We start from the raw sequence: 142,582 nt of genomic DNA, 5'->3' as shown, positions 1-142,582 counted from the left end.
CTTGACCTCACCACACCCCTTCTAGTCCACCCCAGGATGCCGTTGACCTTCTTGGCCACAAGGACACATTGCTGGCTCATGGCCATTCTTCTGTCCACCAGGACCCCCAGCTCTCCAGGTCAGTCCTCAACCTATCCTTGCACATGGTGTTGAAAATTTCCCATCTTGGCCACTGGTGCAGCCTGCTGTGTAAATGCATGTGCAGTTAGCTTAAGGAGACTGAGAAGCCTTCCTTATGTACTTTCTGGCTATGTACTTTCTTCCCCCTCCATCTTTATCTGTGGTGAAAATGGTTTCAACAGTCTGGAGAGACCCCTTGGCTGTGGCACCTCTGTTGTCTGTGATGCAGAGCTGAAAACAGATGCAAAGAAGGCTTGTGAGGCATGCATGTGAGGCGTGCATGTGAGGCATGCATGTGCTTGTGAGGCATTTGTCAAATGTGATTTCAGTTTTTTGCTCTAGTTTAAAATCCATCCAAGCAGGAGAGAATCAAAGAAGTTCCTGTAGTTTAGTGGCTAGAAACCATTGCAGAGCTGATGCTTTTACCTGCAACACTCTCTTGCTATCATCTGCTTTGGAGTGAATTCTGTTTGGGTTTGCAGGACATGTTTCTCAGACTGCTAGGCCTGGGAAATGTTTTTCAGCCTTTCTGAGGCACAGAGTGGGCCCCAAAGTCATAACATTTGGGGATGGTTTTAGAGAATAAAACACAGAACAGCATGGTATCTAGGTACACAAGGGCTGTGCTCAAGGGCCCTTCCACAGAAATCTGATAAAGCTTTTTCTGAACTGCAGAAACCAGTCTGCTGAGTGTCCTTTAGCAAGGGAGCCGATGGGTGGTTTGTTCCCACTGTGATTGCCCTGCATCTGCTCTTAAAACACTCCATTGCTTTGGCCTGGTAGCAGGCAGGGTCTATTAGTAGTCAGCTTAAACTCATTTTAAAGAAACTGGACCTCTAACAGGAAATGCTTCGAGATGTGAAGTTCATGCACCATTGAACACCTGTCCAGCACCTCTCTGGGTAGAGGCTGTAACTCTGCTGGTCCACAGGTGGCAGCCTTGCTCTTCCAGTGCTGCTGCAGCACCCTGTGGTACCCCTGCCCTTGGCAGAGACAAAGGCACTGCACGGCCTGGGATTGTCCCAATTCATTGTTCCACAGTCTGAAAAACTGGTTCCCTGTGGAAGAAGTGGTGCACCAGATCTTGGTATTGCTGTGCCTCTGTTCTACAAGGTTGATTCCGAATCCTGTAGTTCCTCTTTTTATTGAGTGGCAAAACATTTTGTGCAGCAGACTGTGTTGTTATTGGAGGAGGAAGAGGAGATGTCCCTCCTGTGTTTATGGTTGTAGAGGTTGTGCATGGGCCAGCATGCCTTTCTTATTTGGGACGATTTTTTTTTTTTACATCCATGACAGATAGATTTTTTTGTGGTTTTACCTCTACAGACCAAAAATCTTCAGAGTAAAAGGAGGCATTCCAAATACTGGCCTAAAAGTACCTGATCTTTTTGGTCTCTGCAGGAATGCATGTTAGTTGTGTTTGCAAGACTATTTAGTATTTGTCTGGTTGTACTTCACTGGGTCTTCTCTGGTGTAAACCCACAGAGATGTGGTACTAAGGGACATGGTTTAGCACCAAACTTGGTAGAGCTAGATGATGGTTGGACTTGATGATCTTAAAGATCTTTCCCAACTCAGATGATTCTATCACTGCAGATGAATTTCTGATGCGCAGATTATGTCTGGATGGATGTTTGTGGCCCAGGCAGGAACAGGCATCTTAAGAAAGCTGGTCAGCCCTGGCTCGCATTTCTAAAGCCTTTGCTGATGCCTTAATAAGCTTATTCTGGTCAGATGCTGAGGGCTGAGCTTTCAAAAGAGTGTGGGCAAGCTCTGCATCATGGGTAGTATGCTCGTGGGGGGAAAAAATGCAGTGTCTGCACACTCTGTAAGATGAACTTCTGCTCAGTCAAGTGCTTTTAACACACCTCGAGTCACTGTTGGAAAATCATAATGCTTTTATAGTGGTATTAGGAGCTTGGAATATATTCTCCCCATTTCTTGGGTGAGTAGCCTGAGTCACTGCTGCTTAATCAAGGTCATGCTTCTTGGAGGAGAGTACATAAGGGTTCTCCTTTCCTGTCTGGTACCTTGTTAACGAGTAGACCTTTCCCCTCACATATTGGTTTGTCTTTTAGGTCACTGGTAAATTATTTTTATTCAAATCACCTTTAATTTCTTTATACTTGGAGTTTTGTGCCTACTGAATGACATATTTAAGAAATTAAATGCTGCTCTGGCTTTTTAAAGCTATTTTTCATGTTAAGGTGGAGCTAAATATCTAGTCAAGTTAAAATCTATAGCTCCCAGAACTGCTCAAAAATTCCTAAGTGTTATTAAAACTCAGCACAGTGGCTTATCACAGCTGTGTCTAGAGGAAACATGCCCAGCACTGGATAGAATAATGCCCATGCTTTACTGTCTGGTATAAGGTTTTTGCTCTTCTGTGTAACTCAGAGTAAGGCCCAAAATGAAAACTTGTCACATTTTCTTTTACACCTTTTCCTGGTGACAACTCAATAGTGTCAGTGCTTATCCTTTCTATAGTTAGAGCCCAAGCTCTAGTCCAGCTGTTTCAGTGGCCTCACGGATTTGTCTGAGTGGGAAGAAACTTGAAGCACATAGTTGAGCATGTCTTTGGGGTCAGCTGAGAGAGCGCAGCTTGCTTCAGCAGTCAAGTGCCACTGATCTGCAGGGACAATGGTCACCAGCCAAGTGTATCTGTTCCCTTGGGAAGGAAACCTCTGCTTGGGCACCTGTCACAGGCACTATCTTGAGAGAGAAATTCACAACCTCTGCATAAGAATATCCAAATACTTTTTAAAAACAACATCCAAAACCCACTGTCTGCCCTCAGCTGACTTCTTCTCAGGCTGCCAAGGCCAGATTGGTTTGAAGAATTAAAAATCTATACCATGATTGTGCTGCTTTCTCATGAAAACAGCAGAGGAGAAGCTGCTCATTAATCAGTTGACTCTGTCAATAATGAATCCAGAGGAATGTGCTGGCTGAGAGATGTCACCTAGGCAGCTTGTCAGGGAGCAAGGGAAGCTGTGAGAACCTCACTAAAATACAGGGTCTGGCATCCTGCTCTAGGTGCTTGGCAGTGATGAGAGCTTAGCAACAGGAGAAGAGACGAGAATCCGCCTCCTGCAGTCTGACTCTTGGCTGGCACCTTTCCCATGCCTTGTCCTAGGCTGATGCTGGGCAGCTCTGCTGGTCTGGCAGTGATTTTTAGGTGCTGACTGAGGTAGATGGTAGCTGCAGTGCTAAATCAGTTTCCCAGTTTAATAGGGAAATGCTGCATAGCCCAACAATTTTACTAAAGGCTAGAGTCACCTTTCCTCCTCTCCTTTTAGGGTAAAATGAACATTTCTTTTAGACAGTGGTTCAGTTTGTGTGGGAATGGTTTAGCACAAAGAATAAAGACAATGTATGTTTTTATGTGTCCTAGTAAGCCAAGGGTCTGCTTTCCAAATTGTCTGACTTCCTGTGGTAAATAAACTGAATGCTTGTGCCATCTAAGGAGCAAATCCAGGCAATTTACATCTCATGCAGTGTTTGCAAATAAGGCTGTGAAATGTCACCACACTGTGGGGAAGAAGTCAGCAGTTTCTCAGGCTTGGACCTAATGGAAAGAGAGTCTAATAAACCATCCTCCCAGTCTCGTTAGCTGTTGTCCCAAAGGTTGGTGAAATGATTTCAGATGGATTATAAACTGCTCTGTATGGCACAAGGCAACTGCATGCCACAGCTGAGTCATATTTTAACCCGAGGGGGATAGCTCCACTGCTAGATAAACCACAGCTCCAGTCAGATAAAGGACAAGTTGGGAATAACATTTTAGAGGTTCATGTGCTTTTTGTGTGTATTCTAGAACTCATTAAAGCCTTAAGAGTATACTTGGTGCTGTGCCATACCATTTGTCATTTGGTCTTTCTTATTCCTTAAATTAGTTCTAAAGCAGAAGTTAATTAGCTCCCCTGAAACACAAAGTGATGGGCGGTAGGCTTCCTACAAAGTCCCTATCTGCATGAATCCCCTGCAGCATCCCTCTGTGTTCACACCTTTGCAGGTGAGGTTTTCAGGAAAACTTGGAACAACATTTGCACATGGATGGGGAGAGGAGAATTAAGGGGAAAGACCAAGAAGGGAGTTGGAGGGGCAAGGTATCTATTAAGGAACTTCAGAAGGTGAAATCCTATCTCACTGTGTGCCCAATGTGAGCAATAGCAGGCCAGAATGGCACAGAGTGCTTCCCTGCCTCTGTGAGCCTGAATTATAACATTCATAGCCCAAATTACCTTGTTTTCAATGTCACTGGATCCCGGGATTTAAACTTGTTCCACTGCAAGAGAAAGGATGAGCTGGGGAAGCCAAACCTGAGCTATCCCAGGTTTTTAATGGCTCTGTCAGTACCTCTGCATAAGAAGTGGATACACAGAAATGCAGCTGGTTTAGAGAGAAAAAAATATCTCCTATATAACATGCAGGAAATTTAGCATTTTAATATAGGCCTGCTTAATCCAGAGACATTCAGCACTGTCACAAAGATGATAGTGTGACTAGTGCCTGAAGGGTCTGGGATTTGGAGAAGGGAGGGGACATGACCCAGTCTGTGAACTTGGCGTGTGCCTGCTAAAATTACAAGTCCTATGTATTTGTCCACTGGCCTACTCTTTGTCTCCTGCAGAACTATGTCCTGGCATACTATTAAGCAGGAAACTAGTCTGTTCCCAGTGTATTTGTGTCATGGGGGTCTCCAGTTTTGAACAATGTTCACGATCAGAAGCAGCCAACTTCTAAATTCCTTTGTCCCTTTCTGCAGCACACATGAGATACACCCAGCACCAGAAGAGTGCTGAGCTGAAGGCAGCAGCACCAAGGTGTTTGTGTTTTCCATGAGCAGGAAGGGTTGAATGCATGTTCATTTAGGAAAGTGATGCACGCTGCCATTGAGGCTAAACTCATCTCCAGATGGTGAAGAAGCGCAGCTAAGTAATTTAGGGGCCCTGAATGTCTCCTGAGAACTGAGACACAAAAAGAAGAGTATCAATCTCTCCAGCAAGCTAGCCCACAGCAGAGAAAAATAATTGTTTTCCAGAGTTCTGTGTGCTTTTTTTGTGGGGAAAAGAATGTGTGTGGCATTCCAACTTGTGTGAAAAGCATCTCATGGAAGAAAAGTTAAAGGGAAAAAAAGTTTTCAGCATTTACCTCAGCAAGGCTTTGCACTTTCTAGGGAAAACTGAATCTGATGTAGATTCTTTCTCTTAGACTCAAAACCTGACCATACTACTCACTGCTCTCTTGCTAACAATTTGGGGGACATAACTGAAATTCCATGAGGCCCGGTCTGTGTATGGGGAAGGGGCAGGGAATAGTTGGAGTCCTGGGGAGGTACTGCAGTAGAAATGTCTATCCTGTGACAGGCAGGGAACAGACTCTGCCATTTTCATCTACCAAACAAGCTGTAGCAATAAACTGACCCAGGCTGTCAGGCTGTAGTGGTGCATATAGAAGTGCTGCATTGGAATGTGTGTAGCTTTGAACACTTGGGCTGCAATAGCGTAAAGCACCTTGGGGATGGAGCTGACGTTGATGGAAAGGGCCACCATCAAATGGTGCCAATCCAGGTGTGAATGTCAGGAACAGACTCTTGTGACAGGAGAGCTGTTCACAGTACTAGCACAGGCATTTATAAAATGTCAGTGCCCCGTTTTTTGTCCTTGGTGTGGAACAGTGGTCAAAGAGAATATGGTGTTCCAGCAAGTACTGCTTCTCGTTACTAGGGTGACAGCCTATGTGGACAGGAAAGGACATTTGAGTGTTGGGAGCTTTGAACTCTGCACATGATACCTGTCTGTAAAAGATTCAGAGAGCTGCATTATCCTCTGTCCTTGTGCTAATAAATCAGTCTGGGGTCCTTGATCACTTTAGGGACTAGCTAGAGGAGGAATCATTTACAATAGCAAAGCTGATGTGGGTGGGCACAGAAGTAAAAACAGAAAGATGAAGGCAGTGCCTAGTGGAAGCCTAATGGTCTTATAGTGCATTTCCAGAGTCTGTTCCTGGCTGCAGTTTTACAGGTGGCAGCTGAATTGGAGATCAAAATGAAATAGTTTCATTATCTAGCCCTTTCACTTCAATTTACTATAAATTGTTCCAGTTACTGCCAAGTGAGTGACAACAAAGACAGTCCCCTGGCTTGTTGCCTTGCCCATGAATATAATTTCAGTCAATGCTCACTGTTCACATCCTGGACAGGCATGTGTCTGTGGCTGCAAGTCAGGACTGAGGTGAGTTGGAAGAACTGTATATGCGAAACCAAGACTGGAGATAGCATAGGGCTGAAGGGATCTGGAGAGCTTTGTATAGTCTTAGACCTGGAAGGGCTGCCTAAAACTTGCTGGGATGTGTCATGTGGGAGCCGACTAGCAGCAATCCACTGTGCTTAGCCCCTGTCTGATGCCTGTCAGCTCCCTGTATCTCCTAATGTTAGCTCCTCTGCTTTGTCTTGGAGTGGGGCTCTGTGGCCACCGCTCAGCTCATCTTATTGCCTCTCCAATTGGGATTCTGTGCTTGCTGGAGTTCAAGGTTGAGCTATAAAAATCTGTTCCGGTCTGAAATCTGCCATAAAACTAGTTACACACAAATGGATGTAGTTATGAGGCTGCAGGGGCCATGAGCTCAGCCACTGATAAAGGAGAAAGTCTTCGTTTCTGACAGATTTGTTGGTTTGTTTTACCTTCTGTACAACCTTAAAAAGTCTCCATATTTTTCTCATGCAAGTTGGTAGCACACTTCTTAGAAATTCTTTTTACCTAACATAGTGCTCACCTTTGTGTCTGCAGTTGATTGGGAAAAAACAGCAAAATGTCATCATGGGACAGCAGTGGTGTGTGGGAAGATTCAGACAATCTTCCTTCTGACTGCTCAAAAGCTGTAGCTAACAACTGGCAGAGTCCTCTGTGTACAGTAAACCTTACCCAGACTAACAAAACAACAGCTTTGATTTATCTGCAGGAGCCATGAATGTTCAATTTTCTTTTTGCAATGCTCCTTGTGCTGCCTCAACCCCTTTAGGTACCTGGAAGGTGACATCATTTTTTCTGATTGTCCATTCCTGCTTGGCACTAATCTTTGCCCAGCATCTCTTTCAGAAATGAGCAGCTCCTTGAAGATGGTTTCTTATCCAGAGGCACATTCCTTCCCCTTATTCATTGGCAGAGTCCTTGCATGAAACATTCGGTGGTGGTTGTTAGCAGTAATGCTACCAAGAAGACACCAGACATAATCTAGACTGTGACCTCATTAGCTTCTGTGAAGTAATCCTTACTCATCATTGCTGATTTTGGCTCTTAATGTTTTAGCTTCTTTTTGTTCAGGACCAGATTTAAGCTCATTGATGTTTTCTGTTTATTTCCTGCTGAGATGCAATAGTGTTCGACTTGCTCTCTCTGTTTTGTTCTGCATTTGTGAAGATGTTTTACAAGAGCTAGCTTGGTTCCACTGCATTTGCAAGCTCCTCTGTGCTGCAGCCAAACACTTCACAATCCTTGAGAGATAATTTTGTGATTTAATATGGGTTCTTTATAAAGAATAGAACAGAAGACTTCCTCGGCACCCATACTTTTCTGCTAATACTGTGCCTTTTGGTGCCATAACCTTGGGACAAGCTGGCAACACAGCAGCAATACTACTCAGACACCTTCCCTTGTGAGTGCATCACAGTGGGCTGCCAGACCTGGCCTGGAGAGGTCTTTATCCAGCTGTGTTTGGACAGGAGCTGACTCTTGCATACAAGTTAGCCAGCCAGCACCCCTCAGTGCTCTGTTCCAGTGAGAAACACAAGACAAAAGCTGATGTATCCAAGCCTGACTTCCCTGTATCTGCAGCATCTTTATTTTCTCCCTGCCATGATGATTTGCAAATTGTTACCTGTCTCTTGCAGGCCACGCTGAAGCCTGCTCTGGTTCATCTGATAAAAGACTAATTGGGCACCTTCTATCCCAGCAGAGTAAACTGAGATCATAACCTTACAGGGATTAGGAATCCAATTATCTGGAGAAACAGCCACCAGATTGAAACATCCCTTTTAACCTCTTCTTGCTTAGTATTCCAAACCTGTACCATCTCCCTGCACTGGAAGTTTCAGAAGTCACCTAATAAAAAAGATTAGAATTACCCTTAAATAGCTTCCATAAAGCTTATTATTATCTAGTGATAATTCCATCTCTGAGCCTGTCTTGAGTACTTTCTGGATCTAGATGAACCAAAGAGAGCTGCTAGCTTTAAAAGACTACACTGATTTACAGACCCTCTAGGGAGAGGCTGAGAGCTTGTGGGACTAATCCTGCACTTCAAATGCCTGGGAGAAGGTTTTCTTCTTTCCTCCCCACTGCTTTCTGTTTGATTGATTTATGAAACTCACCACTGCAAGCCAGGACTGAGATCTACAAGAACAAAGCTGAAGATGGAGTTGCAGATACAGAAGAAAGACAGCTGCTTCATTAATAATGAATATTGAATAACGATCTTAGCAAGCATCTGAATAAATGTTTGCCTTGTAAGCTTTAAAATGGTTTTTGGATCAAGAAGTTTGGCTTCATGGCATCCAGCACCCACCATTACCAACCTGTAACAGCCAGAGTGAACATCTCTTTCTGCAGTGAATGAGAGAGATGATTCTGGTATATGAATCCCTTTCTGACTGCACATGCCAGAAGAACAGATGCTCTCAGTAAGGGGGATTCACAACTGTTCACTATCTACAGCAATCTACTTGTTTGTGTTCACAGTGTGTGGCTCTCCAGGTTTCCTGTTCCTTGGGTGAGCTACAGGTAGATGAATGAGTGGGACCATAGAGTATGGAACAAGCAAGAGAACACTTGAAAGACTGAGCATGGGGTAGGGGTAAGATGGGTCATATGTGATCCCAGACTGTTTTTTGCAGAGGCCCAGTGAAGATTGTGTGTGGTGGGAGCACATCACCTTCCTAACAGAGGGCTTGCGCATGCTCGACTGCTGTTGGAGTATCTACCTTATCTGTGGGTTTCTGCAGAAAATTCTGTACAAACCAGGCTTCCACTCCCAGTCCAAGAGATGGTAGTGAAGGGGATCAGGAAACCTCAAAAGTGCAAAATTACAGCATACCCTGGAAATGTTGCCTTCTACTTGTTTGGTCTGACAGTGAGACAGCCATGGTGCAAACCACAGGAACTGAAGACCTGTGAGGCACTGAGATTATTCCCTTCATCACCACTGCTTGTGAGTCCTCTCCATTTGCAGCCTCACAGAGCCTCTCCTAGAGTCAAAATGAGTTTTATGCTGTTGTTCCTGCTTTTTCATTTTGGCCTTACACATTTTCCCCCCAGGTTTTCACTTTCTTCTCTTAAGCTGTCAAAGCAGATTATCTATGTCCTTCCCCTTGCCGAGGGACTGAAGGGCAGCATTCCCACTGCAGTCGGTGGAGACAAGTGGTAAAGTCAGAAGTATTTCAGGGAGAATAATGGGGAGAAATTGGGTTGAATTGTGGAGAACCCTTGCAAACACTGTACAGCTTCTATTAATTTCAAATGGAGCACCTCCAGGAGACAAACACTTTCTGAACTGTTGTTTTCTTTTAGTTGTTAGGGAGCAACACAGACATGTGCATTTAATGTGTTTGCAAGAAGGAAAATGTTAGAGCAAGAGCCAGTGTTCAACAGGCTGTTCCTTCACCTGCCCAGCCTTTGTTCTCTGGGGAATAGTGGTACATTGTGGGATGCTTCCCACCAAAGAAGTTAGGAACCTACCTAGTTTGTTCTTGTCTGGGGTTTGAGCACAGAGGTCACTATGGCCATTTTTCAAAAAATTAGTTTAATATCTATTGAAGTCTACAAATAAATGCTGAGACCCAGGTGGAAGAGATGAGATGTGACTAAGTTCTGGGATGATTGATAATGAGCAGGGACTGGAAAATCAATTGTGTTAATTCCTGGCTTGTCACTGGGATGGAGAATTAATGAGAAAATCCGTCTAACTTAATGGTATTTACACATTATACAGACTGTGATAAAATTGTCTTCAGGCCCTGCCTGGCATCACAATTATGGGTTTATTGTATATTTGGAGGCAGGAACAGAAATCCACAAGCACAAAAACTCCCTTCACAAACAGCAAACAAGTGATGACACAGACCAGCTGGGAGAGCTGAAGAAATAAACAAGCAGGCATCAGTTTTTGCTTCTTGTATGGTAGGCTTAAGAACTTACTGCAGGGGCACTGGTGTTTGGTGGTTCATACTGTGTGTGGAAAATACCATGGCCCCTGGGAATCCTTCCCTCCAGGGGTCCACTTTGTGGACAGCAGGGAGGCTTCTCTTCTTGAAGTGCAGTGGATTCTAGGTGGCTGTTTAAAACATTTGAATGGCTTGAGCCTTCATTTTCCTGTGTCCAGTTCTGATGTCCCAGCATAAGAAGGACATAGAACTGTTGGAGAGAGTCCAGAGAGGGCCACAAAATGATCCAAGGGCTGGAGGACCTATGCTATGAGGATAGGCTGTGGGAGTTGGGGTAGTTCAGCCCAGAGAACAGAAGATGCTGCAGGGACCTTAGAGCTGCATTCTAGTACCTGAAGGGATCCTACAGGAGGGCTGCAGGGGACTTTTCATGAGGGTGCCTAGAGACAGGACAAGGAGGAATGGTCTGAAGCTGAGGGAGAGTAGCTTTAGCCTGGATTTTAGGAAGAAGTTCTTCAGTATGAGGGTGGAGAGACTCTTGGAACAGGTTGCCCAGGGAGGTTGGGGATGCACCCTCCCTGGAGGTGTTAAAGGCCAAGTTGGATGAGGCCTTGAGCAGCCAAGTCCAGTTGAGAGGCATCCCTGCCCATGGTGGGGATGTTGGAGAGGATGATCTTTAGGGTCTCTTCCAATCTAAGTTATTCTGTGATTCCTCTGCCTTTGGGAGTGGCCTGCAGTTTTGGTCACTGAGCATAAAGTGTTTGTGTCAGAGCAGCATCAGTATTATGGCACTGAGGGTGAGCTAGTGGGGCTAGTTTCCCTCCAGTGACCTGCCAGGTAAGTCAGCTAGGAAAGCAGCAGATGGCTGTGGAACTCTCAAAGAAATTTGTCAGGCTGTCAGTAACTCCTCTGCAGAACAGAGCACATGTGGACGTGCATGATGAGAGGGGAATGCTGGTTTTGATCATGACTGACAGAGCAGCGAGTCCATCCCTCAGCTGCCTCCTGTCCACCAGGAGTCAATCCAGCTGAGGCAGCATCAGTGTAATTGATGGTGTATCACTGGGGAAGTCATCCAGAAACCCACTGTGCTCACAACACCTGCATCCCTCCTGCTTTTCTTGTCAAGCCTCTCTCTCCTTGCTCTGTGCTTCACATGCCCTCCCATCCTCCAGGCCGCATTTAGTATGCTGAATGCTTAAAATCCCAGCAGCTCCAGGCAAAGGGAGCTGCTATACAGAGAGTGACACTAAATTGGTTTTGTGTTTTCTCTCTAAAGATTTGATGCAGGTTCTTTTCTTTCTGTCTCAATGTGTCAAGGTCTTAGTTGTGTTGGAAAGTTTTGGAAGAGAGTGATTAAAAGTTCTCAGTTCTGACAGGCAGGTAACTATAGGAATCAGTCAGAGGAACAGTCTGGACCTCAAGAGCTCCTAGAGCTGAACTCTGCTGGCTCCTGAGCTGCCTTGAGAGCCTCTGTGTCTGGTCTCGGTCTTGTGTAGGTGTAAATCTCCGTGCACGTTGCCTAGCTGGGAGGAATCATCACTGTGAAAATGGTATTTCTGGGGAGGGACTGTGTTACATCTGGCAAGAGATGTAAAATTCAGTTCTTCCAGCTCTTAAAACATCCAGCAGAATCGCTCTTAAAGTGTGTAAATACACTTGTAACACCGGGATTGACAGGTTCTGATTGTCTCCAGCGGAGGATAAGGCATTGTCTCCAGTGGAGGGTAAGGGTTTCTCTGCAGCCTCCCAGCCTTGGCGCACATCTCCACACAACCGGCAGGGGAAGCTGAGGAGCAGCGGCCTGCAGCGGCCTGCTCCAGGCCGCACAGTGGGTTGCTGACACTGCAGGTACAAAAACCAGCAAGTGGAACGAATCTGTAGTCTTTTTCAGTTTGTTGCTCACTTCCTGGCGGAGAGAAGATGGACTTAAAGGTAAGAAGAGCAATAAAGGATCATTCTTTGACAACATTTTTTAGAGTGAGGGTGGTGAGAGACTGGCACAGGCTGCCCAGGGAGGTGGTGGAAGCCTCATCCCTGGAGGTGTTTAAGGCCTGGCTGGATGTGGCTCAGGGCAGCCTGATCTAGTGTGAGGTGTCCCTGCCAATGGCAGGGGGATTGGAACTGGCTGATCCTTGAGGTCCCTTCCAACCTAAACCATTCTATGAATCTATGAAAATGCACTGAGAAATCTGTGAGCCCAAAGGAGTTTGCCATTACACCGCTCCTATTCCTTGGAGCTCCTCACAAGGGAAGCAGCTGTCCACAGTTGCTTTGGATGTGTGTCTGAGGTGATTTGGACTTAAGGATTGCATGTTGTTTCCCTTTCTGAATGTAATTGAATTCAACCCTGACAAAGCCAAATGAGGTGGCCACTGTGGCTGCCAATTGTAATTAAGAACAGAATGCTCTCTGAGTAAAAAGAAAGGGAAATCCCAAGCGTTCTTAATTCTCATGGTGTCTGACAAGTTTGTAGAAAGCTGGCTTCTTAATCCCAGGCTCTGTTCTACTTGGAGTCCCTCTGCTTTCATGGCCTCCTGCTATGGCTGTGTCACACACACATAAGGCAGGAAGATCAATGAGCAGCTTGTGCTGTGCCTACATGTTCTGACACAGCTCTGCTGTCTCATGGTGTATAAACACATGTTTTGAGTGGCCCCAGACAGGGTCATTTGGGTGCAGGAAGACAGAAATGATGAGGCTGTGGGCACAGCCTGTAATGATGTATGATTTGCTTGGCTGATGCTCAGAATCTTTCTATCACTAGTAAAAACCACACTGCTGTGTTTGTGGTAGAGGATTCCCAGCACCGAGACCCTCAAACAGTAAAACTGAGTGGAATTCTGTGCCGATCATAGTGATCTGTCCTGGGAAGAGGGGCAAGATGTTACTGAGAGGAGGTCTTGCTTCATGCTGAGTTTTATGGTTAGGAGGTAAATTGTAACAGCAGCTCATGGTTAAGGCATTAGTCTTCAGCTTGCAGGCTCATGTTAAATTCCTTGCTTGGTAACAGTGTGTCTTATAGTGCATCAGATGCTTCCCTTTCCTGGACTCCGTTCCTCATCTGTAAATAGGGATAATCGTTCTCATCTTGCCAGAGTGTTGTCAGGACACATCTGTTACCACTCTGGGGTATACAGAAGCTGTTCTGGTGAAAGCTTTGTCAGTAATTAAGATAGAAGTTGAGATATTTTTCTAGGTGATCTCCCTAGGCCTGGTTCTGGGGAAGAGCTTGCTGACAAGAGGCTGAATCAGGACTTCCTTTCTTTTGTTTTGCTCTTGCCTACAGGGGAAATGTACCCTCCTTCTGTTGTGGGCTTAATCACTGGAAACTCTGCAGTGCATGATAAGACTGTGGGAAAAAAAAATAATGCAAAAAGCAAAAGGATTAAAATCTGAAGAGCTCATTCACACTGTGTGCTCTGGAGAACCTCCTCAAACTGAAGCCTCTTAGAGAAGCTGCATATATCTCTATATTAGTTCTGCCACGGAGGATGTCTCTGTCTCTGTTATTAAGGCTGAGCAACTGTGCTTCTGACCTTGAACAGCACTTAGCCATTGGTGTCTTCAGACCATAGCCTGGAGTGGACCCTGAAGATATGGCATGGAAAGCTGGAAGTTTAAACTGGAAAATCTATGTCCTGGGTAGCAGAGTGCTTTTCATGGGGTTTACTTTGTTTTCTTGCCTGGGAAAACCAAGGCAAGAGTTTCTCTGATTTGTTGTTTGCTTTCTTTTTAAAATATCTTAAACATTGTGGACTGATCAGGAGCATATCTTCTGGATGAATGCTGGCAGATGCATCCCTCTTATGCCAGCTCACCTTTGGGAAGTGAGTAGGACTTAGACCAAGCACTTCATCTCAGCTCTGAAAGTCTGCAGATGAGGAGATCCCACCTGTGGTCTGCCAAGGACAGAGTCTGTGGCTTATCCACACTCATTGAGAGATTTCCTTGAAATTAAGGGTATGATTTGCTTAGGAATTGAGAATAAGTGGTGTCAGGGTAAAAGGAGAGCATGGAAATAGGCCCAGGAAGAGAACTGGCTCTTGGGGAAGAGTCAACTGAATAAAAATCTCAGCATTCTTTTTGCTGCACAGGACCTACACTTGGATGGGTCCTCAAAGGCCTTTGAAGATTTTTATTTGGCAGAGATGAATGCTGGCAGTGTATCACTAAGTCCTTTGCAGTGATAATAGCCCTGAATTTACTTTCAGGAAAAGCTACTTCTGCTTAATTCTTTAAGGGCTGGGGCAATTGTGAAGATTCATTATCTAGTTTCAGGGGTTCCTCTCATCTAACTCCACTCCTGTCTTAACAAGGGATTAATGTGTCATCTGCCTGGCTTCCAAGTTATGATGGAAGAGTGGAAAATGATGGATTTGACAGAGCAGCAAAATCTGATGTTCATCTCAGGGAAGCAGATATTAAAATACTTTAAAAAAAAAAAAAAAAGAAAAAGAAAAAAAAATCTCTTCTATGCTTCAAAAGCCTGAAATGGCTGAGGGACTGATGAGATGTAACAATAGGAATAAGGGGAAGGTTTATTAGCAATATCCCAGGAACTCAGAGTAGCTGAATAACTCATAAATCTTTCATGAATTTTACAAAAATGAGGGATGAAATTCTAAACACTGTAGATAAGATACATGGAGACATAGAGATAGATTTCTATTACCTGAGAGTATCTTGGTAAATTATCATCTCTTGAAATTAAGAAAATATCTGGGTTGGGTTTATATTATTTTTGTGCACTCTGAGAATCTGTTGAACGCTTTGTCTCAGAGTATTGCCATCCCCCTGGATAGAGGACTAAGGAGGGAGAGCATTTTAAATAGTAAACATCAGATTTGACTGTGAAATTGCTACTCCAAAGCAGGAATGGGATAAAGCAGGTAAACAAGATTGCAGTCCAATTTCTTGTGGAACCTCTGTGATTTCAGCTTGCAGGAAATAATATCATCTGTGCCCCTTATTCCCTGCTAATGGCGCAGTAAAATGGCTCCAGGAAACCAAGTCTGCCAGTCTCCCAAAGAGGGAGAGACCTGGGGAGAGCAGCTGAAGGATGTGTAATGTGCATTTCTCTTTGCATCTGCATTCTTGTATTACAGTTGTCATGGCAGAGGGGTATGAGCCAGATCTCACTGAAGTCTGTGCTCAAAACTGAGTCCTTCTGATGTTGTGGAACTTGGCCAACACACTTAGGGAGCCACATGTGCCCCGGCATGCTGAGGAATGGCACATATATACATACAAAATACAACCTATTTTATGTTGCATCACCTATACTCTGTAGTGCTAACAGGGCATTAGACAAGAGGGATAGCACACTCTGTCCTAGAAGACCACCTAGAAGGTTCAAACAGGGAGAAGAGGCAACTAAGCAGGACAGGATAACCTAATGGAAACTGCAGGCTGAAGCTTTAGTTGAGAAGAGCCACTGAGGAAAGGAGGCAATTTGGAGATTTGCAGTCTTACACAAATTTCTGTCCTACTCCTAGTAGCTATATTTCATCCCCTGCTGGGAATCTAATCCTTCTTGATCTTCTGAGCTTTGCCTGTGATTCCAAAAGTGTATCAGCTTCAATGGCAGCTTGTTAGTATTGTGTGGGGGCAAGAGGTCAAAAATCAGAATGAAATATGATATAGTAGCAAATACTTTCAGAGCAGGCAAGGAGAAAGAAATATGCTAGGGATGACTTCCTTGGCCTTGTGTCCAGAGATACTGTGCTGAAATTAGAAAGATCTGAGGATCCATATAAAGCATCCTCATTCCCTTCTCTAATCTCCCTACCATTTTTGTGTCCATTCCCTTCACAAAAAGTCCCTCAAGACCCATCCCTCTTCATTGCCTCTAAAATACACCAAAGTTCAGTGGCTGGTGTGGGTATTTGAAAGCCCAAGTAGTAAGATCTTATGTCCATTCCTTCTATAGGCAATGGTTTCCTCTCTGCTTGGAGCCTCAGGTTCTCCAGTTACTCTACAGAATGCTATGAGCAGGCTGCACTGAGAGAGCTCTGCAGGCTGAGAAAACATTTAGCATCTTTCTACTGTGGAACTTCATTGGTTCATCTGGTTAGAAGAATGAAGATGCTTTGCAGTAAATTTGATAGAATCTCTGGGAAGAGACAACTCACAGATGAAGAAAATTGAGTGAGAAAATTGGGGCTTTCTCTGCTCCTGTGCAGGCCCACAGCTAGAGACTGCACTGACCTTGCAGAGGAATGGTATGGCACCCACACAGTTTGAGAACTTCTACCAAATCCTACTCCCATGGGAATTGTTCTGTCAGTCATGATGCTCTGCTTTGCACATCTGTGTTACATGCAGTTATGAGGGCAGTCAGATAGGCAGTAGGAAAAAATAACCTCTTTATTCTTCTCAGATATCTTTTTATTGACCTCCTGCTCAACACTAACAAGTGCTGATGGAAAGCTTTGTGCTGGCAGCATAGGAAGTCCAAGTGCTTTGCTGCTTGAGCAGATGTTAGAAGTAACCCTCTTTCCCTCAGGCTGAGCAGAGTGATTCAACCCAACACACAAGCAGCACTCTGAAGCGCCAGAGTCCATCCTGTTCTCTGTGTGACCACTGAAAAGGCACTGCTCCCACAGGAGCAGCTACTGACATCTGTAGGAGGAAGCTGGGGTGGTCTGATTGCAGATCTGTCCGCTAGAACCTGTCTCTGATGACATAAAGGCAATCTTCTTTGAAGCTGATGGGCCATGTTTCACCCTGTTTTCTGCTGGCTTCCTACTTAGCTCAGCAGCTGACTGCACTGCCTATGCCACACAGCAGCTCTTAGATATTGATATGCTGTAGTCTTCAGAGAAATTCCAACAGGCAGAAAGGACTTTATCTCAGTGTTGTTCAATCCCAGATCCCTTGTGTCCAGCACAAAATAGCTTGCATGCAACAAGAATGGCTGGAGATAAGGATTCAGCGACATCACTAGATGGAGCTCACAACATAAGAAATACTTGACTTAGAAGAGCCAAGTGCTGTGTTACTGACTGGGTGGTGTAGAAGCAGCTGGGGTGGCTGGGATGGCCAGCTAACATGTGGGGAAAGATGCAATGCAAAGAGAATGGAGTGAAACTTGTGCTGAAGGAAGGGGGGTCCTAGAGAAAGGGGGTTTGGGGAAGTATGTCTTTGAGAGCTGTGGCTGTGGGGTGAAGATTTGAGCTGAATTCAGTGAGACACACTGTTCCTGGAGGATCTGCTGTATCCTACAGCTGTGGATAGTTTGGGCACCTGTTCTAAGAGCATGTTGCAGAAGTATGACTGGTAAGGACAGTTACTGGGGGACAGTGGCATCTTATCAAGCACAGGTGTATGTGGGCACATTGTCTCCACAGGCACATCACAGAATTAAAGGACAAACAGTCATCTGTTTGCATCAGTTTCAGCCTTTCTCACATGCCAGGCAAGTTGTCTCACTGACACCACTGGGAGGAACATACTTTCTGTGCAGGGGTCCAGATTGATTCCTTTGTGCTGACTTTCTGTAACACTCATACCATCCAATCACACTAGGCAGGAGGGAAGGAAAATTTGAATTCCATTTCCGTCAGCATCAACATCAGAATCAATCAAGGAACTCATCATTTGTCGAGTCATGGAGCAAAAATAATTCCAAATGACAATTGTAACTAAGCAACCCAGCCTGACTAGTGAGCAGTATAGAAAATGAAATCAATGAAACATTTTGGTAACTGATTTCAAACAACAAATCTGTTAGATAAAAAATAATTAATAATAATAATAAGATGAAAATTCTCCCTCCCTCCAGAAGAAGGCAGCAAAACTTGTTGAGGAAGTTATTGGCAATTTCTAGTAGGTTCTTAGGGAGCAGGGACCATCAAGGGTCTGGTTTTTGGGGTTACATTGCACCTAGCACATGAGCTACCCTCTGCCAATTGTAGCCTTTGCATACAACTAAGTTCAAACAAATAAAAGGGGGCTCCAGGCAGGCTAATTACTTCATAAATAGGTTGTAAAGGCTCAACACAAGTCTAGTGTTTGAGTATTTCACCTTAGGTGTTGGTATAAGGCACCTGCATCAGGATAGATGTTTATCAAAATCTGACATTCATTTCTTAATGAATGCTTGGTGACCACATTATTAATGCAGTCCCAATATATGTGGTGATGAAGTGTTGATGAGAACAGCACCAGGGTAATTGTGCCAAAGCTCAGCATCCTGATGGATTCCACATGCAGCCCAGCCCAGCCCTGAGTTTACATGGCTGGAGCTGTCTTCATGTAAATGATAATGGCTTTTCCGGGGGTATAAATCAAGAGGGAAAACCCAGGGGCCAAAGTGATTTCTGCCACGCTTGAAATGGCTCAAGCAGAATGATGCTAAGGATGAGTTTGTTCTCTTCTGCCGTCTCTCAGGGCTTTAAAGCCAGCATGGAAGAGATGGTATCTCTTGCTGCCCTCGTATCTCTCTGAAACTGAAGTCCTTCTTAAGCCCTGGGCGTTAGCATATTCCTCTGCAGCCAGCCAGCAACAGCAGCAACTTGCAGTGGCTGTAGTATCATTCTTTAATAGCACAGTGTAATGACTAGCTCTGTTACCATATCATTGACACAGAGCATTACTAATTATGATGATTAATGACTTTAATTTACTTAGAAAGAATAATGTGCAATAATTCCATTGTCGAAGCTGAAAATCTGGAGTTCCCAGCTTCAGATCCTGACAGCTCTGTTGTTAGAAACCCTTTTGTGTCAGAGAGAAGTCATTGAGAGACGTTGTTTCCCACATGTTTTAGAATACAAGCTGCTTTGAGAATTTTTCTATCCACTGATAAGGCTGCTTTGCCACCAGAAAGGCTATTAGAAGAAATTCTGCCTTTCTTTTTCTTTCCTGTGCTTAACATTTTCTTTAATGGTGCTTTTATATACAATAAGAAATATTTATTACCTGCTGTGTGGAACTAAAGGACTCTGCTACTTTTTTTTGCAGTGGTAGATGAGATGTAGCTCTGGGTAGTAAAGAATATGAGCAGTATTATTCCCTGCTGGCTGGACAGGCCCTGTGTTTTCTGGCTCCCATGCTAACTACTGCTGCCCAGCGTGTCTCTGAAGCTCAAAGGAGCAATATTGGAAGAGATGGCTTACTTCAGGGCAGCTTCATGTTCTTCCTGTCCATGGGCAGTTTTTAAAAATCATTACTATTTTTTGTAGTGTCAGAGCCACCAAAGGTTGTTGAATCATAGAATCATCTCAGAATGATATAATTGCTTAAATTGGAAAGTATCCTAGAGATCATCTGCTCCAACCTCCCTGCCATGGGTAGGGATGCCTCTCAACTAGGCTTGGCTGCTCAAGGCCTCATCCAACCTGGTCTTGGACACCTCTAGGAAGGGAATATCCTCATCCTCTCTGGGCAACCTATTCCAGTGCCTTACCACCCTCCCACTTAACAACTTCTTCTTAAGATCCAGTCTAAACCTACTCTCCCTCACCTTCAAACCATTCCCCCTTCTTCTGTCTCTAGACACCCTTATGAAAAGTCCCTCTGCAGCCTTCATGTAGGATCCCTTCAGGTACTGAAAGCAGCTCTAAGGTCTCTCCAGAATTTTCTCTTCTCCAGGCTGAACAACCCCAGCTCCCTCAGCCTATCCTTACAGTAGAGGTGCTCCAGTCCTTGGATCATCTTTGTGGCCCTCCTCTCGACTCACTTCAATGCTTTGATGGGGACATCAGAGAGGGATGCAGTATTCAGGGTGGGATCTCACAAAAGCAGAGCCCTAGCTGGGCTGATTTAAAAGTGGTAAAGTCCCTGCACACCCTGTATCTCTCTGGAACAGCCTGGGTGCTTGTCTGATTTGTTCCCACTACCCAGATTTGTCTGGCTGTATGCACCAGGCAGTTAGGTTTCTTAGATCAGCACTCTGCTCTGTGCTTAGATCTTTCTTAGATCTGTGCTCTGTAAGCAAGGCAGAAAAGGTCAGATCCAATGCACCATTGTCTGTGATTCAGGAATCTTTATGGCTTTAATTGTTGATTTAATTATCTTTTCCTGTAGGCAAGAAACATTCCCCAGAGACAGAACAATCAAAAAATCCCCATTTCCTCTCCCAGCTGTCATTTTGAGATCTAGCAACTCTGTGCTCACAGCAGCTATAAATACACTGTGCTTAAACCCCAGTGACTGTTATGATTCCAGTGAGTCACCCAGTTGACACAGCTTTAATCTGTGTTTCTCTGCCTCTTCCCATTACTTATCCAGTATCACATTTTGTTGTGATCTGTGCTCATGTCACTACTTTGCAGCAGAGTCTGTGTCTGGCAGAGAAATAGCTCACAAGCCCCTAACACTGTCTGTTAAACCTTAATGCTGCAGGAGCATGAGCAAATTAACTGCTCTATAATTGAGGGGAAACCGAGGCAGGGAAAGGTCTTCCAAGGCCTCCCAACTGCTTCTTGACAGAGAAGAATGGCAGGATGTAGCAGTACCCCCTTAGCTACTGAGTGCAGCTTTCTAACTTAAATCTTGTCTAATCTGTGCTGCATGTGGCAAAGGTGTTCGACCTTTCTTCCGAAATCTCCTCTTAAGCTTCTGGCCAGAGCAATTGCCCTTTGATATTGATGCACATGAAGGTCACAGCTGCCTGCTCGTGATCCTTGCTAGGAAGATGATATTTTCCAGGTACACTAGAGTAAGGAAATCTGAGTTATTTATGATATTTAGCAAGGAGTTGTCAGAAATCTGTGATTTTCCCAGCCAAACCAAGTCTCACTGAAGCCTGTACCTAGTTTTTTCTGGCTTCAACAACAGTTGTGTGAAGCTACTACGCTGCCAGCCACTGGTGCGGTGAGGTGTTTAGTGTGTTTAAATAGGATAGGTTGTTCCCTGCCTCCTGCCCTTGTCAGTGGATTGGTATCAGAGGCTTGTTGAGGTGAAGGCTGAGTATTAGTCATGAGCAAAAAGTTGTCTGATGTACTCTGCAGGGCACCTGGAGTGTCAGAACTCTTGGGGAAAAGCCCTTGGAGAAAGAAAGGCTCTTGCTCCAGTTACAAATATCCTAAGAATCCGCAGCTTTCTCAGTAATAGGCACCTTCTTGAACACAGAAAGTTCCAGCTAAACATGAGGTGGAACTTCTTTACTTTGAGGGTGGCAATGCACTGGAGCAGGCTGTCCAGAGAGGAGGTGGAGTCTTCATGTCTGGAGTCATTCAAAACTGTCCTGGACACCACCCAGAACCCTGTCAAGCTGAGTCTTAAAACTGTTGAGTGTAGGGGAATCCACTCTTTCCCTTGGGAGATTATTCTACTGTCTAAGTGTTCATGGTGAAAAATTTTCTTCTGGAACTCAGTCAGAGTCTCCCCAGGAGTACTTTTCACTTCTCATTCACAAAATAGGATAAGCCACCTTTCCTCCCCATTTTTCCTGGTTTTAGGTAGTTTCTGATACAGAACAAGCACACAGTGCAGAGGTGTCTTTATTTCACTTCAGATCCTTAAGACTGCTGTAATATCCAAGGGGATATTTTGTGGCAGGATGTGAATCTGTACTAGCTCAGCTCTAATTCAAGTATCCATTAAATCTGTCTCCCCTCAAATGAAGCAGCATCTTCAGTGCCCATTCCCTCTTGCTCCACTGAAACAGTTAATAGATAATGTTCTTGTCTGTAGTGCTGCCAGGAGTTTTTTTAGTTACCTGTATGGTTTTATTACATAATGGCACTGTTTGCTCCGTTAGGCTATTGGCATCTTTGCAGGAAGCAAACAAACCTACTGGCATCCATCAAGTTGAGTAATTACAGAGAATTTGTTTACTTTTTCAGTTTCCCTGATCAATACTGGCACTAGCTCTGCAGCTTGGGCTCTGAGCCTGGCTGCTCATGCAGCCAGTGTTTATTCTGCCGCCCTAGCAGTCAGATAGCTGGGAGGGCATGAGGGCTCCATAGTCCTGTAAGAACAGGAAAGGGACAGACCAATGCTGTAGTGCCATCCCCACTAACCAAGGCACAGGCAATGGCCAGATTGTGCCCTGGTCTCTTCCTGTGGTGTTTTACAGCTCATGGAATCTAGGCTTCTGCAGCATAGGTGTATTTCAAAGGGAGGTGGGCAGTGCCTGTGGCTGGCTGTGTTTATCCAGGCTGGATGCCTGTTCTCTGGAGCCTTCTGCACTGAACATCTGTTCCATGTGCATCCTCTCTTGTAGGGGCCTGGCTCCACTGACCTAGCTCCTTCCTGCCAGGCCTAGGTTTAGACTAAAAAAATTAAAAATGAGAGCCCAGATGTATTCCCTTTTATATCCTCACCCTTTTCTGCTCAATTATACTTGGCCAAGTAAGGTGTGAAATGCTGCCTAGCAGGCAATCTGTTTGCATTGTAGCTAGCAGTAAGGTAAGATACAAAATGGGAACAGCCTAACCCAAGGCACAGATCCACTGTCTCTGTCTCTGTATTGCTGAGGAATTGTGCCAGCCATCCCTCTCCCGCATTTAAATACTTCAGTGATAGACCAAACACATCCTTAGTAAAGAAAGAGATAAATATCACCATGGCAGAAGTGGCACCTCATGGGTAGGCTCTCCTTTAATGGCTTCTTTACATAACTGATCTGGAGTGTGTTGCAGCTAGCTTGTGGAGACCAGGAAAGGCAGAAGACTCTATCTGGCAGAAGATCCTATTCATCAGAAGGGCATGAAGTTAAGGGAGGAGGTTCTGCCTCCATGTCTGGTGAGAGCAGAAGGGGAAAGAGAGGAGCAGACATTGAACTAAATGGTTTCCCCCTGAAGAGAAAGAACTTCCACATGCAAAGACAACCTCTTCTATTTGTGTTAGAATTTAACAGACAGGGCTCAGCAATGAGTAAGAATTGTGTGGTTTGACACTTATTGAGTGGAATGAGTTAGCACTGGGGGGAGAGTGCAATGTTGTCATTATTTGAGCAGTGAGATGTGGTATAACCTAGTGCAGTGATTTCCTGAAGAGAACAGAAGATGCAGGGAGCCCTGGGAGGAGGTGGGGACATTAAGCAAGGATGGCAAAGGAGCGGGGTAATGCACAGAAATGGCAGTGCTGTAACTCTCCTGTTTAAGGAGTCCCAATGCCCCGATACAGGGACATGTCTGTGGAGATAACTAGGGACAGAACAGCCATAGGAGAGTAGAGGAAAAGCCACATATTGTCCCACTCAGAGCTTGTCTCCTTTCCATCCCACAATGAGAGCCTATGGGAACAGGGCCTTAAGTGCTGACGTGCTGTTGGTGTGAGAACTGCTGTGTCTTCGAAAGTGGGAGCAAAGGTTCATAACTGAATCCAGCAAGCACAAGAACCCAGCTTGGGGGCTGATTGGTATTCAGCTCTGGTGGAAAGTGCTTAAGAAAAAACTTATTAATTTCCCCTTCCACAAAGAGCAGAAGTGTGACAGTAATCACGGTATCAAGTCATAATAATAAAAAAACCTCCATTGAAAATAGCTGTTAAGACTCTGGAGGGTTCAGCAGGGGAAGATTGTATTAAGATAAAGCAGATTATAACACCAGTGGACATTAAAGGTTGTCATTGTGTGGTAAATCACATCAGGAAGTCACAAAAGCTGCTCTTTACACAGTCAGGGATAGAATACTCTGATATAGCACCTGATTTATTCTCTGCCCCTGTTATGCCATGCCTGGCAAACGTGGAGGTAGAAAGAGGGGAGGAGGAAGGGAGAGACTTGCCAACCAGACTGGATTTCTGAGCTTTGGGGAACATGGGTGGGATATGTGCATTCATCTGAGCTTCTGCATGGTGCTAGTGCTCTGCATACTTACTGCAATGCAGAGGCATGGACTGAAGCTTTCCTCCAAATCCCTCTCTCCCATGGACTAGTAGCAGTGATCTGAGTAGGATACACATGATTCTAGAGCTGTATGTCCCACAGGGAGTATCCTGTGCTCCCCTTGATAGTGGAGGCTGCCAGCTGGGTTCCTCAACACTTAAGGCTGTCTCATAGCCACCATGGGGGCAACAGCCCACCACCAATCCCCAGTATGTGCATATCCAGCCTGGAACATACCCCCACACCAATTCCTAGCATCCCAAAAGCATCCCAAGCACACCTACCTACCTTTCAGTTGTCCAAACCCTTTTGAAACCTACCCTCTCCTTTGCCTGTCCAAACAAAAGGGCCAAAATCACTTTACCCCTTGCTTAAGAGCTACAGTCCAGGAACAAGACAAGAGCACATTTAAACCTGCCATATGTTTCCTGGTAGGACTTCACACATTGCATAGCCTGAGCAATGCCCTTTCACTGTTTAGGTGTTGGTAAGGGGGCAAGACAAGGGCTGGCAGCTCCCTCCTCCTTGGCCAGTGCTATGTATGCAACTTCCTAGGAGTCTGACCCAGTTCTGTCTTAGATATGTATTAAACCAGGAACAAAAATCACCCCCACTCCCATTTTGCAGCTGAGTGCTTTCAAACGCCTGCCTGTCATAGTCTGTGTCCTTGACAGATACACAGTGGAAGTCACTTTGTGTTCTGCCCCAGATCTGAAGTGATGTTTTACCAGATAGGTTACACCAGCAATGGTTTGAGCCACGAGAAGAGCCTGGGCATAGAGGTCTTGCTAAACTTGCAGAAGTGCCTCTTACACAAGTGCTTCTACAAACAAAAGGCATGTTTGTTTCCTGTCTTTGACACCCCGATCTCTCTAATTCTGGGTAAAGACTGTGCTGCTTTCATTAGTGCTTCTGAGTTTTACAATCCTGAGGAGTGAGGGAAAAGGCATATAAAATATAATGGGCTTTGCTGAGATGAATGTTAGCCTGCCTAGATTAACTTAGGAAGTTGTTTCACTACCTAATCTGCACATTTGGAAACAATTTCAGAGTGTGAAAACCTTTAAAAGGGATGCTGATTTCGAGCTGAGGCAAGTGTACTTGTGTAGAGAATAAGAAAGCCAGGACTGCCCAGGCAAGAGCCAACTGAGTTAATTCTGATTCTTCTGCTTCAGCTGCATCGCTGTGTTTATTCACATACTTCAGATCTTTTACCCCTTCTGCTGCTTTATCAGCACTTATGAAGTGGAGGGAGAAGAGAAATAAGTCACCACATTCCTAAAGGTTGTCAAGGAGAAAAAGCGACAAATAAAATGAATGCTGTGGCAGCAGCCAAAGAGCTGGAATGAGAATGGAAGAGCAGGCTGCATATTGCAAACAGGCACTAGGATTAAATTGTATGATTCCAGCTATTGCAGGGGGTTCCAGAGAGCAGCCTGGGTTCATCCTGGGGCTGAGCTTTGTTGAAAATATGAAGCTGTTGTGAGAACTAAGTCTGTTTGCAAAGCCATATTACCCCTCCTATTAGAAGAAGAAGAATATTAGGGGAAACCTGACTCTCAGTTTGCCCCTGATGCTTCTTTTCCCAACTATTTCAGCAGGTGTTTTTTGCTGGTCCAGTAGGTTTTTGAAGTAATTTGAAGCTGCATGCACAAGCACACAGATGAATCAAGAGGAACATCAACACACTTCTGCACTCTTCAGCTGAGGCTGTTCTAGCTGAGTTACCTGGCCAACAGCAAAGCAAATTTTATGAAAATTTTATGTCTAGTGCAGATAAACTCAGTGATCAGCTCTGAATAATGGCAATGCTTTGGGAAATTCTCTTTCCTGTCATGGCAGAATCACAACTTGTGCATACTTATCCTTGTACAACTCTGGGAAATGCGTCAGTGCCAAGAAGTTGCATCTGGTTTATACAAAGGAAGCTGAAGAGGTGATTTGATTGCAGTCTTTAAGTACAAGAAAAAGATTTCTGATAATGGAAGGCTCATTAATCTAGCAGAGAGTGGCACAGTAAGATCCAGAATCTGCAAGCTGAATAGGTGGCAATGTCTGGTCTGGCTCACTTAGGCTGGAAATGCAATTTAAACAATGCAGTAATTGGGAGTTGGAACAGCCTGCCTAGCATTGTGGTGGATTGTCTGTTGGTAGAAGCCTGTGAATCAGGTTGGTGCCTTTCCAAAAAAGGCATGACATCCTAGGTGGCTGGGTCTGTTGCAGAATAAGGTGGTTTCCTAGGTAAGGTTAAAGATCAAAATGCTTGCTTTTGGCTGTAACAGTTAGGAGCCTTGGTCTTGCTTCCACATCACATCTGCCTTCTTACAGCTTTATAAAGTGTTTAGAGAGAGGCTGTGGAAAAGCCCCACAGCTCATTCAGTTCAGCAGTGAGGTGGTCACTGACTCCAAAGGGATGAGGATTTTCCTCCTTGTCCTTTTATTGGTGGCTTTGGCTCCTCCTGCCTTTGTCTATACACTCTGTCCATTATGGCTCTGTTTCTCACTGAACACTTCTATGAGATTATCTTGCTCCCTCAGGAGGATTCGTGCATGAATTTCCCAAGGAATTTTCCTCTGAGTCTTGCATTCCTCACTTACTGGGAAGTATAACATACCCAGCTTGGAAGTGCATGCATACATAGACTCACAAGGCTGTGTGTTTGAGACCTTAGTTCCATCAGCTCCTGTTGTCAGAAGCCTAATGAGCTGTGTCATTAAACAGCTCTACATTGTTACCTTGTGCTAGTGACAAACATGGCCAGTGGGCAAAGAGGAGCTAAGCTTCCCAGCTGCATTGATTTCTCCAGTGCTCACAAATTCTGGATTGCATTGCTGACAAGGAATTGGCTTAGCACTTTAGTGGCTGCCCACAGCCTCATCCCACCCAGGGAAGGCAAATGTGTTCTACAGAAGCTTCTACCAGTTAGGCAAAGGAGAAAATTCAGCACATCAGTATTAGGAGAGAATGTACCTTGTGCATTTTGAATCCAGCCTAAGAGCTCCCTAAGGTGAGGAAGTTTCTCTGAAGATGCTTCCCTTGCTCTCATTTTGCCAGGATTTGAGGCTGGATTATCACTGTGTTTTCTACTGCGCCAGTACATGGAATCCCCAAGGGCAGGCTCCTGCTCTGTTAGCTACTGAGACACATCATCACTTCCCCAGAGAGCTTGTGGTTGAGGTGGGTGAGATAGACAGTGAACAGGTGGAGAAACAGAGGCATACACTGACTTGCTCGCTCACTTTATCTCATCTTGGTTGGCCAGAGGGTGGTTATTCCTGCTCAGCTGTTGCACTTTATATTGTTAAGCCCCAGTTCATTACTTGCTCAGGTGTCTGAATGCCAGGACTTGCTGTGAATGAGTGATTTGGAACCTGAGGCTGATAATGTGGTCAGGGTAACACTCAAGCGTGTACCCGTTTATTGCAGCTCTCCTAAGAATTAGCCATCGTGCCATGAAAGGGGCATGTCCACTCCTGTTCAGAGGGCAGAAGGTTTGAGTCAGCACTTGAGAACAGAAAAACAAACGAGGAAAAAGTTTTCCTCATTACTGAGTAGCAAGGTGCTGATAAGTCCTATTTCTCCTGGCTCAGAGGGAAGGAGGCTGTGTCCAAATATTTCTCTCTCCTAAGGGCACTTTTGATTTAGACAAATGGAACAGGAAATAACTGTGACATGAGACACAGGTAACACAATTAGGATGATCTCAAACTAACAGCAGGCACATCCTGAGTGACAGAACGAGGCTAAGCTCTGTCTGGAGCGTGGCAGAGTAGTGCCTAACTTTCCATCTGCCTCCCTTCCTCTTAGAGGGGTGTGCTGTAGGGAGCTGGAGCAGCAGTTGGGGGGTGACAGGGCTGCGAGGGAAATGAATGTACCTGTACAGAAAGCTGCCCCCGGGGATGGCTTGCTATTAATAACAGTAATAACATGTGCCAGGCTGGGGAAGAAGCATCTTTTGTAAAGTGCTGATCACTGCCACTATCCAGGATAGAAACAAATTGAAAAACCACTTTCATTATTTAATGATGCACAGTAATGCCATTTTGGTATTTTTCATCATTTCCTCCTGTTTGATTTTTGTCTGCAGGAGAGCTGTTTGGATTTTTTTTGCCCCCTGCAGACTGGCAGGAAAATCGGGGTGCTCTGTGTGAGAGAGTGCTCAGCAGCTTTAGACAGCTGAAACTAGACTAGCCAGAACAGAAAAGTCCCAGAAGCAAGCTGCTCTGGAGCCTTCTCCTCTGAGACATGGCACGGTCAGCTTGTCCTCCCTCTGCCCCAGATCCACTGCAAATGAAACGATTTGGAATGCAGCCTAAATCCCAGTGGAGCAATTGGGATGCAGATGGTGAGGAAAGCTGAAGGTGATTTCCTCCTCCCCTTCTTCCATACTAATAGTGAAGGTGCAGAGAGAAACTCTTCCCCTTACAAAGGGAGAAGGGGTAAGGGAAGAGAAATTCAGAGAGGTCTTGCACTAAGGTTTATGCTGGAAGTGAGCTGCCTACAAGATCAAGGGATGGCCACTCGTGGGATTAAAACAGTGCAGAGAATGTGAGCCGGTGCAGCACTCAGGCAAAGAGATCACCCTGAGCAGAGATCAAAGGCTGTCCTGAAAGAGTAAACCTGGGCACTTTCTAAGTTCTATAGCTTCAACGAGTGTTTTATTACAGAAAACATTTTTGTTGTTCTCATAAACTGTACTCAGCAAAGCCTCTTTACACTGAATCAGTTATTTTGCCACGGGCAAAGATGGCTGTGAGTGTAGGCTCATCATGGAGAGAGCTGCAACGTGTTTGTTTGCATTGATCAAATAAGAGTGTTTCCTGCTGTCCCCTGATCAGTGGGTTTCTCTAAAGGTGAGCAGTCTCCAGTCCCTGAGCATGTTACTTCTGGGCAGACAGTGCAGGATTCAGGGCAGCTTCCAAGCCCTAGCCCCAGTGCACACCGGACCAGAACTTAGGGAGGCTGGTCAGAGCTGCAGGAGTGCTTGAAACACTCTGCTAGTGCCAGAGCTTACAAGCAGTGTCAGTGTCTGGCTTTAGAGATCTCACAGGATTGGTGGGGTTCAGTCCCCACCGTCCTCTGGCGTTCAGAAAATCATTGGCACTCGATTTTCTGTGAAGGGGGAGTTTCTGCTCAGCAATGAGACAGTCCACAGGCAGAGAGCAGGCAGGGACAGCAGCTGCCACACCAGCACGGCTAGCTGGTGAATTGCCTAAGCATGTCACAGTGCCCTTTGCTGTGGCACCTTGGCCATGCCATGTGTCAGTAGTGCCCCTGACAGTGTATTACCTGTATGAAAAGTTATAAAAAATGCCTAGCAGCTTCTTAAGGTTTCAGCTCTCTGTTCTTTTCCCAGGCAGCAACTGAAATGACTCTGCTTTTCCCTGCTGTGCTGGACATAGAGCTGAAAGGGTCCCTTTACCTGTGTTACCTAAGTCATCATGAGACAAACAAGAGGAATTTATTCCTTTTGGCTGGGGCTGAGACACAGGGCTCTGTGTGAGTTGTTTTTTTTTTCCCTTTTAATGAGATGCACAATAAAAGGAGGAAAAGCAAATTTAATTATAAAGCCTGTCTTCCTCCCCTCTCTGTCTTTCCGGCCTGGGAAGTGCAATCATCTCCCTTTTGATGCAAGAATGAATTCAGCAGCATACATTGTTAAATTATTATTTATTTAAAATGAAAGGAAATTACTTTGAGTTCAGTGCCAGGTTCTAGCCCAGTGAGAAGAGAAAGGGGAGAAAATAAAGCAGCAGCACTTTAGGCAGCAACACCACACATGGGTATATGTGTGTATGGGAAAGGAGCTGGGGCAACTGCACCAAAGGGTTGCAGGCTTCCCTGAGAGGTATTCCCTCCTGCTAGCACCCAGCTGTGGGAAAAGCAGAGAAAGCAGTGTCATGTTTAACCCTCTACAGTCTCCTTGACCTGCTAGGTGCTGACACCCAAACCCTTTCAAATAATCTGCTGTACTGAATTCTAAGACTCCAAATCTGCAGATGAGGAAAGAGAGGCAAAGACAAGTTCAGAAATATGCTCAAAGCCAGGCTGTGGGTCAGTGAAAGAGCAAGGAGCAGGATTTAGTAGCCCCAGCCCACCACAGTAACAGAGTGCATGTACCTCACATCTCCAAGCCAAGCTGAGAGCATTGGACATGTTCTCTGGGGCAATCTTCTTGATACACTTTTGCACCTTGTGTAGCAGAGGAGTCTTGGCTCCCTGGTTAATGCTCCTGCTGCTCCCACAGTGTGAACAGCAGTATTTCACCACACCAAAATGATTCTTGTTTTGTCAGAACATCATATTTCAGAGCAAGCATGGGTCAGAGGGAAGGGTAAGTGGCAATGCTGCATTTCTCTTGACCCATCATTTCATTTTTCTGGCTAGGAGCCAGACATCCCCTTATCCTTGCAGTGCAATGTTAGGAGGGAGGACAAGGCCATCCAGCCTTCACTGCCACTGTCTCATCTTGTTTCTCTGAGCTGTGAGTGGCCTGGGACTTTGTGAGAGGCCTTAATGAGGCCTGAGCAAAGGTTGACTTAAAAAATAAAAAATTCCTTTATGATCTGTGCTGCAGGTGGAGCAACAAATGGATAATAAAAGGGCTGGAGACTGGAAGCAAATCCTCCCCTTAGATTAAGAGAAATTAAGTCCTTTGGGGGATGTGTAATGTATGAGGCTTCATTATTCTTCTTGGGAGAAGCAGTGTATGATCCCTTGGTCAGAGAGATAAAAGGATCATAAACTCAAATGGCTCCACATATTCCATGTGACTCAGACAGCACCAGAAGATCTGCTGGAGGTAAGCTAGGTACAACTCAGCCTGCCTTGTGTTGTAAAAGCAGCTCCTGTGACACTGAAAATCATATTGTCCCTATACTTTTTGTGCCTTCTCAGGGCAGGAGGATACAGACTGTCTGTATGGAGGTCTCAGCTGGGGAGAGTGTCTTCTGGAGGCAAATGAAGGGCCCCACAAGAGTCACATCAGAAATACACCTGGGTCAGGAAGTCTCTAACCCTTTCTTCACAGCTCCAAGTACTCATTCTTCTGTGCAGTCTGTCTACTTCCGTTCATGTCCACCTTTCCTTCCGCCCACAGAGACCCTCCAGGACCCGCACCCCCATCTTTCTTGCACCTACTAAGTCACCTTCTGATGCCCAGATGCATTCATTGTCCTTACCCTCGGCTTCTGAATCCTTCTGTTAATTTGATTATTTTATTGAGGGCCAAATTTTCAGCTGCTTTATGCTGCTCTCAGAGGTCCTAACACATTCTCCATCTTTCCTGAGCTGTGGGAGCATATGCTTAACCTGTAATCCACATGACTCAGAACAACAGCAGTGTCTGTCCCGTGGAGCAAAAAGAAATAATATGCTTTGTTCTGCTGCTCCCTATTCAAGGGTAAATTGCTTTTCATTCCTCCAAGAGCAGATGCTCATTTCTTTACTCCTTTCCCTGGTGTCTAGCAAGGATTCAGGAGAAATCACGTTCTGTGGTTGTTTTATGGAGTTAGGGGATGAAGTTGTGTTACTGGGGAACTTGACAGATCTCTTCTTATTAAGCTGTGGATCAAAGACAGACAGCGCACAGTCTTGTACTCATCGTGGCACTGCACAGGGGAGCCTGTGTCTCTGCATCTTTTGAATTTCCTTCTGTGTTCCTGCTGTACCTGTAGCTTCCAGAGACTCTTCTGGCTGCATGTGCCCCTTTCCTTCCTGTGTGCAAAGTTGTTGTACCTGTATTTTGCTGGTGTCTATATTGGCCTCATGTAAGCATCTTGTGTGTTCCTGTGACTCGGTATGTGCCTGTGTCCTTGTTGGTCTGGGGTGTGTGTCTGGGTGCCTGCACCTCTTGGAGCAGCAGGTTGAATCCTGATGAGGAGCAGCATTAGGTTAGAGTACAAACTGCAGTGCTGTATAGCAAAATGCTGAAGCTTTCTTTGTGTTTCTTCAAGTGCAGGGCATCACCTTTCTTCTCTGCAGTGGAGCTGGGGTTGGTTCCTTCTGTCAGTGGCAGCTCCCTACCAATAAAATGCCCTTGCCATCAAAACCATCCAGCCATCATACCTGAAGGTGATTAACACCTACCACAAATCTCTGAAGCTAGCAAATAGGAAAGCAATTTCTGATTGCTGCTGGTCTGGCTGCCACTAGAAAGCCCTGCTCAGCTGTGTGAGGTGTTGTAATTTCTGGCTTTAAAGCCAGACCACCTGAATCACAAAAATCATTGTTCATGTCTGTCACCTTGTTTTACTTCTGTGGCCCTGAAGTTCGGAGCAGTCCTGGGTGGATTTTCCACTCGGCTCACTCTCTGTCTCCATCTTTTGCCTTTGTTTCTCTGCAAGGATGTCACAATGATGAAGCTCTTGATGGATTCTGGGGTGACTCCCACCCGGTGGTGATGGATTGCTGCTCTCTTTGCTGCACGCTCCAGCTGTCTCTGCAGCTCAGTCTGCTGGATTGGCAGGGCCCATAAATCACTCCTGCAAGGCGAGGTGCTCTGAGAGCTCCAGACCCATTTGTGATGTGCTGATGTGACACAGCCTCACACATCCCACTTGCACGTGAACAGTGGCACATTGGGGTGGATGTGGACCTCAGACCTGACTGCTGGGCTCTCATATGCCCCTCTTTGGGTTTGAGGAGGTTGGGTTAGAAGGACTGGGAATGTGCTGTTGCTCCTATGGCTGTTCCTTGTCTTTGCACATAGTGTTTCACAGAACTGAAAAAGGAAGGAGCTGTGATCTGAAGATTGTAGAGGAGAACTTGGACAACACTTGAAAAGGATACACTAGGCAGCTGTAGAGCTGCCTCACAGGAGATGTGGGTAGAAAGTAGAGGAAGGAGAGTGCTTGCATTGTGCTGCTATCCTTTGGTTATTCCTCCCTTGCCTTTTTCTGTGGCAGAGAAAGATCTGAAGGACACGGGGAGAAAAAAAAAGGTAATCCCAGCAAAGCAAGGAGGCAAAGCTGTACATTCTCCTACCCCTGGATGCAAGAGATGCTTCATTATTACATATGCCCAGGAATTTGCCAACGTTGTCGAGATTGGTCCCCAGCAATTGGGGGCCACCACGTTCCACAGGGTGGCAGCAACATGCTTCCATTTTCCATGCTGAGTGCTCCCACTTGGGTGCTTCTCTGTCAAGGTTCTGGCTGGGATTAAACCTGAAAAGAGAAATGTTTCTAGGAGGGAGAGAGGGAATTTGCATGTGCTCCATGCAGACAGCATATATCCCCCGATGAAACATCCTGACAGTGTTAAGAGACAGCAGGCAGAGCTAGCTGCAGGATGTTCCTGCTTCCTTCCAATGCAGCATGAACCTGCCTTCCACATTAACCCTACTCTTTTGTTCCCTCCTGCACGGAAAGCCCTGTGGGTGGGGAGAGGGAGAGAGATTTTGTTTCTCAGACGCTGAAACTGTGAAGGGACAGATGAAATTTTTATTATGATGATTTTTATTTTTGTGTCTGGGTTTGAAATGATGGTGAAAATTCTCAACAAAAATACCTCATGAATATTCAATCACAGTGCCAGCAACACTTTGCAGTCATGGATTATTTATATATGAAATAACCAAAGCTTCATAAATAATAAAATAGCAGCAATCTCCGCTGTGTTTTATGTTCCCCATAGCCAGCACAGGGGTGGGGAGGATGTGTCTGTGTAGCACATTTACATGCTGTCTCAGCCCCTTGCAGCCTGGGAGGACAGAGAGGTAGCAGAACAAAGTGTGCAGGTGAAGGCACTGGAGGTGTGGATGTGCACAGCACAATATGTGCCCAAGAAAATGTTTCTTTTGTTTGTGGGTGCGTCTGTCTGCAGAAGACTTCTGGTGGAACATGAGGCATATGTGTATTTTAAGGGCAGAGGTGGGAGTACCTGCAGAGGGACTGCAGCAAGGATGTGTTGCTTGTGGGCAGGCTCAAGTGCTTGGCTTCCTTTGGCTTGGTGCAGTTTAACAGCAGCTGTCTATGTGGCCATAAACAGATGGGGTATTACCATAATGGGCTGTAGTAATAGCAGGGCATCGAGTTGTTTGAGGAAAGGCGGCCTTCACTGCTCTGACTTGGCCCTAATTGGTCCATGCTTGCTGGCTTCAGATCATCCAAAAAGCCCTATGATATCAGAGAAAGGGTTGGTTTGGGAAACAAAAATGTTTGGAGAAAGGCTCAGGTTTGTCTAGGTAGCTATAGGTAAAGGACAGGGCAGAGGGCTTTGCCTCCAGCCAGAGCAGCACTTGCTTGCAGTCCTCTCTCCCTTCAATAAACCTGTGCTTTAATTCCCAGGACAATCTCTCTCACTCCCATTTCCCAGCTGAACAATTGGCATGTGCTATGCAGCTTGTTATATAAGAAAGAAGCATGATTCTGGGAAATGTCTAAAGGAGTTCCTCTCCTCCAGCCTAACCCTGTTCAATTAAGAAAGCAGAATAAGACTCAATAGCTGCTTTGCTTATTACCACCCAGCAACATGAGTACTTGATTTCTTCAGACTCCTCTGCTTTCAGCTGCTTTGCTGGCTATACATCCTATGGGAATGTACAGAGAGAACCAAGCCTTTCATTGCCCATGGTCTTCCCTGCTTGCCTAAAGGCTATGCTGATGTCCCTCTCCCTGCTGGTCCTACTGAGAAGCACTAAATGCCAAATCTGTAAAAGTGTCATTGGTTGCTCTGAGGGATGATTCATCACTCCAGTTTGGTGGCAGCATATTTATCCTTCCCCCCCCAGCCCACCCGGCAAGAGAAAAGAGATAAATTGCTGTCATCTCTTTTTATGGAACATATAATCAGGTGGTAACATGGAGAGTTGCCTCGGCTCAAAGTCAGTCAGGATGAATTATTCATTTGTTTAAAATGTCTTTAAAAGAAAGGGAAATTGGCTGCCTGGTGCAGTGTCTCCTCCTGGCAGTGCTGCAGTTGGGCATTGCTTGAAGTGTCCTGTTCTGATGCATAGCGTGAAGAATGGACATGGACTGTTCCCCACCGGGGTCCCAGGACCTTCCGCAGCTCTCTGGTGGCTGATGTGGCACTTTGCACAGCTCCTGAGGAAGAAGATGAACTTCCCTGCTCAGGGTTTGGGAACAGACTCAAAGGCTTCTCACCATCCTCCTGAGGGCTTGTCAAAGGAGCTTTGAGTTGCCCTAGGCCTTTCCAGGCTGCGCATGGGAGAATTGTAACTCCTCTCTGGCACCCTCACTGAAGGCTTCTCACTTTTATCCCCTGGGAGGATCTGTCCCATGAAGGTTGTCCCTTCCACAAAGAAAATCTCCTCACAGTGAACTCAAGAAGGCCATGGTTCTTAGGGAAAAAAGACTGAGGTCACCTCTCCTGAAAGAGCTTCAGAAGCAATCATCTAACCACAACTGTGCCTCTATCCTGCAGGAGCAGGGAATCCAATTTTTAGCAGCTGCCTTCTCGCTGCTTCCTTGTCTGTATATGAAGTTTCTGATACCTTAATTTTTAATGTCTTTGTTTTGGATTCCTTATCTGGAACTGACTGAACTTTGACTGTTTGTTTTTCCCTAAACTATCCTCTACAGAAGAAGGTTTCTAGAAGAAGAAAAAGTTTATATAATAATCCTGGAAGTCCATCGAGCAGCTTGGAAGCATGTCTGAGGCTGCTGAATCACTGGAGCAGAATTAGACATCTCCCATGGAACAGGCTTTCTACTGAAGTTTACTTGATTGCCAAGAATTTCACCTGAGACACTTCCTCAGTATTTTTAGCATTTTGCTGAAAGGTGGAGGGGGAGTTTTACCCACTGGCAAATGACTTTAATTAAAACTTTTCTGAAAATGATGATAATTGACCACTGTGGACTTTTTGTGACTCTGTAGCATTTTCCATCTGGTTATTTGGAGTAATAATCAGCTTTTTATATTTCCCCAAACAGACCTTTTTAGGTTAAAAGATGATTTTGTTTGCCTGTGTGTTGAAAAGTATTGATCATGATTCTGGGCATAGTTTTAAAACAGCTGAATATCAGCTCTTCCATTTCCCATCTCCGCTAACAAGGATGAAAAGAAATGCTCTTGGCAGAGAGAAAATTCCTCTGTATCCACTTTCTCTGTCTAACCAATGTGATGCTCATCTTTTTCCAGAGGAATGATATTGGGAAGCAGTAGCTACTGAGAAAGAGAAAAATCCTGTACCAATATCACTGAAGAAGGCAGAGGAAAAGAACCTTCATATACTCCAGTGGCGTTCAGGTAGGAGATACAGCACATAGCACATGTGCTGCTGGAGCTGCATGGTGGTTTGGTTTGTGCTGTGCCATGGGGAAATGCTGGTTGATTCTTTACTGCATTCTAAAACCAATAGAAATACCCTTCCAACATCCAGAGCTAGCCTTGCTCACCTGCCTTTCAAATCTACCTTCTTGAGGCTCCTCTTACCATATTCATTGACACACACACACAAAAACCATGACAGAAGGCTGTCAGTGTGTGCCCATGGAGTAACAATACTGGCAGGGTAGCTTGAAGGGTCCTTGGCACAGTCAGCTGAAATATTTAGTTCTGAGCAGTAAACTATTTAAACTTGGATCCATCAGGAACACTTGGAAAGGTCTCCCTTCTTTCTTGATACACTCTTTGGTTATTGTCAGAAAGCCATAACTGCTTGAGGTAAAATTGTCACCTGTCAGAACAGTTGCAAGGGTTCTTAGCACAGAGAGCACATCTTTTAATAATGAGCACTTTCTGATGTGTGATCTCAGTGTGCTGAGGTAAATAAACCCTCCTCTGTGAGGGAATTGTATCTTTTAGCCCAGGTTTGAAATGGGGAAATTAAGGCAAGAAAAGCTACACAAGATACATGTGAGAAATCTGTGTACAGTCCCCTGACAACATAAATGCTAAAGTCATCCTTCCCTCTCTGCATTCTGGAGATTATGGAGGCAGTTATTGATGAAAAGCCTTTGTTTTAATGCCCATTTCCTCTCTATTGCTCCTTTGGCAATGAAGCCTTTTTTATTTGCTTTCTACTCATTTAGCCTCACTGTAAATCCAATAAGAGAAAAAATTTAAATTAGTTTCTGCTAAGAACAAGGCCACATGTCGGAGCTTCACTCTGTCCTGGAGAGCTGGGGCAGTTCCCCTTTGCCACCCAGGTAATTCAATTTGCAAGGAGTTTGGAAGATAATAGCAAAGGAAGCACGAGCTTGTTATGTAGATGGAGAAATTACTTCTCAAAAGAACACTTCTGAAAGAAGTAGGGAAGGAAAAATGAGCAAAATTAAATGAGAAAGGTTATAAACACATTAAGCTGGGCTTCCCTACTTCAGTGTTTGAACCTGTCTCTGCTATAAATTGTATTGATTAAGAAACTAGTTGGAGCTACCTGCTGCTATCAATTACTTTCCACTTATTGCTTTCTTTACCTGCTGGGCAGTCCATAGTCTGACAGAACTGAAGCCACAAGTCTTCTTAACCTAGAGCTAATTGCCACTACTGCCCTTTCCTACTGGAAAGGGAAACAGCCCCCCTGGCTCCTATAGGTGGGCTTTCTTTGGTGTCTGGAATTGGGGTGGGAAAAATCCATGGGCCTTTGGAATATGAGAAACCCTACAAAATGTCATGGACTTACATGACAGAGAGCTATCAGCATGCAGCCCCATGGTGAGGCTGCCAGTGCTGCCCTGTGCAGTGTGTATGAAACTGGGTGCTGCCTTTAGAGCCTCACACTGTGGAGCAGATGAAGACTATAAGGTAATGAAATAATGATGTGGAAGATTCACAGGACAGCATAATCTTCTGTTTCCCCTCCCTCCCCCCCACCCCCCATGCTGCAGTGACTCTGGTAAGTTAGGGGAAATCTGTTCTAACTCTTCATTTGATGATAAAAAAATGGGAAAGCAATGGAGCCACAAGACCATAAATGTCAGCAGCCCTCTGGGATGTTCTGGAGGCTCTTTGTACCCTGCAATGATTCCTCTGTACCCTGTAATTCTTGACCCTTCAGGCTCTCTGCTGGTGAAGGAAATGGTTGGCTGGTTTTGCTGATTCCTTATATAGATCTATCTAGCCATATATAAAAAAACAAAGATAAAAAAATAAAGCAAAGCCTTAGCTCTTCTTTTCCAAATTCAGACCTCCAGCATCACAGCAGCTCACAGGATTTTCTTGGCAAAGATCCAATAAAATAAATGGAAATGAACATCCAAGTTGTTGAAAAGGCTTTGAAAATCTCAGCCTAAGTCCTTAAAAGTCCATTTACTTTCTCACTGCTGTGACTTCAGGTCAGCTTGGGCTCTTGACTTCACTAACTGCTTTAAAACTACCTCGGATTTCTCATCTCTTTTATCCTATGGGATTTTTCTCTCTTTGCCTTTTTTCTCTGACCCTTCATAAATCCTTTATTTTTCTCCTTGCACAAAACCAGGTGGAGATGCAGGGCAGGGGCAATGTAAAGGCATGCGTGGTTCAGAACTGTGCTCCTGACATACCCTACAGCCAGATCACCTCAGGCTGTTGGCAGTTTTCGCATGCTAAGCAAAATTGGGCTGCATGATAGATGCTGAAAGAAATCTGGATTTTCTAGGAGTCAGTCTTGGGAACTTGTTGGCTTTGTCTGCACAGGGCCCTTAAGTGTGACACTTGTTGGTTTAGTCCTAACGTTGCCATGGGGTGTGAGAAGTCAGTCAAGGAACCAGTGATTTTGCTCAAATGCTGCCCATTTCCATGGTATTTACTGTGAAGCTGGCATTATTTCATCTCCTTTTTTCAGCCCTGGAGATCCTAGAGGAACAAGATGCCACAAGGTATTTTGTTGTGCTCAGAACTCAAATCTAGTCAATCACAGTCGCAGTGAAAATCTTGGAACATTTGACCCAGGTGTGACTTAAAGACTCAGAAGCTGGAAAGCAAAAGAGAGCACTTATTTGTAAAAGTATCTTGTTTGATAAGCTAGTCTGATGAGTAATGAAGTGTCTGACTCAGATTTGAACTCAAGGGACTGCAGTTCTTAAAAGTGTTGGCTGCCAGCAGCCCTCTTGCCTGTGTGTGTGTGCAGTGATCTTGTGTGCCCAGACGCTGATACCACAAAGAGATCTGAGTGCTTCCCAGAAATGAATCCCTTGAAGACATTTGTCAGTAGAATCCTGAATTGATGGTCATGTTTGAAATATCAGGCTTGGTGCTGACTGTGTGAGTGCTGGTGCCAGTGGGATTTTGGAGGATGCCAGGAGGGCTAATACAAACAGAGCTGGAAAATGCAACATGCTCCTTTGTGTCCAGACTGAAGCAATGCCCTAGCATTGAGGCAGCTGCATCTGGAGCATACCACTAGCAGGGCTGTGCAGCTGCACTGTTCACCTGGGAGACCAGAGATCTCCAGGCATTTTTACTTTTGGGGCACTGGTCTTGATGTCCTTTGTAGTGATCACAGGCACAGCCCATCTGAAGGCTTCCCCTGCACTTTTTAGCCAGGTATGAGGGTCTTCTCTCTTTTCCTGGTCTTTTGTACTAAGGGCTCTTGTGCTGCTTTCTACTGAAGAATGGCTGCATTTTATTTACATGGACAAAGTGAGATTTTTTTATGTAAAAAGCTGAACATGACTATGTATTGCAAAGAGATGTTACTTACTTTTATTCCAGGGTGGCAGCAATTTATTTTCCCATGTTAGAGTGCATTATGAAGCTGTTAATTTGATAGTGTGCATTTAAGTGCTATCTCTCTCTTTACAACTGTGACAAATTCACCCCCAGACTGTTACTGCTCAGCTTCACATCTTTGTGTCTTGAAAAGTCATTGTGACAAAGGCAATTGAACTCAGATCTGCCTGGTCCAAAATTAATCACTCTTCAGATGTGAGCTGAAGGAATTTGCTAAGGTCATTTATGAGCAAGACACAGGTACAGAGTGCAACACAGCCTAGCATCTCCCAATCTGCCCATCAGAGGACAATGAAGTGCTCATGTGGAAGGCTATGCTGGCACGTGCACATGTCTCTGCCAGTTCATTTGCCTAGGGTGTATATCTCTCAACTGCCACATTAAAATTGTAATGCCTGTAACAGGGCCTAAAATTACAGTCATGAGCCATATTTCTTTGACCTTCTCCATATTCTGTTTGGATTCACTCCTCCTGCCAGTTCAGCCAGGCAGCCAGAAAGTAAATAAATGCTCCCCACCTGGCAGGTGCAGAAAGGTTAGATTTGCATAAAGTGGCCAGTGTAAATTTCTCCTGTTTGTTGTCACCTCTTCTCTCCAACTAGGAATTCTGAGACAGAGATAAATGTCAGCTGGAAATAGCACTTCAGTGTCAGCAGTTAATCTCTTCCTGCTCTTTCCCTGTATCCCCTTTGTTATGCTTTTTACCACATGGATCAATCACCTCCCGTGTGAACCCCTCATTACTGGGCTCCTCTCTTAATGCTTTGCTCACAGCCTTGACTTTCCTTTTATGTTTTGTTTTGGTTTTTAATTATTTTCTTCTCCACTGGTCACTGTGCTGAAATGGTTGTGCAAAATAGCCTGCTAGCAGTTCAATTCCCAGAATAGTTCAGTGTCTCTGTCCCTGAGCCTAGACAGATGAAGAATCACATAGAATCACACAGAATCACATAGAGGGCATCCACAACCTCCCATGGCAACTTGTTCCAGTGTCTCACCACTCTCATTGTAAAGAACTTCATCCTAATCTCCAGTCTAAATCTCCCCTCTTCCCATGTAAATCCACTCCCCCTCATCCTGTCACTACAAGCCCTCTCTCCCCAGCTTTCTTGTAGCTCCCTTCAGATACTCGAAGGCCACTATAAGGTCTCCATGGATTCTCTTTTATGTGTTCATCGTACAGCAAGCAGATCATGTAAGATCAGCTCCAGCTCTGGTTATTTTTAGTTCGTCTTCTTCTCCTTTCTCTTCTTCTGTTGCATACACACACACACACATGACCTTCAGTCATTAGTCTCCAGTAAAGTTGGGAACCCAACCAGCTCAGCCCTTGTCCTTGTGTTCTTAATGGCAACCCCCATTGCTTCAGCCTGCACCAAAGAGAGATCTAAGTGTTCTTTGGTTTATTCTGGATCAGACAGCTCTCTTCTCACCAGTTCCAGGGAAAATGAACCTAGCCCATAACAATGAGGTCCATACTGCTATCTCCCTTCTGCTTTGCCCATGTGCCAGAGTCATCCTGTCTTCCAAGCAGACACCTGCTTCCTGTTTTTTCCAGCTGCCTCCATTTGTTCTTGGTAGAGTCCCCAATTCCTTAAGAGCACTTTCCTGGCTGGTCTAGACTTGACTCATTCATACTCTTGGAATAAAATGTACAATTGTTTTGACATTTCTCCAAGAACAGTTTGGCCCCTTCATGTTGGACTGTGCTGGAGGATGGCTTTCTGCTCCGTCCCCCCTTCTCTACTGTGTTCAAAATGTGCTGTTTCAGACGGCCTCGCCAGTGCTGCCATTGCTGCCTTCAGTGAGAGGGAGGAGATGAAAGAAATAGATCAGTAATTTGGTTCTAAATAATTTCCCCAACAAAGCCAGTACTGAAGGTCACTCGTAATGAAGCTGTCACTCGGGTAAGGCCTCACAATCAGGGGGAAAAAGAGGAAGAGGAAAATGACACTGGAGATGGGTTCATGATAATCATGAAGCAATTTCATGGAGATGCAGGTGTCTGGACTGGAATCCAGGATGCCAACAGGAAAGTCATGAGAGAGAAACTACTTGTGTGGAGATTCTCTGTTGTGGTAGGAAAGACTGCATAGCCCTTTAGGGGTGCTTAGCCCTAACTGTGAAAACCCATGAACAGTGTCCCATGTTCCAGGACCTCTGGGGGAAGGAGATTAAAGCATTGTGACCCTGCCTGCATGCATACAAAATAATGGTTTGGGTTGGAAGGGGCCTTAAAGATCATCTAGTTCCAAAAACCCTGCCATGGGCAGGGACACCTTCTATTAGCCCAGGTTGCTCAAGGCCTCAGGGAGGGAGGGGCCATCCACAATTTCCCTAGGCAACCTGTTCCCGTGTCTCACCACCCTCACTTTAAAGAATTTCATCCTAATCTCCAGTCTAGATCTTCCCTCTTCCGGCTCAAAGCCGTTGCCCTTTGTCCTATCATTACAAGCCCCTATAATTTCCCCTGGAACTGCCCAGAAAAACACTGCATCAGAGAGGAGTGGGAGTGAGAGAAGGAAGAACAAGCAAGGCTCCTCCTGATATACAGCCTTGAGAGCTGCAGAGACATTCAAGGGAGTGGGATGTGGTGATCTGTCTTTATGGTGAGTCTGTAGGGAACATCACAGTAACTGCTGACGGAAATCCACGGGAGGGGGTGTGGAATTTAGTGTGAAAATATTTCCTGTTGGTGTCCCTGGGTCTAAATCCCTCCCTTCCTCCTTCTCACCCACCATCACAGATTTGTTGTGATCTCTGGTGAACCCAGATCCCCATCCCAAAGAAAGCATTATTTTAACTTGACATTTAGCCCCCAAGACTCAGGGTGATATTTATACTGGCAGTGGTGGGAAGAGAAAAAGAAATAGTGCAGTTCCTGGGTTTTACAGTGCCTGTCCTGTTTATCACCATCGAAGTTCACTGAAAAAAGGCTTCAGGAAAGCAAGCAGGAAGTAAATTTCTTTCTTCTCTGAGGATGCTGTTTGGATTGTGAGAGATTTCCTTGACTAAATTCAGAAGGAACTTTTTGAACTGCTAGGCAGGGGAATTTTATAACATAAACCATGGATTTCAGGGGGTATCCTGAACAAATAGTGATGTATCTCTTGGGTGCAGTGCCCTTCGGGGAGAGCTTTTGGGTCGCTGCTGATGAAAAGGTGTCAGTCAACCTGCCCAGCAGTGTTTGACAGTTGCTTTACTGTGGTTTAAGAAACAGCATGAGAAACCAGGCATGTTGGACTAGACTTTTATGTCTATCAAGGCATCTGGAATGAAGCCTAAAATGAAAGTCTTGAGGGTGTTTCGTCATGGGCTTTTGTTGGGGCAGGATCTCAAGTGTCTGTGCTTTGGACATCACAAAGCTGGCATCCTTGGAGAGCTTATTATCACAACTCTTTGAACAACTGGCCACTCCCAGAGGGCTCCTATGTACAACAATGAAGAACTGTGTCCTCCAGTCTCAGGCTAGAGCTCTCCTCCATCACACCCCCTACCTTTTGTTTGGCTAATGAAGCTGTCAGGAGCTTTGAGAGCCCAAGCATGCTCCTCAGCTCATTACCTGGCTCCTAGAACAGCAACCCCCACCCAGCAGCAGCCTCACTTAAATTCCTGTTATTTCCTAAGAGCCAAAAGGCTCAATGCAATCGAGAAAGTGAAGCTTGGAGGTGCAAAGTCACCTCATGGGGAGAACAGCACAGGTAATTCCACCTGACAAAACTTTGTGCTAAGTGACTACACCTTGAAGGGAAGGTAATCTCCTTTCATGAGCATCCTCTCTGTACCCTGGTGAGTAGCACATGTGCATGTAGAGGCACAGGGGCAGGAATTTGTCTTTGAGGACTTGGAGCACACACAGCTGATAGGTGATACCTTGAACTTTGATACCTTGAACTTGTGCGTGTGAAGAAATTCTTGGTGATGATAATGCACAATACTACCCATGTGTGTGTAAGTGGTGATGTGCACACACAACAGAAGCTTGGAAATGAGAAATAGTTAATAACTAATCTGCTCTGCTCACATATTCTGCAGTTACAAAATATATTGCAGGCGAATCTGGTGGTTGGTTTGCTGGAATTTTCCATCAGCACCCAGCTGTCCTAGTGTTTGGGTTTATTTAACTTACTTGTCCACATGTTGCACCTATGACAATGCCTTTGTCAACATCCAAAGGGAAGCCTGTCACTGTAGCAGACTAATGAATAAGCCTCCAAGATCTTACTTCTAGAATCATAGAATACCACCTTGGAAAGGACTTCAAGGATCATCTGGTCCAGCCTTTCTAGGTAATAGTAGAGTTGAAATAGGGTGACCCAGCATCCTGTCAAGTGTAGGTGAATCCACTGCATCCCTTAGGAGATGATTCCAATGTCTCAGTGTTCTCATTGCAAAAAATTTTCTTCTGGAATCCAAGCAGAGCCTCCCCAGGAGTAACTTGTACCCATCACCCTTTGTCTTTTCCATAGGATGTATCTAACCTAGTGCCCCTTTAGACAAGCAGACCTCTCAAAACCATACTTTGGAGGGGCATCATCTGGTGTTGCCCTCTGGCATAGCAGGGAAAATGGACCTCTTCCAAGATTTTAAAAAACATCTGAAATTTGACTGCAAGTTTTTGCACTAGAAACTCTTGTCCTTGGTTGCAGTCTCATCTGTTAGACAATGCACCTTGACGTCATCCATCCTAAGCCAAGCTGCGGCCATCGTTTCCTGCTAGAAGACATAATTGGGCTGGGGAGCAAAGAGCAATTGTGGGATACAAAACCAGCTCTCCACGGGACTCTTCACAAAGATTTTTCACAGTGGGAGCTGGCCACATTCCCCTGAGCTGCACGGATGCGTGGAAAGGAGGCTGGAATTGCCATGGCAACAGGCTGCATTCTGCTGACTCTGGTAGTCTGTCACTCTGCGGATGTGTCTGTCACCCCTGGAGCTCTGAGTTTCAAGGCCAACAATGCGTGATGGGCAAAGATTGAAGAGGGGTTGTGCTGGGGTCAGACAGCCTGGCCAAGGGAGTGCACTGCACATGCACTGGAGGATGCTACAGGCAAATCTGTGGGGCTGGCTCAGACGTCAGTTGCAGTACAGGATCTAGTTGAGCTCTTTTCTGGTTACTAGGAAGCTCAAAGGCATCCTGTCAAATATGGTTGTGTCCTTGCCTAGCTCGCCTCATCTGAAGAGCTCAGGGTTTTGTATATGTCAGAAGACTAAGTCTCATGGTGTCTCTGTGGGGAAACTGAGGCAGCCCTAGGAGAGACAGAAAATGGTAGTGTCAGAGCTAGGAGCAGGATCAAGAAAATCTCATTTCCTCTGTTCCTTCACCTCACTTTGAGGACTTATCACTTTTTGTGAAACTTGTGAAGTAGGAGAATATTCCTGGTTATTTCTTAAAGCACTTCCAAGAAGAAAACCCCCATTTAACATGCACCCACTGAGAATGTTCTAGTGGAAGAGTGGACAGTAGCTGTGGACACATCTGCAGAAAGGGAACTGTGTGCTAAGAGATAAGGGTGGGATGGGCTGAAGAGTTTTCTATTTCTGGGTGGGATTGAAGCAGAGGAGGACAGAGTGCATGAACAGTGGTGTGAGGCCCTGAGCACAAACTTGGAGGGGATAGGAGAGGCTCTGTCTGTCTGGAGTTCATCCCGAGTTCAGTGCAAGCTCAAGGTCTGGCACAAGTTTTGTTTCCCATGACCCATGTATTTCCCAAGAGCTACAGGAAAAATGTTGGTTACCCCTTACAAGAGAGGGTTTGCTGCGAGGGCTGTGCACTGGAGCCAGAGCCTTGGACCCAGGGGAGAAGGAAGAGAGTCTCATAAAGGAGGTTGCTGTGATGATCTTTGAGATCTTTAGATCTTTGTCAAGCTGCCTTTCAACATGTAGATGAGAATCCTGGTTTTCAGTTGTCATGGGTAAGCCACTCCAGCACACAGACAAACTGTGCTGGGGAGGAGCTTAGTGATAGGGACAGGAATGATGTGGTGGCCTGTTCCATCGTGTGGTGTGGTTGTGCTGCAAAATGGAGGAGGCTGACAGGCAGAGCACAAGCCTTGACTTGCTCCATGAAGGGGAAAAAAACCATGTCTCAGTCCCTTTGGGACCCCACTCACACTGTGAAAGAAATATTGGATGAAGACATCACTGCTGTGTGCAAATGTGAGAGGAGTGGGATGGAGAGAGCTGTATCCCTGTTGAGAATTGGGCTATCCTTAGGGAATAAACGGCATGCAGGGGAGGCTGAGCATCTGTAGGCTGGCAGGCAGCATTTGCCTCCACTGAGCAAGTGTGTTTATTTCTGGAGCTTTCAGCAATGTTTATAGCTGAGGAAGGGAGTAAATCTCATTGGATTCAAGCCCTTGGTGGATAATTATTCCCTCCCTCTGCTCCCACTCCTCATACCTTCCTGCCCTGGATATGAGGCACCATTCAAAAGCTATAAAGGGATGCAGCGCTATGCTTAATGTGGAGAGACACCTTATGATCAGGTGAGGCACGGAGTGGGAGGTGAGGCACAGGGTGAGAGGCAGTTTGCCAATTCCTGCTCCTTCTCACGTGTCACCGGTTCCTGAGCCTCCTGTCACACTCACCTGCGAGGAGCTCATTTCTTCCATTTCCTCTTTAAATGAGTTGTAGCCTATAAAGCCTGAAGCAGGGCATCTGCGTGCGCAGAATCCTGAGGTGCTGTGCCCAACAGGGGAAGGTGGTGGGGTGCACAGAGGGAGGCCTTGCCACTCTACTGCCACATCAGGACTCTGGTTTGGCTCTTGCGGCTTATGAGGCTATCAAAGCCTCTCACTTAATTACAGCCATAGCAATCAATCTTTCTTCCTGTTCATTATGCTTCCAGCCAGGGTTAGCAGTATTTTTATTCCTGAGGCCTCGGGAGAATTTTCAGCTCATAAGGAATCACAGCCAGCCATAGTGCCTGGTACAAGTTGTGTCTGTAGGATGCATTCCTGCCCCATGGCCAGAGGAAAAGTGTAGGGCAGTAAAGGCTGGGACATCTGGCATTGGGAGATTTGGTTCTCTTCTGCATGATGGTCCATTGAATGTGCCCTGTGCCTGGAGAGGCATACAGGGCTCTGCATTAACTGGGCATGACCAGCTGAGTCGCTAGAGCCCTCTCACAGTGGCAGTTAGTTGTTCCAAGGCATTATGACTGGGCTGGGTGTAACATATCAAGTCATTATGGCATTATCTCTTCATTACACACAAAGTGCTGTCAGAGCTCGGGGAGGAGCACAGGGACAAAGATGGAGAGGAGGGAAGCAGCTCATTAGCTGCCCAGAGGAATCAAACCGAACATCTCTTTTTCTCAGGCAGAGGCTCTGCCATCACCTGCAAAGGACAAGTCTATTAGAAATGAGGACTCAGCTCAAGGACAGCTGTATCAGCATGGATGTGAGCTAACAGACAAGTAGAGTGTGTCACATACATACAGCCTCTCCCCTGCACCAACCAGCTCACATACAATGCACATCTTGGACACACCAATCCAGCTCCCTATGGACAGGGAGTTGTGTCTCCCCTGCATTACTTCCTCTGCGCTCATGCTGTGCACTCCAGTATGTGCTGTCCTTTCAGCTGAGAAACCCATTGCTACACAAATGCATTCACCAGCACAAGCATGCTCTTGCTTTTCCTTTCCTTCCAAATTTCTTTTACCCCAGCTTCCATGAGTTCTGCTGCTGCACACTGAGGTTCCCACAGGCTTCCATGCAATCATGCCCTGTCAGAGCTCTTGCAGCAGACATGAAGACTGGCAGAGTGAGCTGGCACCATGACAAGGTGAGCTTTCTGGTGTCAGGCCCCCTTTCATGGGGCCAGGAAGCCCTGCAACTTGCATGTTTTTCTGGGCAAAGCGTGAGAAACAAGTTCCCAGTGGACTCTCAGCTCACCTGCCAGCTGCTGGGCTGTCTGCAGTGACTTTGCAGCACTCCTTACCCCTGCTGCTCTCCCTCTTCGGACATGGATCAGGAGGCCATTAGCTTGTTTATTCCACGCTGGCCTCAGCCTTACAGACTTCTCACTGGACAATATATCAACAAAAGCATTTGGCAAGATTTATGGGGCTGTTGCTGCCAACTGTGGACTGTGGAAAGTAAAAAATGTCCTTTCTGAGGCAATAAAATACAAAACAGGACCCAATTTCTCTCCAGGGTAGGAATCATTATGTTTGACAATGCTGTAAAACACATGGTGCTACAGCACAGGAGTGAGAGCCAGAGTAAACGCTGCCTTCAGAAACCTCCTTCATTGCAAAGCTGGGATGTGTGATGCACTGCAAAACAGGACAGGAAGGGTCTGGGATGGAGACAGTGGCCTTTCAGCCTTGCTCTTCTCTGAAGGAGCCTCAATACCTCTGCAAGCTTTGCACGGACTTTCTGAAACCGATTTCACATTCATTCAGTTAAATTCACTGTACTCAGGGTGTGTGCAGTGAGACTGGTTTGCTCTTTTATTAAATCAGTTTAGCTTAACTGGCTCACAGAATAATTAAACTGCTGGAGTTGTAGGAAGGAGTTTCACTAGTTGAACTGGACCAATTAGGAATCAGGCTTTGTAGTCCTGTATCCTCTTTGTGCCAGAGACTCTGGGCTTTGTGCAAAGACTTTGTATAAACCACTTAGAGGACACAGTCTCAGGCTGCGCCAGGGGAGGTTCAGGCTAGATGTTAGGGAAAAGTTCTATACAGAAAGAGTGATTGCCCATTGGAATGGGCTGCCTGGGGAGGTGGTGGAGTCACCATCATTGGAGGTTTTCAGGGGAAGACTTGATGGGGTGCTTGGTGCCATGGGTTAGTTGTTTAGGTGGTGTTGGATTGGTTGATGGGTTGGACGCGATGATCTTGAAGGTCTCTTCCAACCTGGTTTATTCTATGTATTCTATGTATATGTATTGTACAAAGACTGTCTGGTGGAGAAAACAAGTAACAGCTTTCAGCTGCTTAATTGCCACTTGTATGTCTGCCTGTTTATCCTTCATTTTATCTGTACCTATTGCTGGGCTGGGCTGGATATACTGTGTCTCTCTGGCAATGTTACTGGAGTGGAATGCTGGCCACCCCATTTTGATTGAAGTTAAAGTATTCTAGGGAAGACCTCTGTCTAAAATCTATCTGAGGCAAGGGAAAGAGAAGGTGTTATGTGAGGAAGGAATAGAAAATGAAGGAGAGATGAGAGAGATGTAGCTGTAGGGCTCAGTTGTTCCCCTGTGTGTGGATGGGAAAGAGATGTTCATGCCAGAAATACACTGCAAACTGCATTGTCTCATCCCCTATGCACTGTGCTCTGCAGAGCCTGTGCTCAGCAAAGTTATGTCAGCCTGGTGGGAGCAGCATCTTCTCTGAGTCCTTTTAACTTCATGTCAACATTGCCAATTCTTAATAAAATCAAATTGCCTCAGGACTGAAGGCTTTTGATGTTCAGTTCTGGGAGGGCAATAATGAAAAGAGAACTCTTTGAGAGAAAGGAAAAAAATCTACCGGGCAGGTCTGAGATTTCTGTCCTTTTCTCTAGGCTGACTTCTGCTGGAAATATACCCTGCTTTGTGAGCACTGCCTGGGTCTGCAAGAGTAGAGGTGTCTCAACAGTCCTGTGCTTGGCTAAGCCTGATCCTGGATGACCCTTGATAGACGTGTTGGAGAAAAGGTAAGGTGGACCTGTCCTTCATTCTGTGTATCTCAGAAAATGCAGTGTAAATGCAAATTGTGCTGAGATCCCCATAAGGCAAGGCCAAGCAGGGGTTTTGGTTTATCAAGGACATAACTTACACAAGCAGAAGGCAGAGTACTCCAGTAAGTGGTTACTTTGACTGCATTTGTAGATGCAGATGTTTACCTGAGCTGAGGCATTGCAAACACTGACAGCTCCTGAGAGCACAGGACTAAAATTTTGAGCAAATGCTCTTCTGGCTTTGGTTACCCTGCTAGCTGGCCAAGATTCCTTTGATCCTCAGCAGTGCACATTGTTAGATTTTCTTTCTCCAGTGGGTTCCTTCTTTGATGAATAAGTTTCTTTTTGAAATAGTCTTGATTCTGCTGGGTGTTAAATGTTTTGTATCCAACCAGGGCATTATTTACCTCAGTACTGAATATCCACTATGTAGCCTGTATTATGTGTTCTGTTCCATCCTAATAAATCCCTAGAATATGGACTATATGGGCTAAATTTTCACATGGTCACAGGCTAAGGCCAGAGAAAGCCCCAGCGAGACCTTACAGCAGACTGCCAGTACATGAAAGGGGCCTACAAGAAAGGCAGGAAGGGACTTTTTACAAGGGCTTGCTGTGATAGGATGAGAGGAAATGGATTGAAGCTGGAGGAGGGCAGATTTAGACTGGAGATTAGGAAGAAATTCTTTACAGTGAGGGTGGTGAGACATTGGAACAGGTTGCCAGGGAGGCTGTGGATGTCCCCTCCCTGGAAGTGTTCAAGGTCACATTGGATGAGGCCTTGAGCAACCTGGGCTGGTGGGAGGTGTCACTGCCCATGGCAGTGGGGTTGGAACTAGATGATCTTTAAGGTTCCTTCCAACCCAAACTATTATGTGAATCTATGAATCTATTTGAAAGAGAGAAGCACTCCCTTGATATCTCAAATGCTGAACTGTTTGGGAATTCTGATCCATGTGATGCATCTCCCTGCTGCAGCCTCCCCTTGCTTCTCCCCAGCTCCTTCCACAATCTGGATTTTGTACATCACTTTGGTAAACACACAAAAAGACCAGTCCCCACTGGCTCTAAAACACTGTGACATTTTCACACCACAACTGCTGCAGTACAGGTAAGTGCATTACATAAGGCACTCTTAATGTCAGGCAGAAGTGGTGGTGTGATTATGATTTGTGAAAGACAAAGCAAAGAACCTTAAAAATAAAGGAAAAAGAGGTGGGAAAAGGAAAAAAAAGAACAACACTGAGGGCAGCAGTTTCTTCTTTGGACAAACCCTGGTTTCAGTGAAGAAGCCTTCTTTTATTTCCCTTGGTTCTCCTTATCATCACCCAACACTGTATCTCCCTCAGGAGCTCGCTCAGGGGTTTATTCTTTGCCATGCCAGCTTGTCATGTCTGAGTTTAATGAAGTTTAATTATCTTCTGAGATTCGATGAATAATTATAAATCTCTTCAAGATGCAATCACAAGCACTTCATGGTTCATTAGGGGTGGAAAATCAATTGTAACTCATGTAATCCCTCTCTCCTGACCAGCCATACGTTTGTGCCCCCTGTGCACCTCGTTGTTCCTCCCTCATTTCAGCACTGGGGAGTACGTTCATCTGTTTTCCTGTGAAACAACAGGAATTGGGGATTGCAGCAAATGGGAAATGGGACAGGGTTAGATAAGCCTACAACTGAACCCTTGTCTCAGGCTGTGGGTCCTTTGGAGTTGCTATGAGCTCCAGATTGACAGTTTCCTTAGTTTGGAAACTCACCTCCAATAGCGTAGTGACCTCCCTTTGGGTGTTGCCTTTGGCTGTGTATGTTTTGTCTTCCTCTTCATCTGCTCTTCAATTTGAACTCAAGTGATAATTTTCCCTGTTGAAAATCTCCTGAGGTCTCTGAGCCTTTGCACTGGCTGAAAGTAAGGACTGAAATGTCTTTTTTTGTAGGGACTGAAAAAGCTGGAGGTGTCAGCCCTGGCATGGGAAGCTTCTCAGTGCTGTCTTGAACTTTCTAAACAGCAGGCAGCGTGTGTATCCAATGGTCCTGGGGTGACCTTTCTAATTGAAACTCTTTAACCTTTCTGCACAATTACAACTACAGAATTTCAGTGAATGCAGAAAAGATGGTTGGATTGTAATTTTTTTATTTTACTTTTTAGTTAAGAAAGGTTAAAAGATTGAAAACTAAAAGAGAAAGTGAGATAAGGAAAGAGGATGGAAATTAATGCAGTTGAGTTGCAGCTTCCAGCAGCCCCAGGAGAGCTCTGCAATGAAGATGACATTTCCATACAATTGACATTTCCTGGCTGGAGCAGTCCTCTGATTTGCAGTTGCTTGTGTGCAGAGACCATCAAGAAGAGGATCATTTAGTTTCTCATACTCATCAAATAGGTTTAATTTCCCCCCGTTCCCACATACCCCACATCTCCTTTCCAGAACTGGCAAGAGCTGCAAACTCTGCCTTTCCTTCACCTTTTGGAGGGGTGACCTTTGCCAGAGCTGCTGCTTTTTCAGCTCTCCATGGAGTCTTGTAGAAGTGAGGACTTGCTTTTTACTGAAAAGATGGATGGGATGCGAACAACAACTCACATGATTTCAGCTTCCAGGATTGGAAGAGAGCTTCTGTGTATTTCTCCTTGTAGCTATTCTTGGCAAAAGCTGCTGTATGGCACCACAAGGACTCCTTGCAGAGCACAGCTTTGTGGCTTTCAGGCTCTGCAAGTTTGTACAGAGACTTCCATTATGTTACACATAAGTCCTTCATGGGTGACACTTCTTCCCAGGCACAGGTTGCTGTGGAACAGAGCAGCTTGTCTTCCAGATTGTAGACATTTTTCCAAAGGGCCTGTATCAAACTGGAGATGCATGCTCCATGACGCTACAACACTTTGAATCTGCTTAACTCAATTTAGATGAGTAGTATATGCATCTTCAAATGAATTATTCCTCTTCAACAAATATGTTGCTGCAGTAATCAATTGGCTCATAATTAACAAACAATAACTATCTTATGAAATCTAAATGAAATGCAAATGCAATTCAGATTCACTTAGTGATGAGTTCCTTTGCTTCCCCTTCAGCCATTGCTCCTCCAACAAGCTGTCACAAGATACAAAATCTGATGTGCTGCCTTCTAGGGCAGTGTTGAACCGATGCATAGCAAGTCACTATGGGCAAAGCTTGATCAATTCAGTCAGCAGCTGTAGGCCACAAGGCTCAGTGCTTTTATTAACCCTCTAATCCTGATGCTTTCCTATAGGGGCATTTCAGACAGTACAGAGATCAAGGCCAGCCCTTCCTTTTCAGTCGTTGCCACCAGCACTGTAGCTTCTGTCTGCCCCAAACCCTGACTGTTCTCAGCCTCTGCCTCCATTTCTCTGATCTGTGCTTTGCCAGCACCCTGTGCCTAACTGGTGAGCAGCTGCAGCCCTTCCCTGGGCTGAAGCCACAGCTGCCGTCTGTGCGCTAACTGCTTGCCCTGTGGTTCTGCTGTCCCTTGTTGCAGCTGTTCCTCTGTCTGCCCCTCCAAACTGGGCTTTGTGAACATTGCTGCTCACCAAGCACAAGGATGAATTAAAGCAGCTCCTGGCTGGGAGCTCTTGTGTTGCAGGGAGCCCTGATGGATGAGAGTAAACTAGAAACCCTGGTGAAACAGGCTTTGCTAGCAATCAGATAATGCTGTTGTCCTGATCACTTCTCAATTTGGCCATTTACCAGCTGTGTACTGTGGGACAGGATTTTGAAGAGATAACACAAACTAGATACAAGACTTGTCCTAAATTACCATGTACCATTGCCATGCAATGCTTATAACGCAGTTTCAGCTAAGAAATGGTTGTGTTCACTGCTGAATGAGCTGATCTTTACTTGGTGTCATTGAAGCAGCACTCAAGGCACTTGAGTTTGTTTCTGTCCTGGCCAGTAATCTGCTCTGATACCTTAAGCAAGTCGTTTAATCTCTCTGTGCTTTCATTTTCCTGTTTATCAAATGGCTATAATGATGCATGCTTTCTGCCTAAAAAGCTTCAATACCTTTTGCTGAAAAGGTCTGTGTGAGACCAGCTATTTTCTTTAATATCCTCTAATTTGATGTTCTGCTAAAATAAAAGACAAAGCAGATGAGATGATTACATACAGGTTTGAAAGTGCTGACCTGCTGGAAAGCTCTGTGGAAAAAGACCCGGGAGTTCTGGTAGACAACAGGATGGCCATGAGCCAGCAATGTGCTCTTGTGGCCAAGAAAGCTAATAGCATCCTGGGGTACATGAATAAGAATGTGTCTTGTAGGTTGAGGAAAGGTCTCCTTCCCATCTACTCTGTCCTGGTGAGGCCTCATCTGGAGTACTGTGTCCAGTTCAAGAAGTCCTCCTTCTTCCAGGCTTTCTCTATTTCTTCCTAATATCCACCCTAAATCTACCCTCCTCAATCTTAAATCCATTCCCTTTCATCCTACCACGTGCCTTCCCTGTGATTTTGACAATGACACTCTGGAATATATCCCACCAAGGGAAGCAGCCCCTGGACCCATTTCTTTACTGCTTTTACCTTGCCTCCACCATTTTTAGCAGGGTGAGAGCTGCAGTGCAGTCTGACTCCCAGTGGTGACAGATCACAATGGCTCTGCACTAACATGAGCTGAGATATGAGGACAAGGTGGAGAGCAGCCAAGGTCAGTACCTGGTAGGAGTTTGCTCTGTGTCCTGGAAGTTCCCTGCTCTGCAGACCCTTGTCCTGCTTTTATTCAGGGAGGGTGATGAGGGATAACTTGTGTTAAATGAAGGAGCTGCTGCTTCAGAATCATCTCTATTACAGAGCCAGTAGATAGATGTTCCTGAAATAGCAGCAGATCAATTAATTCATAAGTAATTAATGCATTCCCCTCCCCTTGAGCAACTCAGAATCTATAGGAATCAGATAACACAGCTCAGCTCTGTTCAGCTGAGAAAACATTGGCACTTGTGTTTCTCCTGGCCCTGCATATGCTGCTGTGAGCACCATCTCTTCTACTGCAAAGACCTTACTGTCTTGTGTTGGCAGCCCTGGCAATTGTCTTCTGTGGGAAATGGAGCATCTCCTTTTGTAGCTGCTGGAGAATTCTGAGTTTAGGTGCTTAAATGGAGGAATCACCTGAATGCCCCCCAAATGATGTGACTGTCTCACCTTTTCCTTGTCTGTCTGACAATGTCACTCTCGGTATTGTTGCCTGTTGTGTGCAGAGTGAAAGCAAGAGGTGCTTCTGAGCAACACCAGCATCACTGAGACCAGAGTCATGTCTTTTGCACTGTTACAGCAAAAGCTTTGTACAACTTTAGGAAAGGAACACATCCTGGTGCACCCATCTGTGGAAACTGGTGCACAGTACCAGAGATGGCTTTGAGTTCTGCATAGGTTTCTGTGTCTCTCTTAGTGGAGCACCAGGACTCTGCATCTGTGTACCCAGGAAGAACTTTTCCTGGGCTATATCACTTCTGACTGCAGAGTAGGTACAAATGAGGCTTTCTTTCAATTCTTGACCATAAACAACCTACTACTCATGGCAGTGCTCCTTGTATGGGAAGAGACAAGCAGCAAAAACTAGTGACCCTGCCATGTGGCTAGCTGGGTGGGGTGGTTCTTGGGAATTGTGGAGGTAGTCTCTCTGCTGCCAGAGGTGTTCACATTGAATGGAAACAAAGACCTTTGAAAACTTGGTCTGAGTTGCTACAGCTTTCTAGCCTAGTCCCCTGCAGAGACTGTGATTCAAACTGTCTGCACATAAAGCAGGGATTGAGCAACAGGCATGCACTGGGCAGAAAGGAATCAAGCTCCTAATATTTCCATAGCTTACAGGAATATTATTGTTTTTGTTTATTATCTGGAGTCTCTACAAATACTAATTAGCAGCCTCCCAGGGGAACCTAGCTGTGCATCCTGCTGGGCTTGAAAGCTACTGCATTCATTTTGTGTTTAAGTTGATGTTTTAATTAAACTGCCCCCTAATTATCTTAACTAGCTTTTAAATAATAACTTTCCACTGAACCATTCACACCAACTGCTAATTGGCTCCCTTCTGTTTACACAGATCTGGCTGGCTCAGACAAATGTGGCAAGGGAATGGCAGGTAGGTTTGGGGATCATAGAATCCTAGAATAGTTTGGGTTGGAAGCAACCTTAAAGATCATCTAGTTACGACCGTGGGCAGGGACACCAGGGGCTGTGCTCCCTTTCATACCCTGTGCTTCTGTTCTGTTTGCCTTCACAATAATGACTTGGGTTCCAGGTGAAATGGAGATGACCGCTCTGGCAAGTGCTTCACCTTTATTCATCTGCTGTGTGTGATGAGGGTGTTGTATGCTCATGTTTCCACAAGTTACTCCATCTTCAGGGCATCTGATCACTGGTCCAATGGCAATTTATTTTGTTTCTGTGTTCACCCAGTTTGGACTAATTCACAGTGCATAATTAATGGGCCTGGCTGGGAGCAGGGTCAGGGCTTGGCACAGACAGTGGCATAAATAATGTATGCAGTGGCTGCTGAGAATTGCAGAGGTCACCACACAAACTCAGTAGTTCATGGGCTTGCTGGGTCTTGTGCTCAATAGGACTGGAAGGAGCAGTGTATCCAGAATTCCAGGCATCCCTCAGCATGCTGACGTTCTGCCTTCCACAGGGCAGTATTTCCTGGGCTGGGAGAAGTCTGGTGTTGCCTTACTCTCTCCCATTGCAGCCAGGCAACCCACAACCACCTTCTGAGTGATGCTCTGTGGGGTCTGGCACATTCCTCCCCACCAGGGACCCACACAGCTGGCTTGAGAAGAGCCTGAGGTGTGGTCATGACATCTGATGTGGTGTTAGCGAAATGTGTCTGGTTGCTGGGGTGTGCTGGGGGTGGGGTATCTGTGTGTTACTGTGCTGCTGTGTGCAGGACTAGGGGGGGGGGTGTGGGTTCACACAGGAGTACTGCAGGCCAGACTTGTGTGTGCCTGCAGATGGCTGGGTGTTCCTGCAGCCTGGATGTGCAGCCGCACTGGTGAGCAAGTACATGACTGCACGCTTGTTAACACAGGGGGAATCAGATTTGATTCAGAGCTCTGTGCTTGTGTGTTATTTAAATGTTCTCTGCTAGATTGAATTCCCAAGGTTCTGATCTATGTATTATACCTCATGTAATCTTTCAGCCTGTTTTTTCCCTTCTTGTTTTCCTGCATGTGTTTAAAACCTTTGCCACAAACCCAACAAAACTTGGTGTGAGGACAAGTGTCCCAGAGGTAGCAGGTGACTGTAGGTAATCCTTCATTCCTTGTGTCAGCAAGGCAAACCCATCCTAGTGCCATCAGCTCTCATTTCGAGATGTGAGCTAATTAGACTTTTATTACAATGTGTATTTGAAAACAATTAGAATTGTAGTGCCAGCATGAGGCTAATTCAACCTCATGATGGTGATTCAGTTAAGTCAGCAACTGGTGACTTCATTCAACTGCCAGAGTGCATGCGTGTCTGTGAAGTGCCACTGCAGTCCCCTGCCATCAGAGAGGGGGACACATGCTCTGCAGTGCTCCTTGTCATCATACAGGGTGATGTTGTCCAGATTTTGGGGTTATAAATGTGCCAGAGCCCTTGAACATTTATTGTGGGCCATGAGAAGAATGTATGCATGGTTTGTGACATGCCAGACCTGGGTGGGCTTGACACTGCCTGTCCCTCATCTTGCCATCAAGCAACAGCAGAGCTGCTGGGTTGATGTTTGCACCCCTGTGCTCCAGCACCAGGATGCTGTAATGCAGAGATCATAAAGTGCAGATCTCTGTCACCCTTCTTTTCAGTCAAAACTCCAGAAATGTTTTGAGGAGGAACAGCCCTGAAATGATTGCTGTGCTCTTGTTTCTGTGGTTTTCTACAGCTCTGCAGAATGAGGCAGAACTGAGACCACCAATTTGTCTGACCTGAGACCATCAGCAAGCCTTGGGGCAGTGATCACTGCTGGCTGACTACAACCATTACCTGAGAGAAAGGCTTTCCTTTCATTGCTATTCCCCTGATTCCTCTGGCATTTCTGCAAAGATCTCTCTTGCCAGAGGATGTTGAGCAGAACATATTCTTGGAGATAAGTGATTCTCCCCCTGTGAGGAATTTACATCCAGCAATCTTCATCCACTCTTATTAATTTCTATGTCACAAGGCAAAATAAAGGCTTCATCTTCTGCAGTTCCAAACAGAATTTTGCCTGCCTTGGAGGAGAAGCCTCCTTTTGCTATCATCACCATCTGTTTTCAAATAGACTGTCAGGAAATCAGATTTCGTTTTAGTTTAGCAGAGAAGATTTGCTGTTTGTCTGTAAATCCCCTTCCCTTTGTAAAGGCAGCTCTGTTTCATGTCATAATTGTGACAAGTTTAACCTCTGCAGCTGTATGTTCATGTTTTACATCCAATATGTGGGTTTTCTAAACTGTGACTGGTAAATTTGGAACTCTGGAATGGGGAGAACAGGAAGAAAAAGGCCATGTGTTTTGCAGGGAATAACTGATACTTACTTCTGTGCATGGTCTCCCCAGCTTCCTCCTTTGAATTCATCAACAGGAGCCTTCTTTGGCAACCTTTGTCTAGCTTCCAGTCCCTCCCTGAATTACTGCAATGGTAACATGGGCTTTAAGCACTTTGCATGTACATCAGTGGCTGTAATTGTCAGTTAAAATTTGTTGCTGGAATAAAAGAAAGACCTTTGAAGGTATAAAAAAACCCTAAAGCTGGAGATAAGGAACTGCTTTATATTGACTTTCATTCCAGAGACTGGAAGAAGAACATAGGTTTTTGACATCTGAGCAAAGCCTTTATTCACCAAAAAAGGCAGAATAAGAGAGAGAGATACAGAGACTGATGGATGAGCAGGAGGAGAGTGGGGAGAGTGGACAGAAAATAGAGTGGGGAAAGGGAAGGTTTCCTGTGATTTCAATGCTATATTAACAGACGTTAAGTTGCTTCTTCTAAGGGCACCTTCACAATTCCAGAGCAGTGCAGATGTGAGCACAATGGCCCTTCAGCATTGTGCTGGCACCTAAGGGGAGCTTGTGGGGCTTGTTTAACAACACACACAGATGTCTGATGAGAGAACTACCAATCTTTACATGCAGGCAAGAAAATGAATGGGATGAGCTTTGTTCCCCCTTTGTGCATCTTCAACAGAGCGGTGAGGCATTTCTTTTTCTACAGGGTCTTTTTGTCAAGGATATGAGAAAACCTGAAGCTTTGATCTGCCCACTGCTCACCCTGGTGAGCTGTCCTTACTGATCTCAGTACGCAGAATGTAGCCCAGAGTTAGCAGAGTTGAGAACTAGGGTAAATTGTTTTACTTTGACTCAGTAAATCAAGACTCAGGTGGAAGTTTTCCACTGAAATAACTGAACATTTTGGCACCAGATTCAATAGAATCAGGGTTTCACCTTAGCAGTCTCTCTGAAAGGCACACTTAAAGCTAACCACAGGCTCTTGGACTCTGTGAAGCAATGTCTGGCTGAAATGCTACACGCTGGCCTAGCAGACTAGATTACTGCAGGACTTTTAGAGCTGATAGCATCTCAAAGTCATGCTGAAGACTGTTCCTTCATCTTTTTGATACCTTCTTCCTTTTCATCAAAACATAACCTCATTATTTTCAAGTATTCATGCCATGGATTCAGAAGTGCAACGTGAGTTACACTGCACCATCAGTTGGGCCACACGATTTATTTCCATCCCTAACTCTCTGTACCTGTCTATTTCAACTCTTGCTGTGGCTGGAAGCCATAACATGCTGAGCAGAGCCTCATTCTTCTCAACCAAACCCTCACATTTTCCTTCCTGTTTCAGGGGGGCTAAGAGAGCTGAATTACAGTGTTCCGCTTCCTCACCTTTATTTGAGGCAAGCTTTGCTCATTTTCTCTGGTCATCAGTTTGAGCTATTAACACCACATACAGAAACAAAGGGACTTTGTGGCTGGACAGGAGGCAGATTAACGAGGACACTGGAGCTATAGCACAAATGAACTTCGCTGAAAACACAAATCTTCTGAGAGCTGGTGTGAGTGCCAGGTGGTATCTGCTTCTCTGCTAGCCCAGAGTGATGGAGGTACAAAGACTCTCTGGATTTTGCTGTAATGGAGAAGTGAGTCTTTGGGGATAATCTGATCCCTTTATAGCTTTAATTTTAGCAGAATTTACTCTTGTCTGTTACCCCCATTGTAAAACTCAGCTTCATGGTTAAAATGGAGCTGAAAAACCTGGAGAAAGGAAAAGCCTGGATTTTCTTGGTTACGTAATTTTCTTTTAAAACAAACAAACCATTTTCCATCTGACAGGATTTATGTGGGTGCTTAATCTGGAGCCAATCATAATCTCCAAAACCTCAGCATCCAGCTGGCTTATTGTAAGCTAAAGTTTATAGAATTGATGCAGCCAGTCTGGGACCCTCAGAGAATCGTATCACCCCAGTTCCTTCTGCTGAGAGAAGCAGCTTGCTTCTTTTTATGACGTTCTCTCACCCTTTCAGCTTCCCTTGATTACTGTTTTCTTGAAATTAGCTCCTTAAAATTCTTATAGCCTATCTCCCAGACCTCCCAGCTGACACATCTATCTTATGCTGCTGTTCTCCTCCTTCATAAGAATTCACACAGAGCATGTGAAGCACTTCACATTTTGTTTGCTAATAAAGACCACGGAGGGATGTTAAACGAATAGAAACCACCTTACATAGAGATGGGTTGAAAAAGATTACATTGCCATAGCCTTTCTGTGATTCATAAGCTCAACTCCCAGTCTGGTAATGGTTTAAAGCTTGATGTTTCTGAGAAGGAAACAAAAAGTAGAGGTGGAAATGGAAGGCACTGTGGTTTAACAGTGAGTGCACCAGCAGCCAGCATTGCCACCAGCTCAAACATCAAACTATGCAGTGCCCTGATGTGTTTTTGTTGCCCTGTGTGTGAATAAACAATGTAATTTTGCCTTTTCCATCCCTTGTTTTGTGGTAATCCTCCCTCTGAGAGGTTTCTGGTATTTTATTCAGTGCACTTTAGCCAATCTGTAGCACACAGACCTGCTTTAAAACCTGAGCTACCGTGGAGATGATTGGGTAAGACCTGGCAGTTTGTTTACCTTTTATTTAATATTCAGGGCAAACCACCTGGAAACCATTCCCTCTGCCATGCTCTTGTCTCTTTATTCAGCTTATTAATTAAATATTTCCTTCTTTTCTTCATTATTTTGGATTGTAGTTGCTTCTCACATCTAGAGGAACTGGGAGAAATATTTAATCAGTTTCCTCCCTCCTGCATATGCTTTTTCTTGGGCAATCCCTCCTATAAGTCCTGGGCTTCTTTGGTGCTTTGTGGAGTTGCCCTTTCCGAGGAGTTTTGTATTTACTCAATTAGCCAAAGGTGATTATTTATTCAACCAGAAGAAGAAGAAAAAGGGCCAGCAGCTGGGGAGCTTTATTTGTACAAGTGTTTGTCTTCTCCAGGATGCAGTTTGTTAACACCCACTGCATGAGTATCTAACAATCCTTTTTTTTTTCTCTTCATGTGTGCCTATTGATGAGAGGAAAAATAGACACTGATTGCATGGTGTAGCTGATTAGTGAAACAAATGCTCTGCAAGCCTCAGCCCTACTGGAGCTTTCTGTATTTGACCCCATACACTATTTCTCTGCACATAACAAATACCAGAATGGGCTATATTCAAACTTGGCATAAATAGGCATAGCAAGTGCTGCTGATTTACGCCACCTAAAGATGTATTTAGCCTGCAAGTAATGATGGATTTCATCAAAAGTCCTGATGCTACTAGCAGAACAGATTGTAATGAGAGCAGGATGGGCTGGGATCAATAGCATTTTGATTTCCTTAGGCCCACAGTCCTGCAGTAAGCATATTTTTTTCATTATTATTCTTTCACAACCATGGCTGGCAGCCAGAGCGGTTCCATCCACTGCTCTGAGTTCTCCGAGGTATTGAGTTGTGTCTCTTGGTTACTGACAGTGGCATGCAAGTCTCTGGTGGGACTGTACAAATTCACTACAGGCCTGAAAAATGGAGAAATTACTCCCCCAATACATTTTCCTAATCCCAAAAATTGCAGCGGAGTCAGAGGCAACAAAAAACCCCATATTCTGCCTTGTTCTAACTAAGTTTTGTCTTCCCTGTGTCTCTGGGGATCTGGTATTCTCATTATCTCTAAAGGGATGGTAGCACTCACAGGCACAAAGTGACTGGATGCATAGAGGATGCTCATTTATCCTTCCAGATGAGACAAATACGGAGAGAGCAGGCAGGGGGGAGCTGGCAGGGAAGATGCAATACTGCCATCCCCAACTGCTGCAATTGAAGGCACATCTTTAGAAGATGTTCCCAAGACACAATTAAGGAGGCAATTAGATAATCCTGTGAAAAACATCCTAGTAGCCAAGTATGTGGTAGGCAAGGAGCTGAAGAAGTAGAACACTTCTGTCCATGGCAGGGAGTAGCCATGGAAGCTGTCTGCTCTGCTTTTGACCACTGCCACGGCTTGTGAAGTCTCCAGTTCTGTGGAATGAACTGATGAGAAGTGTGTTGGTGGAAGTGCTGCTCTTCCAAAGGACTTTGGGCAGGATAAAGGTTTTGTCTAAGCTGAATCTTGGGCTGACATTATAGCACAGTGAGGCTGGCAGATGCATTTTTCCTGTAGCTCTTCTAGATGATGATGGCAGGTGGGATGCAATGAGAGTGCAGCCGCAGGAAGCTGCAGTGCGATGGGTGTAATCCCAGGTGAGCCATACACACCCCAGACACCTGGGGAGTGTTGTGCAGCCCACACTGAAATTTGTGCTCCTGTTGTTACTGAGTGCTTCTGGAGACAAAAAGGCAGAGGAGAGACCTTCTCACTCTCTATAACTCCTTGAAAGGAGCTTGAAGCCTGGTGGGTGTTGGTCTTTCCTTTCTAGTAACAGGTAACAAGTGATAGGATGAGAGGAAATGGCTTCGAGTTGCACCAGGGAAGGTTTAGACTGAACATTAGAAGAAGCTTCTTCACCAGAAAGATTCTCAAACACTGGAGCAGGGTCCCCAGGGAGGTGGTTGAATCCCTATCCTTGAAGGTGTTTAAAAGCCACAGAGATGTGATGCTGAGGGACATGGTTTAGCACCAGGCTTGGTAGAGTTAGAAAATAGTTGGACTCAATGATCTTAAAGGTCTTTTCCAACCAAAACAATTAAATGATTCTATGACTCTGTGAAGCTGGCTCAAGAGCTTACACTGCAGGCAGACCCCAGTTGCATTGCAGGTGAAGGTAGGATGAATCAGTTGCCAGTTCTCATTGTACAGGAGAAGGGAATGCAGAATTCCACAACAATCACATCCAATTGGAATAATGTCAAGGCACAGGCAGGACTGTGTAAATTTTCTGTGTTGCTTTTCCGTCAGGGGACCTGAACACTCTGAATTGTGTAACAATTATGGATGTAATAACTTGACAATGTTAAATACCATTAATGACTGATCTAAGGGAACTTGCAAATGACTATGTAGTTACACAGTGTTTGCAGCATAAATACCAATTAACGTTGTCGCTCTGGCTGTTTGTACTCAGTAGATTATATCTGGGAATCCCACAGAGTGGGAAGGAGTGTCAAATGATCTAACAGAGGAGAAAAGGGTGATAATATGAAACTGATAATTAAGGAAAATCTTGGTCTTCCCTATGATACATCTGCTAAAGCAATAGGGATGCTCAGGAGTCACATGCAGAGACCTGAAAAGCAGTGTGTCTGTGTCCTTATATACGTCGGGCCATCTGTCCCTACCAAATCAGGCAGGGCAAAGGAATTACTATGGCAGAAAATTTTGCTTTATCTTAAGCTGCAGGGCTGTGTTCTTGGAGTAAAAGGCTTGGGACTCTGGATTTTGCTCTCAGTGATGTATACAGTAACTGTCATCAGTATGCAGCACATACATTTTTTTCAGCAGGAAGCTGGAACATGCTGGAGTGCAAAGATGCTTCTGGATTCCCTCCAGAGCCCACACTGAAGGCCAGTGAGTGTCTGTCACAGCCACAAGCGAGAGTGTTCTGAGAACACCAAAGTGATGCACCAGCTCATGAATTTCAGCAGAGTTTATATTCTGTCTGATGCAATAGTCAGGAAGATGTTTGTCACTCTCATGAGAAGGGGAGGAAGCAGCCAGTTAGCCAGGGTTTGCTTCACAAGGAAGCTTGGGAAGAAGAATTTGTATTGCAGTGCAGGCTGAAATTGATTATGCTGTTTTTTCCCCCTTCCCTTGGCTATAAATGAGACCTGGAGAGAGGTACAGAGAGAACAAGGAAAAGGAGCTGATAAAATGCTGTACTGATCTTTAGTCAATAAACTTCTTTCTCATTGGGACCTGCAGCAGCAGCAGGTGCACAGCGTATGTTCTGCTGCAGGGTACTCATCTGAACGGTGAGATACCACATTTTCATAATCTTTGCATCAGCAGGAGTGAAGTAATCCCAGTGAAATCATGGTGTTTGTCCTGGGTTTGTACCAGGATCAAAGAAAACCAAATCTGATTTATATCAAGGGCCTTCTTTGCCCTAAAGACTAAACCAGGCCTGCATTGCAGCTTCCATTTCTGTGGGTTGAAGGATGGCCTTCTTTTCTCCAGTATGGGGCTGGGGCATTTAATTTCTTGGCCCAGTGGTAAACACTTTGTCCTTCCCTTCAGAGATGGGAGCCACTTTCCTGACTGGAATTCTTGATTTTTATGTTCAGCTCTAGTATATAAAGAAGTAACACCAAAACAAGTGTTGGAGGCAACATCTTTTATGCCTGGCCTGGTATCCCCATTTCTTGCTGGGGATAGAAGTGATCAGGCATTTGCATTTGAGAAGAAGAAGTTGTAAAAGGAATAAACAAGTAGAAGTGTGGAGAGAGGGTTGCATTTGCATGGAAGAAGAAGAGAGGAGAGGTGCAGTGGAAAATCAAAGTGACAGGGGTGGGGCATTAGGTGATGCAGATGGGCACCTGGAGTTCTTTTAAACACATCAGAAGAGGACCTGGTCAGAATTCCCAACTCAACAACTGTTGCATTAAAAATCTGTCTAGCAAATCAATCTCAGGTGAATACTGGCAGCAAAAGGCATGTTGTGGTCTGAAGTCAAAAGACCTAGCTGGATAGATGTGAATATCAAATGTACATAAGAGCTGCAAAACGCTTTAAATGTGGTGATGGACATGAGCAAGGGAGAGCAGTATGAGAGAGAGCAGCGCAGGAGACACTGTACTCTCTAAATGTGTCAGTCTCAGAGAGGTGACAGCTGTCAAGGCAGGTGACAGCCTGATGGATTGTCACCTGAACTGACAGTCAAATGAGCTCTTCTTATTATGGAAGATTTTGTTTTAATGATGTGCTGCTTTTTTTCTCTTTTGCAGACTCAGAAAGAGTTTATCTAAATTCTGGTCTCTGTTAGATGCTGTTAGCTGTTTCCACTGAATCAAAATGCCTTTTATGCCACCTCAGAAGCAGGATTTGTCTCTAGCTCCATTGGTCTCACTGGAGTTGGTCTGCTCTGAGTGGAATCAGAAGGAATCTATAGACACAAATGCACACAAGAGCAGAGCTGCTCATATAGCCTGGGGACAGCACTCTTACATGGCCTCAAGTTGGTGTAACCAAGCACTTTAGAGAAGTCATTTCTTCTTCTTCTCTTTTCTTCTTTCTCCTTCATGGAGCTGTGGAGAGGTTGAACTGTAATGCTAACCACTAATTCAGAAGACATTATCTACACCTCTGCTTTATTAAGCCATCAGTTCTGCACAAGGATTAAAAACTCCTTCCTGCCAAAGCATGCCTGTTCCACTTAGTGTGTTGGCTGACAGGCAAGAGCAAGCAGTCTTGGAAATGCATTGCTCTTACTCAGCCAGGCCAGGCAGTGAGACACCTCCTGTCCCCAGCAATTCCTGCAGCAGATTATCAGGACATCAGTGTTTTGTTGATGCTCTTGTGTCTTTCTCCCAGACAGAGGAGTGATAGTTAGGAGTGATATTGCTGCCTTTGAGGCTTCTGCTGTGTGAAGAAGTTGGGAGTTCTGCCTGGAGTCACCACTGCACTGGTGATTATTTAGTTCTGTCCTAGCTAGGAAGGGAGCTGGGCCATACCTCATTCTTAGTTTATTATTGTAAGCTCACTCTGTTTGTTCTTTGTTTTGTGTGTGACTTTAGCAATGTTGTTTGTGTTTAGCAAATATTTCTGCACACCTGCAGAGTCCTTTCACTGCGGGTAGCTCCTTAACTGGGTCTTAGCTCTGTGCTGGAAAGATATTCTACAGCAGCAACGATTCAAGATTTACACCAGACCTGCCAAACCATGTTTAGCCCCTGCCTTCTCTGCAAGTATCTCCAGATGCTATCTGCAGCTGTGATTCCACAATCACTGTACAAGATCAATCCAAACCCAGTTCTTCTGGCAGGACAAATTTGATTTTTGCATTCTGCTACACATGGCTGCACTTCTGTTGGATTAGCCTGTGCACATAGCTCAGGCTTTAAGCCAGTTTACACTTTATGTCAGCTTACACACTGCCTGTGGGAGGACAAGCAATACCTGATCCAGAATGAAGTTGGAGCAGGACAGACAGATAATGTACACTTTGCTTGGCAATGTGATGCTGTGTCCAAGTCTGTCTTACTAGGTGGGGGGAATACAGAGTTTGAACAGAAGGGACCTTATGGAAGATACCTGGAAAGGGAGAGGGAGACTGGCCAAGCTGAAAACAGAACAGAGAGAACTAGAGACAGAAAATCAAACAGGACCTAAGAGTTCCCTTTAAGAAGCATAAAGGGTCCTCAGCTCACTGTGACTGCAGCTATGGTAGTTTTTACTGGGTATTTATATCACATTTTTATTATTCTCACTTCACAGCTAGAGAGAGGATTAGGATGGAGGCAGGAAATTCTTAGGACCATGCTGGATCTGACCTATGGTGAAAGAGAACAATAATGGCAAAGCTCAGGGGTTGCAGAAGAGCCAGGGACTGGGCACAGGCAGGAAATCTAATAATCATTTATCATTCCTGTTCCATGGCCCCTTACCAAACATCAGCAAAGGCCCCTTCACTCTCCAAAGAGCAGGAAGCCATTTTACAGGAGGGGAAACAGAGGCAAGGAGAGCGAGAGGCTCTGTTTCCAAATGAGGCTTTCTGTTTTGGATGACCTTGTTTCCTCCTAAAACATGCACACCAGGTCTGAGTGACATCCTGCATGTTGTCAAAAGAGAGCCAGAAACAACCCAGACCTGCCTGACCTGGGGGTGCAGTGTCACATCCCAAAGCAGCCAAAGGTACAATCTGTCTATCAAAGAGAGGGAGCAATCTACAGCTGGGCTGCCAGCCGAAACAGTTAATGGAAGAAAATATTCACCTAACCGTTAATTATTTAGAACCAGAGTTAATTTTGCAGTTCCTCTGGCAGGTTTCTCTGGTCATTAGGGCACTGGCAATGAGTCTTTCCCAGCAATCCAGCTATCGATCAATCTCTCTGAAGGCTAATGTGTCACTGAGAGGTTGGAGAGAGCCACATCTCAGGGCAGAAGCTGAGCAAAGGAGAATTTATCCATGCTCTTAAACTTTACTTATCCTTCTTTCCTCCCCCTCCTCTCAGAGAGATGATAAAAATAAAGACACACAAACTCAAAAAGAAAGAATAATGGCTTCATCCTGCCGAGGGACTGTACTTGGAGATTTTGGCTAGCTTGCTTTGTAAGTGCTGCTGACTTGAACAAATTCATTTGATCACCTAAACCTTGGCTGGAGTAAACTGCCAAATCTCATTAGATTCCTTGGGATTTACAACAGATGCCGAATGAAAAATTTATCTGTGGCCTGCACGGCCATTCGGACCTCTGCTGTCCCCAGAAGCACAGGACAGCATCTTCAACCCCCTCAACTATTGTGCAAAACTCTGAGAAGATGTAGGGTTCAGCTCCTCCTTTCCAGGGCACAAGGATCATTGATAATGGAAGGAGGCCCTGAGCAGGCACACTGCCGTTCCGTGGAGAGGGGAGACATTTTGTGCAAACCCTGGCCCTGGAGGAGCAGGGTAGCAGTGTGTAGGAAAAGGGAACGAATTCTGGGCAGCACTCTGCAAGATTTGTTTAGCTCTCTACTTTCTTGCTTTCTCCTCCTCATCCCACTTTAATATGGCATAAAGGTTTGGGAGTAGTGGGAACAGCTTAGAGTTTATTAATGCCTGTAACCAGTGGCCAGGCTAACTGAGCCATTACAAAGTCGGGTCCATTTCATGCATTCTTTCCATTTTCTCTGGCTGGACTTTTCTGCTCTATTTGTCTGAAACAAACCAAGATGAAGTGAAACAGCTGGGAGTCTTTTCCTGTTTCATTTTCAAGCTTTGGAGGGAGAGTAGAGTGTTGCTGTGTCTGGCCCTCAGTTTGTGGCTCTATGGCAAGGCAGCCTTTCCCTACCAAGTGCAAAGAAGCCTTCTGTCCCATTCAAACCCTCACTTGCATGCAGCATCCCCTCCTTTCTGCTCTTACTATTCTTGTGCCTTGTAAACTTTTCTGCCACATGCTCAAGTCTGCCAGATGTTGAACATTCCCTGAGAATTCCGGCAGGGCACAGGGCTACACAAGGAGTCCAGATGTGATGAGTGAACTAATCCTCATGTGCTTCCCTACTCAGACCCAGAGGGATCTGGAGAACTCAAATGCATCCTTGCCCAGACTCTAGGGAATAAGCAAAGAGGCTACATGGAGAAAAGGACAGTGGCATTTGGTTTGATGAGGCTTTTTCCTTTGGGACACAGCTCCAGCTTGCATTGCAACTGGAAGGCAGACACACAACATTCATGACCCAAGATGAGATGAGATATTGCTGCTGTTGAAGATTCTGCCTTGTCACGCTGTGTGAAGAAGTTGGGAGTTCTGCCTGGAGTCAACCAGCAGTGGGAAGCCACCACACACTGGGGTTGCATAAAGAACACCCACCAAGCATATCTCCTTGTGGAAGATCTTTGCTGGTTGAGGAATTGTTCTGGCTCTAACTTTTAATCCTCTCCCTACAGGAGCTTCCAACTGGCACAGCTCATTCTTCCTGTTAGCTAAATGTGTTTTCAAACACTAGCCTGAAACTTAGCGGATGGTAATTACACTTTGACATTAATATTTAAACCACAAACACAGTTAGCACGCTAATACTGTCCCCAAAGGCTACTGCTCATTTAGGTTTCATCCTTATGAGACTTAATTATTGTCAGGGATGAATCCTAAAATGCAAGAAATATTACAGCTCAAAGACTAAACATTTCCCTTGATTATTAGAACTACAGGATTTGGGCACAGAGTATGGAAAGGACCTTGGCTATGGTGGTAACAGTCATACTGCTATGAAAATCTGGTGAGTTCTTAAATCCTAAAGCCTGATTTTAAATGACTGCTGAGATTTCTTTGTACCTACAATTATACAGAGATCCAAATGTTCAGTTAGTTTAGCCAGGTAATAACTTTGCAAAACTTAGATGTCATTACCTGTTGTAAGAAACGGCAGTGACCCGAGGCAGCATCAGGACTCTGTAGTCTTAACCTTCCTCTCTCTGAAGGTGTGAGAGTAGCAAGTGGCTGATGTTTCAAGCCTGCTGCTTAGCTATTTCTCCAACATAAACTCCTTATAGTCCTTTAGTAAGAAAGAACCCTGGCACCACAAATTTTCAAATCAGTTTCTGCAGCTCCGTTTAGTTCTCACAATGTGAAGATCTTGCTGGCCCCTTTAGATGCTTTGTGGCAGTCTTGAAACCCTTTATGGCACAACAGGGAATCTGCTACAGAAAACACCAGTAGAAAAGGGAAGCTCTAGAAGCATCTGGTGCAGCTCTAGAAGCATCAAGAGACTGAGCTATGAAGGGACTTTAGCTAAACACCACTGACTTGATTCTTAGCAAAAATGAGTCTGTTCAGTACTCTCTTGCAATCTCATGTCTCTGTGATAACAGCTGCATGCCGGGTGAGAGAAGAGTGAGCTGCAGAGGGGAGGAGAGCAACCCCAAGAGATACCTCCCAGCAACAGGGTGCAAGCTGTTGGGGAGGAGACAGGCTGCTCTTGACAAAAGCTCTTGCTCCCAGGGTCATCATAGGGGATGAACTCAACCAGGTTCTGCCCTGAAAACCAGAGTGTTGGAGGACTTTCTTGGTTAGCAGTCATGGTTCCTTGTCCTTAGCAGTCTTGAGATGAAAGCTTCAATCAGAGCCAAATCAGGTGCAGGTCAGAGGCTGTTTTTCATGCTGCGTTAAAAGAAGACCAGTGTTGTTAGATTAGTTCATGGCTGGAGAGCATCAAGGTCAGGGCATATGTGCACAGGTGACTCTTTCCATTCTCCTCCAGATGCACTTTGCTAAGCACCTCCCAGTTTTTGTTTTGAGTGGAAACAGAAATAGCCACACTGATAATTAGCTGAAGTTGCCAATTCTACCTGGCTTAGCAACAGTGGCTTCTTTCCTGTCTTCTGAAGGCAAATTATGAATTCCCAGAGGTCTGATAAAAACTGAATCCAGCTTTAAATTTGCCACCTTCTGTTTGGAATTGGGTCTTGCACAGTGATGCACTGAACCCAAGCTTACTCCAAAATTTTGCAAGTCTTGGCAATCCTCTGGCTCAGCCTGGAATGAATTTTAAACCTGAGATTGTACCCTAATATATGTGAGCTTTCCTATTTTGAGATTATATTTACACTTTGCATGACCCTAATAAAACTCACAGCCAAGAAGCTGAATTTTGGGTTTCCTCCTGCCTCTTTCCCTCTTTGTCTCAGCCTCTATGCGGTGCTGTCTGCTTAGTAGTGACATTGTACGTGGTGGGAAGCTCAAACCTGGTGGAAGGAAAGAAATCTTTTGCAATGTATCTTTAGATTAATTGCTAGTTTATTTAACAGTCTCAAAACCTTTAATGAAGGACAGTGCAGACTCTACCACCTGTGTCCAAGGCAAGGCAAGTCTGTGTCCATCTGCTCTCTCAGCTAAGAACTAATGAGTGCATTAACTTCCAGAGAGAGATTCATAAACTTCCACTGCCTGAGGATGCCGTGAGCTGTTGCTGTTTAAATAGCAGCTTCCAAAGATTGCTTAGCCAACTGTGCTCCATTTTATTTAGAGAAACCCATCAGAAGGCTCCCATTATTCACCAAAAGGTGTGTGATTTTTCTGGGAGTAATGGCTGTGTTGTAAGTAGATTAAATCCATCATTTACATTGCTCAGGGAACAGGGCTACTGAGCTCCCTCCTACCACTCTGGCAGGTGATTTAAAGAACTACAAATCCAGGGACAGTGGATGTGAAATCTGTGTTCCCCGTGCTCAAACCCATGATGTGTGTAGAATAGTGGAGCACCAGAGTGGCCATTTGTATATTGATGGAAATGGTGAGCCAAAGAGCACTGAAACCACGAGGGTGTAAAGGGCTTGAACAAGGAAGCATAAGGAGCAGGACCAGAAGTCACAGGTCCTATTCTGCTTCCACTTTTCCCAGTGTGGAAGACTTTTTTCCATACTGCCACAGCATTGCATTAATTTTCTCCATATCCTTCTAGTCAAATTAGATTTGTCCTCCCTTTGAGTGTCTAATTAGTCTCTATTTAACATGCAAGTGCAATGCTTTAAATGAGAAGCCTTGATTTGTGGAAAGAGGCATTGACGTTCAATCTATATTTAAATTCATGGGCAAACAGCCTGTGGACTGAGATAGAAGCTGACAGTCATTGAAGTCCCCGTGGAGGCTGACACTGAGAGCCTGACTCACTGGTGTGTTTACCCCCATAAAATGATGGTATAAATGCAGATTAATACAGGGGTGACTCAGATACTCTGACTTTACCACATGCTGTCTGGCTGGCATAGAGATGGGGTGGACATCTCTGTGTGCCTGCTCTGAATGTCCTCGCTTGGTTTGCCTCATATCTCAGTTCAGTGCTGACCTGAACCATTTTTTGTACATTTTTCTCATTTTTAAGCACCCAGCCTCAACATTTTCCAAGCAGGTCTTTGGGACTTCAGCCATGTGACCCTCCTCAGAGACAACAGGAGCCACATACCACCAGGGTATGTCAGTCAGGGAAGGGTGATGGATTTCCCTCTTGTGTTGTCTGGTGCAATGTGATCCTCTGTGAATTTCGTTCAACACTTGCTTCTTCACAAAGGGAGAAGTTTGAAACTGCTCCCTGATGCCCTGGAGATGCTGCTAAGAAGAGAGATGGGTAATTGCTGAAATGACCACTGTGCTCAGGGCTCCCCCTCCTTAGTACTGGAGCTTTGTGCAGAGTGAGTTTAATGAATTGTAACTATGAGAGAAGACAAGTTTTTGTTGTTGCCATTGGAGCTGATGTTCTCCTTGAGGCTGTGATGATAGCACGAATGCGAAGAACTGCACAGCAGAGGCCACTTGCTGTACGCAATCTTTATGATGGGTAATACACAACTTTCAGAGCATGGTTACTGGCCCCTTATTTGTTAGCCATCTGGGTGTAGACAGATGCCCGGGTAGCATTTTGGTGATGTTTGAGGCGCCAGTGGCCCAGCAGTGGGTGGAACAGGAGTTTGGACGATGACACAGCCTATGAAAATGAAAATGATAGAATGCAGTTTTAAATCTCATTTTGTAAGAGACACACCACCATTTCTGAGGGGCAGAGGTTAGGTTTTCTGCTTGGATGGATATGCCTAGTGCTTTAAAAGAAAATACTGAGCATTTTCCAAGACCTATTTCTTCTGTACGTGGGTGAGAGGTGCCCTGGGAATACTGATAAGCAAACCAGCTCAACCAGGGGCCTGGTTATGTTACAGCACCTGATTCTCTTTAAGCAGTCGGATTTGTTGTGACATAAAATCCTATTGATGACTGTGAGAGAGACTTGCCAAGAGATAATAAAGAATAAAAGTAGAAGAGTGTTCATCTGCAATTACCTTGGCTCTTTTGGTAACAAAAGAATGAATAATTTTGCATGCAAGTGAAGCTATGCAGAGATTAATTTAGCCTACAGCTTTATTTTTTTGTGAGTTCTCTGTACATTTTTCTTTTCAAAGTCTATTTTCCTGCTCTCTATTTGCAAAGAGAGATTGACCATGACACAAGCATGAGCACAGGGTGGTTTCAGGAGTAGCCTGACATGGCTTGTTTATCCTTTAATTTCAGAAGCACACAGGCTAGAACTATCTATCTAGTCCTTCAGTAATTCCCTCCTCTTCTTGATTATTTCCCCCCCACCTCTTCCTGAAAATTACTACAGTAAAATTGCATGGGAGCAGAGATCTCCTTGGCCAAAGAAGCTTTCTGTGCCAAGACATGAAAAGGAAAATGTCAGAGAAAAAATATCAGGAGTTAGGATGAAAGTGGTGATACGACCTTAAATCTAGTGTCATCCGCAGCAATGCTTTAATTTATTCAATCAATTTCAGGGCCCTTAGGCTGGGAAAGGATAACGCTAGGATATTAAATCTGTCCCTCTCTCCAATCTGTCACTGCTGTGTCAGAGCACATTGATTCCTCTAGTCCTGTTTTATTAACTGTCTCCTCGATGTGGCCTCTCAGTCTGTCACACACTAACCTGCAATTGCTGGCTGAGTGCAAGACCCCTGGAAACCCTCTGGATTCTCTGTTGGCCCCATTTTTCAGCACTGCCAGTGCAGATGTGATGACCTGCTAGTACTGTTTGTCATCCATCCCCGTGTGCCTGGGAACTGCCATACAAGACTGGTCTGTTTTGTCTTCTCCTCTCTCCCAGGTTAGTGATAGGTCATCTGAAAAGATGCACTGTACCTAACTGTGGTGTGCAGCCCATGGCATGAGGGATGATCCTTCCAGATCCCCCTTGATGATGGAGTGTGGCCTGCAGGGTGGGAGTCAGTCAGTCTTGGATTTTGTCTGCAGAGTTTAATTGTACCTGCCACTCCTGCATTTCCAGCTTGCAGCTGTGTCGGGCCCTGGGGCAGCCTCTGTCAGCAAGTGGCTGCCTCGGGCAGCGAAAGGTTGAACAGTTTCTCACTGTGTAAATAGCTGGGAGCTGAAGGGCAGGCATTTCCCAGTCTGACTTAAGTGTCAAAGCACCTAAGGCTGCTCTGACTTTCCCTAAATTAACTCTGTGCTTGACAGTATTATAATAAGGGCTAAACTCATCCCTCCTGTAGCTTGCTTTGTATGGATTCAGATCCTTTTTAAAGGCTAACCTACTTGTAAGCATCCTGTGGATTAGTTTCTAAATGTACTAGAGCTTCGTGTCACGGGTTTTTTGCAAGTCCCCCTTAGTGGCCAAAGCTGGCACTGCAAAGCTGCCTCTGCACTGCTTTGCCTCGGTAGCTACTGACCCTCAACAGCACAATGAAGCACACAGTCATGAACATTAAAGCTGGAAGCAACATTCTGATCCCCCACTCTGGTCGCCTCTCTAACACAAGTAGGAGACACTAACCTAGGCTGCCTGTCTTCTCAGCTGGGACTGACTCATATTAATCTGGGGTTCAGAAACTGCCAGGGCTGGGAAATCTACAAGATGTCTTTTGTACAAGTTGAAATGAATCAGATTAATCAGAGAAGTAAATTGCCCAGGGAGCTCAGCAGGGTAAGGGAGCTACATGTGCACAGCTCATGTCACATCATGAGTGACTGAGAAAGTCCTACCTACCAACCATTGTCACAATGGCTTCATCTAGTCCTGGTAGGGGTTTGGAGAGGGGTTTAAGGTTCCCATAATCACCTTCCAAGCTGCAGTACCCAAATCCACTTGCAGCTTTGAAAATGCCAGGCTTTTGGCTATGTCCTGATTCCATTATCCATAGCCCCAGAGTGTGTGAGGGATGGTCCCAGTATTTTAAACACTGCAAAGCTGGGCACTGGCAGTGGCCTACTTTGGAAATCTGCAGAGTTTCCAGTGTTACTGAAAACTGTCTATTGTACAGAGAGGTTCTTTTCCCTTCTGAGTAATTGAGCCACCTCTTTCTTGATTTATTTGCCCATAAAATTCCAGGTGTTTTTGGCACCATTTCTTCCCCCTGTGGAGTGAGCAAATATTTAGCAGCAAATCCTCACCTTAATTTCATTAATTATCTGCTGGGGCTGACATTATTCTGAAATAATGTCTGATTTTAATAGAGATCTCACAAGCAAAATAAGCTCCCTGTGCCTCCACTTCTTCCAAAGGTCTTTTTCTCCTTTCACTTTGCATCTGGTTTTAATTCTCTCTCCCTCACTTTCCAAGGACTTCCAGGTTTCTTTGTTCTCATCTGAGATGGAGAGAATAGGTAATTGTATTTCATTACCATGTGCAATACAGTCTGATCCAGGCTAAGTTTCTCATTCACACAAATAAACAGTGAAATAAAGTCCTTAATTCAACCCAGTGAGTTTTCTTTTTAGTGCCTGCATGCATAATTATTCATTGTGTCTGTGAAGATCAGGTTGGAAAGAAAGGAGCCATCTTGCTTTGCTGGACACATCCTGGCATGAATAATACACAGAAGGAGGAAAGGAAGTGGAGAAGAAACAGCTGACTCAAGTCTTTCTGAAAAGATCCTATTCAAGATGCAGATTCCAGGACCTGAAAACAGCTGAGAAATCAAGATTTTGTTTTCTAGAGCAGTCCCTGCTGCCTGGGGTTCTTGTGAAGCTGAGTCTCATTTTGATAGTCTGTGATAGTCCTGCTGTGTTCTGCTGCCCCTTACCTCCCTCCTGCTGCTGCAGCAGCACTGGGACCGAGAGGAAATTAGCAAAACAAAACCACTCCAAATCGTTTAATTAAAAATGAAATATTCATGGTGATAGAAGATGGTGCTGAGTGTCCAGATCCCCTCTAGTTTACTGATGGAAACACTTTAAAAGAGAGTTGCCAAGGAAAAATACCAGAACAGTCAAGCAGGTGAAGGCCAGTACAAGGCAGTGTCCACTGGTTGATGGTGCTTTGAGGGAAACCATCGCAGGATAGAGATTTCTTGTCATTGGTAGGAGAGAGCTCCAGGTGACTGAAAATGCCATTTCTTTTCTGATAGAATCTGACCATCACCTTTACTTTCCTGTCAGCCCCCACCTCTGCAATCATTCAGCCAGAGCCTACAGTGAGGTGCTTTGGGAATAGACCCGATCTGTGAAAACAATGATGTCCATGTCCTGAAGTCAGTCAAGGCCTGAAATTTGCCAAGTTGCTTTGCAAGTATTGTTCAGTGTGCTGTGGGAGACCCAAGGACTGCCACTCGTAGAGTAAGGAGCACCATCTGATGTACAGTTGTATGCTAGTATCACTGCCTCTTAATTTAGAGACTGTGTTCTCTGGATGTGCTGGTTGCAGCCTCTTGCAGCAAAGACGACTTTAGTCTGTCTGTGCTTTTGGTTGCAGGCAGACTATCCTGGACAGTCATCAGTTTCAGGAAGCCAAGCAGGGTAAGCTGTCAGGTAGAAGCTCTCCATGGCATCTCAGAGAAATGAAATGTTTGTTTTACTAGATCTAAGGGTGATCCATAGCTCCAGACATGAAGGTGGCTCAGTAGCTCTCCTCCATCCAAGCCAGCTTGAAATTGAAGCCCAGCATGCCATTTGGTTATGGAGAATGCACATGTCCAGGATAGACAGCCTCTCTATCATGACCAGCTGCTGAAAAGTTGTAATATTGTTTTTCATCATCTCAGAGATGTGTCCAACTGCAGCTCATGTAATTACATCCTGCCTGTCTGTGCTTTCCTGTTCTTTCCATTATATTACCATTCCTGGCTCCCATAGTGGGGGAACTGGCACAGCTCTTCTCTCTCAGAGGTGCAGCAGGGACAGGCTCCCACAGCCCAGACACCACTGCTTGTCACATCCTTATGTGCAGGTTAAGTGGCAGCTGTGCTCCTCCCCAGATGTGGCTGTGCTGCAGGAAGCAGAGTGCTCCTGTTAGCGTGCACTTGAAGTCAGGAGGAGCCTCCACTCTCTCCAGTGGAGCCTTTTGGGCAGCCTCGTACTGCCCTGCTCCAGCAGCATTGCTGACAACCTCTGACTCCATCATTCCATCACAAATTCAAGACTTGTAGCACCTCAAAGTGGGAACCATGTTAATTTCTCCAGACACAACTTGCAGCCTTTTAGAAAGCAGAACCTGCTGCTCTGTTTGTGCCTCTCTGCTTGTCCATCCTTGTCCATTTCCAGAAACATCCATCCCCTCAGCCAATCCAGCCCCATCCTGCTGCACCCAACTCCCAGGCACAGAGGTGAGCTGATTCCTGCTGCTGATTCCCCAGGGTGAGGACCAGGGCTCTCTATTTACAGGCAGCTGTTAGGCAGGGACAGGAGGATGTTCAGGGCACAGCTGGGTTTCCAGATAGGGAAATTGGTGGCTATCATGGAAAATCAATCTCCTGTACATAAAATATCACTATAAACAGGGAACACATTTCTCATCTAGTCACTATTTCTCCTGGGACAAACAGGCAGATCAGAAGTTCCAGGAGAATGAAATACATCTTGCAGAGGATAAATCGATGTGCTCGGTTATGGGGAAGAGCAGAGCATGGACAGTGTGCAGGTGAAAGGGGTGACAGCTGCCATCATCTGCTCTCCAAATCCTATTAAAAACATTCCACCAAACAGTTTGTGGGGGAGAAGGTTCTGTGAGCAGAGGGATGAGGCAGACAGGAAAAGGGAGGACTGTAGGTTTCATTGAGCAAGTTTTCTTATCACCACCCCTGAGAGCAGTGTGTGATATGGATGAAGATGTGGCAGGTTGGTGGTTTAGGGAATTTTAAGTGGGAAAAATCACTTTTATAGGCAATGCCTTAGGACAGCATTCCAATCACTGCGAGCATGGAGGGCACAGTCATTTGCAGAGTGCTTGTAATTAGTTAAATATGCAGGGGAAGGACAGTCCATCAGTCAGGGCAGTAATCCCAGAACTGGGACCACTCAATTTCAAAGTGCCACGGGAAGATGACCCACCCAGAATAATCAGGGGCTGTTTCTCATCTGCTCTTCTAAATATATTTGTTGGGTTGTCTTTTTTTCTTTTCTTTTCTTTTCTTTCTTTTTTTTTTTCTTTCTTTTTTTTAATCTGAATTTCATTTCCCCACACATGGAACAAGGGATATTAGCAGAGGGGGCTAAATCCATCAGCCATTAACACAGCTAACATCCTGGCTAGAAGGACTGGCAGCCATGGGTGGTAAGCAGGTAGCAAGTAGGTAAGCAAGAGACAGGAGCAGCCAAGCAAGCAGATCTCTGTGTGCTGTGTGGTTTGCTTCTGGAGCTTATCTAAAACTCACTCTTCCAAGTCCCTTTCTGAATTTCTGCTCTCATCAGGAAATGAGCTTGTGGTTTGGGGTCCAGTTGTGGACACACTGACATTTGAAGGCTTCAGTGTATTTGTTTGTTTGTGTTTGTGGAAGTTCCTTCTAGCCTTGGTGACTATCTATCCTATCCTATCCTATCCTATCCTATCCTATCCTATCCTATCTATCAGGTTAAATGGAGAATTGCAGCAGTTGTTGCAATCAACTGATAGCAAAGAAGGGTTCTGAAGCAGCATGTTCAATGGGGGAATAGCACACCTCAAGTGGAAAATAATGGCTAACATCTGTTTCTAGACCTTGAAGCAAGATCAGAGTATATAGGAGGGAAAAGAATCATAGAAGCACAAAATCATTTCAGCTGGAAAAGACCTTTAAGATCATCAAGTCCAGCTATCAGCTCAACACCACCATGTCCCAAAGTGCCACGTCTACACATTTTTTTAACACCTCCAGGAAGGGTGACACCACCACCTCCCTGGGCAGCCTTTCCCAATGCCTTACTTTTTCATTAAAGAAGTATTTCCTAATATCTAACCTTCCCTGGCACAACCTGAGGCTATTTCCTCTGGTCATATCCCATAGGTATGTCTGTGGGCACTGCCCATCATATATCCACAGCCTAGAATATGTTCCTCATTGTCCCAGTTGCAGCCCCAAATTAAATTGCCTCATTGGGTTATCTCTTCATCTTCAAAGCATGTGTGACATTAAACACTTATTCAATGAAAGTCTTTTCTCCAGCACTAATTATTAAGCCTGAAAAGTTGATATTGAGCGAGGCCATTGAGCCAAGACAATTCAATAACTAGCAGGGAGGAGAGATTATTTCAATAAAATAAGTTTGTTTGAGCCAGCTGGACTTCCCAAGATGTACTGGGACAATATGACACTTGAAATTGTCCTCTGGCTGATGTTGACAGCCCTAACTGTGCTATTAAAAAGCCATCAGCGAACTAGAGTGAGGAGTTGCAAGGAAGGACAAAATGAGAGGGAAATTGAGGGCATTTTAGACAAAATGTAGAAGCAGTGAATATAAAATGCATCACGGCATAGCTGGGAGGCTCCGAATTCCTCTGTGATCCTCAGTGGCTGAGATTAAAGAAAACTGCTGTATTTCTCCAGGAATAAAGGGCAGCCATGCTGTGACCTGCCCCTGCACAGTGGGACAGGCTTCTCCACCCAGTGAAGATCTAGCTAAAAGACCTCTGCATCCTTCCCCCAGATTTGACAAGGAAATGCTTTGTTTGTGCTTGGAAAAACCTGCCAGTAAATCAGCCCTCCCTAGAGCTGTAGCTGGAAGACCAGTGCCAATATTTGCCCTGTGAGACCTACACAGCTAGCTCTGTAGACACACCTGGAGATGCTCTTGTACTAAAAGGCACGTTCATAAAAACAGAAAGCACACTTTGAAATCAAACTCCTTCTACTACCTCCTTCTCCTTTTCCCTCCTCTTCTAGATTTGCTCCCTTTCCCTTCATCTCTTTCTTGTTCCATGCACTTTGTCTCATCCTGTTCTTCACCCTCTCCACTCCTAACCTGACCCTAAGTGTTCCAGTTTGTAACCAGGACTGCTCAGAGCCAACACCTCTGTGTCCTTGCTTTTTTCTCCGTACTTCATGGGACCTGTGCCTTGTGTTGTCTGCCCTGGGATGCTGCTAAAAGCCTCTTTAGGGGCGGAAATGCCATCCTGTAACAAGTCGGGTGGTATATGACATCCAATTATCCAAACAGAATATAATGTAATTTCACCCCTGGGCAGCACTGAAAGGAATGAATTTCCTCTGGGTGTGATGTATGAAGCCGCCTCTGCTATCTCTGTTTGCTGAGCCTCTTGCTTCATTCCTACCTCCCCGGCAAATCTCTGAAGCTCAGAAGACACTGGAGCACAGCACGTTTCACAGCTGAGGAACCAAGATAAACCAGAGACATAGCAGCTTGTTGTTTAAATCCCAGAGCAAACAGAGGCAAATTAATGGGTCTATCTCTATCCCTCCCTTTCACTCTTCTGTTTGTCTTTTCCTTTCTTGTTTTCTCTCCTCTTTCCCTTTCCCTTTGTTCTCTTCCTTCTTTGTCTCTTGTTATGATAAACATGATCCATGCCACCGTGGCATTCAGCCCTAGAGGCTTTGCTGCACACCAGGGGAATGGCTAAGACAAGGCCAGTTCAGGGGATTTAGCAACTTTAACCTGCTCTTCCCAGGGACGAGTTGCCTGCTGGGAAGGAGAATGGAGCTGTCCCGAGATAGGTTAGTTAAATCCTGAAGGGAAGGGCTGGCAGAGGTGCCAGGCTTTTTCCAATCTTACACCTCACAGATTTTTAACAGTACTCTTAACTACTTCACCCTGCACTGAGGAAGCCTGCAGCATTCCTGACTGACTGTTTTGTGACAAGAGTCCAAAGGTATGGAAGCTCCTATAGACAAACACATCTAGCAAAATGTGCCAAGCCCCTGAGCAGTTGGGGTGCCTGATTGTGCTTAGGAAGTGGTCACTCAGCACTTTGGGTGCTTGCTGGGGTCTTTCTTCATGAATGCCTACATCATTCAGTGCAAACTCTAGCCTTGGGTTTCAGCTGCTGCCTCTGAGTACCTGCACCTTGTGTCTGCCTGCATATTCCTGAGTGCACAGCTTTGGGAGAGGTAAACGGAGACCTGGATGTTACTAACGTGCTGCCCTGAACACCAGAAACTTCCCTCTTAGCAGAGAACTGTCCAGATGTGAGCATCAGATTATGCCATGATTAATGGATCACAGATCTGAGGAAAGAAAGAGGAGTTGCTGTGAAGGAACACATTTGCTCTCTGTCTTATCCCTAGAGCCAGCTCTGCTCCCCCACAAACTGGGTGCTGCCCCAGAGGCTGCTGCATGCAACCTCAGGCCAGAAATGGGCTCAGCTACTACACAGCTTCTGCACTTCCTGATGAAATGCCTTGTTGCAGGATGATTTAATGGGACTAAGGGTTGATTTTAGTCTTTTTGATGCCCTGCACTCCAGGATAAGATTTAGGACTTCTTGTGGGCTGTCACTACTTAAGTGAGCTGAAGGTGGTGTCATTCATGCCACTGTGAAGTCAGAGCCACTCAGATCCAAGCAGAGATGTTCCTTCAAATGTGTACTGGTCTAGCTGTGGGATTACCAGCATGTCACAGGGTGATGGTTTGTCTAATCCAGGACTGTGCCACTGTTAAAGGAAATTGATGTGTACTTCAGAAGGAAACATAAACCATGGACACTGCACAGCATTCATCTTATAAAGGCATGCAAGTGGAACACTGAGGACTGTGTGCAGGATACCCTCACTGTGAAATTGCTTTAGCTAACACATCATGCCTGTGTCTCCTCTCAGGCATTCCCTTGATTGGAACTGGCTCTGGGCATGCCACTAACTGGCTGATAAAGAGGCCAGGATACCTCTGCCCTGTGCAGCTTATTGGTAGATTCTCCCTTTCTGAAGGTTTCGAAGGAGATGAGAATCAAGGCTCCTCTTTGCAGCACTGGTGAGAGACTTACAAAAGGCTGTGCAGGAGTGAAAGGAGCACCCAGTACTGCCCTACAGAGTCAGGAAACATGAAGAAGTTGGGTTAATCCTTCTGGACTAGACTGATGCAGCCTTTAATTGTAGGATCACACGCAATCTCCTGCATCATGCAACACATCAAACAGCATGCTCTGCAAACTCCAGCTGTATTCTCCAAAGCTGCTGCCTTCATGTTTATTTAAAAGAGCTGACTGTGAAACTTGTTTTAAAGCACATCCAATGGAAAATAATGGCAAACAGTGCTGGGAGCAATCCTGCAGATCCCAAAGGCCTGAATGTAAGGGAAAGCCCTTTCCTATGGGAGCAGTGCAGGGAGCATTCAGGAGAGCCAGTCCTGACAGCCCTCTTTATGTTCCTCTTCTACCCTCCTCTGCCTTTCTCCTTGCTGTCTAAGGTAAATACCAACTGGTTGCTTGAGGCATCTGTGACCCTCTGAAGTGGTGGTGCCTATTTGATCTGCCATTTGAAAGGAGCTGCTGTGGTTTGGCATGTGTACCATGCTTTCTGCTTCCTCCTGTGCCTTTGTCAGGGGTATCATTTAGGACTAATTAGTTCTCAGCTCTCGGGCCTCACAAAGGAGCCTCAGCACCTGGTGGACTCTGTTTGCTGAAGCTGTTATGAAACAAGAACACTCTTTCATCTTATTGTACAAATAATTAGACTAACTCAGCCAAAGTCCCCTGGGATGCAGTTTGTGCTTAAAACATCTCCCTTCAGTGACTGGGATACCTTGGCAGACAGGGTATGGAGGAGCTGGAGGGGCCAAGACCTCTTGTCTTTCATCTGTGTCCCTGTAGGTTCCAATTCTTTCTCAGAAGCTGTACTGCAGAAGTGTGCCTCTCCTAGAGAGCAGCTGAAAAGAAAGGTAACATGGAAGAGTGTGTCCAGCAGGTCAAGGGAGGTTGTCCTCCCCCTCTACTCTGCCCTGGTGAGGCCTCATCTGGAGTACTGTGTCCAGTTCTGGGCTCCCTAGTTCAAGAGAGACAGGGGTCTACTAGGGAGAGTCCAGCAGAGGCTATGAGGATGACTAGGAAGGGACAGGAACATATATTTGATGAGGAAAGGCTGAGAGACCTAGGGCTGTTTAGTCTGGTGAAGACAAGGCCAGAGCTCTGGAGCAGGCTGCCAGCAGAAGTTGTGGAGTCTTCTTCCTTGAAGACTTTCAAAGCCCACCTGGATATGTCCCTTTGTAACCTGTCCTAGGTAAAACTGCTTTAGCAGGGGGTTTGGGATAGATGAATGTGGTAGTTTTAGGCTGTAAATTTAAAATTTTCCACAGATCTTCAACAGAAAGTGGTAGATGATCTCCAGAGATCCCTTCCAACCTCTGTGATTCTATGATTCTATGATACTGGCTTGGAAGAGGCAGGGTGGATGACAGATTGTGTATGTGAATGCAGCAGATCCTCTAATGTCTCTTCTAGCTGTGTGGTCTGGGACACAGTGCATGCCCTGTTTTGGGGGGTCTGGTGCCTTTTTGTTGGACTCTTCAACTCTGTGTGGTTCTGGGTCACCTCATCAGCTCTTGTACAACACAGAAGCCCACATACCTATGCTCAGTAGCCATGTCTTTGGCTCTGACATGACTTAGCACTTTGAGGCCAGTGGATTTCAACAGTAAAAGTAAGAGCACCTTGGGCAAGTGTTGTGAAACTGAATCCCATTTATGTCCATAAAGATCAAGATCTCCAAAGTGTCTTATTTTTCTAATGTGACATCTTGGCACAGGCAGACCTGAACAGTTTCACATCTCAGAGATTACAACCTTTTGCAGTCCTCCTGCTATCAGTAACATAATCCCCTCACACATATTCAATGGCTGCCTTGGGTGATAATTTCCCTGCTTTTAATGTATTTGCACATTGAGGTTGAGTTATAGTTGCTGTGGGAACCATAACTTTGAGCTTTATGTTCAAAAAGAAAAAGAAGAGTGTATTTATATACTTCCTTTATTTTGCTTATGAATCAACATCTTCATATTGATGCAATGGAAGAAGAAAGAGAAACAAACTTCTAAACAGAGAGCATAACATCAAGTACTGAGCTGCTTATTTTCTCTTCTGCAAAGTTCCCCTCATAGGCAGAATCCCTGCAATAAAAAGGGAAAAATTATGAACTAGGAAACAAAGGGGAAGAAAGCAAGCAGCAGATAGCTGAGAGATGAAATTAAGCTGTTGAGAGATAAAATGTTTGCGTTTACCAGCCGCTGACTGCAACATGCAGGAACCTTCGAATAAAACCAGCCAATAACTTGAGACACTGAGATCAGCAGAGTCCAGAACTTACTGTGAGCAACCTGAGTGGTGCTGCTGTTGTTCAGGGCAGTATCATAGAATGGTAGAGGTTGGAAGTGACTTGTGGAGATCACCGAGTCCAACCCCCTCTGCCAAAGCAGGGTCGCCTAGGGCAGGTCACAGAGGATCCATCACCCTCACGGTAAAGAAGTTTTACCTGATGTTGAGGTGAAACTTCCTGTGCTGCAGTTTGTATCCATTGCCCCTTGTCCTGTCACAGGACACAGGAAGCAAAACAGATGCCAAAAAGCTCATGGGGGACACCTAAAATCTGTTGATGTTGTCTCTCCCACTGCCCTGGGGGGAGCTCAGGCATTGTGAATTCAAAGCAGAAAGGTTTGCTCCTCACAGAGGAACTGGAAACTGTTTGCAGGAGGCTGGAGCAGAAGCCTGTGTGACACTTTCTGTTTCTCAGAATGAGGAATCTGGCTTTGATCTTGTACTGGTGTTAAGTCAGGAGGAACCTTCTTCAAGTTAATGGTGTTAGATGGCATAAATCAGGAGTAATGGGGGAGAACCAGGCTGTGCAGTGTACTACACAGGGGTTTCACTTTGCAGCAGTGCCCAGTACTGTGTCCCGGTCACAAGTTAATATGATGTAGGGTGCTGAAGTAGGGCCTGTCTATACCAGTACCCTTCTGACATGGCTACTTCTGACAAAGCCACCAACTTATCTTTTTTCCAATTTATCTCTAATTTTAAAAAATAGAAACTCTTTCCCTCTCACAGCACCAGCCACTCTCTCACTGGTCACACTGCCTGCTGTGATTTAATCTGTTATTGATTTTTCCTGAGCTGGTGTCCATAAGGGAAGTGAAGCAGCCCAAATCACCAGTCACTTCCCAATATTGTTACCAGCCTCTTACCAGCTGGTGAAGAGGCTGATTGAAAATGACTGGAAAGGCAAAATCAATCAGGCCTCTTCAGAAAGTTGTTTGGGTGCACGAACCCAAAAAGCAAACATTAGCAATATTAAAATCAGACTCTTTCCAAAGCTTCAGCTGGTCTCCTGTGTGACAGAAATAGCTTTGTTTCCTAAAAAGGGATTTATTTCCACAGCAGACAGTGATGGCTGAGGAGGAGTCTCTCCAGTGTGGCAGATAAATAACATGTGTTTCTAACATTATTTTGCACTCCAAAGCTCACAAGAGTCATAAAGGCCTTCAGGACAATAAATCTAGAGAGCAGGTTATGGATTTAACATTTTAGCTCCTGGATAGCTGCTGTGAGCGAGATATTAAATGGGCTCTCTGATGGATCAACGGATTCTCAAGGCACACACAGTCCTGCTTGGTCAGGCTCTGGCCCTGCTGTGGTGAGGGCTCTTAGAAGACTCCCATGGAGCTCACTTGCAGCTCCAGGCACTCAGCCCAGCACCGGCTCCATCTCCTTTTGTGGTCAAGCATAGTTTGAGATATCCAAACTGTGAAGCTCATGAGGATGGGGTTTGGCTCTTTTCAGTGATGGCCATTGAAAGGACAAGAGGCAAACAGAACAAAGGAGGTTTCACTTTAAAAAAAAACTTCTCTACTTAGAGGGTGATGGAGCCCTGGAGCAGTCTGCCCAGAGAGACTGTGGAGTCTCCTCCTCTGTAGACTTTCAAAACCCACTTGGATGTGTTCCTATGAAGCCTGATCTGGAGGAATATGTGTTAGCAACGGGGTTGGACTAGATTGTGTCCAGAGGTCCTTTCCCCCCCCCACCATTCAATGATCCTGTGACTCTGTGCATTCAGAGGGTCACTGTTTCCCTAGGAGCACAGCACATGGGTATTTACAGATGTAACCTCAGAGAAACTTTGGGAAGCAGTGAGTGTTGAGATACCCATGGGAACCAGAGACATGCAGGCATGACTTACCTGGTGCAGCCCTGTGTCTCACTCAGCACTTACTGTCAAGGTCCTCAGTGGGTATAAACTCATCTAAATCCATCAGATTCACTGGCAATACACTGACCATACTGATCTACACCCTGAGAGCTGGTAATTGTGGGCTCAGATGGAGCCAAGGTGGTTGCTGACTGTGAAAGATGCCTCTCATCAAGCTCAGCTGGATTTATTGTTGTGTGTTGATAGAGCAGATGACTGCAGGGAGTCCAGCAAGACTCTGCATCTCCTCTTGTAAGACATGACTGAGGTTTGGCCAGGCCATTTCTGTTCTTGCCTGTGAAATGTGCTGGTTCTGCATTTCCAGTACATCAATTACGGCCACAGCAAATATTTGATTTCAGTGAAACGTGAAAGGAAAGGAAACTGCTTCTCCTTCCTGGCTCAGGATGGGCTGGCTGTGAGTGAAGGAAATGGGGAGAGAGCTGGGAGAGCAACTCTCACAGTTTGTAGATGAAGTCACATGAATATGTATGAGACTGTAATTGGCTCCCACACGTAACAAAGGTGCCTGAAGGCCCAGGCGTCCTGGCTAATTGTTGTAGACAATTAATAACTTAGATTCTAGTAATTCTGTATCATGCTGTGTGACTCACTACAGCAGCAGAGTGAGATTCCCTGCACAAGCTGCTTGGAGATAGGGAGTGTTCAAGGATGCAGGCTCAGGGGCACAGAAGGTCACAGCTGGGTTGGTACCATTCCTGGCTCAGACAACAAGGAGTTGTGACACTTGGTCTTTGGCTGAGCTCTGGAGTCACGATGAGGGAGAGCTCTCGCCCTCTTGCTTGTCTCTGGAAACAGGAGCTGTATAATGAGGCTGTGGGTTTAGTGAACCACAGAACAGATCAAAACACATCTTTGTCCTGTGGCCCAGCTTACACATAGACCTTTCTTGTGAAGATCTGAATCCCCTAAGCCAAAACCACAATTAGACTCCTTTGTGTCCCACTCACAGAGCTCTTCAGCAAACTGGTGGTCGTATGGAACTTCCTGAAGTCCATCTTAGGCTTTCACGATAACCTGCCACTGAAACCAAGTCTCTCTGAGAGGAAACACTGGTAAATGTACAAAGGGGATGTGGCAGCCACCCAGCTTGCTCTCTTTTGAAGGGCTTGGAATAGATGTGGACTGTGGATGTGGGAGGACTCATCAATGCCTCATCAGCAATGCCTCCCTGCTCTCAAGCCAGACTGTTTCATAAGCAGCCTGGGCAGTGATGGACCCTGGTTTTCAGAGTCTAATAAAACTCACTTTTGCTGGGTTTAATGCACTCGTCACAGCACCATTCATCAAAAGCAAAGAGCACCTTAGAGAGTGCAGCTCCCTGGTGCTTCAGCGCCCAGGAAATGGATGGTGCTCCAAGCCCAGATTTTGCAGGCAGTGTGGAGCACATTAAGTCTGGAAAGAACTGATTTTTATGGTGTTCCAACAAGCTCCTCCATGAGCTATCTCTCTCTTCCCTTTCTCCAGCATTCATGTAGCTGGGCTTGCTGGGTTTTAACTGCACAACTTCAGTCACTGTCTCCTATTCCTCTTAACTTTTTTCTTTTATTTCTATTACTTTTTTTTTTTTCCTGGAGTTTCATGCTAGACATAAGAAAGTTCCTCCTCTGCAATGTTTTTATCCATCTAGCACAAATCCTGGAGCAGCAATTACAGGTACTAATCTGATGCTGTAGTGTTGCTCCTGTCTTGTACCATTTTTAATCCTTCATTCTTTCACTCATTTTCTCTTTCTCCTCTTCTCCTTCCCACATATTCCCCTGCTTTTCCACTTTCCTTCCTTCTCTTTTGTCCAGCCTGACCATAGCAAAAGAGGTTCTGCATGACCACAGTCCCATCTCTGTGGGCTGAAAGGGGCTCAGTGTTCCAGAGATTGGTGCCAGAGCTCGGATTACAAGAGGGATCCTGGGAGAGATCCTGGATGCCCTGTTCTGGGGCTGGGTCATGTGAGCTACACTGCATGGTTATAGAGACCCAAATAACTACAATTCTAGAATGCAACTGCAGGGGAAAATGGGAAAGAATTGTAAATGAATGAATGAGGCAGACCACTGATGGGCACTGGTGGAACTTTAATCTCTGGGCCTTATTAAAGTAACTACATCCATACCACCCACCAGCTCCGGCCATTCTCACCGCTTTGCCATCTGTTGTGGGATGGCTGGATGGACAAAATTTCCATAATGTGCAGAATGTCCTCATGTGAGGCACAGTAGGAAGGCTGCTGATAGTTTCTGGTGTTCTGGATCTGAGGAGACAAAGCTGGGCTTTCACTACAGGGAGGAGATCCAGACTGCTTCATGGGTAACTCTTCTGAGTTTCAGAACCTGAAGAACTTTTCCAGAATTTAATGAAACTCTCCTCATTTTTCCCCAAGGACAATGAATTTCCAATACATCCCATGACTGCAGCTCCAACAAAACAATGCTCTGCCAGCACCTGAGGCAGTCTGGGAAGCAAAATAAACAAGCAAAACCCAAGCCACACAAACTGCTTCAGCTTAATGCAAATAAATCACACCAGTATTAAGTTCACTTCTAAATCTCTCTCTCTCCATCTTCCTGTCTTTCATGCTGTCTGTTTCTTGTCTAAGAATATTTTATCAATCTGCCAGGCTGAGTTTATGTACACTTTAGCTTTTGCTATGGCTGTTTTGTCTGTCTGCTTCCCTGTTTATACTTCTCGCTTCACCTTTATACTGATAGCACTGTGGTGGTAAATAGGGACACACCACCTAAAGAAGCTGCAAAAGATGTTTCTCTAGCCCTGCTTCCCAAGGAGCACTTTTGTCCCTTTTGAAAGTCCAGGGACTCTTCTGCAGTGATGGTTCTAATTCTCAGCTACAGCCTCCTCCAGGGGCAGCACAGCTGGATCTGTCCCCACGCTGCCATGGCTGCAGGTCACAGCCTTCCATATGGACACAAACCCATAGACAGTGCTATGAAGGCCTCTGGTGAATGACCACCAGAACAGGCAGAGCTGGCCTGTCAGAGCCTGAAGCCATCCACTTTGGCAAAAGGCAGTCCTCATCTGTCTGCCAAGGCTGCAGTGTTCAGGCTCACACATGGCCTCTTTTCTTGCTCTCTCTGGGAGAACCAAACCAGCTGTTGGCTTCCTCCCCCATGAGTTAGAACAACATTCCTCCCCACCCAGCAGCTGAAGCAGGCTGATGTTCAGAAAATCATGGAATCACAGAATGGTTTGAGTTGGAAGGGATCTTAAATGCTCAGCTTGTCTAACCTCCCTGCAGTCAGCAGGGGCATCTGCAACAGGAGCAGGTTGCTCAGTGCCCCAGACACTGGGCAGGGATAGGTTATCTATGATCTCTCTGGGCGACCTGGGCTAGGGTCTCACTACATTGCAGTCAAAAATGTCTGCACTGAGAATAGGTGGAGGATTTCAACGGCACTCCCTGTTTGCTTGGGGTGTGAAAACAGCACAAGCTTTAATCCTGTTTCATCATCTGAGGCAGGTTGCTTTGCTTGGCTAGGTGGAAGGACCCAGAGATGAAAGGAACATTTAGCTGCTTAGCTTCCCGATATATAAATAGCTGCTGCTGAGATACCTCTGCATGCTATTTTAGAGGGGGACAAAAGATTTAGTTGCCAAGTGGATACCACATAGAGCTCCTTTCTACTGGGTGTTTGCATAACAGGTAATGAGTCATATGCTCCATTGCTAGGAGCTGGCCAGGCTTTCTGGGGTCAAAATGGAACAGCATTGTTTTATAGCAGCCATGAATTTGGTCCATGTTTTCCATCCACACCACTTTTTTTTTTCCTCTCTTTTTTTCCCCTTTTCTTCCTTTCTCCCCCCCCAGTGGTAACATTAACAGGGAAAACACCTGATATCAGTGTGTGGAATTTGAATGACAGCTTCTTCTGCATTGATCATTGAGCTTGAGTATGCCCTGCCTTTGTTAGGTGCACACCAGAACAGTTCCCACATGCTGCTCGTGGCAATTTACACCAGGAGAGGAAGGTTTGATTTTGAGGAATCCATTTGCTTGGTAGGAATTTCTCATCTAGAACCTTCCCAGGAATAGAGTAGACTAGACTAGACTAGACTAGAATAGATGTTGGGGGTTATAGGAAAGTTTTGATTCCTGGTAATTTTCTGACTTAGAATCACTTCTGCAGCTTGGTTCTCTAGTATTTGAAGGGAATGGTAACATTCCCTAGTGTCTCCAAAGCGGCAGTGAGTATCTTGTTTCAGTGTCTGAATTAGTTTGTTTTCTTGTCCTTCTTGTCCTCCTCCTTTTTTTTTTTTTTTAAATTTATTCCTATTCTGGATTCTGTTCTGGCTTCCTGGAGCAGGCATTTCTCCCACCTCAGTCTCAGAAGCACTTTTCTACTGCCACTGCCAATATACAAATCCTTCTGATTGTCCCCACTGCATAGCTGGTGGGAAAGGGGTAAGAAAGAGTGCTTTGCTTAAGCATGTTTTTATTTTATTACTTCAAGATATATCTGAATATCTGAAACCCCAAATAGTTCAGCTCAAACCAGTATATTTTGGTTCCAGACAGTGCCTCTTCAAGATGTGTTTCCAGTGAGGAGCTGAAATTTTCTGCTGGTACAGTAGAGGATTTTTGGAGAAGCTTTTTATTCCTGTTTGCATATTTGGAAACAAATGGCTGGGTTTGGAATGCTTTGAGCACTCACAAATTCTGTTCCAGGTAATAACAGCTTCAGGTCTGGTGCTTAGGGGTTTAAATACAGGTTTGAAACCCTCCCTTTTGGCATCTTGGCTTTTTATTATTGGAATGCTCTGACCTTACCCACTGTGACCCCTTCTCCTGGTGGTGTATTTCTCCTTTGGGAACTTGCCTTCATCACAGAGATAATTTCTGAAGTGCATCAGGACACAGAAGGCTCCAAGTGATTTCTATCTGTGACACACAGCAGATGCAAGGACTTGAGACTTCTGCTGTATGAAGGTCAGGCAGATGCTAGGGCATTTCTGCCAGTGAGAATGGAGCTGAGGAGCTCAGTTAACAGCCCTCCCTCCATGGTGTCAGGGGTGCTCAGGGGACTGGTAATGGAATATGGCACTCTTTGCCTTTGCTTTACCAGTTAATATTCTCTCTGGTGTGTAATAAGTGAAGGCTAGTGCCAGCTGACTGTGATTTTTGGCCTCTTTGATGTGACCTTGTGGAGTCAACTTGATTTCTAAATGCCAGATTCATCAGCCTTCCTTCACTGCTGTACAAGGCAGGGAGCACTGCTGAATGTATTGGGAAGAGGAATATGCAGCCTGTGAGTGGCAGAGGATGGCTTTGAAGGGGCACCAGTTCACCCTTTCCAATTCACTACCACTGGGGGCAGAATGTGGTGAAGGCAGCTGATAAGAGGCAGCAACAGTGGCCAAATAAATGGCTAGAAGGCAGAGATAACCAGAGTGACTTATTCAAGATCCCAGAGTGGATCCTGGGGGTCCAGGAATAGAGAAATACAGAGGTTCTCTGGACTGCAATGTGCATCAGGCCATTTCCTGTATTTGTAGACTGTTGTTTATGTTTATACTCCTAACAATTAGAAGAAAATCTACCTATAGTAAAAGCTATCCCCTTCTGTGTTCAACTCTACTGTGATCTATGTGGTAGAGTCTATATTAGGATGACTGTAATTGGAGGCAGGTAAAATGGTATGAGAGGTTCTATGAGTGGATGTGAAAAAGAAGAGTTGAACAATTACAAAAGAGGTTCTTCAGATTCTTGGGCTCAAGAAGAAGAGCAGCTCTACAGAAAAACACAAGGACAACAAAACCCACAACTAGGATTAAACCCAAACTAGGAATAGGAATATGAGCAGGAACAAGAACAGGAACAGGTATAGCAATACCAATAGCAGTAACAGTAGTAATGGAAATAGCAACAGGAAAAGAAGTAGGAAAGGCTGAGTAACATCTGCTAGAAGACCATTGGTCCCTGTGTGGAGACAGCTGCCACATTTGTTCTGCTGACTTCCACCTCAGAGTGGCCTACAATCATAGACTCATTTAGGTTGAAAAAGCCCTTTAAGATCACTGAGTCCACTCATTATCTAACTCTGTAATAACACACAACTTCAGCAGGAGGCACAGAAGTGGCCTCATGTCTCTCCCCTCCCCAATGCCCTCTAATGAGAAGGCTAAACTAGAGGAAAGGATGTCTTGTTCAAGGTTGGGTAGTCAGTGGCACAGCTAGCTGGGGACAAGCCTCAGGGCTTCTTGAGTCCCCAGCCTGCATCCATTGTGCCTTTACTGGCAGGAAGCAGCTCTGCAAATCCCACGTTCATTACAATACAATCAAGCTTTGCTCTATGGGTCCCTTTTTTTTTGCCCAATGTCTCTCCAAAACCCCAGACTGATTTGCATTTTAAAACCACCAGTTCCAGCTCAGGAAAATGTTATTCAGTAGTTCCCAGAGCTCAGGAGTAAAGATTCTCTCAGTTGCTCTCTCCCACTTCTTTTTGCCTATAATATATTTTTTCCAAATTGCACAATACCGATTGCTAATGTTTATGTTATGAATATTCATGAAACCCCCAGGCTTCCAGACTGGGGTGGAAAGGGAAGCACAGGAGGCATGGCAGCCCTGACAGTCCCATGCTCCACGCACTCCAGGGCAGAGACGTCAGGGTGAGGAGGCTGCTTTGGGTAGATGGGAGCTGTGGGATGCTAATGCAGTCTGGGAGCCTTTGGGGAATGCTGGTGCAACTCCATTAAACAGTGCAGTGAAGGCCTCTGAACAAACAACTCCCATAAAGCCATTAGCTTTCCTTAATTGCAAGGAAAAAGCCCCCCACACAGCAGGGGTTTAGAACATACTCTGTTTCCCTTCACAGCTGTTTCTTTGGCTTGGGCAATCTGCAGGTGGGTTTTGCTTTCCCAGACAGCTTCAGGACACAAGAAACTCTTCCTGCCCTCAAAATGTGGGATTGTATCTGGCAGCAGTGGCATCTTAGGTCTCCACCTGCAAATCTATGCTGTGGCTTGAATGTAAAAAAGCCTTCTCCTCCTGTGCTGTCCTCTGCTGTCCCGTGCCCTGTGCTGTCTTGTGCTGTGTTCTCTGCTGTCCTGCGCTGTGTCCTCTGCTGTCCTGCGCTCTGTCCTGTATCCTGTGTCCTGTGCTGTGTTGTCCGGTGTCCTGTGTCATCCTGTGCTGTGTCCTGTGTCATTTGCACAGGCAGATGCAGCTGGCCACAGCTCCAGCACAGAGCTGCTGCACACCAGGGCTGGGTCACGCTCGCCTTGCACTGCTGTGGCTGAAGGCTTGCAGGCTCACTGCTGTTCAGATGGTGCCATCTGGCTCTCATGAAATATATGAGGAATGTTATCCAATAAAAGAAGGGGCTGGCTGGCTGCATGCCTTCACCTCTGTGCTCTTTGGGGAAGTGATTGTTTCTGCGTCTGGGAAATGTTTAACATAATTTTTGAGTACCAGTGTTGCCTGAATAAGAAGTAATAGGCTGGCAGTCTGAGTTCTGGCCGGAGACAGTGGTAACTAGGAGCTGTTTCACTTGATCAGGTCAGGGCTGAGGTTTACAAATACAGTTCACACAGAAACAGCACGTGATGCAGCTTTGTTAGTTCTGTGGACAAATAGGAAACATCCCTTTCCTTGATGCTGTGTGAAGCAGGATGTTTGGGATAGGAAAAATGAGGTGAAAAGGTCTGACTTCTTGGAAAGGAAGAGGCTGGAAAACAAAGAGCACAACTTTGAAAAGGCTGAGGAATGTTTCTAATCACTGTTTTGTTCCCCACTCCCCATTCTTTTCCTCTGAAAATATGGTTTAGCTGTAGGTTAACATCCTTTTAGGGGTTTCTCCAGGAGCTGAGGGGCTTTTGATGTACCTGCAGATTGTCCTGGGACACTTAGCTGGCAGTAGATGAAACAGACCCTCTCTGGCTTTGGGGCCTTTTCTTTCTGGGGCATTCTTTTATTTCAATTTTTTAAGCTTATTCAAACAGTCTTGCTTTGAGTCCTGGCTAACAGCACATGTTTGGAGAAAGCTAGCTGTTCAAATAGGAAAGGTCTGAACTACCAGGGCCTGATTCTGTTTGCAGCTGTGTCACCACAAATTCCACTCACTCCAAAGCCCTAATTCTACAATGACATTTGTGTGGCCAAGATCAGGCCAACAGACACAAGCCCACTTGTTTTTTATGCATCTACAGTCTTGCACTCATGGCCACCTTTGGAGCCAGCCCCTCCTCTAACATCCAGGCACACATAACAGCATCCTGTACACTCCCAGGACACACTGGCAGCTCTGCATGCACTCATGGCTCACTCCCAGATGTACACATTTCACCTTTCCCAGCCTGGCTCCCAAGCCACCAGTGGTGTTTAATAGAAGCTCAGTGCTCAGTTGTTGCCCAGCCCTCTCTGCTGTAATGCTGGAACAAACTCGAAAGCCTTTCAGGCAATCAGGCAGTAATAGACCTTGTGGAAGCTGAAAGCCCCTCAGATAAAATCTACAAGGCCTAAGAGAGCCTGCCTGGCATTATTTAATGCCTTCGTAATGAGCACCTGAGCAGGAAAGATTGCCTGGGTAGTTTTATTCTGCATAGATGAGCAGTTGGAATTTCAAAGAGGGGCCATAAACAGAAGCAAGAAGAATGCCTGGTGTGGGTGTGGAAGGCAGTGCTGCTGAGGCTCTGAGAAGGTTAGAGAATATGAATAAAGAGGAAGATGTTTCCCTTCAGCTTCCCAGCTCCAGAAGCATCCTTTAGGTGCAGCAGCAAGCCTTCTGCTGCCTGCTTATGCCTGTGTGCCTGTGGCCAGGCAGCTTGCTAAGGAAGACTGCAGTACAGGGCTGATGTCTCTTGGTGTCACACGTGTGTTTGGGCACCTGCCTGGTTAATGAGGACAGCAGCAGCATGCAGCACCCCAGTCGGTTTGTCTGTGCCCTGGGGGTTAATAAAACCCACAAATAATGCTAAATCTTTGTAGGCACATGTGCATTGTTAGTGGAGTCTCTAATGAAGCTCTGGGACCTTTGTGCATGTGTATGTGCGAGTACCATGGGTGAGTGTTCCACGACAGAGCTTTTTGAGTGCTGTGCAGACCCCTCTGTGTTCATGGGGTGGTATTTAGCAGATGAATGGCAGTCTGTGTGTCTCTGTAGTGGCAGGGAAAAGCACGTTCATCACATATATAATTAGGCAGTAACATTGCAAGAGAAACCTCTAGTTTGGCTAAGGGCTAGTGCAGCTCTGTGCTGCGTGAGCTGAAGGAAGGTGTCGTGTGTGTTTATGCTGTCAGAAAGCCATGGACAAGTTTTAGAAGCTAAAGCTGTCAAGTTGATGCACTTCTGTGTGCAGAGAGGAGATGGGAATGGTTCTTCCATCAGCAGGTGTGTCAGCATCACTCACCATCTGCTTGCCCACCCCTGCCTAGCAGGACTTGATGCACTGCACTCCTGTGTGAGGAGGGGAGCAGGGGGCTGAATGGGCTGGCCCGGGTGAGGCTGGCAGTGCCCGGGGGGGTGTCAGAAATGCCGACAAAGAGAATCCTGCCATTGCCTGAGTGCTTGGACTTACTGATAACTCCCTGCAGCTCGCTGGGCTCTGCTGTGTGATTGATGAAGCACAGCCCTCCCATTAACGTGGGCGCTGCACACATCACCAGCAAAGTTAGAAAAAGCCATTCTCACCTTTACCGTTTACTTGCAGTTTTCAACAAAATAGCCAACCCCTCACCATCACCTTCTCTGTAGAAATCTCCATCACTGGCATTACTGCACAGCACCGGTGCAATGCAGTTTTACTTGAGGAGGCTCATTAAATCTGCATTCCTTGGAGCCCCACAAGGAAGATGATGGTGTGATTTTGTCTGCCTGGCTTCCTGTTCACTTTGGGTGATGCATCAGAAAGAGCCAATGGCTCTGACACAGCTCCCTGCCTGGAGACAGGCGCAGGTGATGGGCCTGTGCTGCTCTCTAGTTGTTATTGACTTGACAAATCCATCCAAAACCTGAGGTGAGGGATCTGTTTCCTAAGTATCATCAATGCTCAAATAGGCAAGAAGAGTGAACAAAAGATGTTAGGTCACCTCTGTAATGCAGCCTGATTGAAAACCATTCCATCAGGTTCAGCAATTTACAGATATAATCCTGCTTTTGCAGGAGTAACAAACACATCACCCCAGTAACCAGCTCAAGAATGAGGGGATGTGTTCTCTTCCTGCTTCCAAAACCAGAGGAGTCACAGAAGAGTGTGCAGTAAATAAACACAAGACTGATGTATCCAACAGTCATTAGAGACCTTCTGTCCTCACTGCACAAAGTCGCTGACCTCTGGGTGGTCTTTATCATAACCAGGACTCTTCCAACTCCTGAAAGCCAAGGCAAGGGGCAATAGGCATGTTAGATGATGAGAATGCCTTGTTCCTAAGGGGTAAGCAGAAATACAACAGAGATTTTTCTCTACCACCCTAGTTAACAAGCCTTGCCACCTCCCATTTGATGACTCCTACCCAATTCAGGGGTTGCTGCTGCAGCCCTCTGCCACTCAATGCACATAGATGGCTCCTGTCTGCGCGTTCAGCATTGGCAGTACCAGCAGGTAGCCTGGAGTCCTTTCCCGAGCCCCGGCCCTTATCGGGACGCACCATGGCACTGGCGAGATGTTGCAAAAGTTTCGGGTAGTTTCTGTTCCAAGATCCGCCCGGTACCGGGATGCTGGCAGTGCTTGCAGAGCCGCACTCACACCCCCGCAGCCCGTTAAAGCGGGCATTGCACTGTGAACCAGTCCCTGGCTTGTTCACATCCCGGGCTGGACCCCAGCACCCCCAGCCCCGCAGCCTCTGCCCTTCCCTGCCCTCCCCGCCGAAAAACTGCCCGGGCAGGGCTCACCCGGGGGCCGTGCCCAGGCGTCCCACGCTCCGCACGCCGGGCGGAGGCGGCCGCCCTTCCGCTCGGGGCCGGGCCCCGCGGCGGGGCTGGCTCAGCGGGGCCGGCGCGGCGAGGGTGCCGCACTAGGGGCAGGGTTTATAGAGCGTCCGCAGCGCTGCCCGCAGCCCGGCGGGACGGTAGCGGGCAGCGGCCGGAGCTCCGCTCCTGCAGCGCAGCGGCGGGGGCTGGCGCCTGCCCGCCCTGTCCTCCGCCCCCGGGGGCCGGCGGGCCGTGCTGAGCAGGCGGCCGCGGCGCACGGCGGAGCGACATTAAAAGGCAGCGGCGGTGGCGGAGGCTGGCAGCCGGGTGAGGGCTGCGGGGAGCGGGAGCTGTGCTCGGTGGTGCTGGGCTGGCACCCGGCACCGCGCTACCCGGCTGTGCTCCGGCGGCGATACGACCCCCCGGCTGCTGCTGCCCGGCCCGGGCGGAGGTGAGTGCTGCGCTCCGCGGTGCAACCCGGCAAGGGGCATGAGGGGGGCGGCGGGCACGGCTGCCTCCCGTTGAACCCTCTCCTAGAGCCCGCCGATCGGCTCTGCCTGCGAAGGTCGCCCCGGGTCCCGGTGTGGCAGGCGATGGGAAGAGGAGAGCAGTTTCCCCTCGCTCCTCTTCCCCCTCGCTCGCCATCCCTATCCCCTCGCTCGCCATCCCTATCCCCTCGCTCCCCTTGCCGTTACTTACCATCCACATCTCCTCATTCTCCATCCCTATCCCCTCGCTCTCTATCCCCATCCCCTTGTTCCCCATCCCCTTACTCTCCATCCTCCTGCTGCCTTTCCCCATCCCTTTGCTCCATATCCCTTTGCTTCCCATCCCCTGTCTCTTCATTCCCCGTCCCCGCGCTCTTCGTCCTCCCCCTCCTCAGTTTACTTTTTTTGTTGCTGTTGTTTTTTTCTTGAAGCCCTCCACCCCCGCACCCTTATTTATAACCTTTTTTTTCCCCTTTGCTGCGGATACACCAGAGAAGTCCCTGGGCTGTGTGTTTAGCCAACTCTCCCTGGAAGCTCTGGAGGGTTCATGAATATGCACAGCCAGAGCCGTTCCCGGGAAGCTGCCTCTATGATGAGCTGATTGAGCTGCTCCTGTAGCAGGGCTGCTCTCCTGGGGGAAAAGTTGGGTGCCAGAACTGAGCAGCTTTGTGTTCCTGGCTTCATGGAGGGTTTCCCGTTTCCCCTAGGAAAGGCGAGCCCTCCTTCATGCTCAGGGCAGAGTCCTCATCATGGACAGCAGCTAGTGTCAGGTGTTTGTGTAGGGGTAAAGAGAATCATGTACCTGGCACATGTAAGGTAACCTTTCTGGTTTATACTGGCTTGTGTAGAAATGGACTTTTCCTGCCCAAGCGCCCTGGGTCACTTAGTAAGGGCGTTACACTGCTTAGCAACATCACAAGTGCAGCCCAGTCCTGGTGGTCTCCCAAGCCATTCATGTCCTGCAGAAATGAACTCTTCCTTGTTCCTCCCTATTTGGTGATGTGACAACCAAACCAAAAGGGTGGGATTGGTTGCCACTGCCCAAGTATTTAAAAGCACTAGAGAGGAATGGGAGCTGCTGGGAGCCGAGTATAACTGAATACCTTTAGGGCAGGTGGAGTAAGATGAAAGTGGCAAGTCCCACAGGCATGCAGGACTTGACATCTGCCTTGCCCTCTTCCTCTTGCCCTTTTGTGGTGTGCACAGGCACAGCAGCCTGCTGGTTAGCATCTTCAGCTTGTGCAATGTTAAGGTAGCATTTTGACAGCTGTGCAGAATCTGTCAGGGTTTACTGTAACATGCAAAGAAGTTCCTTTAAAACAAGGCTGATGCATGCGCTCTTCTGCAGCTGCAAGACATGAGTCAAGTGAGATGAGGACTTGTGTGTTGGAAGAAAAGTGCTTTTACAATTCAGATTGACAGAATAAACACACTTTTTGCTCATAGAGCCACACACTTAGACACATAACATCAGCTATCCAACGAGCTCTTTGTTTTTCCCATGAAAATTTGGGTGAACTTTTGAAACTACCTTTCTATTCTCACCAGTAAAACTTTGCTTGGGGACAATATTCTTTCCCTCTTCCTCCCCAACAACCTTGTGAAGTGTTGATAAAGATATTATCCACAGCATCAGCTTCCTCTGATTGCTCTTTTAGGCTGTGTGTCTAGATGGAAACCTAGCAACACAATAAGGTTGTATTGAAGGGAGATGTTTCAATAGCTACAAGGCTTTTATCATAGTGGATGCATCTTCAGAGGTTATCCTCATCAAGCCAGTCTCTTTACCCCTTTGGAGCCTTATAGTTTGATTCCCTAAGCCTGGAATAAAACAGACCTGAGCTAGTGAAAAAGACAACAAAGACAGAATGGAAGTACTTAATATGATAAAAGACCCATTCCTTCTTTCTTCCTGCTCCCCTCATGAATACCTGCTGTATTCCCACAAGGAAAATACTCCACTACAGAAGGAGAATGCTCATCTAATAGAAAAATGATTGAAGGGAATCCAGCCATCAGTGTTTGTGACTGTTTGACCTAGACACACATGGGGAAAGGCTAAGGGACAAATGGCCCACAGCAATATGTGACAGCATAATGTGTGAGAACAAGGCTGGTGTTTGGGAAGTAGCATCAGCCTTGTTCCAATCTCCCACCGTGGTGAAGGTTGTGATTCAGTTTCTGCAGTGTGCAAGGCCAAATCCAGCCTCAGAAGTCACTGACACTCCATCTAGATTTACCTCCCTGGCTATATTCTGGCGTTCTTAGCTCTGTTGACAAATACCTTTGTTGACATGCTGTCTCTTTACAGCAGTGGAGCAAGGCACTTACAGGGAGTCAGGGTGACAGTATCTGACTGGCACTGTGTAATTTGGGGACACAGAAAGGAGGGATTTCACACTGGTGGAACCTGTTAGTTTTCAGGTGTTTGGGAAGAATGCCTTTGCTAGGTACTAGAAATTCTCTCAGTACCTACTACATCCTTGGCCATGCCTCCCCTGAGCTTCTGCTTTTTCAGCATCAATGAATTAAACATCACAAATGCCTTTGTCAGGCCAACAGAAGAAGCGGTTAAGTTACAGGAGACCTTCCACCGCTTCTGTATCTGTCATGTCTGAAGTGCCAGAATGTTTTTACCAAGCTGTGTTGAGGGGGGTGGCTGTGGTGTGCGTGTATGTAACTGCACAGCACGAGGGTGATGTGCTTTGGCGTGGCACAGGGGGAGGGTGTGATTATGGTGTTAGCTTTTTTCATCCAGAAAAAACACAACACATCTGAAATCCTCTTGTGATCTCAGTGCTCTGAGAAAAGTGCTGCTTATACTAAGATTTGCCTTTTGGGTACAAGTACTTAATAAGTAAGCTTGACTGGAACTGGAGAGGGATAGGAGTTCATACCCTGACGGCATATGGAGAATCTGGATAAGCTGTGATTTTTATTTCTGAAGTTTGAGCAGGTCCTTCTGTGAGTCCCAGGGTCTCTGGGTGATGCTGCTGTGGTCTCTGTGCATGCCAACATGCAGCAAATCCCGGCAAGACTCTCTTTAGCACAAAGCATTTAGCATACAGTTGGTTTAATCCTCTAATCTTATCAAGCACTGACATAGATGAGAATTGAGCAGATTAATTCATTCTAAAAAATCAAAGCCTGTTACATTTCTCAATGTAGTGCAAAAGATTTCACCTTTCACTTATTTTTTAATTCATTGTTTGTTTAAAAGTATCTGACTGTAGATTTGGGCTCAGTAATGAAAGGTGCTCAATAATCAGCTCTCTGGGATGTGAGTTTATCTGCTGTTTAAGTAGCCTCAGGGGATTTCAGGATCAGAGCTAGGAAAGTGATCTGGGAGGCTTGGTTGTTGGAAGTCGCAAGGCTGGCATAGGAGGGAGTTGCTGCTAAGTGTGGATACTTGGTTATCTCTTTGGTGACACAGTCCTGCATGCTTTCTGTTCATTTTGTGCCAGTCCAGAGGAGCAGAACTTTGTGATGAAGTTGAACAATGACATATTAGTTTCAAGCACTCCCTTATGTCTCCCCTGTGATACCACAGACCAGGCTATCTCTTTGATTGATTCTCACACAAATTACTGGGGTTCGTTCATCATAATGCAGGGTGAATTTTCTCTGAATTCAGGCCGTTTCTGAGGGCTGGATCCTGCCTTCTGTCCTCTTGCAGAGAAGCTGCTTATGTCGTGAACATCTCTGCTGTGACTGTTTAAAGAGTAAGGTGCTGTGATGCCTGTGACTCAGACTAATGCAACTCAATTTAAAGGACAGATCAAGCGCAGGGTTACTATGGATTGCAGTGTCTGGCCTTTAATGAATAATTCAGGACCATGGAGGAGACAGTTTAAGAGTTAAATGCTTAATCCAGCTCTAGGTGAATTCAGCAAGAGACTTTCTGTTGACCTCAGTCCAGAATATGTTTCAGTGTGGGTTTAGCTGCAAGTTTGTAAATTGTCCCATTGATGGCAGTGTGCTTCAGGCTTGAGCTGCAACTGTCTGAATTAGCACCCAGAGGAATATTATTTATGACCCTCTCGCCTATCATACTGTCATTAACTGTCCTCTGCAGCACTGTGAGTTTTCTGAGGTCTCAGCACTGCTAGTGAGTCATGCTTTTGTAGGACTGAAACCCAGAAAAGATTGATAACTGGATTGTCACACTACTGTGGGAAAAAATACAGACACAAAAAAAATTGGCAAAACAAGCTTCCGAGGTTTAATTTTGGCTGCTTAGAGCTGGGAGTGCTGCCCTCCTTTTGCAAGAATGAAGCACTTGTATGTCAGATGGATTTCACCAGACCTGAACCCTTAGAACTTCACAGCTCAGGAGTCTACTTTTTCCTATTCCTGCCAGGGACTGAGTGTGATCCCTTCAGGGGGGCGAACTGAACCCCAGGCACTGGAACTGCTCCTTGGAGACCCACTGTGCTGGGCAGAGCAGAGCAGCTGTCTTCTGCTGATGGAAGCAGAGGGTGGTCTGCAACCACAGCTCTTGTTTTATGCTGTGTGTCTGCAATAGCTGTGGGAATCCTGTTCTTCCAGCTGCCCCAGAGAGATTTCCTCTCCCATAAAGGTGCATCTCAGCGCTAGCCATAGCAGTGCTGTGGTTTTGGCTGGAGCAGCAGCACTGAGTTGGAGGAGCAGAGCATCTCCTCTTTCTTGTAACTTGGGAAGTGTAAAACTTCCAGGGAAAGCTGTGCCCTTGCTTTCAGCCTGCAGATCCTGGCAGTGCAGCAGTCTTTGCTTGCCCATTGCAGAGCAGGGTACACAGAGACAGGCTGCCTCCTGCACTGAAATCAGGGCTTTACCTGACCCTTTTCTCCTTTTTTTTTAAGAGTTATCTCTGCTTGCTTGGGGAAGGAGGCTGGGATAGTTTCCCTGCCATCTGCCTTAAGGCAGCAGGCTTGAAAGCTGGCACAGTTAATTCCTGATCTTTGCCAAGCTCTGTTAATAGAGAACAGCTCCTCCTGAATGGAAGACAGTTCATGTTACATAAATAGTGGAGAAGAGAGAGAGGCCAATGTGTTTGCAGGGAGTGAAAGACATACTGGCAGTCGTCTGGTTCTTAAACTGCTGCTGGCCTTGACTCTGCTTCTTTATGGGGGACAGTCAGAGCTGAGAATCATTTTTCTGCCTGGACTTCAGGGTGTGAGTGCTGTTGCTTCATGGGGGGTGGTGAAGTTACTTTGGATTTGTTGCTGGGAATGTGAACTCAGGATCTACCTGTTAAGATGACTTCGTATGTGCTTGTATGGGCCTCAGGGCAGCCTGCCTGATGCTGCCACAGATTTTCTTCTCGTGCTGCTTTTGCGTAGCCAAAGTTTCTTTGACTTGAACACAGAATAAGGTTCTGGGAGATCTCTATCTCACTTGGCTGGCTGAGTTTGAGCTAGAAAGTCAGAGAGTCTGTTTCTTGAGCTATATGTGGTGATACCTATTTAATAAATAAAACCAATGCCCTACATTAAATTGGCACTTTCATCTCCAGCATCATTTGGCTCACTACATTGTTTCTTTCACAGTCTATCTACAAAATGTATTACAGGATCCCAGTTTCCCCTGCCTTCCTATGTTCTTAAAGGATCTGTGTTTGCAGACAGATCACCAGCAGAGAAGGAAATTCCTGTGTTAGCATCACAGGCCTCTTCTGGCTATGAACATCTCTTCATGTTATGATATTGAGCGTGGGAGGAGCTGGGGCATCTGATGATCAACGCAGAGGATTGGGAAGAGTTGGGTCCATCTTTAGGATGTCTCATGTTTTAGGGACCCAGCTTGTTAATTGGAGTTGTACTTACTCCCCAGAATGGCAACTAAAACTTAACATTAGTTGTAACTTGCCTTGTTCAGCTTCTGTTAAAATCAGCAAAACCAGTGGCTGAATTGCAGCAGAGCAGGAGCTCAACTGTGGAGTCTTGCTTAATTCATTTGTAAACTTGCATATAATCTGACCTGCTTCCCTAGAGGAGTGAGGGAATTGGATCTGATAGGTGTTTGCAAAGGGTTTATACAGTCTCTGATAGAAGCTGATATGATGCATAAATGCAAAATGCTCTTTGCTCCTGGAGGGATGTGCTGTATGTTGACTTGTTTCTTGGCTCGGCTGCACACCCAAAAGCTGACAGTGAATTGCTTTTGAGAGCTGTATTAAGGTCTGTGGAGACAATCTGGAAAAAAACCAAAACAACACCTAATCCTTTCTGCTGCTCAGGCTACTGCTGAACATGCAGCATACTTGATTCTCTGAATCAAATAATTTGTCTTTTTGTTCCTCCTTTTAACAAGGCAAATGAATTCCTGAAGAAGATGAAGCTGCAAACTGAGATTTGCACTAGAGCCCAACAGGGCATTTGCAATGTCTGAGAAAAGCCCAATGCAACCCAGTCCCCTGCTTGTAAAGCAAATCCTTTGTCTCTGTATTTCCTCTGCCACCTCTTTCCTGTCACCTCCCACCTAGCACACCCTTGGGCTAACAACTCATGTGCCAAGTTTAATCTCCAAGCCAATTTTTATAGCTGAGCTAAAATGGAAAGGTGGACAGGCCCTCAAGAGCATGAAAGCAACTCAATAAACCAGTAAGCTGCATTTAAACTGGGGGCTGTGAGTCTGGGCAATGTAGACAACAGCTTGTTTTGAAAGCTAAATCTGTTTTGCTGGAAAGCTTGAGCTAGTCCTTGAATGATGCAGAAAGCTGCTTCTTCTGGTGCTTCCTGCCAACAGCCACAATTCCCAAACTCCAGGCCCAGGCATTGCAAGCTGTGGTTCTTCAGGACCCACGGAGCACTTGTCAGTGCCTTGGACTCAGCCGGGTGTCAAATCCATGGACATGTTTTTAAATGAAGTGTCTCAGACTGCTGTATGTGCTTTGAGCCATGTGTTTTCCACATCCAAACTGAATTTTACTTCCAAGACCACTCCTTCTCTTTCTCCCATTCCTGAGTCTTGCATCTCAGCACGTCACATAGAGCTCTCTGAGCCAGGCAGCAAGTGAGCAACTGAGCTGTGGTCTGTGGTGTTCTTTGGTCCATTTCACTTGTGTCACAGATGTCAATATACTTGTGCACAGAGCATGGCAGAAATGCTGCAGTGTTGTAAGAAGCTGAAAAACGCCAGCCTATGACAACTGGAAACAAGATATATCAGCAGGTAAATGTTTCATCCCCTGTGGCACTGCTTAAGCTGAAGAAAAGAAGCTTCATTCCTGTAAATCTGCTACATGGAATCAATTCTTTGGTGGAAGCTGCAGAGTTCATAGTGTAGGTTTCTCTGTAAATGGTACAGGAAAGCCTTGGACTTTATCTGGATTCCCACAACGGAAAGCTGCACTGGAAGAGGCAGAGGCAGATTAAGTTAAGGCTGTGGTGACATTTCTTTTACAGACTTCTTGCTGTTTCTTGTATTTCTGATGTGTTGTGGGGGAGATCACTCCTTCTGGATCTGAATCTTGGCAACTAAACTCATTCCTGCATCTCCACCACCTGCCTACATCCCAATCTACTCAGTTATGTTCCTGTTTGCATTTCTGTTTCTCTGGATTATTTGGGGGATGCCTACTAGTGAGTTTGGTCCCTGACTCAGCCAAGTGGGTCTGGTTTCCAAAGAGCCAGGCACAGTTCCACTTCAGCGTCGGTCAGTGGCGTGAATCCCTTTGAAAATCATTTCACAGATGTCTGTGCAAGAATAGCTTGTGTTTGCTTGTGGAGGTGGATCTCAGGAGGCTTTGGGACAAGGCACGTTGTGAAAGGGTGGGAAATGGGGTCTCAGGCTCCAGAATATGAGAACAGTTCAGAAGCATAACGTGGTTTGCCCCAGGAAGAATAAATAGCAGAGCCACAAATGTTTGCTTCAGGTTTGTGGTTTAACTGCAGGTCTCAGTGCTGCAGTTAGCACCCGGAGCATCTCAGCCTGGCTGAGAGATGAGGGATGCAGTGAGGAACTGGGAACAATTGTCTGAAATGCTGGGATCCTTTCCCAGATGGCAGGCCCTTGCTATCCCTTGGGTTGGGTGATTGCCATTCATGAGCCTCTGAGCTTGTGCAGCTCTCAGTTAATCTCCGAATCTTTGGTGGTAGAAGGGGAATAGGGACAAGGAGGTATCTGCCCCTTTCTGAACTGCTCCTGTGCTGGGCTTAGGTTACACTCCTCCAGGTCTGTGTTGGGAGGGAGGAGAAGAGGGGACAGAGAAGGGACACTGCTGCTGTCTCAGCTCAGTCCTGGTGGCCTAAACCTGTATCCTGCAGACATGGCTTCACTGGCAGCTTCTGGGAGCTGCCACTAGTAACATTTCCCTCCCTTGCACAGGCACTAACAAGAACCAGCTCTTCCTGTCTCTTGTCTGTATTAGGAGGCATCCTGGACTCTCCCTGAGATTAATGTGTCATTAAAGCCTGTTTGCTTATTCCAAGCCCCTGCCCCCTCTTCTGCTAACTGTCTGCAGGACTGTGCTCATTGAGCTGCAGTAACATTTAATGTGAAGTTTCTGCATGGTTGGTGCAGCTGGCAGAAAGCTTTAAGTCCTTGTACTGGCAGGGGATCTGCCAATGTGCTGTTCAGGCACTGAGGCATCTTGTCTGCACACCCTCCCCTTTCCCTCGGGAAGTTTTCCTTCTGTTCTGAGAATCTCATGTTCACCCAGGTCCTGCTCTGGAGCAGTTAGCTGTGGCACTAGAGGCTCTCCAGCCTCTGGGTTTTACATCTCCGCTTCTAGATTTCTCACTGATCCTGGGAAGATGAAAAAGCAGTGCTAATTAATGGAATTCCAGAAGCACCAGGTTTCCATGGGAGGACAGCAGCTAGCTGCATATGTTTCAGAGAGAGAAGTGTGGGAGGTAAGAAGACATACCTGCTCAGATCCCACTTCACAGGCTGTGAGAGCCAGCTAGCCACAAGCTGCTTTGTGAGTCCGTCTCGACCCAGTGGTACGTTTTCCATGAGGGAGAGCAGAGCATGGCTTGCTGCAGTTATTCCTGCTCAGCTGTGGTGTCTGTCAGGATGAATTCTCCCCAAAGTTCAGATCCTCACATGCTCAGAAATAAGAGGCTGTGTCTATATCGCAGATGAGCTCAGTGCGTGGAGCTGGAATGGTGCACAGACAGCTTTGGGTATGTCTTCTGCTCATTTATAAGAGCCCTACTGCATCAACCATTCCTCTTTTATGCTGGTATGTGGAGAGCCCTGCTGAAGAACTGAGTGGGACTGAAATGTCCCCCCCACAGATTCTAGTCCTTACAGCCTCCCTGTTGTGAGTCTGGCATTTTCTGATGTCAGTAAATTACAGCAGCAAAAAGGCAAGACCTTCAGATCCATCAGAGTGAGGCTGGGTATCATCTGGAATGAGGCATTCTGACTCGTACAACTCTGACAGATGTGCAGATGACACTTTCTACCTGGAGCTCCTTTTCTTGGAAGGCCAGAGGCAGAGCTGGCTGAATCCCCTTCACTTCAGGTGAAGGGGAATACTTGCAAAAATGTTAACTTTAATGGTACTTTTTATGTTGGAGTGGCAAGAGATGAACCAGCTGCCTGTGCTGTCCTTGGCAAGTAGGACTGCAGCACAGCTTGGCATTTGTGTCTTACCTTTCATATTACTGCCCACAGAGCCACAACCACCCAAGTCCCCTCAGTACAAACTGCTGCTTAGGGTGAGGAAGAGACTCACATGCATGGTGAGGAAGAAATGACCCTCCTCCTCCTCAGTAATGAACTGGCAGCTTATGGGGAGACTCTGGAGAGGGGCCTTTAGGAGAGGGTGTTTTGATTAGTCCCAGAAGCACAGGGTGCACACAAGCAGGCCATTGCTGGGCAGCTGCAGATGGAGGAGGATGCACAGCCAGCCCTTGTCTTCCTACTTCCTCCTGCTGCAAGGAGCAGGTGTGGGGAGTTGGGTCAGAGCAGGAGTCATGCAGCTGAGCATAGAGTGGTATCCGTGCCCATGGTGATTTTAACTGAGAAGCCTGAGTATGGGATGGAATTTTAAATGACTGCTGGGCACTGCCAGCAGGACTTGGCTTTCCTTTTCAGGGTGACAGTGGTGTGGGAAGCTTGAGTTTATCTATAAAAGAACAGTACACAATCTTCAGGGAGGGCAGCTTATTCCAGGAGCTTGGAAACTGGTGAATCCCCTCTGTGGCCTGAGATTCCTTCCTGGAGTGAGTGACAGCGATTGGGATAATAGTACAAGGCCCTGGTTTGTGGCAGCCATCTGTGTTTAATGATCTGTAAAGGCTTTGCCAGGAACACAGGTGCTCAGGGGGAGATGCCAGAGTGTGGAAATCCACACACCTTTAACGCCAGAGTGTGGAAATCCACACACTTTTAACAAGCTTATTATCTTGGGGCCCTGGGAGGTGGGATCCAGGGTGCTTTTGAAGTCTGTGTTAAAGAACCCAAAGGCACACAGCTGAGCCAGGAGCCAGCCCTTTACTTAGCAACAGCAAGAGGCTGAGGCTCAGACAAAATCTAAGTCATTTTTGTAGTGGTTAGCTAAGTCATTTCTGAAGCATATCAGAGTCTCAGCTTGCTTGGCATCCCTGTGCCTCTAAGTGCCACATGCCTGAGTGACAGCAGGGCCTTATCGTTAACACAGGCAAGGAACTCAAGTGGCAAATATGGCAGAAGGCTGTAAGGCATGTTTCATGAGATAATAACCAAGAAGTTGTCTTCTAACGCTTATAATCATTAGCTATGATAACCAGGAGCAAATTATTTTATCAGGAAATAAATTTGCTTTGCAGTGACATGCAAGTCAGTGAAGTTCCTTGTCTAGGTTTACCCCTGCAGCAGTCTGGAACATACACGGTTTGATGCCAACAAATCCTGGTGACCTTTCTCTTTCAAAAGTGCTTTGAAGCAAGTATTTTGGGAACATTTATTGTGTTCTTGTGGAATTCTTTTAAATATATCAGGATACAGATTCTTCCTGGGGTCACTTAGGAAGTAACACCATGGGACAGACCTCATGGCTGGTATCCACTGGAGCCATGGTGGGGCTGCCTCAATTTCCATACAATGGTCTGCCTTGATCCAAGGCTGTGGGATCACTCTTCTTCTTAGTTAAGGAAGCATTCAGGAAAATGGTGGTGTTATAACAGGCAACTCTGGTGGCTGAGCTAGTTCTTATTTGCAGCACCTTACTCCTAGCAAAGCGCAGCAGAGCTGCTTTTTGCTCAACTTCTTGCCTTTGCTGTACATCCTTGTGGGGCAGAGCTGCAAGGTTACCTGGATCTTCTCTCCACTTTCTTCTTGTCTGTTCTGTGTGCATGTGGTGGCTTCTCACACAGCAAAGCAAGCATCTTTTAAACCAGTCTTCTCTCCATTTTCCCCACATACTGAGCTTGTAGTCCCTTTCCTTGTCCACATGGCCACGTTGGAGGCAAAGAGAGTCGAGGGAACTGCTGGTCCTTTTACTCTCTGGCGCTGTTAAGCCCTTCTGAGGCGATCCAGGTACTGGCATGCACGTCACTAGTTAGCATAGATGGTAAAAAAAGAGGGTGTATCATCTTTGGAAGAAAGGTGAGGCAACCCATGGAATGTTTAAAGAGGTTGCTAGGGCATGTAGGAGGAAAATTAGGGAGGCAAAAGCATATTTGGAACTTAAACTGGCCTCTGATGTGAAGGACAACAAAAAGTCCTTCTATAAATATATTAATAGCAAGAGGAAGGGCAGGGACAACCTCCACTCCTTGGTTGACATAGAAGGAAATGTTGTAACACAGGATGAGGAAAAGGCAGAGGTACTTAACACCTTCTTTACCTCAGTTTTTACTACCTGGAAAGAACGTCTACCAGACAGCTGGCCTGCAGAACTGGCAGAGGGAGCCAGGGAGCTGCATGGTTTCCCTTTGTTCCATGAGCAAGTGATAGGAGCTCTCCTCAGCAGCTTGGACCCCCACAAGTCCATGGGACCAGATGGGATCCATCCTAGGGTGCTGAGAGAGCTGGCAGATGAGCTGGCCAAACCACTCTCCATTATTTTTCATCAGTCCTGGCTCACTGGAGAGATCCCAGCTGACTGGAAGCTGGCCAACGTGGTACCCATCCACAAGAAGGGCCGGTTGGATGAGCCAGGGAATTACAGGCCTGTCAGCCTGACCTCAGTACCAGGAAAGATTATGGAGCAGGTCATCCTGAGTGCAATCACACAACACTTAGAGGATGGCCAAGGGATCAGGCCCAGCCAGCATGGGTTTAGGAAGGGCAGGTCCTGCCTGACCAACCTGATCTCCTTCTATGATCAGGTGACCCGCCTGGTGGATGTGGGGAGGCCTGTGGATGTAGTCTACCTGGACCTCAGCAAGGCCTTTGACACCGTTCCCCATAGCAAGCTCCTGGCCAAGCTGTCAGCCCATGGCTTGGATGGGAGCACACTGAGATGGGTTAGGAACTGGCTGGAGGGCCGAGCCCAGAGAGTGGTAGTGAATGGTGCCACATCCAGCTGGCAGCCAGTCACCAGTGGTGTGCCCCAGGGATCAGTGCTGGGCCCCATGCTCTTTAACATCTTTATTGATGATCTGGACGAGGGCATCGAGTCCATCATCAGTAAATTTGCTGACGACACCAAGCTGGGCGCAGGAGTTGATCTGCTGGAGGGTAGAGAGGCTCTGCAGAGGGACCTCGACAGGCTGGGCAGATGGGCAGAGTCCAACGGCATGAGATTTAACACATCCAAGTGCCGGGTTCTGCACATTGGCCACAGCAACCCCATGCAGAGCTACAGGCTGGGGTCAGAGTGGCTGGAGAGCAGTCAGGCTGAGAGGGACCTGGGGGTGCTGGTCGACGGTAGACTGAACATGAGCCTGCAGTGTGCCCAGGCAGCTAAGAGGGCCAATGGCATCCTGGCCTGCATCAGGAACAGTGTGGCCAGCAGGAGCAGGGAGGTCATTCTGCCCCTGTACACTGCACTGGTTAGGCCGCACCTCGAGTACTGTGTCCAGTTCTGGGCCCCTCAGTTTAGGAAGGATGTTGACTTGCTGGAACGAGTCCAGAGAAGAGCAACAAAGTTGGTGAGGGGTTTGGAACATAAGCCCTACGAGGAGAGGCTGAGGGAGCTGGGGTTGCTTAGCCTGGAGAAGAGGAGACTCAGGGGTGACCTTATTACTCTCTACAACTACCTGAAGGGAGGTTGTCGACAGACAGATGTTGGTCTCTTCTCCCAGGCAAGCAGTACCAGAACAAGAGGACACAGTCTCAGGCTGCGCCAGGGGAGGTTCAGGCTGGATGTTAGAAAAAAGTTCTATACAGAAAGAGTGATTGCCCATTGGAATGGGCTGCCTGGGGAGGTGGTGGAGTCGCCATCACTGGAGGTTTTTAGGAGAAGACTTGACAGGGTGCTTGGTGCTGTGGGTTAGTTGCTTGGGCGGTGTTGGATTGGATGGGTTGGACGCGATGATCTTGAAGGTCTCTTCCAACCTGGTTTATTCTATGTATTCTATGTATTCTATGTGTGAAATTGTCTCTGGGTGCGGAGGCCGGATGTCTCTTGGCAGCGGAGAGGTCAGGTTGCACAAGGATAGTTACGTTTGATGTTCCAGTTCGCAGAACAAAGCAGCGCTTGCGGTTTGTTGCACACAGCCCCGTCTGTGCTGTTCCCTGCACTCTAAGAAATGAGGTGAGTTGTGTGCCAAACTAGGCACCCAGAATAGGTGTCTGTTTTTCCCTTCTCAGCTCACACATCTGTCAGATAGGGACTACACCACCTCCTCCTTCTCTGAGATACTGGAGAAGATTCAGTTCAGTCCTGTTTGTTCAGCCCTCAGACTCTGTCGTGACAGGCAGTGTTGAAAAGCTCATGAGGAAATTAATAATTCTGCCTCTGAGCCAGGCTTGAGCAGCGTGCAGGAAATGAGGCATGAGAGCAGGGGCTGAACAATGAGGAGAGAACAAGGTAGCAAATAGCTGCTGGGTTGGGGAGCATCATCCGTCGCAGGCACCGGTGGAGGCCAAAGTCCCTGCCTTTGGACACTGGGCTTGGAAGGAAAAGTGCACTGCAAAGCATTTACAGAAGAGGGGCAAATTAAGAATGCTGTGCCAGCCCTGAATTTGGCATTTCCTGACTGGTGAGTGCTTGACTTTGCAGCTAATCTTTCCACACTGTTTTTGGCATATAATTATGAGGTGATCTAATCAGTGCTTGTCAGACATGTGGAACAGCAGGCAGGTGCAGGCAGGAGAACCCCCATGTCATAGGCTGAGTGCTCCAACCACTCTATGTCCATTCTGAAAGCAGGTCAATAGATCATAGAATGATTTAGATTAGAAAAGACCTTTCAGATCATTGAGTCTGGCTGATTCCTTCCATTTCCAGCTGCTCTTATCTTGGGCAGAGCATAAAAGTGCCTATAAGGGGAGGAGAGTCAGCAGTGAAAGAGGAGAGCATGCATTTACTTTATACATAAAGCTTGGGACATCAGAGAACCCTTCATCCTGTAAACAGCCCTAGCTATTGTCTTGCCTCTTGTAGGCAAGGGGGACTGCAGATGACAGAGCTTTGCATATGTATACACACACACATGCATGGTTTTTAACCATGAACTTTTTTCCCACCAAATATATGTACAGTATTGCACTGCAGTTCCATCAGCACTGTGCTGGTGGAGCATTTTGATGTTATCCTGATCTGAAGAGTGTCTGGGGTCTGCCAAGGTTTTTGTACATCTCACCAAAGCATTTAAAGCAAGGGGGAAGGAAAATGCAAAGGGCCCAGAAAAAAAAATCCCAAGAAACCCCAACAGTTTAAAGCCTTGTTGCTGCATTGTGCTATGCAATTGGAAAAGTAGTCATTATTGATTTATAATGGTGGAGCCAGTCCAGCCAGCAGTTTGAACCAGTGCCTTTAAGCAGCCTCTGCATCTCTGTGTTTGCATTCCACTGAAACAGGTTCTGGGTTGTGTCCTCAGGCACAGGTTCTGCTCTGTAGCTGAATTAAGGCCCTGCTTTCAGAAGTATTTCAGGAGATTCAGGCACAGGTGCTCAGTCTGAGGTGCCCTGTGCATGCTTTTCCAGGAGTGTAACACCTCTGCAAGTCAGACCTCCAATTAGGGGCCCAGAAATTCTGTTTTGTTCCTTCTTACTGTTTCTTGTTTCCCATTGATGAGAGCTGGTCTACACCAGCAAAGGGCAACACTCAACCTTCTCCATGCACAGGGTTACAGCTCTGTTGATAAAGGGACAGCTGAGAAAGCCCTTCCTGCTTGTTCCTTCTAGACTAGCCTCAGTGATTCAAGTGCAGAGCCAAACTCTGGTCGTGAGTCTCAGTGCCACTGTGGAGCCCTGCTTTGCAGCGGGTATCCATTAATGATGCCCTCCAGTTGTTTTATGCAGCCAGAGCTGAGTAGAGCATTCTGCAGCATAACAGGGCCTGGGAGGCACCGTGTCCATCCCTGCTATCAACTGTGCATCATTACAGAGGTGGCTTTTTGCAGGAGCTGGATCATTTTGCAAGCACAAAAGCCATTTCTCTGCTTCTTAGAATTTTATATAGCTAGCAAAGGGGCCTAAAGCTGTCTTTGGTAGGCACTCCAAGAATTTTCAGGAATGCTGATAGGGCCACAACACTGCTAGCTCTGCTCTGAAAGCTTTGCCCATGGGAAAAAAAAATGTGAAGTTTAATTATTTTGTTGATAGGAATCTCCCATTTTACAGAAACTGTCTTTCCCTCCCCTTCTAGCCTTGTGCTTTCTTTCCTTTTCTCCTTCTAGCTTGCTGATGTACAAGGCTTTCTCTTTTCTATAAGGAGGAACAACTGGGTAATTGAAATGGAACACTAGTGATGATTTTTTAATCTGAAAGTCAGCATTAATTAGTCAGGTCGAGTGTAATTAGCTTCCTCATCTGTCACTGCCTCTCCCCAACTTGTCAATGACTTTCCTCTATCCTAGATTTCACTGAAAAAGAACTTTTGTCACCTGGGAACTGCATGGATGTTTTTCCTGGCTGGGGTGCAAGTGAGTGACAATCCCTGCAAGGCTGTTGGGATCTGAGCTGGATCCCACCTGCTGCAGGCAAGAGCAAAATTCTTTACTTTGCCCAGTTTTCTTTACCTTTCCCTGACCTGATGAAAGCTATGCTTGCAGCAGCACCCTAAATCTGAGCCAGGAACCTTCTTTACAGGAGGTTCTGCCACTCTGTGGAGTCCTGACTGCTTTTGAACCAGCAGGGAAGTCTGTTTGCTTTGGAAGGGGCAGAGCGAAGCCCAAGAACTCTGAATGCCTATCCCAAGGGGCTGGATCAGTGCCTCTTCTCTAAAGAAATGTATCTGGGGCTCCTAGGGCATCTCTTATCCTCTGTTCCTTCCATTCTGGAGCAGAAGTGAGGCAGAGCTTTGAGGGCTGCAGGATTAGGTCCACTGTGCCTATCCTAGAATTGAAAAAGTAACTGGGCCATGCTTCAGGGCTGGGAGTCCCTGGGTAGTACTGGAAGTGGTGGAGGGAAAACAGGCCAGTGCCCAAGTAGAATTCAAGCAGAAAAAATGAATTTCACTCCCTTCTGGCTGATTTCAGGGTTTATCTCCCCTGCCGACTCAGTTTGCTGTGGTTTGGGGTTGGATAAGCTTTCATCCTGACCCAGGCAGGATCTGACGAAGGCAGTAAAGCCAGACGAGTCCCAGGGGCAATGCTAAGTGAGCTGTGTCTGGCTTTGCAGCCAAATCATGTGGTAAACTCTCTTTTGAAGGGAGTTCAGAGCCGCGGTGGAACTAGGGCAGGATGCAGGCACGTGCTTACCCCACATGCAGAGGGAGGCTGTCACTACTGGGGACAGCACAGCCTCCCTCCCTGCCCTTGCTTCTGCCTGGACCAAATCTTGATCCTTCCCTGACTCACTTCTCACATGAGTACAGATAATCTTGGGTCTTTTCCAGGATTTGCTGTGCTGGGGTCTGTACCAGCAGCAGAATTTGTACCAGTCCTAGGCTAGAGAGCAGAATGCCTTGGCGTGAATACATTGTGGGTGCCCGTCTGCTGCAAGCTGGATTTTGCAGTCACCATGGGAGTGGATGGAAGAGCCAGAGGGAGATGCCTGAGGTCTGATCCCTTCCTTGAGTTGAGGATTTAGCTCTTGGTTTAAAAAGCAGATATGATTCTTCCTTTGCTGGCTTATTACTATCTCAGTCTCTCTCGTTTCCCTTTCTTATCACGTGCAGGCTCTTCTGTTTCAGGATTAGAATCTTCTCCCTCCTTCTTCTCAGTAGCTCAATAAATGGGAAATTATTATGGCTCTTTACCTCTCTTTCTAAAGAGAAAATAGGTATGCTTCAGCAGGTCTTGCAGTAGCTCCATCCTGTTGAAGGAGAGCCCAGGCCAATGGGAGACAGGGCAGCTGGATGGAGTGGAGATGTCTGTGTGTACACATCAACTGCACATGGCTAATGTGAGCTGAAAGGCTTGGAGGCAGAAAGGTGATGGTGCTTGTCAGCCCAGTGATGGATGTGAGTTAGACTGGCCAAGGGCTGGCATGTACTGGGGATGACTGTCTGCAGATGTGAGTAGTGTAGGGGGAGCTGGGACTGGCACCGTGCTGGGTTTTGGGGGGAACTGGTGTGGTCACGGAGAATGCCACTGCCTTGGAATTCTGGATGCTCTGTGGGGAGAGTTTGGGCATGCAGAGTGTGGGAGGGAAGGCAGGACTGCAGTAAGGAACAGCTGGGGAAGGATTTGTATGCAGATTGAAGGACCTGGGAAAGCCTCCTGCCTGGCATGACAAAGTAAAGCTCTCTAAGCAGCAACAGAAGATCACATGGGTATGCATGGCCATGACGCTGAGGCAGAGGAGCACCTGCAGACCTGCAGTGTTGTTTGTATGCTCTTGGCTTTGCCCCAGTGCTAAAGGCTTGGGTAGTGATGCTTGGCTGTTCAGGGAAACTTTCAGAAGCTCCCTGGCTGTTTAGGATTCTGCATCCTGAATATTAAAGAAATATCAATGGAGTCCAAACCCAGCTAGATTTCTCCTAACCTTTCAAGACTTGAAAAGACCCCTGCTTTGCTTTCTTCTTGCTAACAGCCCTACAAGTGAAGGGGGGAACACAGCCGAGTTTTGTGAGCCTCCCTCTCCTCACCCTGTCCCTGAGGGGAGGGGGAACAAAGGAGGATTGACACACACAGAGAGAAGTATGTTCTAGAAATATTTGGGGCACAATCCTGGCCATAAGCACCATTCACTACCGGGAAACACAGTAGAGTTTTGTGAGCCTCCCTCTCCTCACCCTGTCCCTGAGGATTGGAGGTCTGGCAGAAGAGGGACTGTGGCCATCTGCCATCAGTGGTCTCCATCTGGTTTGCCACTGTGAGATTGCAGAGCAGGGGGTGGATTCAGCAGAGGCTTTCACATGCCCTCCTGCTCAGCTCTCTGCAGCCTGGCTGAGCTGGGTGAGCCAACTGCTGGAGCCTAACCACAGTGAGGGGTGGGAAGGTCCCCATTCTCACACTGACAGGAAGGGTGGGATGTTTCGGGACCATATCAGTTGCAGATTAAAGCCACTGATCCACATCCCTGCTTTCCTTGGTGTGTGCAGGAGCAGGGAGGATGGAGCTTGGAGTTTCCCTGTTGCCCACAGGCTATGGAATGCTGGGAGCACTCTGCCCAGCCTGACAGCACAGATGGTGTTGAGCCCAGAGTGAATCCCATGGGAGCTGCTGTAGCTCCCTTGAAGTCCCTGCAAGCAGAGCCACAGGCATCACCCAGGCTGATCAGAGCCAGGGACATTGTTGTGCCACTTGCTCCTTGGCACAAACTTCTTCTGCCAGGGAACATTTCTGCCCCATTGCTCTTCCTCTTGGTCCCAGTTCAGGCAGCAGCTAAGTTTTCTGAGGACCTTATAGTTAAGGGGTGCTTGCAATTCATCTTCCTGCCCTGTTAAGATAGAAACACTGGTTAGGAGCAGAGCTCATAAATTGCTTCTGGCCACAGTGTAAATGGCTTGCAACTGTCAGGGACAAGTAAGAATCTGAAACTGTTCATCCACTCAGTGATCTGGGGCTGCTGGGCTTTGCTGCTTCCAGGGTCTGAGCTTTGCTCTCAGGGACCATCACTTGTAGCTTCCTATCTTGGAAGGCTATCACACAGCACCCAGGAGAGACACATGGGAAAGTCTGAGAACCTGTGGGTGCTGGCAGCTCCCAGGATCTCCCTTACTGCCTACCCCTGTGTGAGCTGAACAGGGGGAGACTCCTCATTCTCATTCCATGAGGACAGTAACTGCCTTTGCTTCCTGATCGTTCCATAGGAACTAGGAAAACCTTCTCCCACAAGGGGAGAAGGAAAATAGGTCTGTCTAGCCACTTCTCTGCCCACTCTGGTGGTGAACAGGAAACTGGATCAGGGAACTTAAGGGTCTAGAGCAGAGTCTCATGGATTTCTCCCTGAACATTGGTGTGTGTGTACAGGTACTTCTGCTTCTGGGTCTGTGTGCACACAGGCACACTTGGTGGGAAAGATTAATGAGACTGCATATAGCTGGGGGGAAAATCTATTGTCAGTTGTGAGGAGAGAAAGGCAGGGTCCCTTGCATTTTTCATCTGGTAGCATGAACTGTTCCTGTGCATGAGAACCAGGTTAGCTAATTAAAACTTCCTGCTACTGCACTCTGAGCAGCATACTGTGAATCTCCTGCCATCTCCATGCGTGGTGTTCCTGGAGCCCTGCAGAGCCCTCTTCTGTCAGAGCACTGAGCTCTGGGACTGTAGTTTGAACTTCTCCCCTCTCTGGTTTCTCTGCCACAGGGTGTGGGATACCCATCTTGAACCTGCACTTTCAGTGGCTGCAGCAGGTCTGTAGGGTCTTGCTTTGCTGCTGAGGATGCAGGGCTGAGAGGGCTGGAGTGTGCTGTCCTCTCCAGCTCTGCTGCAGGAACCCTTTGGCAGCTGCTGTGGATTCCTGGCTGTGCCTGGTGACACCACCTGCTGGGCCTTGCTGACTGCTTTCCTTTGCCCCTTTGTGCAGGCACTGGACATGGACACAGAGGATGACCCATTGTTACAGGATGCCTGGCTAGATGAGGAGGATGAAGATGTAGCCTTCACCCCCCAGAAGAGGCGAGAGGGTGCTCTGCTGTGTGGGAAAAGCCCCTGCAGAGTCAGGTCCCTGCATGTCACGCTGCCAGTGTCTGGCTTCTGGAATGTTGTGGGCTGGGTATTTACCAACCCTTACTGTGCCAGCTTCATCCTCTTCCTGGGCTGTGCCATCCCTGCCGTGCTTGCTATTGTCATGTTCCTCCACTACCCAGCCCTGGACATCGACATCTCCTACAATGCTTTCGAGATCCGCAACCATGAGTCCTCTCAGCGCTTCGATGCTCTTGCCTTGGCCCTCAAGTCCCAGTTTGGGTCATGGGGGAGGAACCGCCGGGATCTGGCTGACTTCACCTCTGAAACCCTGCAGAGGCTCATCTTTGAGCAGCTCCAGCAGCTCCATCTCAATGCTTCCCATCTTGGGGTCAGTGCCCGGGTGAAGCGCAGCACCCCAGAGAGCAGGATGAGCTCCCCCAAGCCCCAGGCCCACCTGAACCCGGGGAACAGGACTGCCCGGACTGGGAGGGGTGCCCCCCGCTGGGACTACTCCAGCACTTACATCAGTGCCAACACACAGACCCATGCCCACTGGCGCATCGAGCTCATCTTTCTGGCGCGGGGGGACTCTGAGAACAACATCTTCACCACCGAGCGCCTGGTTACCATCCACGAGGTCGAGCGCAAGATCATGGACCACCCTCGCTTCCGGGAGTTCTGCTGGAAGCCCCACGAGGTCTTGAAGGACCTCCCCCTGGGCTCCTACTCCTACTGCTCCCCTCCCAGCTCCCTCATGACTTACTTCTTTCCCACTGAGAGAGGAGGGAAGATCTACTATGATGGCATGGGACAAGACCTTGCTGACATCCAAGGTGAGCTGAGGGCCCCGGGTGGGAGCTGGCACGTTTTAAGGCCTGCATCTCCTGCAAGTTCAGGCAGTCTCTTACTGGTGTGCAGCCTTGTGCAGAGAGGAAGATGCTGCCATGTTGTGCCTTGAGGAACTGTCTGTTATGTGCTAGGGCCCCTTTTCAACTCTTCCAGCAAAGCCCCTGCAGCCCCAGTCCCAGACCCCAGAGATGAGCAAGGGGGAGAAATGCAGGGCACTACTGCAAAGTACAGATGATTTCTACTGACCCTTGTCCCCAGCAAATGACTGTGGTTAACTACAGGCATGTTAGATCTTGAACAGACAATAGAGATGAGCTTCCCTTCACCACAGAGCAGATGAAAGAGGTCTGTGGGCTGCTCTGGAGCTTGAAAGGCAGCTTGTGAGTCACCAGCTGTAAAGACTCTATAAGGAGAGGAGGAGGAAGGCCCTGCCACCTCCTCCCAGCTCTGTACCCTGTACTGTGCCTGTCTAGTACAGCAGAGGCTCTCAATGGTGAGAAAGGGGTGAATCATGAGGAGTCTGTGGGTGTGATGTGGCTGTGGGATGAAGCCTCCATCTGTCTCCCAAGCACAGGCTGCAGACGATAGCTGTCCAGGAGCCATACAGGGAGCAGGCAGAGAATTAACTCCATCTGCTCCAGTGTGGGTAGCCAAAGGTAGTTCTGCTGCTAAAATAGGAAAGAGAATAGTTTCTGCGTCTTGTGAGAACTCAAGGGAACTTGCATTTTAGGGGTAGGCAGGTAGTGCCTCTTACTGAGCACTTGCTCTGCATCCCTCACTCCATCAGGTGGCAGAAGTACCAGGTCAGAGCAGAGACAGGACTTCTCACCTGCTATGGGTTTTGTTTGGCTCTTGTGCTTACCAGTGTGATGGAGTAAATATTGGCCTGCTGAAGGAGCACTAAGTGCATCCAGCAATGTTGATAGGGATGTTGTGTGCACTGCTGCTCGAGGCAGCTGTGGTTCAGATCACATCCCTCATGGGGAACTGCCTGTAGGCAACATCACAAGCAGACTCACAAAGCAGAAGTGGAATGTGAGTCCTTGCAATCCAGCTTTCCCCTTGCTCTCTGCAAGGCAGCAGCAGTCAGTGTCACTCTGATGAAAGACAGGATCACTCCTGGTTTCCCTTTGTCAGACTAGACCCTGTGCCTTGCCAAGTCAGCTAAGCAGGATCTAACAAAAGTGGTGCTGCTTTCTCCCACAGGGTCCCTGGAGCTGGCCATGACCCATCCTGAATTCTACTGGTATGTGGATGAGGGCCTGTCTGCTGAGAACAAGAAGAGCTCTCTGCTGCGGAGTGAAATCCTCTTTGGGGCACCACTGCCCAACTACTACTCGGTGGAGGATCGCTGGGAAGAGCAGCGCCACAAGTTCCAGAACTTTGTCATCACCTACGTGGCCATGCTGGCCAAGCAGTCCACGAGGTGAGGGTCTGTGCAGACAGGGCAGGTGCCTTGCTGGCAGTGGGTGAGAGCAGGAAAGGCTTCTGGTCCACTTAAGGAGTGCGTGGAATAGGTCCTTCAGGGTGTAAAAGCTTCAGGGTGCCAGCTCTGGTCTGATAGCCCTGCAGCATCCATTCTCACCTGGAAGGCTCAGAAGGCTTGGCATGCCAGCTCGGACTGAGGGTCAGCCTCAAACAGTGGCCACAGACAAAAGAGAAAAAGCATGGCCTTTGAAGATGGGCTCAGGCACAGTGCTCTGAATGAGGGTGGGGAGCATATGGCAGAAAGCCACTCATATGTTTCCCTTTAATGTCACTTCCTACTGCAGCAATGTGCCAGAGACATCAATAGAGACAAAGAAAGAAAGCCAAAGATTGTATCTGGTGCCTGCCTTTCCACTCAGCCCCTCTCTATTCACTTCTATCTCACAAGTCCAATTCTACTGGCTCCCAACAGAGATGCTTCTCTGCCTTCCTGGTCTGAATTTGGTCCCAGATGGTCAGATGCAGGGGGTAAAATGGGCTGTACTCAAGACATCAATCTGTGGATCAAAGTCTGCTTTTGCTCATGCCAGGGTAATTCCTTCCAGAAGTGTTTGCCCTTTGTATAGAGACATGAGGAGGGGAGTTTCGGGGCAGGAGAAGTTTCAGGAATGCTGCCTTTTTTCACCACCAGGTCTGTATGGCTTTGGTTGAATAGAATCTCAATGGTGTGAGGGGGAGACAGTCAAATAGAACAGTCAAAGAGTAGCCCAGTCTCCAGCCAGCTGAGGGAAGGAAGTGGGCCCCAGTGTCAGAGTACCTGCTCCACTGCTCTGAACCCCAATAGCTCCCAGAACAAAGGGACATCAATATTCAAAAGCAGACTGAAATGCAGCCTGCCTCTGCCAGCCCTGCAAGCAGACAGCCACAGAGCATGCTCAGCACTGGGCTGGCAGAGCACACTGCAGTTAAGGAGAGCTGAGGGGGAATTGGCGCCAAGGCTTGATTCTGAAGCTCAGGTTTCTGATAGCCTCCTGTGGTGCAGTTATTGTACTCCTGGTTAAATTATCTGGAATTACTCTCTCTCAGAGCCTGCTTTCAGAAGCAGAAGCTGGTAAATCATCCGGTTTCTGATAAGCTCTCACTCTGCCCACATCCGCTGGTTATTACCTTTGTATTCAATAATAAACAATGATTAGGATTCCAGATTGGATTGGTTTGAGGGTTTCAGGAGCTGTCTGTTAGTGCCAAAGACCCACCATGCATGGGAGGTATTTAAAAAAATATTAGATGTGCTCTTTTCTTTTTTCCCTTCTGTGTGAACTTCACCTCCAGCAGCAACCTTGTTCAACCTGCTCTCACCACTGAGCTGTTTCCTCAGAGAGCTGCCAAGTTTATGGCAGCAGTGACCTCCTTTGGCTTTGGGGGACACACTGTCCTTCAAATCCCCTGGTTCTACTGTCTTTACACTCAACTGCCTACTCCTTTTCCTTCCTTCATATCTTCCCACCGCAGCAAAGTCCAGGTGCTGTATGGAGGGACGGATTTGTTTGACTATGAAGTGAGGAGGACTTTCAACAACGATATGTTGCTGGCCTTCATCAGCAGTAGCTGCATAGCTGTCTTGGTCTACATCCTTACTTCCTGCTCAGGTAGGCTGTAGTCACAGCTGCCCTGCTCTCACCCACATCCAAACATGCTGTGTCTGTGTAAGACCCAGGAGAGGCTCTGGTGCTCTGATACCAGCCTGGCTTTGTGCTACAGCAGCATGCAGAAGGTCATGCAAGTCTGATTCTCCAGAGCAAAGATTTGTGGGCATGGTTAGGGGAAGGCTCACGGAGAACAAGAATAAGATGCAAATTCCCATCTTACCAGTGCTGGTAAAGCTGATGTAATTTCGTGGATGGGCCTCATGGGAAGGAGTCTGCAAGCTGTACTCTTACAGCCCTGAACTATTTTCTGTCACCAATGCACTCCAGAGATTCAGTATCCCAACAGGACAGGTGTGAGGTTTCTGTTCTTCCAGAAGATGGCCAACAGGATTATCTGCTCCATGTTCCTTTCCTCCTCTAGTGTTCCTGTCATTCTTTGGCATTGCCAGTATTGGGCTAAGCTGCCTGGTGGCTCTGTTCCTGTACCACGTTGTGTTTGGGATCCAGTACCTGGGAATACTCAACGGTGTGGCTGCCTTTGTCATCGTGGGGATCGGTAAGCACGTTCTTCCTCAAAGCTACCTGTGCTGCCTTCCATAGCTCCAGGCTGCAGGAGAGGGAAAGGTGATGGTGGCAAGTGCAGGCTGAATTGTCAAGCCCTTTCCCTCCATTACCTGTGAAGTGAAATTATTTGCAGGGCAAACGTTGAGGTGAAATTAGATTTTAGCATGTGTCCCTGCTGTGAGTGAAGTGTCCAAGTCTCCTCCCTCTCTTCCCAGGGGTCGACGATGTCTTTGTTTTCATCAACACCTACCGCCAAGCCACCCACCTGAAGGACCTGCGGCTGCGCATGATCCACACCATCCAGACAGCTGGGAAGGCCACCTTCTTCACCTCCCTCACCACAGCTGCAGCCTATGCTGCCAACATCTTCTCCCAGGTATGCTACAGCTTTGGCTCTTGGGGCTTTCTCTTTCTGCCAGAAGGCTGCCAGCACCATGTTTCTGGCCTCTCCTCCAGCACAGGGGTGTACTGGACTTGCTTGCCCTAGAGAGGGCTGTCCCTTGCATGCTCTAAGGCAGTGGACACTCTCCCTGTATCAGCCTCCAAGACAATATGTGCCACTGATGAAACAGGATCCAGTGGTTGGCAGGCTCCAGCTCATTTCTGTATTTGCTGGGTTTGCTGACTACCGTGGCTGAGGTCATCATGTGCTATACTCAAGTTCCTCCAGATAGCTCTGTCCACACTGGTGTACCTCAGTCTCCTGCCCCAGGTCATCCCAGCTCCATGTTCTCTCTCTTCATGTAGATCCCAGCTGTGCATGACTTTGGGCTCTTCATGTCACTCATTGTGTCCTGCTGCTGGGTAGCTGTGCTCTTCACCATGCCAGCTGCTCTTGGAATATGGACCCTTTATGTGTCCCCAGTAGAGAGCTCCTGCCAAACCAGGTGAGCCCTGGAGCCTCCTTGTGTGGGTGGGAAGTTGTTGTGGAGCTCACTGCCGAGGCAGTGTGCAAATCCCTGCCCTGTGCTTTCAGTTATGTTCATAACCCTCAGGCACCTTGGCTTCGCCACTCCTTGTTAGTCTCTAACAGAAGGGGAATTTACCTTCTGCCATTCCAGATGGGAACAAAATGGAAGGGTCCCAGCATATGCACAGGAGCCTCCCAGGAGCCAGACTCTGCAGTGCCAGTCATGCCTCTCCCCTGAATCCCGTGGAGTACTGAAGGAATTTGTGTCCTCAGAGCACTTTCTACACAAATGAATCCTCAGGCTGTGGAGGCACAAGCCCTGTGAGGCAAACAGATCAGCATTGCTCCTGCCTGTGAGCAGGAGTAAGGCATGGAGATTTGTATTTGAAAGTCAGCACACTTCCCCTTCCCCTGCTCTTTAGCAGTGCAGGTGACCTGGCCTGATTGAATTCATTAGCAGGGAGATGAACTGCTGAAAGTGCCGTCACTCAGTGCCCTCTGTTCATGGCTCAGCCCTGCACTGTCTCTAGCCCAGCCTGCTGCCAGAGCAGCTCAGCCCCTGACCTCTTCAGCACTTAGCAATGAAAATGGTTCATGGCAGAGCCTGTTGCCTTTCCAACTAATTGGAGCAGGCTGTTTCTGCTCTTCTTGTCACTGAAGGAGCCCACTGATAACTTTGCTGCATAAGACTCATGCCTTTGTTTCCTTCCTGCTGCAACCCAGCTGTAGCCAGAAGTGCACCAAAAAGAGTGCCTTGCACCTGGCTGAAGATCTCTTCATTGCCTCAGAGACCACCTCCAGAACAGGCAGAGAGACTCTTCCATATCTGGATGATGACATCCCATTGCTCAGTGTGGAGGATGAGCCTGGTATGTGCCTGCTGTGTAGTGCCATCCGGGGGACCACAGTTCCCTGGTCATCTTGCAGCTCTTCCTGCCACTGGTCCATGCCTGTTTCCCTTTTTTCACTTTTAAGCTGAACATGGTGCTGCCACAGGAGGTTGTAGGAGCCTGAACTCCCTAGTGGTTGTAAGCTGCTTTGAGCTCTTCAGTGGGTACTGATATTTGCTTTCTAACTACTTTAATAGTCCTTCTTAATCTAATGAGGATTGTACTTTCTTGCTGGAGCCACTGATAGTGACATGAATGTAGCCATGAAACAGCCCATCCATAGCAGCAGCTCACCTTTGAGTAAAGCTTTTCCCTCTTCTCTGCTATTCAGGGCAATGCATTTCGGAGGCACACAAGAGAATTGTTGTTCTCCAGCATCACATCCTCTGAGCATCTGCTTTGTCATGGCAAGAAGAGGGCAGTGACTTTTCTGAGACCAGGAGATAATCCTTCTAGGCCTGATCAAAGATAAGGGTGCTTACAGGGACATACTCTGTAATACCTGGCTTTTAACACTTGCTGGGATCTCTTCCTTTTCTACCCCTCCCACACCCTTCCCCCAGTGGAATTGTTCTGGGCAGTGGAAAGCTTTCAGGCCCAGCAGCAAATGGGAACTGGATGCTATGAATCAATGGCTGAGAGCCTATTGATCCCACAGCAGTGTGCAGACCCTCTTGTGGAAGAGCAGGCTCTGAGCTGCCTTTGAGAGGCAGGCAGGTGAGCTCCGTAGTGCAATGGTAATGGATGGAAATAACTCCTTCCCGTCTCCTGGGCAGAGTGAACAGCAGGATGCTTTTCTCCAGGGGCCCCAGGGTGTCAGATAGCTTGTGAAGAAGCAAAGCAGCCTCTTCCAGTTGGGTCAGCATGGCAGGCACACTTTGACCCCTTGACAGAAAGTGCCCCTTTCTCACCTATAGAAAAGAGAGCAGATCCCTAGGCATCCTTGAGCTGGAGTAGAGAGATCAGAGAGGAGCCAGGCTGGAGGTCTGCTGTGTATAATTAGCTGTAAACAATACTTAGGGTGACAGGTTGGCTTAAGAAGCATGCAGTGTCCCTGTGACCTTATGGATAGTGTTAGTGGGATCTGGCAGAGAAGGAGGAGCCTGAGGCACAGGCTTTGAACTGAGCTATTTAGAAGTGTAGTTTTCACATGGAAGTGACTTGACAAAGATGTTTCCTGTGATGTCCTGGGAAATCACTGCCTCTGCCTGGGTCTCACTCTGTCTCTTTAGAAAGAGTTGCACAGCACCTTGCAGAAGATTTTGTAAATGAGAGCAGAAGGCAATGAGAGTCACTCATGGCACTGAGCACTGAAGCAGCCTTTCATTTCTGTCTTTCTAGTCTCCCTGGAAATGGGGGATGTCCCCTTGGTATCTGTGATGCCAGAAAATCTGCAGCTTCCTGCAGAGAAGAGCAGCCGGGGTCACTTGATAGCTCACCTGCAGGAGCTGCTGGAACGCTGGGTGCTGTGGTCTGCAGTGAAGAGGAGATGGGTGATTGTGGGTAAGGAAGAGGGGAGTGTTCCATCTGCATGGACTTTAGAGGGTTTGACAGCATCTCAATCAGTCCCCCAGCCTTGATTACTAGTGACAAGAGACTGAGGCAAGTAGATGACTTTGAACTCAGTGGTAGGGTGTTCCCAGAACAGTCAGTCCCTAAGGGAAGTGCATGAGGAACTCTGAGCCTTTTCCATCCCTCTCCTCCCACTCAGAGCTGAGATGGCAAGTCCTGACGGGCCTTCCCTGGGGCTGCCAGCCTGTTTAGGGGCTGTTCCTTTTTCCTGTTGAAAATATCATCTCTTTGCCACACCCCTGCTGTTGGAGTGTGTCCTAAGTGCAAGATGCCTGCAGGGTCCCACACACTTACTTGGGCTTCTCCTTGCAGGGCTCTTTCTCCTTGTTTTGCTCCTGTCCATATTCTTTGCTAGCCGCCTCCACCCAGCTAGCCGTGCCCCAGTCCTGTTCCGGCCGGACACTAACATCCAGGTGCTGCTTGACCTGAAATACAACTTGAGTGCCGAAGGCATCTCCTGCATTACCTGCTCAGGTGAGTGCTGCTCCCCAGAGCACAGTGGGTTCAGACTGGCCTAAGCCCTGGGCTGGAGGAGCCGAAACAGGAGGTAGGGCCAACACTGTTCAGATATCACACTGGACATTAGACGACATCCCTGAAGGGAGGCACACGTTGGAGTGGGATTCTTGAGCTGTCCATAAGAAAGGAGTGTTTTGAAAAGTATTTCCTGCCTTGGGCAGGAACTGCCTGAATGATTCTGCTGAAGCAATTCCTTTTAGTCCATGGAAACAAACTGCTTCTGCTCTTACGTGCTGGCCAAAGTCCAGTGACCAGCTGGGGGTCTGCAACTCTTTGTTCCCTGCTTAGGGGTTGGTGCTCAACAGCAGAGTCCATGGTGTGCACAGGGCTGGTGGATCTCTTGGCATGCTGTCCACTCTTTCATCCCTGACTAACCTTGTGGGACAGGTTTGTTTCAGGAAAAGCCCCACAGTTTGCAGAACAACATCCGAACCTCCTTGGAAAAAAGGAAGAGGGGCTCAGGGTCACCTTGGGGAAGCAAAGGGAACATAAATGATGCAGGGCAGCAAGGTAAGTGAGGCATGACAATTTTGACCACACCTAGTCCCAGGGTCCAAGGATCCACTCAAGTTAAAAATACATCATCTGATCTCTCAATAGCTTATAGGCAATAATTCTCTCCAGGCTCTGCTCCCTGAGCCCTAGACAGGTGCTAGATGTAAGTGGTGTCATTAGAGCCCCCTTCCTCTGCTGTTCTCCAGGACGTTGTCCCATAACCCAGGTGGCAGTACAGTATAGTGACAAATCCTTCTGGCCTGAGTCCAGGGCTAGATGCTCATAGGTTTTGCATCCCAGTCCTGAGTTACCACCTTGCTGGCAGCTGTGAGGAGTGTAAATTCTGTCTGCTTTGAAGGAGATTTTGAGGATAAAAAAGTTATTGGGCCAGGCCCCAAGGTGACATGAATCAATAACCCATCAGGAATTACCGCAGCTGAGGATGTTTTTGTGAAACCTTTGAAGGGGGTGCTGCAAGGCAGAGGCTGTGCCTGCTGCCCAAAGGAGAAGCAGACCAGAAGAACCTTCCTCTGCTGCTGCCCACGTCTGAGGGATTTGTTGATTGAGAAGTACCACTAGCCCTCATGCTTTCTGTTTCCTTCAGATCTCCAGGGGACTGTGTACATCTCCAAGTCCAGAAGCAAAGGAAGACCAGCCATCTACAGATTCTCACTCAATGCCAGTGTCCCTGCTCCCTGGCAGATGGTGTCACCAGGAGACGGGGAGGTGCCTTCATTCCAGGTGAGTCAGTCCAGAGATGTTGGACCCCCTCTATCAGGAGTGCAGCATTCAACAGGTGAGCACAAGAGCCTTCTCCTGTCTCTTCATGGGGTACTAGGTATCTCAGGATGAAAGCTGCAGGGCATTGCAGTGAGGTAGCTGTCACTGAGGGCATGGTGTCTGGCATTGCTGAGCCCCACAGTGCCGCAACACAGTGCCAGCACTGGGAGCAGAAGTGTGGGTGTCTGGAGATCAGATGAGGCCTGACATCTTCAGCTGAGCTAATAGAAGCTGAGCTAGTAGAAATTGCTACTGAGCTGAATTCCCACTGCCTCTTTCCCTCCATCCAGACACAGGGTGAACAGGCAATGCTCCTTGAACACAAGGCCATACTGGACACACACCACCCCAGGAGGACTCACTTTCAGATGTCCCTCACCCTAGACAGAGCAGCCACCATTCAGCCTAGGCCACAGAGGATGGGGTGGTGGTGAGGAGCCCCATCACACACCAGCCAGCCCTGGGAAGGAGGCAGGCTGAGGGCTGGCTGGGTTTGTGCCTGCAGCACTCATTCTGTGTGGCTGTGCCTGTGCTCAGGGAGGAGGGGAGTGTGTGATGCTGATGTGCAACGGGCTGCGACCCCGTGGAGTTAAGTGTCTGTTTTCATTAATCCATTGCTTAGGTGTATAGAGTGCCTTTCGGTAACTTCACCAGGAAGCTGACAGCTTGTGTGTCCACAGTAGGGCTGCTTAAGCAGACGAGCCCCAGGAAGTGGATGATGACCACCTTGTCCTGTGACACCAAGAGGGGCTGGAAGTTCGACTTCAGTTTCTACGTGGCCGCCAAGGAGCAGCAGCGAACACGGTAACCTTCCAAAGCCCCCCCAGAGCCAGATAGCAAAACCAGCACAGCCGAGGGGCTGATGTGGGGCATCCAATGTCCAGGGCCAGTTCTGCCCTCAGTTGGTGACACTCATGGCCCCAGGACTAGTTTTGCTGTGAATGTGCCCCAGTTTTGCAAACTTATTTTGCAGGCCCATCATTACTGTGCCAAAGGCTTGATAGGTGCAGGACTATGACTGGGGGCTTCACTGGGTGGCAATGATCTTACCCACTTGAACTCTTGGGTTGCACAGGCAGCACAGAATATGCAGTGGGTAGGGATCCAGCTCTGGAGTTGTTCACCTTTTCCTTCTGTCCCTGAGAACATCTCTTTCCATGTAACACTGTGGACACCTCTTTACCACCTCTGGTCCCCCATAACAAATTCTCTTTGCTACGTAGGAAACTGTATTTTGCCCAGTCACACAAGCCCCCTTACCATGGCCGAGTGTGTGTGGCACCTCCTGGCTGTCTCCTCAGCTCTAGCCCGGACGGACCCACCAAAGGCATCCTTTATGTTCCCAGTGAGAAAGGTAAGCTGACGAGGACCCATCCAGCCACATTCATTCCAGAGAGCCAGACCTTTTCACACCACCTGATGTAACCAACTTTTGTTCTCTGTTTGGCAGCAGCACCCAAAGCAAAGCTGTCAGCCACTTCTGGATTTAACCCTTGCATGAACACAGGCTGCGGGAAGCCGGCAGTGCGGCCGCTGGTAGACACAGGAGCCATGGTGTTCGTGGTGTTTGGCATCAGAGGCGTTAACCGCACAAGACACCTGGACAACCACGTCCTGGGAGACATGGTACACACCCTCTGGCATGCTGGGCAAGCATGCTGAGGGCTGATGAGTGAAGGACAGGCTCCCTGCATGGTATTTATTTAATCCCCACGGCCCAGGCAGTGTGCTCCAACAGTCTAAACAGATGGAATAGCAGAGATGGTAGCACTGCGATGAGCCCAAAGAACATTTCTGTTCTAGCAAATTCACAAATAAAGGAGATCAGGAAGCCCTTACTGAAATCACTTCACACTTCTCAGAAAATCCCTTTCTGAGTGCAACATCTAACCTTTTAATTTTGAGTCTAAATCTAGCTTTCCTGAGGATTTTAGAAGCAAACACATCTTGAGCTCAGTATGAAAATTTCACTACAAATTCAAGATCCAGGGAACTGATATTTTTCTACAACTGTTTATCTTGTTATGCAATATTAACATGGAAAATACAAATCAATTACTCTGAGGAAAGATTACTAAGCGTGACTTTTCTAGCCACAGCTTATCTCCCAGATCTGATACCTGGACACATTCACAGGCTTTCCCCTGAAAAATTGTACTTAGCTCTTGTCACTTGGCAGATGCGCTTCAGCTTTCTGCTGCCCTGCCTGTCTTCTGATCTGCAGAATCAGCCTTTGTCTATATCCTCTGGAAGGGGCGCTGCAAAATGCAGGCAGTGAGGTGAGGTGGGCAGAAAGCTGGAGTTTCCTGCTGGGCACTGCTGCTCCTTGTCAGACCCTGATGGTTTGGGGCATGGCGTGGTGGCTTCTGTCACACTGTCTGAGCTTTTCTTTTTCTTTCCTTTTGAGGGGGTGGGGGCAGCCTGTAAATTCTTCCTGGGTTACCTAGCAAGGCAAAGATGTCAGGTGGGGTTTTCCACCATATAATAACCTGTGGTCTCTGTAAATTAGTCCCACACTGTATATCAGAGAGGACTTAGCTTCTACCTTCTTGTGCCAGTGGCTCTGTGTGTGCCTCACGTGTGGTGCTCTTGTTGTTGTGTCTCCTTGTGAAAGGGCAGCGTTATCTACGATGACAGCTTCGACCTCTTCAAAGAGATTGGCAACCTGTGCCGCCTCTGCAAAGCCATTGCCAGCAACACCGAGCTGGTGAAGCCAGGAGGGGCTCAGTGCCTGCCCTCTGGTAAGTAGGACCCATACCAACCACAGAGTCCTTGGGGAGATCCTGGGTCCCTGGGTGGTGACTGGTTCTCACTCTCCAGTCTGAGAAGTGTGGCTGCTAAGGGCTTTTAAACAGCCAGCTAATGGAAAGGAAAGGAGGCAGCAGCTGGTGGTAAATGCAGGCAGTGCAGGGCGGAAAAGTATTTCTCAGCAGGCAGCTCTCCCGACCTGGCTGCGGCACAGCTCTGCCTCTTTCCACCTGGCTTAAGTTAAAGCTCCCATCACCATGGGCCATTCATCTCATACTTCTGTGTGTTGTACCAAACATTTTGGGGATGAAACAGAAGGAGTGAGACAGAAACGTCAGACTCTTATTCTGCAGCTCTGCTTGCAGTAGTGTCTGAGCTGGGGTCTTCAGCAGCAAAAGGGAAAGAGTGGTGGCTTCTTGCTGCCTCTTTTGCTCCCACAGCAGCTGTTCCCTTCTAGATGTTCCTCATCATGCTTTCTGTGAGAAAAATGAGAGACAAAGACATTGGGCATGTTCTTCAGGTTTTAATCCAGTGAAGACAGAATATCATCCATTCTTTCCTGTCATGGAAATATTTGTAGCACAAGTATTGCTTGTGATACACTTACAATATTTTGGACAACTTAGTATCTTCTTGGTAGCTCCTGAGCAACCATCAAATCACACCTGATCTTGTGGGGAGGCTATTCATGGTCCCTGTGGCTTCACCTACCTAACCAGTGACAGTCTCCTCCAACTTCAGAGGTCACAGGGTTGTGGAGCTGTTTAGGAAGTGTATGTTGGCTTCAGGCCAAAAGCCAGTCTCATGCCTGGAGAAAATCCCTGCCAGGCTAGGCAGACAGCTCCTAAGCACTTGCTGTTTGTACTGCTTCCTGACAGCTGGGGACAGACAGCAGTGGTAGTGTCAGTCAAGTGCTGATGGCACAGAGTGCCCTTTCAAGCCAGCAGCAGCTGAGGGCTCTAGTGCTGAGACCTCAAGGGTGTTGGCAAGTCAGAGCTGCAGGGAGAAGCAGCTGCTGACAAATGGGGCCTGCAGCTTTCTCATGTTGTTTTTTTCCCCTTGCTCCAATGTCCTTCCTTTCCCTGTCCTCCATCCCATGCTCTTTCTTTCTCTCCAGGTTATAGCATCTCCTCCTTTCTGCAGATGTTGCACCCTGAGTGCAAGAACATCCCTGAGCCAAACCTGCTGCCTGGGCAGCTCTCTCATGGGGCAGTGGGGGTGAAGGATGGCAAGGTGCAGTGGATCTCCATGGCATTTGAATCGGTGAGCACATGGCATTGCCGTCTCTCCTTGTGACAGCGTGACCCAGGTTTAGCTCTGCTCTCTGCAGCGGTCCCCTTGATTTGCAGCCATAATTTAGTGTTTGCACCTTGTAGCACAGATGCCTGCACTCACAAGTTGCTGAAGTGGCTGCTTATGCCACACTTTGCTCTTACCAGGAGAGCTCAGGCAAGGAGCTGGTGTCAGTTTTATTCATCTGCCAGTGCCAGTTCTGCCTGGTGCTGCAACTCCAGCTGGCTCATTCTACCTCTTCCCTTGCCAAGCATACCCTGCCCCAAAGAGCAGGACATGACAATAACATGTTCATCTTCTTACAGACAACCTACAAGGGGAAATCTTCCTTCCAGACCTATGCTGACTACCTGAAATGGGAGACATTCCTGCAGGAGCAACTCCAGCTCTTCCCAGAGGGCTCTGCTCTCCGACATGGTTTCCAGACCTGTGAGCACTGGAAACAGATCTTCATGGAGATCATAGGCAAGTGACTGTCATGTTTCTGTCCCTGAGGAGATATGGAACACCTCTGAAACACCTGCACAGCACACTCTGATGGGCATGTGTTACATCCTCAGTCTCTTGCCATGGCTGTGCAAACTCCTAAGGCCTGTTTCTGCTCCAAGCAGTGTAGCCTGTCAAAATCCTAGGCAAAATCCAGGGAGATGGATGGAGGGGTCCCTGTCCTGCTGATGTGAGAGGCAAAAAGTTGATCACCTGCTTTCCACTTTCATCTTCCCCTCCCCATCTCCCTCATTGTGAGTTCCCTGCCTGTCTCATTGCCATCAGGGACACAGTGCCTTTCTCATCCCAGCTGTTGCTGTCCTGGGGCTGAATCAGCTCTGTCTTTAATTCCAGGAGTGCAGAGTGCCTTGTACGGTCTCGTCCTCTCGCTGGTTATTTGTGTGGCTGCAGTGGCAGTGTTTACCACTCACATCCTCCTCCTGCTGCCAGTGCTGCTCAGCATTTTAGGTAAAAACACTAATTCCTGTGTGTTCAGCTCTCCCTTTGTCTGAAATCGGTGGGTTGTGGCACTGCTGAATCTCTGGTGACTTGAACTGAATTGCTCTTGCTCTGTGTAAATCCTTTTGGCTTTCCAGGAGTGAGTCCTGATAGACCTTGGTAAGCAGGAGAAACTCAACAAATGCACAGGAACCTCATTGGGAAAGTAGATTTGTGTGTCTAACTCCCAGTGTGTTTTATCTACACAATCCCTTCTATTTGTTTAAATAAGGGGTTTAGCTACACAAATGCCATCCCTGCCTGTTATGTATAATAATGTGATTAAGTCCCACATGCTCTGAATAACAATTGCACTACTTCCAAGGATCTGCACCATGGTTTCCAAGCAGTGGGAGATTTTTAAAGCTGAATATTTTAGTGGTTTTGTTGGTATTGGAAGCAAATTTGTAAATAATTCCCTTTCCCTGGCTGGTGATTCGATGATATTGTGGTCTAAGTGTGTTGCTAAACTTCTTGGTTTAAAAATCAAATCTATCATTTTAAAACCACTTAGTCTCCCACACATGACTCACAAACAAACACCACTCTTGCCTTCAAGAAAAGCCTCAGCCTTGTAACTCCAGCGAGCAAACCCAAGAGCCCTTGTTCCTGTAGTGCCACACGTGCACACTTGCCTGGGCTTGGATTCATTCTGCATCAGCCTCTCATTCTGCCTGCTGTTTAGCTGGGTGCTGCACTGTCCCCAGCAGGGCTGATTGCCTGGGTAAATGGTCCCTGTGCCAAGGGAAGGTGAGGGAAGCGTTTGCCTCCATGGGCAGGAGGGATGTGTATGAGGTTCAGACTGGCTGGCACGCAGGCCTGCAGGGCTGTGATCCCAAACTCTGCAGTGATTACTTGTACCAGTAGTCAGAGAGTCCTTTAAATTTGCTTAACATGGTCTTCTTCACACAGGGGTGGTCTGCTTGGTGGTGACCATCATGTACTGGTCTGGCTGGGAGATGGGAGCTGTGGAAGCCATTTCCCTCTCCATCCTTGTTGGCTCCTCTGTCGATTACTGCGTGCACTTAGTGGAGGGCTACCTGCTGGCAGGGGAAAACCTGCCCCTGCACCAGGCAGAGGTGAGCTTTCTTCCTTCTATAACCTTGCACCCACTTGTGCCCTCCATGCCACTCAGCTGTGATGCAGATTTGCAAATTGCACTGGATTGGAAGGGACCCTCAAAAGTCATCTTGTGCCCCCTGCAGTGAGCAGGGCCTCCTCCAACTAGAGCAGGCTGCCCAGGGACACATCAAGTCTGATCTTGAATGCCTCCAGGGATGGGGCCTCAACCACATCCCTGGGCACCTGTTCTGGTATTTCACCATCCTCGTTGTGCAGAACTTAGAATCATAAAATCATTCAGGTTGGAAAAGAGCTCAGAGATCATTGAGTCCAACCTATCACCCAACACCTCATGACTAAACCGTGGCTTGAAGTGCCACATCCAATCCTTTTTTGAACACCTCTAGGGACAGTGACTCCACCACCTCCCTGGGCAGCACATTCCAATGGCCAATAATGCTTTCTGTGAAGAACTTTCTCCTCACCTCCAGCCTAAACTTCCCCTGGCGCAGCTTGAGACTGTGTCCTCTTGTTCTGTTGCTGGACATCCTCCTGATGTCCAACCTAAATCTCCCCTGCTCCAGTTTCAAACCATTGTCCCTGATCCTATCACTCCAAGCCGTTCTAAACAGTCCCTCCCCATCCCTCCTTCAGACCCTGAAATGCTGCTCTAACACTGCTGTCCCTCCTGGCAGGACCCCCAGGCGTGCCGGCAGTGGCGGACGGTTGAAGCCGTGCGCCACGTGGGTGTGGCCATCGTCTCCAGCGCTGTCACCACAGTGATCGCCACGGTCCCACTCTTCTTCTGCATCATTGCTCCTTTTGCCAAGTTTGGGAAGATCGTGGCCCTCAACACTGGGGTCTCCATCCTGTACACCCTGACTGTCAGCACAGCCCTGCTGAGCATCATGGGCCCCAGCACCTTCACCCGCAGCAGGACTTCTTGCCTCAAGGCTGTGGCGGGAGTGCTTCTGGCCGGCCTGCTGGCTCTGTGCATCTGCCTCGTCCTGCTGAAGAGTGGATTTAAGATCCCTCTCCCCAATGGGACAGCCCTCTAGCCCCTATGCTGAGAGCCACATTGTTCTGCCTTCTTCCTCCTGTTCCTTTTTTTTCTTTTTAAAGGATATTTTTTGTAAGGAAAAAAAAAAAAGAGGAAAAAAATCCCCTTTTTGCAGAAGTTTTTCCACTCCAGATGCACTTTATTTTCTAATGGGTTTTGCTCTGAACTTGTATTTATTTTGGGTAGTGATGGATGACGGACAGTGAGGGCTGCCTTGGGAATACCTCAGCCCGTGAGTAGGATGAGAGGAGTTTTCCTTCTCTCAATTTTCTTTCTGCTTTGCTTTTCTTTTTTCTTTTCTTTCTTTTCTTTCTTTCTTTCTTTTTTTTTTTTTTTTTTTTTTTTTAATGAGCAGAGCTTTCTGGAACCGCAAAGCTACAAGGGGAGAAGTTGGGAATGCCATCTGGTCCCCATCAAAACCCTTCTCTGTCCCTCCCCTTGGCCAGGGTCAGCGTTGCAATGATGGCTCCTGAGGTGATGTTCTACCCCCACACCAAGCCTGTGCCTCTTTACCTGAGCCTTTGACAACAGCAGTGAGCTGTTGGACAGGCCTGGGAAATAGCATTGTGTGGACCCCTTTGCTGTGCCCTGTACCCAAGCTAGAGCAGCAGTCAGCTCTCTACCCAGGAGCTCTTATGGATGTCATTGTGGGATCTAATTAGAGACACTGGACGGCACCACTGCAGTGACCTGTTTTCATCACTTGTGGAGGGTGTCAGGACATGTGGCTTTCCCTGCTTTCTGAAGGGACAGCAGACTCTTGGCTGTGATCTCTTGGGTCTGTCAGCAGCCATCAGCAATGCAATTGGTGTCCTCAGCAGCCTGTTCTCCTCTCCCTCATCTCAGTAGTGAGGCCAAGGTAGTATCAATGCCCTGTTTCACCTCTGCTCAGTGTGGTACCTCACCAGTCACTGCCTCTGCTCTTGATAGCCTTTTTTGTCATGGCCTGCATGGATAAACAGTGCTGCATCCTCCGTGGCAGCTCAGAGACACTCTCCCTTGTGGAGACATGAGGGCAGGGGAGCTTCAGCCTGTGGCTGCTGCCTGCTCAGAGCAGATGGCTCATATTAAAGCAAAATGAAATGGCAAACTGGTGCCATTAACAAGTACATTTTAAGCATCGCTGATTCTATCATATTTTTAAAGTGGCAATAGCTCAGTGTGTGCTGTGATATGCTGCACATCTGGGCCCTGCAGAAGGTCAGGCCCACTGGGGGATGCATTAAACATTGTTTACAGGGGTGCCAATAGAGGGGGGTGGCCAGAAACAAACATAACTCCATTTGTTTGCAGAGTCCATGTCCCTGGTGCCTTGGTGTTCTCTGTCTGGACTGTCCCTCTTTTGAAGACAGAAATTCCAAGAAGCCCATTCCCATTGCCAGCCAGGTTCTGGGACCTGCTGAGACAGACCAGCAGCTGCTTTTGCTTGGCTCAGGGTATCTCTGCTCTGATCCCTGCCATTGTTACACCTTCACTTCATGTGAAACTGCAGCAAATGTTTGTTCCTAAGGTTCCCCAAGGTGTCAACTGGAGAAAGGAGTGCCAGGACAGGATTCTTGTTAGTGCCAGGGAAAATCCAGAGCAGTTCTGCTACAGGCAGTGAGGGTGGTGAGACCTTGAACATAACAGACCTGGTTTCTTCTTCACCATCCCATGGTGCAGCTGAGTTACCCCTTTCTGCAATGTGTTAGATGTTCCTTGGCACCTACCTCTGATCTGCACCAGTTCCTTCATGCTGAACCCTGTGCCCATGATTAAATGGTTCTGAAAAGGATTTCTTACTATTCTTTAGCTCTGATGGTTGCTGTTCAGCCCCAAGCTTGGTCTATATGCCATGCTCTTCCCTATGTCTGTTCTCCAGATTTAATTACTGGTGGTGCCCAGCTCTCCTAAGTGGCAGTGAGCACAGAGGGCAGTGTGCTGATCTTTTGCAGCCCCATGGGGCCCACATGGCTGTGGGGTGCTCCAGGTGAGAGCAAGATAGCCCTGGTTTTGTTGTCAAGGATGCTCTGGCTGGCAGCCTGACCTGAATTTATCTAATGCCTCTAACTCCTTAAAGCTGATCAATATTTCCAGGTCACTAGGCAAGGGAATAAGGTGCTGAGAGCACTCTTAGAGGAAGTTCCTCCTGTGAGCATGAAGAAACCCTGAGAGGTTTTAAAGACAAGGCCTAGATAGGCTTTGAATCCTGTAAAGTTTAAACTTCATTTAAGCCTCTATGTCCTATGTCTGTGCTCACTCTAAAGAGGCTATGTAAGCCCCCCACCTCCAGAGTGATTCTGGACACACCATGCTGGGACCATTCATTCAGCCATTTGTGAAAGGCAGAGATTAATTTCAAAGTAATGGAAAACCTTTTATGCCTCCTGGGTCTGATCTGCAGACAAAAATAACAGTTCTCAGCACCTGAGAGGCTCTGTCCTGTTTTCTGGAGCAGTCAGGGGAAAGGACAAACTCTCATTTTCCCTCCTGTCTGGTCAGCTCACTTAGTGCAGACAGGTTGCCTGGCACTAGCAGGAGCAGGGCATCACCTTGCCCTTGTTTGTCCAAAATGATAGCGGGAGAGCAATGGTCACAGTGATTCAGAAAGGAAAATCAGAGACTGAGGTAAGTGCAGAGCAGTAGCAGATGAGGCACAAAGACTTTTGAGGCAATTGTGCCCCTCCAGTAAGGAAAATGAGGCAATGAGAAGAGAAGGGACTTACTCCATGTTGTAGTAGAACAGCAAAAGGGCCAGGAGGTGATTCTAGGTGATGCTTTTCACTGCAAGGACTCACTGAACGTTGGTAAGCTGAAAATGTAATTAAATGTGGTCATGAGCCTTGTCTTAAGATCTAACTAGGCATTTGGCTCATCACCATCACTCTGCACAGCTCTGTGGTCAGCATGGTTGGTGCTTTCTCCATGTGCTATGGAGTCAAAGAGACTTAGAGGTGGGACCCAGCCTTCCTCAAAATGCTTAAAACACCCTGATCTCCCCAAGTGTCTGAGAAGACAATGAATCACCAGCAGATGTGTACATCCATCTCTGTGTAGGCAGCATCCTCCTTGGGGTTAGAAAATACTCATAAGCCTCCAGCAGGAAGAAAAGGGATGGGTTTTTCCCAACAAATGCAAGGGTGGGGCTGACAGCCCTGCTGGGAGTCACTGTGCAGAGGCAGATGCTGGTTGCAATAAAAAACAAGGCCTCACCTGCCTGGCACTGTGCCAGGAGCAGATGTTTGCCCTAAATTAATTCCTCCCACATCTCTGCCCATCTTCTCTCTCTGATGACTCCTTTGTTTCCCAGACTGTCTCTTGGGCTCTGTCATCTTGCTGAGCAAGGTCCAGCCTTCTCTGTGGTAGCTGCTTGTGCCCAAGGTGTTAGCAGAGTCTGGACTAAAAGTGACTGGAGATTGTCTCAGGGAGCATTTCTCAGGCAGGGGAAGCTGGGCAGTTAAAATGCTTCATATTAAGCTGTCAGATTTGATGTTTCTACCCAGTGCAACAGAGCAGACCAGCCTCACTTGGAAGAGAATGCTCCTGGTTTCCAATCTTGTTGCAATTAGAAACTTGCAGGAGTTTTCAGCTACAGCACTCTGCCTGGGGTGCTTCTGCTTACTGCCCACGCCTTCATTTGTAGTCGGTCCTGCTGAGGGTTACATTCTGAGAAGCTGGTGTTCATGTGTCAGGATGGGGATCATTCTGGAACTGTGCAGCCTCCTGGAAATGGAGCAGGTCCTGACCTTACGCTGCCAGCCTAGGGTGGTTGGAGAAGGGCGGTGCCAGAGCACTATGATGCACGCACAGAGCTGGTGCTGGTGCTCTTCCCCTTCAGCAGAACTGCTGAGGAGTTCAAGGATCCCTATTTCTGTGGACACTCAGGGAGAGTCTCTGCTCTCAACAGTCCTGTTGGAATCAGCTTTGGAGTGAGCAGGAACAGAGCTGATGTGATTTGCAAAGATCAATGTCAGAGGAAGGAACAGATCTGGGTCTCCTCCCTTTGTTTGCATCCTTATGTCAGGGTGCTTCTTAAGACACTGCTGGGTCCACATGGGGTCTGTACAGCCAACAGGGGCATCAGGTATGGCCACTGACCTTGGCAATTTCAAAGGCTGCAGATGCTGAAGAGGGATCAGTGGCTGAGCTGGGCTGTTTTTCTCCATCCCTGCTGGATTTGATACTATGCCAGAGCAAAGGCAGCCTAAGAAATATCCCCAAGAGAAGGGCATGTGGCATGCTTATGGAGTTACTGGGACCACTGATACAGTGATCTGGATGCAACTGTCTCTGCAGACCCCTGGCTTTGTCTGCAAAATATGATGTTGCTTTATGTCACAGCATCTAATTCATTTAGCTTCTCCTGCACTGAAAATTCCTACCAGAGCAGCATGCTCTCCTGGAAGGTTATAAAAATCTTTTTGTTTAACCCTGTGACATATATAAATCCTCCCACGCTGCCCGCCAAGGAAGCTGTGCTGACTGATTTGCAGCCAGGCAGGACAAATTCACAGTCTCTTAGTTACTTCTTCTGAAACCACTCCTCACCCCAGATAGTCACAAGCCATAGTTCACAGGATTTTCAAAGGCCTCTGCTATCTCCTCTGCTCTGGCTTAGCACCCCAGGTCCACGAGCTAAGAGCCTTTCAAGACCTGTCTCCATCTTGAGGATGTAGTTGTTTGACCATTTGTCTTTCTCCTTTCTGCTACTCCTCTGGACAGTTGCTGGAGGGGACAGGAGGGCGATGGCCACTACCAGAGGCAGAGCAGAAAGGTTTGCAGCAGGAAGCAGAAGAGAATAAATGGGAGGAGGATGGTTCAGAAGCAGAGGGGAGAAGAGGTGAGCATCCCAAAGACAGAGGGAGGGCACTGCCGTTTCACCGCATCATGTGCAGACCTTAGAGTATCGGTTCTCAGAGTGATGTAGCACAACTCCTGATGTAATGTAGGCGTGTTACTTTTGTAAGTCGTCTCCTACCCTCACTATTTTCAGTGTTCCTTGATTTTTGGAGACTGTTGTAAATAAAAGATTTTGACATTCGCACGTTTGGATCCCTCACTCATCACCGTGTCACTGTCACGTGGAAGCATAGTGCTGGCCGGAGTGGTACTGAGAGGCTGTGTTGTGTACAGCACCTAACGTGGGATGACACCACAACACCCAATGTGCCCAAGGCTGTCTGCTCCTGCTGCTGAAATCAGGCCCCTTGAAGCCAGTTTACCATATCCAGAAAAGCTGACAGTCTGGAAATGCCCAGTCAACATCCCACATAAGTCTGCAAGACTCTTTGGCTTGAGCAGGAGCTTTAGCTAAGTTCTGTGGAGGCCTTTAACTCCTCCATTCCATACCGTGCTTCTTCCAGTGCACCAGCACTTCTGTGCTAACCCCACAAGGGGATTCTCTGCCTGCTCCTAAAGTACTGCAGTTTGTCACAATACACAGTGCCTGGCACACTTCTGCTCAAGGTTTTGTCTCTGTCCTGTGCTGCAGCTCTGACTGCACCCTAGAGTGCTGCAGGAGCTCTATTCCATACCCCTTCTTCCCACCCTGAAGCCCAACCCCAAACCCCAATCCTGTGGTTCTGAAAGGAAAAAAGCCACCATCAGCCAACATCTCTCTGAAAACCTGCGTGTCAGAGCCTGCCCCTTCCACTTTGGGAGACGCCGTCCCTGCACCTTTGTGCCTGCTTCAAACCCCCCAGCCTTTTGGGAGGCCACAGAGATGGAGGAGCCCTCGCTAGTTTCCCATATTTTGGGGTGAGAGCTGCTAAAAAGGGCTGAAGCCGCCGGAGGGGTCTGAGCGTTGGGGGCTCTGCAGGGCGGCAGGAGCGGGCGGGCGCAGGTGCGGGCGGGCGCGGGTGCGGGCGGGCGCGGGCGGGCGCCGGCGCGTGCAGGTGCGGGAGGGCACAGGTGCGGCCGCGGCCTCCTCAGAGCATGCCAAGGCGCAACCGTCAGGACGCTGAGGGAAGAACGGGACCGGACGGGACGCGGTGAGTGGTTCCTCCCACGGCAGGGGTCTGTCCTCTCAGGGTCCCCCCTTTACTCGAGCTTTTGGCCGGCCCCAGCTCTCCGTGCTGCTCTGAGGTGCTTTCCAAGGGAAGCTCAGGCGCCGGTGCAGGGAGTGGGGTGAGGGCTGCAGCCCGGCTCTTCCCGCCTCAGGGCAGCACCCCTCCCGCTCCCCGTCCCGCTCCCCGTCCCTTCTCTTCGCTGCAGGCTTCGCACAGAAATAGGGAGCTTTTCAACTTTATCCTCGTCTGCTCAGCCACGCTGATGAAAACATGGGTCCTCTGGGGCTTTAATCTGTTGCTTTGGGGCTTTTTTCCCGTTTTCTGGAGGATCGTTCCTTAGTGGTCTTTCTCCCTGGTAGTGGGCCCCCTCTAAGCTCCTTACTCCACAGACGGCATTGCCCTCTTAAAAGGCGCTTGGTCCACGGCTGGTTTCTATGCAGCCCCACACGGCTCATTATCTATTTCTGAGAACCTCAGGAACAATCTCCTGCCTCTGCTGAGTGACACAAAGGTCAGTCCAAGAGGATGACTCACTCTCTTCCCTTCCCTGGCAATTTGTCACCCTGCAGATGACACATCTTCCCGGCCCCTCAAGTGGTGAACAGAGCTCTGGCACACCTGTGGGGAGCTGTGCTTCTAGGATAATCCTTTTTTTTTTGTCCTTGTGTGTGTTTATTCAGTTATTCTGTGCTCCCCAAGGCTTCAGTATGGGGATGAGCAAAAGCTGAAGGCTGGGTGCCAGGCTTTCCCTAGCTGTAAGGCAGCGGAGGAGCTGAAGCAAGCCCAAAACTGGGAATTTGAAAGGCTTGTGGATCATTTTTTCCTCAGTGCTGGCTCGTGATGCCTATTTCTTGCTGCCCCCCCCCCCCCCCCCCCCCCTTTTTTTTTTTCTTCTTTTCCCCTCAAGTTAGAGCAAGTTTATTGCCCCAGGAGCTCAGCATGAGGACATGTTTCAAATTGCTGTGTGCCACGAGCAATAGAAAGGGGCAGGGAGCTTGGGAGCACCTTGATCGCTATTTTGGCAGAAGAAAAGCAGTGAGGACGCCTGGGCAGGCATAAGTGCATTGAGTGGGATTAGACAGGTTGCCAAAAATTTGGTTTCAACCCCAGATGTAAAGCAGAGAAGCTGTTTTGCCGGGTGTGGTGGTGCATGTGTCAGTCTGGCGGGGGCTCGATTGTCAGGTAAGTGCAGCCGTGGTCAGGCTGAAAGGCAGCAGCTGGGAAACAGTTCCATAAACAGCTGCTTGTGATGGGAATTGGAGGAGGTTGAATTAAATTACAGATAGGTTGTGATTTAGAAATGTTCTCCATCTTAAATACGGAATGTTCTCCTTGTGAGGCAAAAAGAAGGGAGGAGGTAGAGGTAGCTCCTGTGCATGGACCAACAAAGAGCAGGGGTGTCTGAGAGGAGGAGGTTTTGCGTTGCTTTGGGTAGCTGATGTGAGTGCAGGGAGGCTGGGTCATGTCCTCTTCCAGTGGAAGATGTGGCAGTGTTAGAGTGCCCAGAATGAGGGGGTGGGTGTGAGGGCATGCAGTCACTGAAGGGGTGAGCTGAAAATGTGTCACTGAGAGCATTGTGACTGGCTGGGTACGGAGGAAGGCAAGCAATTCTTGCTGCTGCTCTACTTCAGTGTTTGTTAGGTTGTCTTCTGTGTTAGGCTCATTTTAGCTACAGGTATGGTTGCCGATGTCATATTCTGCATCACCAAAAAGCTCTGCAGCCTTGTCAGAGCACTGCTGGGTGATCAAGAAGTTCCCACATGAAATGAGGTGATTTGAGATTATTTCCTTAAATGGACAGAATTTGGAAAGTGCAGAGAGAAGGGGTGGGGCAGACTCATGGTGAGCTTTTAAAACAGCTGTGTGGAGATGCTTTCATTGGTTTATTTATTTTCCTCTTAAACTTTAATGACCTTTCCATTGAGTTTCTTTGTGCTGAAAAGTGCAATGCTACTGCAAAGGAAGGTTGTATACCTGCAGTAGGACTTTTCATCCCTTATAGCTGGTGGCCTCTGGCTGAACTTCCTAGGGCTGTGTTGTGTCGGACAGTCTTAGAGCTTGTTTCCAGTCTTAATGATTCTATGCCTCTCTATGGGGAGGCAGCAGGGACTTGGGTGTTTTTTCTTTAACTCTTTCCCAAACCCATCAGCTGGCTTGTGCCTCTCCCAAGATGACTTCCCTTTGCAGACAACAAAGGAGTTGGGAAGAGGAGCAGGTGAGTTGTTCAAGCAGCCAGTGCGTAAACTAACTGCCCACAGAAGGCTGGCTGAGTCTGGACCAAAGTTTGTTGTCTCAGTATTGAGTACTGCCTGTCAGAACAGCTCCATACTATGGGGAGTGGTGAGAGCCAGGAGCTGTCCCTTGGTGGCATTCAAGAGCATGATGAGTTTGCTGCCGTCTGTCACATCTGCTCTGCTTTGCTTCAGAGAGTTTGTGTTTGGATGGTATAGTTTTGTCACTAGAGGATAAGCAGTGATGGCTCATCTCCTTGAGTGTCACCTGGGCTTGTAGCTGTTTCCTGAATGAGATGCTGTTGAGCTGTCTCTGAGTGGTGCACAGTGCTCCTACTGTATGCTATTTGGGAGTAAACTGCTCCTGATGACAGCTTCTCAGGCTGGCAGCAGTGAGTGGTGGGCTTTTTTTTAACCCTTGCAGTCTTCCTGAGGGCTCTAGTTTGTCAGAGGTACAGGAGTGAACGAGCATCAGACCTGTACCCTTCCCTGCTAGTCATATACATCTCCAAGGAGTTCCTGTAAGGGAGCTGAAGGATAAACCCAGGCTGCTGTGAATGCCTGGAATGACAGTGATGATATATCATGAAAACTTCCCAGTGCTTTGTCTGTATGTCTTCAAGCTTTATTTTTCCTGATGTAAAAATGGAAGTGACATCTCTGTCTAATGTGTGAGGCTGTGACCTCAGTGAAATCTACTGATAGATGCTGTCAGAAGGGCCTTGTGCATCATCTCAGGCTGCTGTGCAGAGGCTCTGCCCTTGCTGAGCTGGCTGCTGTGCAGACACCCTCACCATGTCCCAGGGCTCTTGCCACTGGCTGGGAAAACAGAAAGGCAGCTGTTTC

At 47.0% G+C, this 142,582-nt stretch overlaps 1 protein-coding gene across 4 annotated transcripts; it reads left to right on the top strand.

Annotated features, from left to right (window-relative positions):
* Positions 1–36,203: 36,203 nt before the first annotated feature.
* On the top strand, positions 36,204–133,838 carry DISP3 (dispatched RND transporter family member 3). Of its 4 annotated transcripts, none has more exons than XM_054175963.1 (21): positions 36,204–36,276; positions 116,612–117,548; positions 118,771–118,990; positions 120,505–120,641; positions 121,063–121,197; positions 121,421–121,581; positions 121,953–122,092; positions 122,839–122,984; positions 124,347–124,508; positions 124,890–125,051; positions 125,484–125,606; positions 126,196–126,332; positions 126,994–127,175; positions 127,595–127,725; positions 127,822–127,997; positions 128,986–129,112; positions 130,237–130,382; positions 130,718–130,877; positions 131,253–131,366; positions 132,309–132,475; positions 133,154–133,838. In XM_054175963.1, exons 2-21 carry the CDS (start codon positions 116,621–116,623, stop codon positions 133,514–133,516), a joined length of 4,017 nt encoding a protein of 1,338 aa, XP_054031938.1. In that variant the 5' UTR covers positions 36,204–36,276; positions 116,612–116,620; the 3' UTR covers positions 133,517–133,838. The 4 variants fall into 4 exon arrangements, with proteins under 4 accessions (XP_054031938.1, XP_054031939.1, XP_054031936.1 ...); XM_054175964.1 differs by lacking the exon at positions 36,204–36,276 and adding an exon at positions 96,343–96,636 and having other exon boundaries at positions 127,825–127,997; XM_054175961.1 differs by lacking the exon at positions 36,204–36,276 and adding an exon at positions 96,343–96,636.
* The last annotated feature ends 8,744 nt before the right edge of the window (positions 133,839–142,582 follow it).

This window comes from Dryobates pubescens, chromosome 33 (assembly GCF_014839835.1).
Source record: "Dryobates pubescens isolate bDryPub1 chromosome 33, bDryPub1.pri, whole genome shotgun sequence".
Taxonomy (NCBI): Eukaryota; Metazoa; Chordata; class Aves; order Piciformes; family Picidae; genus Dryobates; species Dryobates pubescens.
Note: the sequence above shows the minus strand (reverse complement) of the source record. Positions and strands in the feature narration are given on the sequence as shown.

What these genes read in the sequence shown, in the direction of transcription:
- DISP3 (XM_054175963.1), top strand. Translation starts at nt 116,621, where the DNA reads ATGGACACAGAGGATGACCCATTGTTACAGGATGCCTGGCTAGATGAG. An exon ending in TCTCCATGGCATTTGAATCG is followed by an intron (nt 130,383 to 130,717) that starts GTGAGCACATGG and finishes ATCTTCTTACAG; the next exon opens with ACAACCTACAAGGGGAAATC. An exon ending in TGCCCCTGCACCAGGCAGAG is followed by an intron (nt 132,476 to 133,153) that starts GTGAGCTTTCTT and finishes CCCTCCTGGCAG; the next exon opens with GACCCCCAGGCGTGCCGGCA.